General features: G+C 39.4%; 3 protein-coding genes, 1 long non-coding RNA gene and 1 other non-coding gene across 14 annotated transcripts in view; 1 reads left to right on the top strand and 4 right to left on the bottom strand.

The window, feature by feature from the left end:
* LOC123506776 overlaps positions 1 to 480 on the bottom strand; it is a 32385-nt gene extending 31905 nt beyond the window's left edge. For 5 of the 6 annotated variants that reach the window (XR_006675516.1, XR_006675517.1, XR_006675515.1 and 2 more), the window contains exon 1: positions 7 to 480. The gene's annotated coding sequence lies outside the window, so the exon portion shown is untranslated. The remainder of the gene's footprint in view (positions 1 to 6) is intronic. The other variant, XR_006675519.1, reaches the window with a different exon arrangement.
* Positions 481 to 15669: 15189 nt separating this feature from the next.
* Positions 15670 to 17161, bottom strand: LOC123506777. Its single transcript, XR_006675520.1, has 3 exons — positions 16795 to 17161; positions 16234 to 16501; positions 15670 to 15815 (listed from the first exon to the last, which is right to left on the bottom strand). It is a non-coding gene; the product is annotated as an uncharacterized LOC123506777 (long non-coding RNA).
* Positions 17162 to 17528: 367 nt separating this feature from the next.
* On the top strand, positions 17529 to 17602 carry Trnav-gac. The gene has a single exon. It is a non-coding gene; the product is annotated as a tRNA-Val (tRNA).
* Positions 17603 to 40310: 22708 nt separating this feature from the next.
* LOC123506769 (E3 SUMO-protein ligase ZBED1-like) lies at positions 40311 to 102561 on the bottom strand. 5 transcript variants are annotated; one of them, XM_045259097.1, is made up of 12 exons: positions 102425 to 102561; positions 94143 to 94212; positions 91011 to 91072; positions 86904 to 86999; positions 55604 to 55737; positions 47373 to 47487; positions 47079 to 47227; positions 46808 to 46952; positions 46413 to 46696; positions 44828 to 45056; positions 44463 to 44745; positions 40311 to 44365 (listed from the first exon to the last, which is right to left on the bottom strand). In XM_045259097.1, the coding sequence occupies exons 7-12, from the start codon at positions 47181 to 47183 to the stop codon at positions 43885 to 43887; spliced, it is 1527 nt and encodes a 508-aa protein (XP_045115032.1). In that variant the 5' UTR covers positions 47184 to 47227; positions 47373 to 47487; positions 55604 to 55737; positions 86904 to 86999; positions 91011 to 91072; positions 94143 to 94212; positions 102425 to 102561; the 3' UTR covers positions 40311 to 43884. The 5 variants fall into 5 exon arrangements, with proteins under 5 accessions (XP_045115032.1, XP_045115031.1, XP_045115035.1 ...); XM_045259096.1 differs by lacking the exon at positions 91011 to 91072; XM_045259100.1 differs by lacking the exon at positions 91011 to 91072 and having other exon boundaries at positions 46413 to 46555.
* Positions 102562 to 103170: 609 nt separating this feature from the next.
* On the bottom strand, positions 103171 to 143530 carry LOC123506772 (hepatocyte growth factor-regulated tyrosine kinase substrate-like). Its single transcript, XM_045259107.1, has 6 exons — positions 143427 to 143530; positions 127441 to 127525; positions 125245 to 125509; positions 104499 to 104648; positions 103819 to 103941; positions 103171 to 103523 (listed from the first exon to the last, which is right to left on the bottom strand). Exons 1-5 carry the CDS (start codon positions 143452 to 143454, stop codon positions 103843 to 103845), a joined length of 627 nt encoding a protein of 208 aa, XP_045115042.1. The 5' UTR covers positions 143455 to 143530; the 3' UTR covers positions 103171 to 103523; positions 103819 to 103842.
* Between the last annotated feature and the right edge of the window lie 649 nt (positions 143531 to 144179).

The raw sequence follows: 144179 nt of genomic DNA, 5'->3' as shown, positions 1-144179 counted from the left end.
AAATACCTGAAATAAATGATGGTGAGGCGTTGTGGTGAAGATTTGCATTGCTCTCTTGTCTCGCCGCTGGTGCTGTCGGGAATGTCATCACTTCACCTTGTGTGTGTGTGGGTGTATATGGGCATATTGTGGATGTGTTGCGGGGTGTTTGAGTGTGTTTATGGGGTGTATAAGCAACACCACACGGCCATCACCACTGTCACCACTAAATTTGTTGACACGCACTCGGCCCACCACACTTCTTTCCCTTCTTACACACTAATCCCTTATCAACACCACTGCCACACCTTACACACCTGTTCCTTGGTGCATTAATAACCTCCACCATCTCTGTCACGGCACTGTCACCTCTATACAGGCTGAAAATATAACGGCACTCCAGTGAGGCCAGCCGTGTGTCTTGGCGGGAGGTACCGACGCCATCAGCTGTGGACCTGTGGCTCTCTAAAGGAATTGACTCTCTTCTCCTTGCCCGCTATAAATTCCAATACTATGTCCTTGTATGTGTTTAATTCTCACTATTTCAAGGTTACCAGGGAATTATGTGTGGATTATTCAGTGTTATTATGGTTTTAGTTTATTTGAGGATACAAGTACGTTGCCGTGGTGAGCTTCAAAATGTCGACATTACTAAACTCAGCATTCACAACACAATAAATTCCAATACTATGTCTTTGCTTGCGTTAAATTTTCAGTATTTGAAAGTTATCTGGGAATTATGTGTGGAATATTCAATGTTTTTATGGTTTTAGTCTGTTTGAAGATACAAGTAGCTGTGGTGAAGGGCTTCAAAATGTCGATATTACCAAACTCAACATTCACCACACACAATATATAAATCTAATAAAAAAACACACACAAATAAGAAAGATGGCGCTACTGAAGAAGGGTCTAGCGAACATGACTAGCTTCGGCGAAGTCACACAAACACTTAAAGAAGAATATAAAACTATCATAAGATAAAAGGAGAATATTGTCAGGAAAACAATGCCCAATTAGCTATCACTTTCAATCACTCAGTTTCCATCCTTGCTTCTGTTTGTTTTCCAGTCATATGTTGCAGTTGTCATTTTGTGTATATAGCAGTCCTTCTTACCTTGAAACAGAATTCCGGTGTCCGATTATATCTTTAATAACTAACTTGGCTAGGCTGAACCTTACAGTATGTATATTTCCTCGGGAGTGCTAAAGTATATTCCCGCAAGAGGCTTCCTGATAACCTGTCCTCTACAAGGGCAGTGGCCCCGATGATGATCCTAAAATTACAGACCAATATCTCATCTCACAATATTCTCAAAAATATTTGAAACTTTAAAGGAGTTTTATCTTATTGAATATGTTGAAAACAAGAATATACTAAATCCTGCTTAATATGGTTTTCGACGGAACTGCAACACTTTTTTAAAGCATTGAATGTATTTTCAAACAATTTACTTTCTGCGCTTGACAAAAAGCTAACTGTGTTATCCATATTTATAGATTCTGCTAAAGTATTTCATACGGTTAATCATAAGGTCCTTATCAACAAAATGCACCACTATGGAATTATAGGACCAATACTTTCATGGTTTAAAGATTATTTAACTGATAGACATCAATATACTGTATTCAACGGCGAAAAATCATCTACAACAACTGTCAACATTGGTGTTCCTCAAGGAAGCATTTTAGGCCCTATTTTGTTCCTGATATACATCAATGATATATCTGATCTTTTCTTTGAAGCTAAAATCATCTTGTTTGCAGATGATATGACACTTTACTTGACAGGACCAAACCAAAATCAACTTAGTCTATCTTGAATACAAACAGTGAACTTGAGAAACTCTAAATGGTGTCTATATAACAGACTTACAATCAACACTAAGAAAACTTATTTCATGCTATTTTCTATTAAAAAAACGTCTAATTTAATCAATTTAAAAATCAATGACGAAACTGATAGGATAAGATTTCTTGGTGTATATTATGACGATTCATTATCATTTAAACCTCACATACATAATCTCTCATTGAAAACATCAAGACACATTGCTCTACCTTATCAAATAAAGGATGTTATGCCATTTAATGTACTGAAAGCTATATATTATGCTCATATTTACTCACTGATTACATACTGTAATCACATTTGGTGTACAACATACTCGACCTATCTAACCCGTCCAAGATTGCAACTCAAACAAATTGCAAGAATTATTACCAATACTGAGTATTTAGCTCATACTAGTCCACTCTTTAAAGAAACAAAAATCCTGAGACTAGATAATATAATCAAACTGGCAATACCTACACGTAGGTATAGAAATAAAAATGAACTTCGCTCATCTCATGATTACAGTCCCCGTCCCAGCCACAACCTTACCTTTCCTATACATCGTCTATCAAAATCTCAACATTTGGGTCCGGTACTATGGAATTCTATTCCTACACAAATTCAGGATGCTCCCTCCCTCAACACATTTAAAACCCGATTAAAAGATGGTATTATCATGAACTATTAAACACCCCCACTTAACCCTTTCATTGTAACTCATATTTACATATGTATATGCACTGTATGGGTTTGGGAATGAGTATGTGTATGTATATGCATATGATATGTCCAAATATCATTGTAGCTGATATTTGTTTATGTATATATACTGAATGAGTATGTGTATGTACTATATGCATGTATATTTATATACATACATAGGTATGGCAACCCTTCATTAGAGCTGATATTTGTTTCAATATATGTACTGTGTATGCATGTGAATTGTATGTGTTTGTATGTGCATAGGTACGTGCATATGGTATGTCCACATAGTATTATTGGTATTATCATTTGTTGACCCAGTCAGTTATTATCTTGAATTTATAATTTGTTCCTAAAAAGTGATGCTTAATACAGGCTAGATTTAGTTTTTCAATTTAAGAGAGAAGGAAGAGGAAACAGTGGAGCAAGTTTAACTAAAAGTGATAAGGGCAAGAATCTATCAAGTAAATTAGAACTAAAAGATTACATAAAGAAAGAAGAACCGGATATTGTACACCTGGCTGAAACAAAATTGAATGAGGCAATCAAAATAGACTTAGATAATAGATATAACGTATGGAGGAAAGACAGAGGGGGTAAAGGAGGAGGAGGAGTTATGATAATGTTAAGGAAAGACTTGGTGGTAAACCAAGTGGAATATGGGGAAGGAAAAGCGGAAGTACTGTATATTAAGATGCATATTAATAAAAAAGAGATAACAATTATGCCACCGAAAACAAATTCATGGACCAATCAAGAATATAAAGACATGATAGATGACACAATAAGGAGTCTAACGAGAATCATTAGAGAAAGGAGAACAGTGTTATTAGTAGGAGACTTCAACTGTAAAGAAGTGGACTGGGAAAATTGTGAAAGTGGTATGGGGGAAGAAGCCTGGGGAGAAAGATTCCTGAACCTAATGATAGACAATATGATGGACCAGAGAGTAAAGGAAAGCAGAAGATTCAGAGGAAACGATGAGCCGGCGAGGTTGGACCTGGTTTTTACATGGGGTATACAAATGAATGATGATATGAGATATAAGTGCCCAATTGGAAAGAGTGACCATCTAATTTTAGAAATGGATATAGAAGAGGGAAAAGAAGATAGAGACGAATCATACAAAGAAAACCGACTAAATTACAGAAAGGCTGATATTGAGAATGTCAAGAACTATTTCAAATACATTAAATGGGAGGAGATGGAAAACACTGAGGGGATGCAGAAGAAATATAACTTATTTTTGGAAATATACAGAACAGGAGTCTGGGAATATGTCCCGAAATATAGACCTAAAGAAGAAGGAAAAATAAAGATTAGTTTAACGCAAGGTGTGCCCGGGCAAAGGAGAAAAGAGATGGAGCATGGAAAAGGTGGAGGAGAAATAGAAATCCAATAAATAAGGAAAACTTTAAGACAGCGAGAAATGAATATGTTAAAGTGAGGAAGGAAGAGGAGAGGAACTATGAAAGGGACATTGTCGAAAAATGCAAGGAGCAACCGAAATTGTTCTACAGATTCATCAATGGAAAAATAAGACAAAAAGAAACAATTGAAAGATTAAAAGGAGAGAATGGGATGGTGGAAGACCCAAAAAGTATGGCAGAACTGTTAAATTGTAAATTTCAAGAGGTCTTTACTAAGGAATCCAAATTTGAAAGGCCACAGGGTAATAGAGACCATCTATATGAAAGAGATTAAAGTAACCAAGCTTGAAATAAAAGAGTTAATGAAGGAACTGGATGAAGAAAAGGCAATGGGACCAGATGAAGTCTCAGGCAGAAAACTGAAAGAATGTAAGGAAGAACTAGCAAGTCCTATATACAACATCATAAAATGCTCAATAGAAAATGGAACAGTACCAGTAGAATGGAAAAGAGCTGAGGTGGTTCCCATATATAAGAGCGGAAGGAAGGAAGAACCTTTAAATTACAGACCGGTATCACTAACTAGTGTAATATGCAAGATGTGTGAAAGAGTAATAAAGAAACAATGGATCGAGTTCCTTGAAGACAACAAATTATTATCAAATAGCCAATTTGGTTTTAGAAAAGGGCGGTCGTGTGTAACAAATTTACTGAGTTTCTACTCTAGAATAGTTGATAGAGTACAAGAGAGAGAGGGATGGGTTGATTGTATTTATTTGGATTTAAAAAAGGCATTTGATAAAGTGCCACATGCAAGATTACTGTGGAAGTTAGAGGAGAAGGGTGGCTTAAAAGGAAGCACATTGAGATGGATGAAAATTACTTGAGGGGAGAGAAATAAGGACGGTAGTTAAAGATATGAAGTCCAAGTGGAGAGCAGTAGAAAGCGGAGTGCCACAGGGGTCAGTATTGGCGCCAATACTTTTCCTCATATATATAAATGACATGCCAGAAGGAGTGAACAGCTACATAAATTTGTTTGCAGATGATGCAAAATTGTGCAGAGTTATAAGGCAAAAAGAGGATTGTGAAATACTGCAGGAAGATGTAAATAAGATCTGGGAATGGAGTAAAAAGTGGGAGATGGAATTCAATGTGGACAAAAGCCATGTGATGGAAATGGGAGAGTGAAAGACGACCAGTGGGAATCTATAAGACGGGAGATGGAGTAGAACTGGAGAAAGTAAATAAGGAAAAGGATTTGGGGGTGACAATGGAAGAAAACAATCAACCGGTAAGCCATATAGATAAAATCTTCAGAGAGACATAATCTGCTAAGGAATAATGAATTAGCATTTCATTACATGGACAAAGAAATGATGAAGAAATTGATAAGTACTATAATAAGACCCAGATTGGAATATGCAGGGGTAGTGTGGACCCCCACAAAAAGAGACACATAAAGAAGCTGGAGAGACTACAAAAAATGGCTACAAGAATGGTTCCAGAATTTGAAGGGATGACATATGAGGAGAGACTAAAGGCTATGGATCTACCAACTCTGGAACAGAGAAGGGAGAGAGGGGATCTGATACAAGTTTATAAATTGATCAACGGAATGGACCAAGTGGATAATGAGAAACTGCTCCTGGGAGAAGAATATGACAGTCGAAGCACAAGATCGCATAGTAAAAAGCTGAGGAAAGGAAGATGTCTAAGAGATATAATAAAATACAGTTTCCCGCAAAGATGTGTTGAGACGTGGAACAGTCTGAGTGAAGAAGTGGTGTCAGCAGCGAGTCTGCATAGTTGTAAAGAAAAATTGGATAAGTGTAGATATGGAGACGGGGCCACATGTGCGTAAAAGCCCAGAGGCCCTGTAAAACTACAACTAGGTAGGTTAAATACACACACAGAACTATAGACCAGTGTCACTTACAAGTGTGGTAGCTAAGATGTGTGAGAGGGTGGTGAAGACTAGATGGACAGACTTCTTGGAGAAAATGACATACTTTGTGAGTGTCAATTTGGTTTTAGGAAAGGGCGTTCATGCACGACAAACCTGATATGTTACTATTCGAGGGTGATAGATGTAATACAGGAAAGAGATGGTTGGGCTGATGGAATATATCTGGATTTAAAAAAGGCCTTTGATAAGGTACCACACCAGAGACTGATCTGGAAACTTGAAATGGTAGGAGGAGTGCATGGCAGTTTACTAAAATGGATGGAAGACTTTTTGGTAGGAAGAGAAATGAGAACAATAATTAAGGACAGACCATCAGAATGGGGATTGGTGGAGAGGAGTTCCACAGGGATCAGTGTTGGCACCAGTAATGTTCGCAGTCTACATAAATGACATGGTGGATGGGGTGTCCAGTTATGTGAGCCTATTTGCAGACGATGCAAAATTGTTAAGACCAATTTTGGAAATAATTAAAAGTACAATAAATGAAGAGAAAGTTCCACTAGAGTGGAAGAGAGCCAAAGTAATACCGATATTTAAAGGAGGAAAGGCAACTGAACCACTAAAGTACAGACCAGCGTCACTTACAAGTGTAGTAGGGAAGTTATGTGAAATAATCATCAAAGAAAAATGGATGAAATTTTTAGAAGAGGAGAAAGTCATATCGAACGGACAATTTGGGTTCAGGACAGGGCGGTATGTGTATCAAACTTATTAAGCTTCTACTCCAGAGTTATTGCAGGACTGGTAAACAGAGATGGATAGGTAGACACAGTATACCTGGACATTATAAAAGCTTTTGGTAAAGTCGTGCACGGAAGACTTCTTTGGAAACTAGAGAACATGGGGGACTGTGTGGAACCTTGCTCGAATGGACAAGAGATTATTTGAAGGATAGGGAAATGAGAACTGTGATCAGAGATACATACTCATCTTGGGGTAAAGTAACTACCGGAGTGCCACAAGGGTCACGTTGGGATAAACATCATCACTGATGATGCAAAGTTGCTAAGAAATATGAAAACCAGAGAGGAATGTCTGCTGTTGCAGGAAGATTTAAACAAGATCTATGAGTGGAGCAAGAAGTGGTAATTGGAGTTTAATGCCAAGAAATGCCACATAATGGAACTAGGAAAGAGTAAAAGAAGACCAGTATGGAATTATTTGATGGGAGAGGAACAAATAATGAAGACTAAAGAAGACTAAAGATCTTGGAGTGATCATATAAGAAAATCTGAGCCCTAATAAACACATAAGCAAGATATTTGGACTATCATATAAGATGTTGACTAAAATAAGAGTGACATTTCATTACATGTGGTGAAAAAAATCATCACAAGCATGACATGCCCAAGGCTGGAATATGCAGCTGTGGTGCAGCTGATGGTGCCGGAACTAAAGGACCTACTATAGAAAGAATGGCTGAAAGAAATGTGACTGCCAACCTTACAAGATAGAAGAGAATGAGGAGACCTAATGACAATGTACAAGATAGTCAATGGCATTGAAAAAAATAGACAAGGAAGACCTGGTGCTGGTGACAGAAGATGGAAGGACAAGAGGACATGTAAAGAAGATCAGGATGAGGCAGTGTGTGAAGGATATTGGAAAATAGTTTTCCTCATAGAACGGTGGAAAAGTGGAATGCATTGAGTGGTGAAGTTGTTACACCACATAATGTGCATAACTTTAAGGAAAAAATTTGATAAATGGAGACATGGAGACAGGACGCTATGAGGCCCGCTCGAACCCTGTACAATACTACTAGGTAAATACAACTAGGTAAACACACATATGCACACATACACACACCTTCTTAGGATGTGCAATAATAGTAACATGGCAACAGGTCTGAGTGGCAAACCTTGCCACAGCCTTGTCTTGCTCCCACCAACGGTCCCAGGCTGTCCCAGTGTGTCCCATCCCAAGCATGAACTGATAGCGTGCTGAACCCCCCCACACCTCCACCGCCTCCCTCATGGCCTGCAGAGAGAGAGAGAGCGAGTGGTTTGGAGTGTCTGGTTAGGCTAGCTTTGGTCAGGTTGGAAATGAGGCTCAAATTGTCAAAAAAATTAGAAAAACCTAACGAAATGTAAGAAAAACGAAGGGAAACAAAAAACCCCCACCAAAACAGGAATAATGAATGAAAACCATACAGAAACATTAAAAAACATTAAAACACAGGAATAATGTAAAAAAACATAAAAACATTAAAAACTTAAAAACACAAGGTTCAAATCTGTGGGAGAGAGAGAAGGAGTGGTTATGGGGTGTTAGATTAGGTTAGGTTGAAAACGAGTGTGCTTTGGGAATGTTTTGGTGTGTTTTGGTGTGTTTTGAGTGTGTTCTGTGGTGTTTTTGGTGTGCTCAGTGTGTGCTTTGAGAGGTTTTGTTGTGTTTGGGGTGATTTTGGTGTGCTTAGTGTGCTTGTTTCGGTGTGTTTTGTGGTGTTTTGGTGTGTTTTGAGGTCTTCTGGGTGTTTTTAGTGTGCTTAGTGTGCTTGTTTTGGTGTGTTTTGGTGTGTTTGGGGTCTTCTGGGGTGTTTCTGGTGTGCTTAGAGTGTGCTTTGGTGTGTTTCAACATGCAAACGAGACACTTCTAAATATCACCCAAACACATTCAAACACCATCAAACACATCTTAAACACACCCAAAGCACACTCAAATCCCCAAAAGACACTCCTAAACACCCAAAACACACACCCAAATATCCCCAAACCACCCAAAACACTCAAAACATCACAAAAACACACCCAAACCCCACAAAAACACACTCTTTCACCCCAAACACACCAGAAACACCCCAAAAACACACCCAAACCCCTCCAGTTTTTAAGAGATGTTTAACGATCTATTGACAGAGTAACATGATATCTATCAAATCAAAAGCAAAAATACTTAAGAACAAACTTCCTCATAACTGTGGACTTTGAAAAACAGTGGTCGCCTAAGTTGTATTTCTAAAAGACACTTGTTTCAACACTACTACTTCAATCACCCGCAAAAACCAACCCAAAAAAATGTGTGTGCCCTGCGCTTTACAAATCAGAATCACACGGGTTTTTAAGGAAGGTTTGATGGTTGTATTGACAGATTACATTGATATCTACCTTATCAAAAGCCACATGTGGCCGTTGAAAATTGTGGCAACATAACCTATATTTTAAAAAGACTCTAATTTCAGTCACGCAGGTTTTTAAGGATAGTTTGATGGTTCTATTGACATATTAGTATGATATCTACTCTATCAAGAGCACAAAAAAGGCTTGTCATATCTGTGGTCGTTGAAAATTGTGGCAACATACCCTATATTTTAAAAAGACTCTAATTCCAGTCTCACAGGTTGTGAAGGGTAGTTTAATGGTCCTATTGACAGATTAGTATGATATCATCTCTATCAACAGCACAAAAACTCTTACAAAAAAGGCTTGTCATATCTGTGGGCTTTGAAAATTGACTAATTTCAGTCACACGGGTTTTTAAGGGTAGTCTCACCTCTGTGGACTTTAAAATATAGAGGCCACATAACCTATATTTTCAAAAGACTATTGTTTCAGTTACAAAGGTTCTTAAGGGTAATTTGATAGTTCTATTAACTTATTAATATGATTTCTACTTTATATATAGCAAAAACACTCATATGAACCAAGCTCCGCAAATCTGTGGACTTTGAAGATTGTGGCAACCTAACCTATATCTTAAAAACACTCGTGTGTACGGCTGCCCAATCCACATGTCTTCAAAATAATCCACTACTCATTGAAGCTCATCTGGAGAAGATTAATTTTCAACTAGATATTCAAATATTTCCACAACTTTGGCTACAGGTATAAATGCCAAAGCAGATAAAAGACGAACTTGAAGAGCAAATTCAGCATTGATGTCGTACATTATATTAAGGCCACTTGCTTGAATTTTTCGATAAAGGCTTTGACTGAAATGATAAAGAAGAACACCCTCTACATTTAGACACTAGAAATTCTTGTTGTATGGCCTTATCCATGGCAAGTTCAAAACCAATCTTTAATGCAGATGGCTGGAATATAGGGATTTTTTTTTTAAGATCCTTCAGGAGCCTCTTATAGGTTTCTTCTGTTTTGTTAGGTAACAGTGGATATCAGAGAGGTGATATATTACCTGACTTCAGCCGTGTATTGTATAAAGTTGACCAAAACTCAAAGGCACAGTTTTAAATGTTCCATCAGCGTACCACCCTGTGGGTGGTTGGCCTCTCCCAGGGTGTGAGGTCATAAAACTTTGCCCGAGCTATTCTCTACATTCCTCCTTCTTTTCTCTATTTTCTATTTCATAGGAGTGGGTTTGCAGAGATTCCACAGTCGTGCATCCGACCTTCAGTCTCTGTGCCACTTCTCCTCCCTCTGGTTGATGCGACCCAGAACTTTTTTTTTTTTTCTTCTTCTTTCCTTTCTTTCTCGCAATCCCACGTTGTGTAGGCAGGACAAAGGGATGAATGGTGGCAGCGATTTTTTCCTTCTTTTCTTTTGCCACTGCTACTGTCAGGTCCCCCATGTAATTGGCGACCTGGGGGTATACCATAATAATTGCCTTGCCTGGTGTTGCGGCTCCTCCAGGTGGACCTTTTATTCCGCTGTGTTTTCTCTTTTTTATGGAGTTTCATTTTTATTTAATTTTCCTCATTACCCTTAGTGGTGATGTTCACCCTAATCCCGGTCCTCGTAATAACTGTTGTAAGGCCTTATACATTAATATTCGGGGCCTAAAGGCCAACTTGCAAGACGTTGCAGTTGCGTCCTCCAAATATGATATAATTTTTGTTCAGAGACTCTTGTTTCGAGCTTCAGGCATGTTTCTGAGATTCTGATTCCTAATTTCAAGAGGCCTCTTCTTCTGAGGCGTGATTCTATCCCTAGAGCTCGGGGGATGTGTATATACTTACGTCCAGCATGCAGCGCTTCACGCATTACCAAATTTGAGTGTGGCTGTCATGAAATGATGCTGGTTAAAATTTGCAGTCGTTTTAATAACTACTATATCTTCTCTGTATATAGAAATCCCGATCTTGATGATTCTATTTATGACTGTTTGCTAAATTCTATGGCATCTATTCAAGAATCAGACCCTAAAGCTTCCTTTGTTTTTGTTGGTGATGTTAATGCACATCATCAGGATTGGTTGAACTCCGTTTCTCAAACAAATCAACATAGTCGGGCTGCTCTAGATTTTAGTAACCTCACCGGTTGTGAGCAGATCGTTCATAGCCCAACTCACGTCTCGGGTAATTGCCTTGATCTTCTTTTTACAGACGCCCCCTCTGCAGTAACTTTGCAGGTCGTCCCTCCCCTTGGTAGCACAGACCACTCTGGCTTGTCTTTCAATATTCAAACTTCATTTCCTATTCCGGACGAGCCAATATCGCGGAAAGTATTTCTAAAGTCACGAGCCAATTGGACTGGTGTCATTGCCGATTTTAACAACATTGTATGGCGGGAAATTTTACATTCTGATAGTCCAATTGATTCCCTTAACAGTGTTTTACTTAACATTAGTGAAAGAAGAATTCCTTCTAAAATAATTCGAAGTCGTCGCAAGGACAGTGCCTGGTTTAATGATGACTGCAGGCGTGCTCAGCGTGGAAAACAGGTTGCTTATTGTGAATGGTCCCGACTGCGTTCACCTGAATCATGGGAAAATTACGTTCGTCTGCGTTTATTTGCCCAACGTACATATTCTAGCGCACAGGATGAGTACAATGAACACCTTAAAAATGTTCTGATTGGCACCTCCCAACCACACTCATGGTGGTCAGCTTTAAAGCAATCACTCTTTGGTGTGGACTCAAGTTTACCTCCTCTGTCATGTACTGACGGTTCAATCTGCCATAATTCTAAGGACAAAGCCAATCTTTTAGCTTCCGTTTTTAACTCGAAACAAAGTGATGAAGAGTTTGATCTGCCGCCGTCTTGTCCCCAGGACATTAAATTACACTCCATTGCCTTTAAGTCCTCCGAAATCTTAAGATATCTTAATGAGTTAGACTCATTCGGGGGTTGTGATCCTTTGGGTTTTCTGCCTCTTTTTTACAAAAAGATTGCTTCTCCTCTCGCTCCAAAATTGGCAGTTATTTTTAGAGCTCTTTTTCGTAAGGTATGCTGGCGTACTGCAAATGTTACCCCTATTCCAAAGGGATCTTCATCCTCCATTCACCCCGGTGACTATAGACCCATTTCCATAACCCCGGTGTTATCTAAGATTTTTGAGCGCCTGCTGGCCAAGCGTCTCAATCGTTTTTTAGATATTAATAATTTGTTGCCATCTAGTCAGTTTGGTTTTAGAAAAGGTCTCAGTACTTCTGATGCTCTCGTTTGCATAACGCACGACATGCAAGCTGCCCTTGATGCTGGTCATGAATCTAGAGTAATTTCACTTGATTTTAGTTCTGCATTTGATCGTGTTAATCATAGAGCCCTTTTATCGAAAGTTAGATCTATTGGTATTGGTGGCCGCGTCCATCAAGTTCTGTCAGAGTTCCTAACGAGTCGAAGGCAGCGTGTGACTGTTGATGGCTGCCTTAGTTCTTTTAGTCCAGTTGTATCCGGTGTTCCGCAGGAAGTGTTCTGGGACCTCTTCTTTTATTATTTATACATCTGACATGTGGTGTGGGATTGAATCTAATATGGTTGCTTATGCTGATGACACCACTATATATGCGACAATTCCTTCCCCACAGGATAGGCAGAGAGTCGCTAATGTACTCACTCAAGATGTTTCAAGGATTCTGTCATGGTGTGATCGGTGGGGTATGAAACTGAACCCGAGTAAATCCCATAGTATGGTTATTAGTAGATCAAGGACACCTTTCCCAGTTCACCCTGATATTGTTGTCAACGAAGTACCTAATCCTAATTGTTCGTCTCTGAAGTTACTCGGAGTCACCCTTGATCCCAAACTTACTTTTGAGTTGCACTTGCGTTCACTTGCATCATCAGTCTCATGTAAAGTTGGTTTGTTACGCAAATGTAGGCGGATATATTCCTCTGATGATATTGTAAGAAATTGCTTTTACTCTTTCATACTGCCTCATTTTGAATATTGTCACTCTGTGTGGATCTCTGCAGCAGAGTCTCACTTAAAGCTTTTAGATAGAGCATTCAACCAGATTAAATTTCTTCTTCCTAATCTTGAGATTAATCTTCGGCATCGTCGTTTGGTTGGATCATTGTCCTATTTCTTCAAAATCATGTCTAATTCCAACCATCCGTTGCATTGTCATTTGCCTGCCCCTTCACTACCAGCACGTGCTACAAGACAATCCTTGATCATGAATGACCGTTCCTTGTCTGTGAATCGATGTAATACTTCACAATTTTCCCGGTGTTTTATCCCAGTATCTGCTAGACTCTGGAATACAATTCCCAACGAGATTGTTAATTCTAGTAACATTGAAGCATTTAAAAAACGTGTGAATACCTTTCTTCTCTCTGAACTCACTACCTCTTAGATCTCTACCAATCTTCCTATTCTGTTGTTCATTCCTGTTACTTCCTTTCACTTATCGGTGAGGTGCCGCCCACTGGGCCTTTGGGTTTATGCAGTTATGCTTTCCAGTGGGTCGCCTTCATTGACCTCATAATGATAATAAGAAGAAGAAGATATCGAGATTGCTTTGGGTTGCAAAAATTAAAATACGATCATTTGTGGGACCAGAGTCATCAATAAGGAATAAATCTCCTGTGATGGTTTTGGTAAACTCTTCTGGGATGTTGAGATCGAGGTAGCTGTTAGCCAAAGCAAGTCTAGCATTTTCCCTTGCGCGTATATTACGTATGGTGCGTGACATATTGGATACTGAGGGAGGGAGCTTCACCGCCGCAGTAGCACTTACTTCCATTGAAGCACATGATACATTATAATGTGGTGTATCTTCACTATTTATTGCATGTTCTTTCACTTTCTCCGTGGCTTTAGCGGCATCAGTTTCAGCGGCATCTGCATGGTTGTGATTCCCGCTTCCTTTCATTGAAAGTGATAACACGTGCTGAGCATTTCCTTCTTTCGCACATTTCACAGTCAGTAAATTTTATTGTTCACTGTTTTGTCCTTAATATATAGATAACCATCCAAACACAACTTCTTCTTTTCTGATTTCCCTCTCAACAAAAGTTATGTCCATCACTGGGGTTCAAGGCCTCCAAAATCACTGAAACAGATATAAAACAAATGTAGGAAAAAATCAGGAAAATAGTCAGTAGTGTTGTAGGTTAATTCAATATTAACAATAGACAATCAAGTGATGAGTATTAACAATTAATGGAGTACTGTAAGGCAAGACTAATGACAATGGCTATGATTGCTATGGGAAAAAAGGGAGAACCACACGTATAGAGTAGCCCTGCCACCGTGTGTTGAGTCAGCCAAGAGAGAAAGACTAGAAGGCGCAGCTGACGTGGTGCTTCAAGCTTAAAAAATTAGAACAATTTGCGTTTCGAGCAATAGAGAGTGCTAGAAATTATTTTTCGAGCAATTGATATCGAGCAATTTCCTGTCAACCAATTGATTTCGAGGAATTGACCGGATACCCGTGAGAGTCAGCATTGTGACGTTTGGTGTCTGGAACTTCCGTGAATGCTTCAAAATCTCTTTACCTTCCTGCAGTTGTGCATCTGGATTTTAATGTTTGATAACTTAGCGATTGCTTTTGTAAAGGTTGCGTGGGATCCCTCGTCACACTTGCCAATTAGAGAAATGAAGGTGGATTTGTGAACTGCGTGAGGTAGTATGCTCCTGGAATATTAGGATTGTGCTTGTAACCTGTTGTCTGTTACTAAGTTACTGTTGCTATGTTACTTATTGCAGGAATGCTTCAGTCTCAGGATTGAAGGTGCAGCAATGTGGACTGGAATGAAGCGTGTGCTCATTTTTCACCTTCACTGGAAGCTGAATTACTTTGTGGATGCATCGGGCGTTGATATAACGTTAGGTCGATCCCTGAATTACTTCACAGAGCTTCAGAGCAACGCTAAGGACTCATACTGAAAAGGTGCGCTACTCCGAGGCAGAATGGATCAGTGTTAAAAGCAACCTACACATTGGTTGTGTGTACTCATTGACTTTAATACGCTCATCTTTTCTCTCGTAACCTACAAAATCTTAGCCATTCCCATGAGACCTGACGCTAAAATTGAGGAACTGACCCTGAGTTCCGTATCAATATGGCCACCTCTGATATCATCCAATCTCAAGGCGCTGACAACACTGCCAAAAGCGAGCCATGCAAATGTGACCAAGCAATCAACTTTTTCCAATCTCTGGTAAAGGCGAAGGCGAAGAATCTATCACTCTCACCACATGCACCCACTGACTCTCCCACAGCAAGCACCGCTACCTGCGCCACACTCAACTGTTACAAGCCCATTACAGACATTAAACCTGCAATTATCTTAAGCAGGATTATAGCTACACTTTGCAGTTGTAAGTATATAATGACCTGAATGTACTGTAATTCTTGCTTTGATATTGCAAGTAAGGGTGATAAGAATGCAGACAGTGTTCGTGTGTTATGTTGCCGAGTTGATGTTTACCTGGCTGTATGTCTACTCTGTCACCATGCAGGTATCCTTAAATGATTGCAAGTGTATCACGTAGAACTTAAGGTGTACCATCGAACGTGTTGCTAAACCTACTGCTAAACATGCCACTAAAATGTATCACTAAATATTCTGCAAAAATGTGTTAGTTAATGTACAATTTGAACTGTTCAAAACTTATTGCTAGAAATTATTACCGAAATTTTCGAACTCAATGCAATACTAACGTATGTCCTTGGGTGGTATGAAAACTGCATGATTGTATAGTTTATTGAAAATACACAGCAGAGCTTTCTTTTTGAGTATAAAATTCAAAACTCTTCATGACCGTAAATAAAAATCCGGTAGTTTGGAACATATGTAGCACGATTTAATACTTTTCACCTCACAAACTGAAAAAAAAAAAAAAAAAAAAATGTTAGAATAGCAAGAAAATAAAGCCAATTATATATAAAACTGAAATGTAACAAATACAAATTGGCTTATTTCTCTGCTAAAAATTTTATCATGAGATTAAACAAAAAAAACGATAAAATAATTCGAAAGTAAAAGACGTCTCCTACCACATAAAAATTTGTATGTACATTGGCTTACATAATTTCACACCTCCATATGAAATGAAACCAGATAAAAATCAACTAAGGCATAAAAAAATAAAACAAAAAAGTAAAAGAAAAAGAAAATAGAAGATAAAACTAAGGGCATACAAACATCTGAAAAAAAAAAAAAAAAATGCAAAACACAAACACAAACCAACACACGTGAGAGTAACAAACGACAAGACATTCGGCACATTGGTTCAGAGCGCACCGCGACAAGAGGGCGCCGCACACAGTGGTGGGCGGCTGAATCGAGGGCGTAGAGGCTCGGGGTCAGGTAGGAAGGCCAGTAGGCGAGGTTGAACAGCAGGAAACAGACCGGTAATCCCAAGCGGCCAACCATCTCGGCTTTTCTCTTGCGTGTCTCATTGATTTCAGTGGCAGAGATTCTAGAGGGCGCCGCAGACTTTTTTTTTTGAGATATAGAAACGTTTAGGTAATCTCGCCGCAGTGACGTTGTAGCAGTTCATTTTAGCTAACTGGGAAATAAGAATGAGAAGAGAACTGAAAAGGCAGTACATTATGAGAGCTGGCTGAGACCATAGTAAATTCAAAGGCACACAAATGTTCACACAAGAGAACAGTCAGAACTCTGAAGCGACTCATCAGAAATAGTATCCCGTCATTCTTGGATTATGTAGATGAAAGTAATTACTTGGTTGCATTTCAAGAGCCTAAAACAATATATCTCTTCATGTCACGTTCAATTTTCCCCTCCCTACTCACAACTCCCACAGACACACTAACGTTTGGCGAGCCTACAGGTACTCACAGCTCTTGATAAAGACGGTGCATTGCTGGACGTCAAAGGGATACATGTAGAAGGACATGCTGCACACCAGTTTGAGCTGCATCCTGGAACAGTGGAGAGAATGGAAGACTCATGGACAAGGAAAAGAGAATGAACGATTTGAAAATGTTACTTCCTTTTGTGACACTCATCATTATGGCTTCTCCTTATGCTGGAGAAAACTGTCTTGTTCAGATTTAAGGTAAGATAACAAAATACACTAATGGAAGCAAAGAGGAGTGACTTTGTATCTCAAGCTTTTTCTTTAATTAGTGAAATCTTGTAGATTGATTCAAATAAAGTAGCAATTCTCATAGTGTTACAAGCAATGACTGATTGATTCGTTGTTACTTTGTCTTACTGATTAAATTCTAAAAGTGACAGAGAGAGACGAGCGACTCATATGACGGAAGTGTACACGGTGGAATCTGACGAAATGGTGACCCCCTGGAACTTCTGCAGGAAGGTGAAGGTGTCGAGGGACCGAGTGCCTCGGAGAAGCACTTCAGGCACCCACACCTGGAAGAGTAGAGAGGCACTGGTAAAGGAAGGCATATGCTTACTAATTAAACCAAAACACGAGGCAAAATAAAGGTAAAATACACATGAAAGTTTTGCAATTTAAAGTCAAACGAAGAGTAATTTTACCACACCTTCTTTAGATGCTTATTAAACAGGTAAACAACCGCGCGCGCGCGCACACACACACACACACACACACGGTAGCTCAGTGGTTAGAGCGCTGGCTTGACAAGCCAGAGAGCCGGGGTTCAATTCCCCGGCCGGGTGGAGATATTTGGGTGTGTCTCCTTTCACGTGTAGCCCCTGTTCACCTAGCAGTGAGTAGGTACGGGATGTAAATCGAGGAGTTGTGACCTTGTTGTCCCGGTGTGTGTTGTGTGCCTGGTCTCAGACCTATCCCAAGATCGGAAATAATGAGCTCTGAGCTCGTTCCGTAGGGTAACGTCTGGCTGTCTCGTCAGAGACTGCAGCAGATCAAACAGTGAATTACACACACACACACACACACACAAGAATCATTAAGAAAAGGAGAAAAGTGATATTGGTAGGAGATTTCAACTGTAAGGAGGTAGACTGGGAAAATTATGAAAGTGGTATGGGGGAAGATGCCTCGGGAGATGCCTGAACCTAATGTTAGATAATTTGATGGTCCAAAGAGTAAAGGAAAACACGAGATTCAGAGGAAACGATGAGCCGGCAAGATTAGACCTAGTTTTTACAAGGGATATACCAATTAACGATGATACAAGATACAAGTGCCCATTGGGAAAGAGTGACCATGTAATATTAGAAATGGATATAGAAAAAGATAGAAATGAATCATACAAAGGAGACCGATTAAATTACAGAAAGGCTGATATTGAGAATCTCAAGAACTATTTTAAAAACGTAAACTGGGAGGAGATGGAAAACTCATTAACGGTTCAAGAGAAATATAACTTATTTTTGGAAATATACAAAACTGGGGTCAGGGAATATGTTCCGAAATATAGACCTAAAGAAGAAGGAAAGAAAGATTGGTTTAATGCAAGATGTGCTAGGGCAAAGGAGAAACGAGATGGAGCATGGAAATGGTGAAGAAACAGAAATCCAGAAAATAAGGAAAACTTCAAAACAGCAAGAAATGAATATGCTAAGGTGAGAAAGGAAGAAGAAAATAACTATGAAAAGGACATTGTCGAAAAAGTAAGGAACAACCAAAATTGTTCTACAGATTCGTAAATGGAAAAATAAGACAAAAAGAAACAATAGAAAGGTTAAAAGGAGAAAACGGAATGGTGGAAGACCCAAAAAGTATGGCAGAACTGTTAAATAGTAAATTTCATGAGGTCTTTACTAAGGAATCCAAATTTGAAAGACCACAGGGTAATAGAGAGACTGTCTATATGAAAGAGATTAAAGTAACCAAGCTTGAAATAAAAAAGTTGATGACGGAATTGGATGAGGAAAAGGCAATGGGACCGGATGAAGTCTCAGGCAGAATACTGAAAGAATGTAGGGAAGAACTAGCAAGTCCAATATTGATACAACATCATAAAATGCTCAATAGAGAATGGAACAGTGCCAGTGGAGTGGAAAAGAGCTGAGGTGGTTCCCATATATAAGAGCGGAAGGAAGGAAGAACTTTTAAATTACAGACCGGTATCACTAACTAGTGTAATATGCAAGATGTGTGAAAAAGTAATAAAGAAGCAATGGATCGAGTTTCTTGAAGACAACAAAATATTATCAAATAGCCAATTTGGTTTTAGAAAAGGTCGGTCATGTGTGACAAATTTATTGAGTTTCTACTCTAGAATAGTTGATAAAGTACAAGAGAGAGAGGGATGGGTTGACTGTATTTATTTAGATCTAAAAAAGGCTTTTGATAAAGTGCCACATGAAAGATTACTATGGAAGCTAGAGGAGAAGGGTGGCTTAAAAGGAAGCACACTGAGATGGATGAAGAATTACTTAAGGGGGAGAGAAATAAGGACGATACTTAAAGATATGAAGTCCAAGTGGAGAACAGTAGACAGCGGAGTGCCACAGGGGTCAGTATTGGCACCAATACTTTTTCTCGTATATATAAATGACATGCCAGAGGGAGTAAACAGTTACATAAATCTGTTTGCAGACGATGTGAAACTGTGCAGAGTCATTAAACAAAAAGAGGATTGTGAAATACTACAGGAAGACTTAAACAAGATCTGGAAATGGAGCAAAAAATGGGAGATGGAATTCAATGTGGACAAAAGCCATGTCATGGAAATGGGAAAAAGTGAAAGACGACCAGTGGGAATCTATAAGATGGGAGATGGAGTAGAACTAGAAAAAGTAAAAAAGGAAAAAGACTTGGGAGTGACAATGGAAGAAAATAATCAACCGGTAAGCCATATTGATAGAATTTTCAGAGAGACGTATAATTTGCTAAGGAATATTGGAGTAGCATTTCACTATATGGACAAGGAAATGATGAAGAAATTGATAAGTACTAAAATAAGACCTAGATTGGAATATGCAGGAGTTGTGTGAACTCCCATAAAAGAAACACATGAGAAAATTAGAGACTACAAAAATGGCTACAAGAATGGTTCCAGAATTTAAAGGGATGGCATATGAGGAGAGACTAAAGGCAATGGATCTACCAACCTTGGAGCAGAGAAGAGAGAGAGGGGGGATCTGATACAAGTTTATAAATTGATTAATGGAATGGATGAAGTGGATAATGAGAAACTGATCCTGAGAGAAGAATATGACTTTAGAAGCACAAGATCGCATAGTAAGAAACTAAGGAAGGGACGATGTCTGAGAGATGTTAAAAAATTTAGTTTCCCGCAAAGATGTGTTGAGACTTGGAACAGTTTGAGTGAGGAAGTGGTGTCAGCAAAAAGTGTGCATAGTTTTAAAGAAAAATTGGATAAGTGTAGATATGGAGACGGGACCACACGAGCATAAAGCCCAGGCCCTGTAAAACTACAACTAGGTAAATACACACACACACACACACGATGTCAAGCATCTTCATTGAAAGTAAAGATCTGTGTTTCGGGACTGGTGAACTAGTATTCAGTGTTGTACTGGTAACCATTGAAACTGCTGTCCATCAAATAAAATAAAAAAAATGTTGCTTTATTGTATGATGAACATTGTTTTGTGTGATAATCCTGCACTCACATATTTGGTTTCTTTTAAGAGTATGCATGGTTATATAGATACAACCAGCACTTTTGTAAATTTGTTACTGATATTTTTTTCAAAGAATTCCCTTATAATGAGGAATATTACTGATTTATGCTATTAGTAAACAACTTAAAGCATTTAATATTGCTATCATTGCATTCCTTGGGTTAGAAAACATAGGGTTAGACACCAAAAACAACATCCTAAGTGCAACAGTTCACGAGATATGCCGATTTAGCTAATTTAGACCCCTGATGGCCGCCATCTTGAATTTTTGAAAAACCCCCCATGGGATTCATGGAGACTTTCTTGTGGGATATCTGCTAGGCCTCCTGGGTCACTGTGCAAAAAATCAGCTTTGACACCCAAACTTCGACCTTTTGCCCATTTTTCGGCTAAAATTGGCAGACTAAGTAGCGAGTTGTGCGGGAGACTTGTTGCTACCATGAAGCGGAGTGTTGTGGTACTGAAGGAGTGCTTGCAATACTTTGTCTGTTTTTAAGCTTCCTCTCGCACCTGTGTTGTCACGTAGTATCCTCTTCGCAATTTTAACCGCGATCTCAGCTCGGCCATTAGATTGAGGATAGTGGGCCGAAGACTTACGCACAGTCACTGCCCACTTTCTGAAGAATGCAGACATCTCTTCACTGACGAGATTGGTGCCACCGTCTATAGACACTTCCTCAGGAGCACCCCAACGTGTGAAATAGCTTCTTAGCTTCGCCAAGATCTGACCTGACGTGGTGCTACTAGGAAAGTGGGCGATTTCTAGCCACCCTGTCAGTCTGTCGGCGTAGGCCATATACTGTATGCCGTCCAGTTGGAACAGATCCAACACAGTTTTCTGGAACGGGTATTCTGGTGGTGGCGTGAGGGTGATCGGCTCCTGAGACTGGGAGGGAGCGTGTGTCTCACAGGCGAGGCAGGTAGACCTGTGATGTTGTAAGTCGCCTCCATACCAGGCCAGTACACTGACTGCCTGGCCCTCCGCAGCATCGAATCTAGTCCTTGGTGGCCTGCGTGTAGATTGGCAGCAACCTGATCCCGCAGCGACTCAGGAATGACCAGCCTAATGCTGCTGCATCCAAAGGTGTAGGTAACAAGTCCCTCCGTTGTGGCTAGATGGTCCCTCACAGCGTAGTAGGGACGCAAACAGACAATTTCCTCACCCCGATGCGCCGGCCAGTCGTTGGCTAGGACTCTCGTTAGGCGTAGCTGGTAGCTCGGGTCCGCTACAGCTACCTGTTGAACAGTCTCTTGGTCCATCGTGATGCCCTCCTGACTGAGTGCAGCAGCAACAACAGACACCACTGCCGCCGTCAGGTCCTCTTCCATGTTCAGGTTTTCGGTGTCTCTAAACGCTGCCAGGGCTGGGTAATGGGATAGGGCATCCACAGCACAATTTTTCTTGCCTGGAGGGTATTTGACGTGGAAGTGAAACTGGAGGGTTTTTCTCTTTTAATCTGAAGAGTCTTGGTTTGCTGATATCCTTGAGGGATCTGTCTCCAAACAGCCCCACTAAACGGTGGTGGTCAGTCACCAGCAGAAGATTCGGGCACCCGAGGAGAAAGAGCCTGGCTTTTTGTAGGCACCACGCAACTGCCAACGCCTTCCCCTCCATTGCCGTGTAGTTAGCCTCAGCGGGTGAAAAATACCTGCTTCCACACAGTGCAAGTCGCCAACCCCACGGCAGCAAAATGGTGTATTGACGGACACGCAGGAGCAGTACTGCTGGAGGATGATGAAGCCTAAGCCTTCCTTACTCCAGTCAGTCACAATCGCTGTGGGCCTTGAATGGTCATAATACACCAATCCGTCACCCACTAGCCGGCAAATGGTGTCCTTGGCCAGCTTGAAGTTTCGCTGCAGTTGAAGATCCCAGTATATTCTCTTAACAGCTGGCTTCTTCAACAGCTCACGGAAAGGTTCCATGGCCGGCACCATGGCCATGAAAGGGGCCAGCTGGTTCACCAGTCCGTGCCAAGACCGGATGTCATTGATGGTGGGTTGGGACGGCATGGGGAATTGGTTAATGGCCGCCAGCTTGTCACCCGAGGGCTTATACTGCTCCCGGCCGAGAGAAAAACCCACAAAATCCACCTCTCTCTCTTGGCAAACTGGAACTTCTCTGGTTGCAAGGTTATTCCCCATTTGGCGCACGTCTCCAGGAAGTGGTATACGTGCCAGAAAGCCTGTTCCATGCTTGAGTCAAACAACAAAGTGTCGTCCACACACTTGAACTTGCGGCTGCTGGCCTCGTCAAGCTCTACCTGGTGAAAACCCGAGAACGCATCAGCCACCATTTTGTAGGAGCGGGACGGAACACTGGAAACAATGTCAAAGGGTGCTCGGGTGTGGTGAGTCTCGTGGGAGCAGCAGGCATTCAGGTGCTGATAGTCGACTGTCCTTCGAGGACGGCCCGATTTCTTAGCGACAACCACCATCCGTGCACACCACTCTGTTCATTCGCCTGCGGGGACAGGCACCAGTATCCCTTTCCGCACATCTTCATCAAGTTGTTTTTTGACTTCGTGTTCCTAATGTCGGGGCACCTGTGCTGGGGTGTGACAGGCGAAGGGACACGCATCTGCGTTCAGATGGATGTGGTGTGGTGCACCAGTCATAGCCGGGAGTGGCGACGTGTCCGTGGTAAATGTCGCGGCAGAGAAATGTTGTTTTAACCATTCCTGCAGGCGTTCCGCGTTCTCCTCCAATGGTGGGTATGGCATGACCTTGGGTGTAGGTGGTAATCCTAAGTCCGAGACAGGCTCCACCCCCGTTCCTGCTGCCGTGGGGACGTGAAAGGGGAAGGTGTCGGGTACGAGTCCCAGCTCTTTTCATGCCGTCAGAGAAAGAAATAGATTCCTGGCAGTCTTCACCATGAACACCTCCTGTCGTGTGCTCCTTCCATCCAAGGCAAAGCAACACTTAACCATCCCGAGGCAGGCCAGTGGCAGGTCGGCGACGTCCCTCAGTCCTCCTTTTTTGGGAAGACCTGTCTCTTTAACACCCAGCTTGGCGAGTATCTTTAACACCCAGCTTGGCGAGTAGAGCTGGCCCTGCCATGCACACCTGAGCTCCTGTATCCGCCATGGCCATGACGGGACGTCCCTCCTTGCGCCCAGGGAGCGATGCCACGACAGCTACGAGTGGTTGTGGGCCACGTTGCACCTCACCCACATATGACACCGCGCCAGACGATGATAGTGTTTCTTGTCCCTTGTTTGGCCGCTTCCTGCTTCTACACATCTGCTTGTAGTGTCCTTTTTTCTGACAGTGGTGACAAGATACATCCTTCGCAGGACACAAGGATTTCCCCGTGGCGTGGTGGCCACCACAGTTGCTGCATGGTGGACGGGAGGCAGCAGCAGCAGCGCTGTGTGCACCTACATCTGGCACACAAGCCACGAGAGACCTGGTCTCCTCACGCCACTTGTCATAGCCAGAACCGGCACCGCGAATATGTAGGGAGTCTCACTCTGCTGCTTTGTATGACAGACACTTAGCACGAAGCTTGTCCACATTGGAGTACATGTCATACTGCAGGAAAAACTCTTTTTTCAGGGTCGGGTTGCTGAGGCCGACAATAGCTTTTCTCAGAATCATGTAATCAGACAAATCAACCGTAGGAAACCATTGCCCCGAGTGAGGAAGCCCAACCTACACTCGGACCGTGGACAGGATTCGAATCTGTGCGCTTGGAGACCCCTCGGACCCCAAAGCACGCATGGTTCCACTGTACACCAATAGAGAGGCCAAGCTTGGCAGAAGAGCTCGCCATGTTGGGGCTGCAGCACGGCCTCTAGTTCTGCCAGACATCCCCCTCCTCCTTAGGTGTCTCCCCGTGGCCCTGGGGGTTTCGTCCATCTTGTTGGTAGTATCCTACTCACTGCGCCATGTAGGGTTGGCCATGGGTAAGAAAACACGACGGCGGAGTGGTGGTTTACTAGGTCCTCTCAGAGACGGTGTGGGGACGTGACTGGGCTCCCTTGTTGGCACCGCCACTCTCGAGACAACATACCAAACAGCAGACGAGTCTTATGAACCCTTACAGGAAACCATATGTAGCTGCTAACAAAGTAACAACCCTTAACCATCTTTAAACCCTTACACATATGAAACAACCCTTAACCATCCTTAAACCCTTACAACCGGCAAGCCATATTGATAGAATTTTCAGAGAGACATATAATTTGCTATGGAATATTGGAATAGCATTACACTACATGAACAAAGAAATGGTGAAGAAACTGATAAGTACTATAATAAGACCCAGACTGGAATATGCAGGAGTAGTGTGGACTCCTCACAAAAAGAAGCACATAAGGAAGCTGGAGAGACTACAAAAAATGGCTACAAGAATGGTCCCAGAACTTGAAGGGATGACATATGAGGAGAGACTAAAGGATATGGATCTTCCAACATTGGAGCAGAGAAGGGAGAGAGGGGATCTGATACAAGTTTATAAATTGATCAAAGGAATGGACCAAATGGAGAATGAGTATTTGATCCTGAGAGAAGAATATGCCAGTCGAAGCACAAGATCGCATAGTAAGAAGCTGAGGAAGGGAAGATGTGTAAGAGATATTAAAAAGTATAGTTTCCTGCAAAGATGTATTGAGATGTGGAACAGTTTGAATGAAGAAGTAGTGTCTGCAACGAGTGTGTATACTTTTAAAGTAAGATTGGATAAGTGTAGATATGGAGACAGGGCCACACGAGCATAAAGCCCAAGCCCTGTAAAACTACAACTAGGTAAATACACACACACACACACAGAGAGAGAGAGAGAGAGAGAGAGAGAGAGAGAGAGAGAGAGAGAGAGAGAGAGAGAGAGAGAGAGAGAGAGAGAGCACCCCGCGCCCTCGACCGCTCGGCCCCACCACCCGTCCCCCACCCCTCTAATGGCTCTGCCTCACCACTCCCCGACAGAACAATACAGTCGCCCCACCCGTGAGTACTGCCTACGCCCTGGACACTGGACGGAGACCTGCTTCACTCGTGCAGCCTACGCCAGGCAGGATGCCATCCTTAGAAGGGTGATAGCAGAGAGCAGGATGGAAGGGCAACCCCACCACCGCAGCCCCCAGTCCCCCCATGCTCCCTTTCGTGACTCCAGCCCTCAACACTACTACCGGGATGAGCAGCCATGACACCACCGGGACTGGACTTCACCCTCATGGGGCAGCAGTTACCTCTCGCAGTAGCCCTCCTCAACCCCCCCCCAGGGTTCCACACGCGCAACAGCACCACAGTCACGCCCCCCAGCTCACTGTGGTGTCTGCCAACGTCAGAGGCCTGCGCACCAACATCGCAGACTTCTCACATAACTTGTTCAGGCACTCGGCCAGTCAGTTACCAGCTGAACGGCGAGACAGCCAGTCTTCCACTAGTGACTTCTGCCTCAAGATGGAGTTTAGCCATTGCCTTAAGTGGACCAGCCCTAACAGGAGCCATAAGGTATATTTCGTGTGTGCATTGTAAACTAGATTATTTATTTATTTGATGTGATAACCTATGTTCAAGTGATTGTTATATTGATCTGTGATATTCTTACGTGTTAATGTGTTCATAACTAAATGAAAGTGTACAGTTTAGTGATTGTGGATATTGTTTAACGTTACAGTTTTGACGTGCAAGAGAAGTTTAGAAGAGGTGTGAAACGTTAAAAAAAAAAAAAAAAAAAAAAAAAAAACTCTCTGCTCAGTGTATTACTTGGTGTTGGCTGGGATCCACTACAGAAGGCAACAAAAGTAAAATCTGAAGTTCCTGCCTGCTTCTGTATTTCCATCATCCTAAAACTTGACTTCTTTTAACAGGGAGGTTTCAAGACATTTGTCCCTCACTTTTTGATAGCTCTTTTGATCTTTAAAGGAATTGGCAATCCAGTGGACCTTTTTATTTTTTGTTGCCCTTAGTCAGCATCCCTTCTTGCATAAAAAAATATGTAAAAAAGAAATAAAACAAAATAATCTTTTTCATTAGAGTGTAATGGGTGGAGATACCCAATGAGGCCAGATAGGAGTCATTCACTGACATGTCGATGTCTGTGTAGCTCACCAAGTAGCATTAAGTAGTCCACTGGGCAATGCAAACACACTTGTAACCAACAGCAGTACATTGCCACAATAGAAATTCAGGGAAGAAAGGCTGAGACGAAACGAGAGTACGGCAGTGTGTAAAATACAACAACCAACCAGTGACTGAACTACTGAAAGGGGATACCAAGCCTGTGAGGTGGATGCAGGAAACATATTCCCATAGTGCCAAGCATACAGGTGTAATGTCTATAAAATACATGTACACAAATAAGTATATATATAAAATGACCTGATAATACAATATAATATAATATGAATAATAATAAACAAATAAATATACATGATGCTATGAACATACAATGTAATGTAATAATAATAATAAAATAAATATGAGGATAAATATACATCAATATAATGTAAATATGTGGACATGGGCCAAGCGAAATGAAGTCATCTTCGCTGAGAAAAAGAAGTCAAATATAAAGACAATGGGATATATAAAAAATCAATGCAACGGAAGGCGTCAAAAATATATGCAACTGTAGATGTCGGAAATAAAGGCATCGCAAATAGATAGCCAAGATATCAGAAATACAAAGAACTGCTACGTTGAAAAATGCAAAGAACTGTGACATAAAAAAATACAGAGGGCAAAGATGTCAAAAAGATACAGACAGCACAGGTGTCAAAAATGGTAACAAGATATGAATATTTGTACATAAAGTGGATATGGCAAGGCATTGAATAAAAAAAAAAAAAAAGCAAAAAGGGGAGAGATAAAAAAAAAAAAAAAAAAAAAAAAAAAAAAAAAAAAGGAGAGAGAAAAAAAACATGTACTTATATTACAAGTAAATATCCCTCCCTACACACAGTACAGTAAGTCCTCGTTATACGGTACATATGCATTCCTGAAAACCTTACCACAAATCAAAATTACCGTATACCGAACCCATTATAACACGTAATAATAGGGAATGTGTTCCAGTACGTCAAAAGTCACCCCTACAGAAATGAAAATACATGAAAATAATCATTAAAAAAAAAATGTTAAGTACTGCACAAAAGAAATAAACAGAAAATGTTTTTATTTACTTTCAATCGCCATGTATTCTATCAGATGATGTCCCTCCCGAGGCTAAGGGACAGTAGGGATTTCAGCCCTTACTCATCTTCCACTGAGTGGGCAGACGAGGATAAGACATTGTCGTCTGCACTGTCAGAAGCAGATGTGGAAGGGCCAGCTGTAGCAGGGTCAGCATGTTTCACTGGTTTGAAGAAATAGAACTGTAAGCAGTGGATGTGGAAGGGCCAGCTGGTGCAGGGTCAGCAGGTGTGACAGGGATGGCATGTCTGACTGGCTTGAAGAACAAGTATATGGAGGACTGTTTGTTTTTTTTATCATAGATTTCTTGATAAATCTTGACACTTTTCTCTACGTCATGAGCCACTTTGCTACTCCTGGAGAGTTCCTTCGGGATTTCCAGAGCTTTTTCAACACCACCAAGACATTCTCTAGGTTCTGATGTCCAGGCCACGCACAGGTTCTTCCTCGTCTCCCTCTTTTTCTGCCTCCTGTGATGCCTTGTCTAGCTCTATAAGTTCATCATTTGAGAGAGGTTCAGCATGGCTTTCCAAAAGATCGTGAACATCATCATCATCAACTTCATCGAAGGCAACCCTATGGTACAGATTTACTATGTCATTTCTGATCGCACCGATGTCATCTTCAGCGAAGCCTGGGAAGTCATGCGCGCATTCTGGCCATACTTTATTCCACGCCAAGTTCATGGTAGACGTCTTCACTTCGTCCCAAGATGACGATGTTATCTATGGCGTGCTTGATGTTATAGGGCTTCCACCATTCTCTGATAGTGGGCTTGCCAGGCCCATCTGTGCCCTTTATCAGTTTCTGCATGGTTCGCTGCTGGTAGTAGGCTTTAAGTGTTTGCCATGATTATTATGAATATATTTGTGCTTACAATATACCCTTTAATATTCTATTTATTCATCTAATTAGTAATGCATGTAAGTAATATGTAATGCAGTTAGAAAAAAAAAAAAGGGGGAAGGGGAAGAGATAACAGGCTCCAAGGGTAGTCAAGTTAAAGTCAGTACTGTGAGTGGCAGGGAGGTGTGGCGTGGATGACGTCATCACCCCTGCTTCCCCGTGTTGGGCACTCTCGGATGACATGAGTGGATACCGTATCTGTGAATTTTCCTTACTGTATACTGAATCGAGGGTAGTAATTTCCAAATACCGTAACTGTGAATTTAACGGATAAAAACAACCATATAACGAGGACTTACTGTATAGGGACAGCATAGAAATTAATCCTTCCTTGCACACAGTGCAAGGACGACATATAAGATCCCTCCCGGCATACGAAAAAAATATATATATATATTACAAAATATCTGGCATATAATGAAAAAAATTGGGACAGCAGAAAATAAAATAATACATGCATAACATATCATAATACATCATACTTCCCCATAAAAAAAACTATGAACTTGGCCTTGGTCATAAATTATAGTGACAAGGTGAAGAGACAGGAACAAGAGAGGAAGTAGACAAGGGTGAAGAAGAGACAGGCAAGGGTGGAGAAGAAGTAGGGGCCAAGGTGTTACTTCTCTTCAGCCTATCGGCATGAACTGCTCCTGAAGTTTGTGCACTTTGACCATAAATTTTGAATTTGTTGCCATTGAAATTTTCAGTGATGACATAAGGACCAGAAAATTTAGAAGTTAATTTTGACTGTCTCTCAGGAAGAGCCTTAAAAACAACATCATGCACCTGGAAGGAGACTGGAGTAGCGCTGGCATGCTATTTCTGTAACATCTCAGAGCAAGAAATGTGAAGGTTACGTTTCATGAACTCTTGCATGATTTGCAAGGCTTGCAACTGGTTCTGTGAATAGTGATCAGCTGAGTAAACTGGAATGCAAGGCTTCAGTAAGAGGTCATAAGGCAGATGTTATTCAAAACCATAAACAACATAGTGAGGCATTTTACCAGTAGAAGAATTTATAGAGCCCTTGATACAAGCAGCCACATGAGGGAGCCAATAATGCCAAATTCATGTAATTAACCTGCAACATGCTGCAAAATTTCAACAATTTTCCTATAAGTGCATTCAACTAACCCATTTGAACTGGGATGATATGCAATTATGAATGACTGTGTGATACCATACTGCTGGCAGATACTTTGAAGAACAGCATTCTTAAATTCAGTACCATTGTCACTCAACAGAATAGAGGGAGTGGTGTAGGGGCAAAGAAGATGAGAAACTAATGTATGTGCGACAGCTAAGTCAGACTTGTTAGACAAGGGAGTTAAAATAACAAAGCAGCTGAAATGATCTACACACAGTTTTCCCTTGTGCATAAAAAAAAGAAAAAATGTAGATAATGTCCTAAGAATTCTGTGTAACCTGAAAAATGTACACTTAGGTAAGTTAAGCTTAAGGCCTGAATCAGTAAACTTCTGAAGAACAAGGGACAGTTTTTGAAAGTGACTGTCTAGGTCTTGGGAAACAATAATTATATTGTCCATATAGACAATTAAACCCTCGCCAATTCAGCCTTGGAAAAATGAGTTGACAATGCATTGGCAGATTAAAGGTGAATTTTGAAGTCCCATGAGGCATCATAGCCATTCAAAATGTCCACTGGGTGTGGAGAAGCTGTAACTGGACAACTCTCTGCAGACAAAGGAAGCTGCCAAAAACCACTCTTTAAGTATCAGGAAAGACAATTGTCTTTCCTGATACTCTGAAGCAACTTGCTGAGCACAAGAAGAGGGTAACGATCAGGTTCTGAGACACTGACTCTCCTAAAATCAACTACAGCTCTATATGAACCATCTTTCTTTGGTACTAAAATTAAAAGAAAATTCCAAGGAGAGTGCGACTCTTGAATAATACATTCTTTAAGCATATCTTTTACTATGTCATCAGCTATCTGATGCTGAGAATGAGGTGCCTTATAGGATGGAACATACACAGGTCATGTCCCTGGCTTTAAATCAATGTGATGCTGCACACGTTCTGTAATGCCTAATGGTTCACCTGGCAAAGCAATGGTTGTCTGTGGGTCATGAGTAATTCACTAAAACAAGTTCTCATTTCAGGGTAATATACAACCTTAATGTGTGTTTCCAATTGAATTGCCAGTTCAGCAGGGAAACTACAAGAAGCATGCTGTGCAGAAACAGCAGCTATCAATGGGGCAGGACTCTAAAAACAAGCCTTCATTAATGAAAGTGAACAACCCAAGGTGAACACCATTCTTGAGAGTGACAGAAGTGTCTGTAAAATTTGTGACTAAGGCATTTGTGACATGTGACATGGTCATCTTTCACTGAGGAAAGGCTACTTTCTGGAGCTAGACGCTGGACTCGCACAAAGTCAAGGTGTGATAAGACACATGAGCCGACTGGATTTAAAATGCGATTGGATTGGACTTAACTTTACATAGTCATAATTTAAAGCCTTATGATCAAAAGCTGAAGCACACATTAAATCTGAAGCTAAAGAACCTGGAATGAGCTGAAGATCTTACAAAAGCTATCTTGTCTACTCCTGACGTGATATAGGATTTTGTAAGCACATCCTCACACATCTGAAGGAACTATGTGGGTGGATAAGATGCAATGTCTTCACCACTAAACTTCTTAATGGTAGGATCCTGGTGCAAAAGTTTAATAGTGGGAGAAACCATAGGAAGAAGAGTAGTAGTAGTAGTAGTAGTAGTAGTAGTAGTAGTAGTAGTAGTAGTAGTAGTAGTAGTAGTAGTAGTTGTTGTAATAGTATAGTAGTAGTAGTAGTAGTAGTAATAGTAGTGATAGTAGTAGTAGTAGTAGTAGTAGTAGTAGTAGTAGTAGTAGTAGTAGTAGTAGTAGTAGTAGTAGTAGTAGTAGTAGTACTGGTGGTGGTGGTGTAGTAGTAGTAGTAGTAGTAGTAGTAGTAGTAGTAGTAGTAGTAGTAGTAGTAGACAACATGGTAAAAGGAAGTTTATAGAATGCACCACAATGTAGAAACAAACTGAAAGAAAATTTAGCAATTAGGTCAAGTTCCTAACTGTGTAAGAGAAAGATGCATCCAAAACAGTTATCCAAGAATTCCTCGGGCAAGGTTCATATACTAGTGGTTCATGGGGATCATCCAGACAACAGCAGCAGGTGGCAGGGCTCACAACATAGCTAAGGTATGACAAGCATTAACATTAAACAAAATAAAGACAGCAATGCAAATTTGGTAAGCACAAATTAACAAACAGTGATAAAAGAACACAGTCCTGATACCACACCATTAAGATGTTGCCGAGCAGCTCCCAGAGAAAGAGCTTCAGCAGGCGTGTAGACTGACCTAGATGTATGTGCATGGGGGTAGGGGCCCATAGGTTTCTCCTGTCTCCATATTAAATAAGATTTGGATACTGTATAGACAGAATAATGGAGAGAGAAATGGAAGTAGGTGGAGCGGCCAGACGTATGACATCAAAACAAACGCCTGGTGATAATTAGCGGTTTATTGAAACACCTGTAGGACTGAAGAGATTGACTGAGGATAATATGGATAAGGACTTTTCTGGATTTAGAGATGAAAGAGGCAATATGAGGAAGTTGATAATCGTGGAAAGATAGATAAGATACATGAAGGAAGTGATGTCAAGTTTAATTGAACAGGCAGGAAAGACTGATAACAGAAAACACAAGAGGTGAGATTGAAATTAGTGGAATGTAAGAAGGACAGTGTAATCAATCAGGGATTAAAGGAGGAGATATAGGAGATAAAGAAACAAAATGATATACTAAAAGCCACATGTCACAACTAAGAAGACTCCTTAAGGAGTCTACAGAGAAAAGTATAGGATGGTACTGAGGACAGGGGGGAAGATGGATTGGGTGAAAACAAGCTGAAGGAATTATGAAATGCATGGAAACAAGAACAGGAAAAGGAAAAGTAAAATTTTCAGAAGTAGTAAAGAGACAAATCCAGGAAAAAAACAAAAGACATTGTTATACAAGTAATTAAGGAGAAGGAAGATCTAGTGAGAGATACAGTGGATAAGAGGAAATGTTTTGTGATTTTTGGGATGAGGGGAAAAAAAATCCAAACAAGTTCATTAGAAAGCATGAAGAGAAAGAATTGGCTACAACTATTATCAAACAGGTCCAGGACAGCACACAAGAGTTGGACCAAGAGGTGGAAGAAGTGATTAAGTTGGGAAGATTTAGTGAAGGGGGGTAGGAGACCAATGAAAGTGAGAATGAGATCACAGGTGGTGGTGGAGGAAATTATGACAAAGAAAGGGAAGCTGGTTCATGATACTGAACATAAAGATATATGGATAAAAAGAGATATGAACCAGGAAGAGAGGGAAAATGAGAAAGTGCTAAGAAATGAAACTATAAAAAAAGAGAGAAAAGGAAGGAGATTGAAAAAAAGAATTTCTACTGAAGGGTTCTAGATATGAGGCTAAAGAAGTAGTATCTAGGGAAGAAGGAGGAGGTCATGGAAGAGGCAAGATATTATGAGTGACTTATACTAATATAATGGATGGGTTGTTATCCAGTGTGTTGCAGGTTAAGGATTTTTTGAAATAGAAAAAGCTGGATATAATGTGCATCATTGAAACAAAGCTAAGAACACAGATCCTTGTTAACTTTAAAGAGGAGGAATATAATAGCTGGAGATGAGACAGGAAGAGTAAAGGGCGAGGAGGAGTGCTAATAATGGTTTGTGATAATATATGTGTGGAGGATGTGCAATATGGTGAGAGCAAGGTGGAAATAATGGGAGTAACAATCAAAACAGAGGAATTGAAAAAAGAAAAATCATAGTTACATATGTGTCACCTAAGACAAATACATGGGAAACTGAGGAACACATAGATATGCAAAGAGAAGTGATTAAGTGCTTGGATAATATGATAAGATGAGATGGAAGGATACTTTTAGTTGGAGACTAACTGTAAAAAATTAAATATGAGAGAGATGAAAGTAATGGATAATGCAGGACAATAGAGCAAGGAGGTGTTACAGCTGACTATGGTAAATACAATGTACCAGTGGGTGGAGGAGTCAACATGGGGGGGAGAAGAACCATCAATGCTTGACCTAGTATTCACAAAGAAGCCAGAGCCCCCTCCCAGCATACAATACCTCAGTCCCATGGGAAGAAGTGATCATGTGACTGGAAATACAGGAGGAGGATGGGATAAGATACAGAGATGATTGTAAAAATGAGATTAAATTATGCAAAAGATACTGAAAAATTAAGGAAATTTTTTGCTGATACTGAATGGAGAAACATTATGTACGGAAGGACAATACAAGGGAAGTATGAAATAGTTTTACAGAAATATATGAAGGAGTAAAGAAATATGTAATTTTTTTACAGAGTTCAGAAAAAATACACGCTTGGTACAGTGCTAGACGCACTGAAGCTAAAAAGGCAAAAGATAAAACTAGGAAGAAGTTCATAAAGCAGAGAAATGACAATAACAGACAGCAGTATAAGGATGCAAGAAATTAATATATTAGAGTAAGAAGAGAGGAAGAAAGAAACTTTGAGAAAGATGTAGTGTGGAAAAGCAAAGACAAACCCAAGCTTTTCTACAAATTTATAAATGGCAAAATGAAGAACAAGGAAACAATAGAAGAAATAATTAAGGGAGGGAAGACATACCAAGAAGAGAAGGAAATGAGTGAAATAATGAATGAGAGCTTTAAAACTGAGTTCACTGTAGAAGAGGATTTTACAAAACCAAATAGGACATTGCATTGCCAAGGATTACAGGAAATCACAGCGCACAAAGAGGATATTACAAGATTATTGGATAATTTGGATGTCAGAAAAGCAATGGGGACAGATGGTGTATCAGGTTGTGTGCTAAAAGAATGTAAAGAGCAGCTGTTGGATCCAATATGGGAAATAATTACAAGTCTGATAAAGGAAGGGAAAGTTCTACTAGGATGGAAGAGAGCCAACATAATACCGACATTTAAAGGAGGAAAGGCAACTGAGCCATTAAATTACAGACTGGTGTCACTTACAAGTGTTATAGGAAAGTTGTATGAAATAATTAACAAAAAAATTGGCTTAAACATTTGGAAGAAGAACAAGACGTCATATCGAACAGACAATTTGGGCTCAGGACAAAATGGTCAAGTGTGTCAAACTTATTAAGCTTCTACTCAAGAGTAACAGAAGGACTGGAAAACAGAGATGGATGGGTGGACACAGTATACCTAGACATAAAAAAGGCTTTTGTTAAAGTCCCTCATGGAAGACTACTTTAGAAACTAGAGAACATAGGAGGACTGCAAGGAACTTTGCTAGAATGAACACAAGATTATTTGAAGGACAGGGAGATGAAAACTGTAATCAGAGATACATACTCTTCTTGGGGTAAAGTAACAAAGTAACAAGTGGAGTGCCACAAGGGTCAGTGTTAGCCCCCATTATGTTTCAGATTTTATGTTAATGACATTCACAATGGGGATAAACCATTATATTAAAATGTTTGCTAATGATGCAAAGCTGCTAAGAGTTATCAAAACCTGGGAGGACTGTTTGCTGTTACAGGAAGATATAAACAAAATCTACGAGTGGAGTAAGAAGTGGAAATTGGAGTTCAATGCCAAGAGATGCCACATAATGGAACTAGGAAAGAGCAAAAGAAGACCGGTATGGAACTATCTGATGGGAGAGGAACAAATAATGAGGACTACATAGGAAAAAGATCTGGGAGTGATTATACAGAAAAATCTGAAGCCCGAAAAACACATAAGTAAGATATTTGGATTATCATATGAAATGTTGACTAATATAAGAGTGGCATTTCAATACATAGATAAAGATATTGTTGTGCATGTGTGCATGCGTGTGTGTGCATGTGTGAGATGTGAATATATGATTCAAATGTATGAACCAGCGAATGGCTTCCGTGTGTGCGTGCGTGTGTATTTACCTATTTGTGTATTACAGGGCCCGAGCTAAGCTCTCTGTGTCCTGTCTCCTTGTCCATTCCTGTCATATCTCTCTTTCATCTGATTGACACACACCGCATCAACGACATGACTGCTCAGTTTATTCCACTTATCAATGCTACGATGCGGGAAACTGTATTTTCTCACGTCATTTAGACAGATGTCCTTTATTAGCTTTTTTCCATGTCCTCGGAGATAATTACTTGTGGTCACCTTTATCAACTCTCTATCCAGTATGTCAATCTTGTTCACCAATTTATACATAGTTATCATGTCTCCTCTTGTTCTTCTCTCTTCTAATGTGGTCAGCCCCAGCTTCCTCAGTCTTTCCTCATAGTCTAACTCCTGAGTCCTGGTACCATCCTTGTTGCCAGCCTTTGTACCCTTTCTACCTTCTTCACATTTTTCTTCATATGCGGTGACCAGACACATGCTGCATATTCTAGCTGGGGTCTTATTAAGGTACATAATATCTTCTTCATCATTCCTTCATCTAGGTAGTGGAATGCAAGGCCAATATTTTGAAGCATGTTGTATGTTTTCCAAAAAATCTTGTTAATGTGTTTCTCTGGTGACAAAGTGTTTTGCAAGGTTACTCCTAAGTCTTTCTCCTCATTGGTCTCTTTAATTTTCTCATCACCCAGTCTGTAATCCCAGTTTGGTCTGTATCTACTTCTTCCCATTTTCATAACATGGGTCTTGTCTATATTAAATTCCATCTGCCACTCTTTACTCCACTCATATATTTTATCAAGATCTTCCTGTAACTTGTTACAATCTTCCACATTCTTTACTCTCCTCATAATTTTAGTATCGTCCGCAAACATGTTCATATAACTGTCAATTCCTACTGGCATATCATTAACATAAATCAAAAACATGATGGGACCCAGCACTGACCCTTGTGGAACTCCACTGGTTACCTTCTTCCACTTGGACTTCTTTCCTCTCACCACTGTTCTCATTTCTCTTCCCATTAAGTAATTTTCCATCCATTTTGCTAGTTTATCATTTACTCCTCCAGTCATCTTTAGTTTCCACATCAGTCTATTGTGTGGTACTTTATCAAAGGCCTTTCTCAAGTCCAGGTAGATAGCATCCACCCATCCCTCTCTATGTTGCAGTATGTCAGTCACTCTTGAATAAAAACATAATAAATTGGATACACACGATCTTCCTTTTCTGAAACCAAACTGCCTTTCACTCAGAATGTTTTCACTTTCTAGATACTCACTCCACTTAGCTTTAATTACTTCTTCACATACCTTGCACAATATACTAGTCAACGATACTGGTCTATAATTTAGCGGTTCCATTCTACTACCATTCTTATATATAGGCACAATGTCAGCTCTTTTCCACTCTTTCGGGACTAATCCTGTTCGTATGGAGGTATCCACAATATCAAATATGGGGTTCAACAATTGATCCTTACATTCTTTTAGCAACCTCCCAGATATGCCATCAGGCCCCATTGATTTATTAATATCCAGATTGCTTATAATTTTCCTTACATCTTCCTTAGTAACCATGATGTCCTGCATTTGCTTTATTTCTGTAGGCCTTCCTCCCATAAAATGCTCCTCCTTTGTAAACACTTTGCAAAAGTTGTCGTTCAAAATTTCAGCTATCTCTCCAGCATCTTCATATACTTCTTCCCCGTTTTTTACCTTTTCTATTGCCTCCCTTTTATTTAGTTTTCCATTTATGAATTTGTAAAACATTTTGGGTCACTATCACAGTTTTCCACCACCCTCTGTTCATATTCCTTCTGTGCTGTTCTCCTTACTTCAACATATCTATTCCTTGCTGTTTTGTAGCCTTCCTTGATAATACATCACTGTTTTCTTAAGTTTCTTCCATGCCTTTTCTTTGTTCTTTTTGCTTCTTCACAATTTCTATTAAACCACTGTTTATTATTTAAACATGTAACATGGCACAAACTTTTTCACAGCAGAGTTATACAAATCCATAAATTTATCGTACTTCAATTGCATATCTCTTTCCTGGTATACCACGGACCAGTCAATTTCATTAAAGAACTCCCTTATATGGTTATAATTTGCCCTAGTATAATTTAATTTTTCCTCCCTGGGTTCCACAATCTTATTCGTGCTTAATTCTGTATCCAGCTCAAAGCTTAGGACATCATGATCGCTTTTCCCCAAGGGACTTTCATGTTCAATTTCCTCTTTAGAGAGATTCCCCTGGTAAATACCAAATCCAACCTTGCTGCAACATCTTGTCCCCTGCACCTTGTTGGTGATCTCACCCACTGTGCCATCAAGTTATTTGTTGCTACCTTTAACAATTCTTCTGCCCACTCACCACCATTCACCACTTCGTAGTCTTCCCACACTATTTCTTTGCAATTAAAGTCTCCAACTATCATCACTCTATCCTTTCTGTTGAGTTCTTGCTTCATTCTGTCTAGAGTATTTCTCATCACCATTTGGTACTGTTCATATTCCCAAGCACTGGTTCTGGGTGGTATGTATACTGTTATAATATTAATGTCCCTCTTGCCATCTGTTATAAGCATACTTATCACTTCCTCATTTCTCTTACTATAGTTCACCTCCTTCACTATCAGATCATCCTTAGTAAGAACCATTATACCACCACCACCTTTATTTTTCTATCATTTCTCCATACTTTGTAGTGTTTTACAACAAACCAGTCTAGCTTTATTTCGGCCTTAGCTTTGTTTCCACTACACACATTATGTCCGGTTCGTTATTTCTTAGGTAATCCATACATTCTAGCCTCTTAGACAGAAATCCATCTATGTTCGTGTAAGTCACTTTTATTCCATTCCTAGTCTCGTTCTTCCATGTAATGCCTATTCCGTCTGTTTTATCCACCACTTCTTTAGCCTCCCATTTCTCATCCTCCAAAAAAACTTGATCTTTTCCTCCTCTGTTCTTTTGTCATTCCTCTCCTTCACTTCAGATACTAGCTCCTTCATCTTCATTCTCTCATCTTGTGACATATTTCTTCTTATGTAAATTGTTTTGGTTTCCTCAGAGTCCTTAAGTTTCCAAGCCCTCCTCAACAAGGCCTCCGCTGCCACCTGAGACTTTAATTTCAATTTTAATGGTCTATTCTTGCCTTCCTCAAAAGCTCCCAATCTCACACTTTCTTCTACCTCAGCATATAGGTCCTCTTCTTCCACAGAGATCTTGTTCAGTAAAGACTTAATCTTGTCATTTTCCTTATCCCTCCTGTCCTGCCAGTTCCTGTTAGTTTCCTCCGCAATCCTATTATGATCACACATTTTTTCTTTTCAGCGATATCTCTCACCACATACTCATTTTCCTTTAGTGCCTTTACCATTTCCTCTGCGTAATCCCTTTATTTTCCTCTTCCTGCTTTTTTACTATCTCCCTAAACGACCTTTGTACCTCCAGATGTTCATGATTCACTTCTTTCATCCTAGTGTCAATTAGATTAAGACATTCCTCTTTCTTCAAGTCCCCTTCGGATATTTTTATCTCCATTTCCATGAGTTTAGCCTTCATTTCTTCGCATTGTTTCCTTAGTTGTTGGTTTTCTTTCTCCATCTCTACTTTTTCCTTCAACAGCTCTTTATTCTCTAGTGTTAACAAGTAGATCTCTTTTTTAAATTAATCATTCTCGGCTAGAACTCTATCCAGTTTTTCTTCTATTGACAAAATGCTTAGGAACTTACTCTCCAGCGCCTGGATTCTTGCATCCAAGTCAAGTTTCTGCAGTCCTTTTGGCGTAGTAATAAAACCTTCGAAGTCTCTAGTTTGCCTGGACGCCATTTTTGTTGTTGTCAGCTGATTACGGCCAGAGCGATCACCGTCCACACTCCCCTCTCAGGGATCACTCTCCATATCACTCACTTTCAACACTAAGAGACAGTAGGACATTTACGGACACAAAACTTAGAGTTATCCGGGCCCTGTAATACCATAGGTATTTTCTTTCTTCCTGTACGCAGCCGGAGACGAGCCGTGTGTGAGAGACGGTTTGAATACATCAATCGAATGCACGAACTGGCGAACGGTTTCAGAACAGAGGTGCAGAGGTGACATAGATAGCAGGGTACTGGCATTCTAGTGCCACCTGGAACTTGGACTGGCTGTTCTACCCACTGCACCTCTGACCAAGTCTCCATTTCGCTCCACCTTGCATCCTGTGCTAGCGAGAGAGTGTTGTGAAAGTGTGCTTGTGACTATCCTGCTTGGCATTATACTGAGAGACCAGTGTTGTGATATATAATGAAGTGGTGGTGAATGTCACGTGCCTTTGTTTTTCCCGTGCCTGCCTGGCGTGATCTCTACTGGCTTGCCTCGCCTCAACACACATAAGGAATCCCTCTTGGTTTTCGCTGCAGCCACCCCAACAGCTGTGAGGAGTGGGGATAGGCACAGCAATATAGCGAAAAGATTATCACAAGCATGATACATCCAAAGCTGGAATATGCAGCTGTGGTGTGCTTTCCAAGCTCAGAAAAAGATATAAGAAGAAGACTAGAACAGATACAGAAGATCGCTACAAAGATGGTGCCAGAACTAAAAGACCTAACATATGAAGCACGGCTGAAGGAAATGGGACTACCAACCTTACAAGACAGAAGAGAATGAGGAGACCTAATAAAAATGTACAAGATAGTCAATGGCATTGAAAAGATAGACAAGGAAGACCTGGTGCTGGTGACAGAAGAAGATAGAAGGACAAAAGGACATGTAAAGAAGATCAGGATGAAGCAGTGTGTGAAGGACATTGGAAAATACAGTTTTCCACATAGAACGGTGGAGAAGTGGAATGCATTGAATGATGAAGTTGTTACAACACATAATGTGCATAACTTTAACCCGTGCACTGCTGGCCACTTTAATCCTAAACCAACCTGTGGTGCCAGCCAATTTTGCATATCCTTTTTATGCATTAAAAATTCTAAATCATGTAAAAATAATGAATGCATGCAAAAAGTTGTCTTAGAAAGTGAAAAGTATAAAAAGAAAAAAATCATCACTCTTAGGTAGGCTATTTGTATGTTAGTAGTGGTTGGTAAATTTTTACCGCACTACCGCTTCCTCATATGTGTTTCCATATTTTCAGTCATGTCTGATAACATTTCATCATTATCAAAGGTAAGTTTTTTTTTCAGTTTACGTCCAGTTCCATTTGGGAACCGTTACCCTGAGTGGATGCCCTTCCTAACCTTGGACTGTGGCCAGGATTCGAACCCGTGAGCTTGAGAACCACGGGGCCCACAAAGAGCGCGTGGTCCCACTGCACCATGGCGGCCCCATTATCAAAGGCAAGTAACTCAAGAGAAAAAACTGGTCATCACTCAACCCATGGCGGTGCGCCATGACCGCTTCCTATGGTGGTTATACACGCTCTGATGTGATCACCGCTGGGGCCACTCAAGGAGTGTACCAACAAACTAACACATTCAATGCCTAGGGTGGAGTTTGGAGTACATGTACTGTGATTTTTATAATGTTATTTTAACAAATAGACATGCTAGAAACTTTTTTAGGTTACTACTCCTGAATCTACGGCAGTGGCACTGACTGCGGTTATGTTAGATGCAGTAAATTTACGGCGATGGCACTGCGTGGGTTAAGGAAAAATTGGATAAATGGAGACATGGAGACAGGACACTGTGAGCCTTGCTCGAACCCTGAGCAATACAACTAGGTAAATATGTATAACTAGGTAAATACACAAAATAAACAATAGTAACACTAAAAAAAACACACACTAAATGAAAGTCAATGCACTTGAATGACAAAAATAAGCCATTTTATGATAAATTAGGCTAATAGTATTATGTAAAACAAAAACACAGGACAGAAAACAATGTTAACTCTTAACTCACCGAAATGTGGAAAAAGATTGAGTGTATAGGCTATAAACTTCAGGCAACAGCAAAAATTTGCAAAATAAACACAATAGAAACAATGCACAATGCAAAAATCATTAGAGAAATAAATCAGTAATAAAATAGATACATGATACATGGTAGAGGCACTGTTGATCTTGTGATGGACAACAGTCCAGTAGCAGAAGCTGTCATGGACTCAGCAAGTGAATGCGCCAGTAAGAGAAGAGGTAAGTTTCTGAGGATGAATAGGAAGCCAGACAGCAGGCTACAGCCAACCAGAAGGCAGGACACAAAATGTGTAGGCAAAATGGCATCTCTTATGCTGCAAATGGCAGGAAAGCACCAGCCAACAACACTAAAAAAAAATTACACAGGAAAATATGAAACGTGAATATATGTTAAATATAACTCACGTAATCTGTGGTATGGATTCAGACCACATTCCCCTAAGCTGGTGGACAGGCACTCTGGCAACCATGCAAAGAAGAATCGATGTGTGGGGCTGTGGTGGGATCTATGCGTGGTGGGTAGGCAAGGCGAGTCCACTATGCAGAAGGCACCACAACATAACAGCAATAAACAGAAAGCATAGCATCAATGGCAGCCATAGAGAAGGCTGTGCAAACCAGGCCAGCAGCAGTAGGCTGGGTGGAGTGTGGGCTGAGCAGGGGTTGCATGGTTTGAGGCATGTTGCATCACCACAAAGGCACCTAAATAGCTCACAGAAACAACATGCTGATACAAGGCAGTACACTGTAGCAGCAGAAGTTGCATAGACATGGAGTTCAGGTAGTATAGGGGTAGAATGGTCAAGATGAAGCGTAGGAATGCCTGCTGGCCACCTTATGTAATGGATGGAGATACCCACTGAGGCCAGAAAGGATTCACTCACTGACATGTAGATGTCTGTGTAGCACAGCAGGTAGCACTAAGTAGTCCAACGGGTAATGCAAATACACTTGTAACCAACAGCAGTACAATGCCACAAGAGAAATACAGAGAACAAAGGCTGAGACAAAGTGAGTGTGCAGTGGTGCATATAATACAACCAGCCAGCGACTGAACTGAAAGGGGACGGACACCAAATCTGTGAGGCATATGCAGGAAACATACTCCCATAATGCCAAGCATATAAGCATAATGTCTATAAAATACATATATACATATAAATATACTAAATTTTACCAATGGGACCTCCTAACGAAGCAGCAAAATACTGAAATTTAGAGATGAAGTAGTTTATGCCCAACACATTTTTTGTGGTTTTATTTGGCAGTTGGTCTTAATGTGTCCTACACAGGCTTTCTAAGTTTGGTAGATGCTCAGCAAGCAGTATTCCACATTATTCTTTCTCTACCTCTTGTGGCTGTTTACATTAATAAGGCATGGTGGGTCCTGTGGGATTTGTGGTGTCTATAAATCACGTGTCACGGGCATCCAATGAGAGCCCGCCATGCCAATAATTAGTTAAATGGCATATCAGGCTAAAACCAATCACAGACCTTTGTCTAAAGGACATCCAATGAGAGCCTGTCATGCTAAGAGTTACTTATATAGTATTGCATTTGTTTCTCATGAAAGAGGGCAAAACACGTCAGCTTCTACCAGTTGGTAAGTTGCTTTCACCATGGACACCTGCCCACTGTTCAGATTGCGAGTTCAGGGTTTATTTTTAGTTCTATCATCGCTACAATGGAATACACAAGAATTTGACTGTATGTGCATTAAGAGTTGATTTTGCTTTTCAATTTGTGAATAATATTTCCTTGAAGGGGGGCAGCACGCAGTGTCATGTTAACCTGTTACGAGGGAGCAGCTGTGGTAAGCCTACGTGCTGTTATTGGTGTGCAGCGTTGCCAATGCTTCGCTACATTTTGTACATGACTTAAAATTAACTTAGATTAAGTTGTGTTTAGGGTTTAGTTAGCAACCAGGAAGGGGGCTGGGAGGTGCAGCCCCCCTTCTAGTCTAGATGGGGGATCCAGGGGGGCACAGCCCCCACTCTAGTCTGAAGGAAGGGTCAAAGGGGGTGCAGCCCTCCTGGCTAGTCAAGGTGGGACATCTTGGGGGAACAGCCCTCCCTGCTAGAAAATGTATAGGTTAGGGTAAAGACCCTAGATGGGCACAGCCCCCCCCCAAGCTAGTTTACACTAAGGAGGTCCATAAACTTTTTCTGGGGGGAAAATTTTGCTAAATTTGTCTCCCCCCAAATCCCCGATTTCCAACGTGTCCCTAAGCTTGCTGAAGGGGAAGGGGGAGGTATTTTTTAGATATTTAAGAAGGTGCTATTGGTAAGATTTACCAAATATACAAAATAACCTGATAATACAATATAACGTAATATCAATAATAATAAACAAATAAATATACAAGATGCTATGAACATACAATATAATATAACAATAATAATATGAATATGTGACTATACATAAATATAATATAAATATTTGGACATAGGCCACTACTACAAAGAGTTCAAATTTAGATTTCACTGAACCATGTATTGTAATCCAGTGAACTCATAAATACCAGCATGTTAATATGTGCTGGTGACAATCTATTCCTTACGTCACTTGCAGTCGTGTTCAGGTGGGATACAACGCTGTCTGAAGCAACTGATGAGCCCATTACTGTTAAGTACTTAAATGCAAGACGAGCTAAAATTGGAAAAGATTTTTCGAGGTCCAACCACAACTTTAATGGGCACTGTGTTCGATCCACCTTGGGCATCTTCAAGTAGAGTTTCAGTTCAGGATGCAGCTCATCTGATGATCCTGGTAGTTCTACTGCCGCAGCTTCCTGTTTTGTTAACCGATCATGAATGTTCCACAAAGAACCAAACACGCAAGGCCTCTCAACTTTTCTCTGCTGGGTGTTGCTGTCCTCATAAGGATTGCCGTTGACAACTGCTCGCATCTCCCGGGAAATCCACTGCAAAACTTTACTGCTTCTCATGGGAGACCTGAAGAAAAAGTCAGGCAACAATTAGAATAAATAAATAAAGATAAATTAATATAAAAAGTAAATGATACAATACAAAATTTATTTAAACAACATACCTAAAATGAACCATTTTGAAACGAGGATCCAATATTGTAGCTGACGCGAGTAGGTAGTTGTCCTCCAGTGGGAGAAGCCTCCACACAATCTGGTCCAGCAGAGCATCATTGAGGGCCATGATATCCTCATTGACAAAAGATGCCTCTGCAACGGTATTATGAAGACAGTTCACGATTGGAAGAACTGTGCTGGCGGTCATATACTTGTCACCAGAGACCTCGTTGGTGGCATCCTCAAAAGGACTGAGCACCACCACTAGATCAGTGACAATAGCTAGTTCCTCTGGAAAAAAAGAAGTCACATTAGGTGATGGATGAGATGACTCATGCTTTTGAAAAGAAAATGATGCATGAATGTTACTTACCTGTTGTCAGCATCGCAGGAGCAGTCCGGTGGCACCCTGAGAGCAAAACCTGGCTCACACATCTTGCCAGCTGGGTGAAGCGTTCCAGTGAGTAAAATGTGCTATTCCATCGGGTGTATACTGCCTGGATCAGTTCCAATGGCACCAACACCCCTGTCTTATACTGTGCTGCATGTAGTGCATCTGATGCACTGATATTTCTTTGGAAATATGCTACGATGAGCTTCACCTAGAAAAAAAAAAAAAAATATATATATATATATATATATATATATATATATATATATATATATATATATATATATATATATATATATATATATATATATATATATATATATATATATATATATATATATATATATATATATATATATATATATATATATATATATATATATATATATATATATATATATATATATATATATATATATATATATATATATATATATATATATATATATATATATATATATATATATATATATATATATATATATATATATATATATATATATATATATATATATATATATATATATATATATATATATATATATATATATATATATATATATATATATATATATATATATATATATATATATATATATATATATATATATATATATATATATATATATATATATATATATATATATATATATATATATATATATATATATATATATATATATATATATATATATATTATATTTAAATTAGTACTCAAGTAATTACTGTAAAGAAATTTCTTTATTTTATCATAATTATCATTATTATTATAAAAATGAAATATACACTATTTATTCAATATATAAATATATAAATCATTTACTCAAGTAATTACCATAAGGATATTATTATTGTCATTATCATTATTATTATTATTATCATTATTATTACTATTATAATTATAAAAAAAAAAAAATATATATATATATATATATATATATATATATATATATATATATATATATATATATATATATATATATATATATATATATATATATATATATATATATATATATATATATATATATATATATATATATATATATATATATATATATATATATATATATATATATATATATATATATATATATATATATATATATATATATATATATATATATATATATATATATATATATATATCACACACACACACACACACACACACACACACACACACACACACACACACACACACAAAACACAACAACACACCACACACACCCACAACACACACACACACACATATTCACACACACACACACTTATCTAAATCAGTACTTAAGTATTTACTATGAGGAAATTTCATAAATGAACCACATAATTGATGAACCACAACAAACCTTTTCAATGACAGATGTGACCTTCTCTGACTTTGTATATATATATATATATATATATATATATATATATATATATATATATATATATATATATATATATATATATATATATATATATATATATATATATATATATATATATATATATATCACTTATCTAAATCAGTACTTAAGTATTTACTATGAGGAAATTTCATAATTGATGAACCACAACAAACCTTTTCAATGACAGATGTGACCTTCTCTGACTTTGACAGCGCCTGGTGGACACAAAGATTGATTAGATGAGCCATGCAAGGCACGTGGCTACGTTCGCCACCCATAATTTTCCGGACGGCACCAATGATGTTCGCTCCGCCATCTGTGGTGATGGAGCAGATTTTTCTTGTCTCAAGGTTCCACGAATCCAAAACAAATGTCAAATCGTTGGCTAAGTGCTCACCTGTGTGAGTGGGTGTTAGCTCCGCAACACCAAGGCAAACGTTTCTGGGATATCCAGATTCTGTTATTAATAAAAACGTAATTTTGATGAGTTATGGAATCATAGCAATGTTTGCTGTTGTGAATACTTTACGAGAAATCTTAAAAATTTTAAAGCACAAAGAATAATTACCAATAAAGTGCCCAGTGACAACTAGGTACCCTTTGGGTGTCACCGATGCCAAGTCCGTAGTAATTGACACCCACACTGCCTGTGTCAGCTGTTGTTTGACCACTTCCCTCAATGAGATGTCCTTTTTTTCTAGTAGACTTGTTAGCTGGAACAGAAAAAAATACACAAAATCACTAGCAGGAATAATGTGAAATAAATGTATATGAACACTTATTAATGTTAAGCATTCCTCAAGAATCATTTGCATGTTGTCAACAAATACTTTACTAACCTTTTTTCTGCCAGGCACTTGATAGAGTGGAGCTGTTGTCTTAAGAAGCAGCTTTAAGCCTTCACTCTCGATGGCAGAGAGCGGCAAACCATCCTTGCAGACCATGTAGAGGATGGTGTCAGTAATTTTAGTATCGAGTTTACCATCAGCTGTTACAAAAAAAATTATTGTAAAGATAGGAATGCATAGGCTTGACAAACAATAATCAAGAATCTTCTTATTAATAACTTACATTGAAACTCTTCACTTGAACATACGCATCCACAATGGTGGTCTGTCTTTGTCTTTTACTACCTTTGCTGTGAGGACTTGCTTTGCTGATTGATGGTAGAGGTTCAACTGGTTCATCAGTTTCTAGGTTACATCTTCCAGACTCAGGAAGGACACCAGGATCATCGCCATCAATCACCTATTAGAAGAATTAACATCAACACTAATCAATCACAAATCAGAGATACTCATTAACCCTTAATCCTTAAAGCGAGGACTTGTTTCGCTACGCATAATCTCCCATATGGGCATATTTAAGACAATACAAACCTCACTATATATATATATATATATATATATATATATATATATATATATATATATATATATATATATATATATATATATATATATATATATATATATATATATATATATATATATATATATATATATATATATATATATATATATATATATATATATATATATAATATATATATATATATATATATATATATATATATATATATATATATATATATATATATATATATATATATATATATATATATATATATATATATACTGTATATATACACTCGACCCTCGAAACAACAGACCTCCAATCAACGGATTTCGGAAACTACGGACAAATTCTGGAGTCCGGTTTAATCTACAGACGAATATTAAAATGCGCGCGATTGTCCGTTCCCGGCAAATTATTGTCCGGTAGGTGGCGGGTCGGTCGTGTCATCAGCTGTTGGCCGCCATGTTTAATCTTCAGTCCATGCGTTTTCAACCAACAGCGAACATTGTCCAGTGCTTACCATGGCTTTTTTATGCATTTGTACCCTTCCCATGAGTGCTTAACCTATCCAAAATGCCTCTTAAACCTAGTAAACCAGTTAAGCGTAATCGAAAGGCTCTTCCAGTGGCTGCTAAGCTTGAACTAATACGAAAATTAGAAAATTTGTATTTTACATACATTTTATACAGTTATTTACGTACTTTTGCAAAGAACGGACTTTTGCAATCTATGGACAGGGTCATGCACGCATTTGTCCGTTGTTGAGTGTGTATATGTATATATATATATATATATATATATATATATATATATATATATATATATATATATATATATATATATATACACAAGGTGCGTTCAATAAGTAATGTGTGTGTGTGTGTGTATTTACCTAGTTGTATTGTACAGGGTTTGAACGGGGCTCATAGTGTCCTGTCTCCATATCTCCATTTATCTAGTTTTTCTTTAAAGTTATGAACACTATGTGCTGTAACAATTCCATTATCCAATGCATTCCATTTTTCCACTGTTCTGTGTGGAAAACTGTATTTTCCAATACCCTTCACACAATGCCTCACACTGATCTTTTCATATCCTCTTGTCCTTCCATCTTCTTCCGTCAAAAGCACTATTTTTTCAATATCATTTACTATCTTATACATTACTATTAGGTCCCCCCCATTCTCTTCTATCTTGTAAGGTTGGCAGTCCAATTTCCTTCAGTTGTTCTTCATATGTGAGGTCCTTTAATTCTGGCCCTATCTTTGTAGCAATCTTCTGTATCCTTTCCAATTTTCTTATATCCTTTTTAGAGCTCGAAGACCATACCACTGCTGCATATTCCAGCCTTGGATGTATCATGCTTGTGATGAGTTTTTTCATCATATCTTTATCCATGTAATGAAATGCCACTCTTATATTAGTCAACATCTTATGTGATAACCCAAATATCTTGCTTATGTGTTTATCAGGGCTCAGATTTTCTTGCATGATCACTCTTTAGTCTTTAGTCTTCATTATTTGCTCCTTCCCCATCAAATAGTTCCATACTGATCTTCTCTTACTCTTTCCTAGTCTATTATGTGACATTTCTTGGCATAAAACTCCAATTTCCACTTCTTGCTCCATTCATAGATCTTGTTTAAATCTTCTTCCAACAGCAGACAGTCCTCTCCGGTTTTGATAACTCTTAGCAACTTTGCATCATCAGCGAATAAATTTATTTAACTGTTTATCCCAATGTGAATGTCATTTACATAAACTTGAAACATAATGGGGGCTAACACTGACCCTTGTGCACTCCGCTAGTAACTTTAGCACAAGATGAGTATGTATCTCTGATCACAGTTCTCATTTCCCTATCCTTCAAATAATCTCTTGTCCATTCGAGCAAGGTTCCAAACAGTCCTCCTATGTATTCTAGTTTCCAAAGAAGTCTTCTGTATGGGACTTTTTCAAAAGCTTTTTAATGTCCAGGTATACTGTGTCTACCCATCCATCTCTGTTTTCAAGTCCTGCAATAACACTCAAGTAGAAGCTTAACAAGTTTGATACACATGACCGCCATGTCCTGAACCCAAATTGTCTGTTCGATATGACTTGCTCCTTTTCTAGAAATTTAACCCATTTTTCTTTGATAATTATTTCACATAACTTTCCTATGACACTTGCAAGTGACACTGGTCTGTAGTTTAGTGGTTCAGTTGCCTTCCTCCTTTAAATATTGGTATTACGTTGGCTCTCTTCCACTCTAGTGGAACTTTCCCTTCATTTATTGAACTTTTAATTATTTCCCAAATTGGATCCAGTAATTGCTCTTTACATTCTTTTAACACCCAGCCTGATACATCATCTGGCCCCATTGCTTTTCTGACTTCCAACTTATCCAGTAATCTTCCAATATCTTCTTTGTGCACTGCAATCTCCTGTAATCCTTGGCAATCAAATGTTCTTTTAGGTTCTGTGAAATCATCTTCTGCAGTGAATACCATTTTGAAGCTCTCATTATTATTTCACACATTTCCTTCTCTCATTATTATTTCACACATTTCCTTCTCTGTGTGGTATGTCTTCCCTTCTTTAATTATTTTTTCAATTGTTTCCTTATTCTTTGTTTTGCCGTTTATAAACTTGTAGAAAAGTTTGGGTTCATTCTTGCTTTTATCCACTACATCTTTCTCAAACTTTCTTTCTTCCTTTCTCCTTACTCTAATATATTCATTTCTATTATCTTTGTACTGCTGACTATTATAGTAATTTCCGTTCTTCCATGCTTTATCCTTTGCCTTTTTAGCTTGTATGCATCTAGCATTGTACCAAGCATGTATTTTTTTCTGAACTCTATAAACAGGAACAAACTTTTTTACTCCTTCATTGTATTTCTGTAAGAATGTCATATTTCTCTTGTACAGTTTTCCTGCACATAATATTACTCCACTTAATATCAGCAAAATAACTCCTTAATTTTTCAAAATCCGTTCAGGCATAATTTAATCTCTCTCCTTTATATTCCTCTCTGTAACTTATCTCCTCTTCCTCCTGCATTTGCATCTCTAATGTCACATGATCACTTTCCCCATTGGACTAAGGTATTGTATGATTGGAGGGGACTCTGGTTTCTTTGTGAAAACTAGGTCAAGCAACAATGGTTCTTCTTCCCCCCTGTACCATGTTGACTCCTCCACCCACTGGTCCAATGTATTAACCATAGTCCACTGTAACACTTTCTCACTCCACTGCCCAGCATTATCCATTACTTCTATCTCTCTCCAGTTTACTTTTTTACAGTTAAAGTCTCCAACTAAAAGTATTCTTCTATCTCTTCTTATCATGTTATCTAAGCACTTTATCACATCTCTTTGCATATCTGTGTGTATTTATCTAGTAGTTTTACAGGGCCAGGGCTTTATGATCGTGTGGCCCTGTCTCCAAATCTACACTTATCCAATTTTTCTTTAAAGCTATGCACACTCTTTGCTGACACCACTTCCTCACTCAAACTGTTCCAAGTCTCAACACATCTTTGTGGGAAACTATATTTTTCAACATCTCTCAGACATCTTCCCTTCTTCAGTTTCTTACTGTGCGATCTTGTGCTTCTAAAGTCATATTCTTCTCTCAGGATCAGTTTCTCATTATCCACTTGATCCATTCCGTTAATCAATTTATAAACTTATATCAGATCCCCTCTCTCCCTTCTCTGTTCCAGGGTTGGTAGATCCATAGCCTTTTGTCTCTCTTCATATGTCATCCCTTCAAATTCTGGAACCATTCTTATAGCCATTTTTTTGTAGTCTCTCCAACTTCCTTATGTGTTTCTTTTTATGGGGGATCCACACAACTCCTGCATATTCCAATCTGGATCTTATTATAGTACTTATCAGTTTCTTCATCATTTCTTTGTCCATGTAGTGAAATGCTAATCCAACATTCCTTAGCAAATAATATGTCTTTCTGAAAATTCTATCAATATGGCTTATCGGTTGATTGTTTTCCTCCATCGTCACTCCCAAGTCCTTTTTCCTTTTTTACTTTTTCTAGTTCTACTCCATCTCCCAACTTATAGATTCCCACTGGTCGTCTTTCACTCTTTCCCATTTCCATGACATGGCTTTTGTCCACATTAAATTCCATCTCCCATTTTTTACTCCATTTCCAGATCTTGTTTAAGTCTTCTTGCAGTATTTCACAATCCTCTTTTTGCTTTATAACTCTGCACAGTTTCGCATCATTCGCAAACAGATTTATGTAGCTATTCACTCCTTCTGGCATGTCGTTTATATATATGAGAAAAAGTATTGGCGCCAATACTGACCCCTGTGGCACTCCGCTGTCTACTGCTCTCCACTTGGACTTCATATCTTTAACTACCGTCCTTATTTCTCTCCCCCTCAAGTAATTTTCCATCCATTTCAATGTGCTTCCTTTTAAACCACCCTTCTCCTCTAACTTCCATAGTAATTTTGCATGTGGCACTTTATCAAATGCCTTTTTTAAAATCTAAATAAATACAGTCAACCCATCCCTCTCTTTCTTGTACTTTATCAACTATTCTAGAGTAGAAACTCAATAAATTTGTTACACATGACCGATCTTTTCTAAAATCAAATTGGCTATTTGATAATAATTTGTCTTCTTCAAGAAACTTAATCCATTGTTTCTTTATTACTCTTTCACACATCTTGCATATTACACTAGTTAGTGATACCGGTCTGTAATTTAAAGGTTCCTCCTTCTTTCCGCTCTTATATATGGGAACCACCTCAGCTCTTTTCCATTCTACTGGTAGTGTTCCATTTTCTACTGAGCATTTTATGATGTTGTATATAGGACTTGCTAGTTCTTCTCTACATTCTTTTAATATTCTGCCGAGACTTCATCTGGTCCCACTGCCTTCTCCTCATCTAATTCTGTCATCAACTCTTTTATTTCAAGCTTGGTTACTTTAATCTCTTTCATATAGACAGTCTCCCTATTACCCTGTGGTCTTTCAAATTTGGATTCCTTAGTAAAGACCTCATGAAATTTACTATTTAACAGTTCTGCCATACTTTTTGGGTCATCCACCATCCCGTTCTCTCCTTTTAACCTTTCTACTGTTTCTTTTGCCTTATCTTTCCATTTATGAATCTGTAGAACAATTTTGGTTGTTCCTTACATTTTTCGACAATGTCCTTTTCATAGTTCCTTTCTTCTTCCTTTCTCACCTTAGGATATTCATTTCTTGCTGTTTTGAAGTTTTCCTTCTTTTCTGGATTTCTGTTTCTCCTCCACTTTTTCCATGCTCCATCTCTTTTCTCCTTTGCCCTAGCACACCTTGCATTTCTTCCTTTCTTCTTTAGGTCTATACTTTGGGACATATTCCCTGACTCCTGTTTTGTATATTTCCAAAAATAAGTTATACTTCTCTTGCACCGTCTCTGAGTTTTCCATCTCCTCCCAATTTATGTTTTTAAAATAGTTCTTGAGGTTCTCAATATCAGCCTTTCTGTAATTCAATCGGTCTCCTTTGTATGAATCGTCTCTATCTTTCTTTCCCTCTTCTATATCCATTTCTAATATTACATGGTCACTCTTTCCCAATGAGCACTTATGTCTTATATCATCGTTCATTTGTATATCCCTTGTAAAATCTAGGTCCAATCTCGGCGGCTCATCGTTTCCTCTGAATCTTGTGTTTTTCTTTACTCTTTGGACCATCATATTATCTATCATTAGGTTCAGGAATCTATCTCCCCAGGCTTCTTCCCCCATACCACTTTCATAATTTTCTCAGTCCACCTCCTTACAGTTGAAATCTCCAACTAATATCACTTTTATCCTTTCTTTAATGATTCTTGTAAGACTCCTTATTGTGTCATTTGTCATGTCTTTATATTCTTGATTGGTCCATGAATTTGTTTTTGGTGGCACATATATTCCAATGATTGTTAACTCTTTTTTATTAATATGTATCTTAATATACAGTATTTCTGATTTTCCTTCCCCAACCTCAACTTGATTTACCACCATCTCTTTCCTTAACATCATCATGACTCCTCTTCCTCTTTTACCCACTCTGTCTCTCCTCCATATATCATACCTATTATCTATGTCTATTTTTATTGCCTCATTTAACTTTGTTTCCATCCATCATCTTTATGTAATCTCTTAATTCTAATTTACTTGATAAAACCCCATCTATGTTTGTATACATAATTTTTAATCTCTTGTTCTTATCATTTTTAGTTAAACTTGCTCCATTTTTTTCTCTTCCTTCTCTTTTATATACCATTTCCTTATTCTGTCTCCTATAATTCTTCAAAAAAATGCCTTCTCCTCCTCCTCTGACCTTTCATTATTTTTTTTCTCTTCCTTCTGCCACCAGTTCGTTGTGTCTCTTCCTTTCCTACTCGTTTCTATTTTCCTTTATATATATATATATATATATATATATATATATATATATATATATATATATATATATATATATATATATATATATCTTTGCAACCTTCTGTTTCTCTGAGTTTTGTTTTTCTATATAGTATTTCTTCTGTTGCTGCTTGTGATTTTAGTAGTATCTTAATTGGTCTCACTGTTCCTTCTTAATATGGTTCCATTCTAAGGATTTCTTCTACTTCCTCTTCTAAATTCTGTCTATCCTCGTCATTTAGATGTCTTAGTAAGTCTTTTACTGATTTAATTTAGTCCTTTTCCCTTTTTGGTCTATATTTAAAATTTTTTTCTTTCAGGCCAAAAATAATTACACTTTTTTTTTCTGCAATTTCTCTTACTAAATTTTCTTTTTTCTTCAGGACTCCTATCATTTTGTTTGTCATATTTTCATCTCTATAATTTAACTGTTCTTGAAATACTTCTTGAAATGATTCCTTGTCTTTCTTATCTTGGATTCTCCATGCCTGCACTTCTTTTTTAATCACGTCTTGTACTCTTTCCTCTTCTTTGTTAACTAGATCTTTCAGCTTCTCTTTTTCTTTCTCGGCTTTACCGAGTCCTTCTTCCATCAATTTCTTGTAGTTAGCTACTTCGTTTTCTTCCACTCTTTTTATCCTTTCTTTCAATATCTGGAACTCTTTTTCCTGTTCTTCATTCTCTTTCATTCCCATACTCTCCTTTATCCATTTATCTAATTTACATTCAATAGTCAACACGCTATTAAATAGCGAAGTATGTGCCGTATCAAAGCTTTCGAATGCTCTTTCACCCTCACCAACATTGTCATCATCAGCTTTCATTCTTTCCCGTGTCTCATACCTGCATTTAGATGGAATCTCTTCCTTACTCATGATTTTTGTAACACTGTATTCATGAAAAACGAGTCTACACTACTCGCCCAGGCCACTGCAAACCCAGACAACAGGTAGTGGAGATCAGCTGATTCTCAGGAGCGACGGTACTGCGTCCTTCCTCTGTGTGTGTGTGTGTGTGTGTGAGATTCTTCCATTAATCTGGGGAAATTTTTGGGGAAAAAAGAATGGTTGTGATGATGCTCAACTTGGTGTGCTCTCAACTTTACTATAACTAAGTGTTTGTTCTCCTCTCTCTTGTTCAGCTCAATTACTTCCTTCCTGATCAACTCTTGTGTGATATTAAAGGAAATAAGTATGTCTAATCTCTGGACAAGACCAGACATTTGTTGGACCAGGGAACCAACACTTACAGCAAGATTCCACACTGTCATAAACAACTGAGAGAGTGCTGCCATGTCTAAGGCAGCTCCTTTCTGACCAACACCACCACCACTAGGGTTCGTCTTGACTTGACAATTTGTACAGACATACCTCAATTCACCTCATCACCCTCACTAAGTATAGCAGTTATGGAATCCTGAGAAATACCCATACACTGGGAACATCACAATTAGCAGACTCATCACCAACCTGAAGAGAACAGAGACTGTAACTAGCATCACCTTCACTGGTGTCAACAACAGCAGGACCAGGACAGACAGCACAGGAAACATTTCCACCACCTCTACCTCTACTACTTTCTTGACTCCTACCAGAAGGTATGGCTCAGTAGATGCTCAGGTGGCAACACAGGTATAAGTATGCCAGGGGAAGACGTCTGGGTCGGCGAGATGGGGAAGATTGCGGAGCGGAGAGCAGCACGTCGGACACCTCCAACATCAGTAACCTCGGTTAAAGAACAAATAATAAAAAATGTATTATTTGAATGAAAAAATAAAAGAGCCTTTGAAAATACAAAAAATATAATATATGACTTTTTGAAAGAAGAGAAAAGAAACTAGAGCAAGTTAGTGAAAGGAAAGGAGTAAATTGGTAAAAAGTTGACTGTGAAAGAAAAGGAGAAATGAAAGTTGATAGTGAAAGAAAAGAAAAATAGAGAAAAGTCAATTGTGAAAGAAAAGAAGGAAATAGATTAAAGTGAATCAAGAAAAAGGATAAAACATCAGCAATACCCAAAGTGACTAAACTACATCAGGGGGGGATAGTTGCAAAGGCTATCCCCTGATTCTACATCCGATCCGATCCAAGGCTGCATACTCAAAACATCTAAAGTGCCTTTCCTAAACATTTTTCCCCTGAAAGGTACATACTCAAACGCTCTGCTGGGTGCCACCATCTTTAAAAATGGCGGCCTAAGGAACTTTGTGCTAAGGTAGGGTCGAGGCAGGTTTGGGGATGCAAAGGTGCCTTTGGGAGCAGCAGCAGCACCAGTTGTAGTAGGTGCATCTCTTGATAAGTGAATACAGTATGCCCCTGCACTTGGTGAATCTCAGCTTGGTAATTTGAATTCAAACTTGGCGGTCCCCTAGTGGCTGCGTGGCGAACCACGCAGCTCCTCTGTGACGTTAGACCTCTCTCTAAACCTATCAGAATGCAGTGTGAGAGTCCCCTTCAGCCATTTTGTTTGTGCTCCTCTGTTCTGCTAGCGTGGAAACAAATTCTGGCGATTTACTGCCAACATGGCCTCTACCAGAGCAACAGGTGCTACCGTTAGGGGTAAGGACAATGGTGGTGGCAGCAAGGACGAAAATGGGCGAGAGGAACGAGTGGAAAAATGGGAGTTACAGCCTTTATATCTTCTTATCAGCTTCATTGTTTATTGGTCTGTTTTGTACATGTTCTATTATGTGAAGGCAAAAGATTTTATTTCAGCTAGAAAGATGGTATTTTAGGGGTCAAAAAAGGGACTTTGGTAATGATCAAAGACTGACTGAGGAATTTCTTAGGCAATTTACATAGTATAAAGAACTTGTGTTTGGCAAAATTCGCATTTAGCGATAGTTTTGCCAGACAAATTAATTTGCCAAGTGCGGGGTCTTACTGTATGCAAATTGTAAGCTTAATATTAGGCTTAGATTGAAGTAGTTTTCTGCAAAAGTATCTATAGAGCAGCGAGATCTTAAAATAGTACAGGTAACCCTCAATTCACGTGATAGATGTGTTCCAAGAGGCATCGCGTATATCAAAATTCGCGTAAAACAAACATGTAATTCTCATAAGAATAGATAATAGGGGGATGCGGGATGTGGTCCAAAAACATTCGTACAAAATACTCTATTCATTTGGCTAAATTAACATGTTTTTATTATTTACCATTCTAAATATTAGAAGTGTATTTCAAGGGAAAAGCAAGAAATAATAAGAGAAAGCAAAAAATAATAAGAGAAAACAACAAAACAAAGAATACGCAAACACAACACTCACTGCGTCACTGCCTTCACCACTCACACCACAGTCAGTCATCATCTTCCTCTGAGCTTTACCACTTTATCAAAAATCCACTTATCAAAAATAACGCCACATGTAGAAGATGAAGGATGTTTTGGGGCCATCTTGGTGAATTATAGGCATATTGAAGAGATTCCATCTGTACTCAGTGCTGGCTGATTGCAAATGAGGCACGAGAACAGCGGAGCTCCCACCTATCGGCCAGCTGCGGAACTCTCTGGCACGCAGTTTGAAATTGCTTCTGGCGCTCAGTTTGAAAATACAGTTGGGCCAAATCGCGTATAAGCAAACCAATCGCGCAAATGAAATTAATTATAATATTTTTTCGGTCGCATTATAACAAAAACGCGCAAATCAAACATGCGTAAATCGTGTTACCTGTACGTAAGTTGTGTAAAAATTAGTTATATGGTAGTAAGGTCTTAAAATACTAGCCATAGTAAAGTAAATGAGATGAAAAGTGTGATTTTGAAGGATAGCTAAATAGTGGAGAGACTTGGCAAAGGTGAGTATCTCCTAGATTATGTAAACAAATTTTCACTGTTCGAAGCGTTCATGGATGCCATTTCACACCAGGAGGTTGCTCTGACATTGTTAAAGTTTCTTGGATCCAGCTCCTGGTTGCCAATGAGCACTATTAGGCAGGCTACCAACCTCCACCCGCCAACAGCAACGAATCTTTGTGGGTGCTATTTCAAGAAGGTTGGTATGTGAGTAGGAGGTTGCTATGGAGGTTGCCTGTACCAACATAGAAAACAACCTGCTTCTTGCATCTGGCTCTGGAGCTCCCACCTATTGGCCAGCTGCGGAACTCTCTAGCGCATTTTGAAATTGCGTCTGGCGCTCAGTTTGAAAATGTGGTTGGGCCAAATCGCGTATAAGCAAACTGATCGTGCAAATTAAATTAATTATAATACTTTTTCGGTCTCAATATAACAAAAACGTGTAAATGAAACAAGCGTAAATTGAGTTACCTGTATATATATATATATATATATATATATATATATATATATATATATATATATATATATATATATATATATATATATATATATCACACACAGTAATCGCCCGCGTATCCGGATCGCCGTTATTTGGAATTTGCTACTGTCCGGAGCTGTTCCCAAGCATATTCAAACCTACCGTGCGAGTGATCCCGTTAGGCGGAAGCCCTTACTCCCATGCCCTCCTGTGTCACACTAACCTACAACTCGCCTCTTCCCTAAAACTTGAGTAATTGCAGCGCTCTTCGATGAGTTTGTTGCATTCTTCATCATTCCAGCATGGCAGAAGTGTACGTACATCCCACCACCACTTAAGGCGGCATCACACTAGCACTTTTTCTGTCGTCTTCGATGATTTCCGTCGTTTTTAACTGTTCCACCAACTCGTTCCGTCATCTTGAGTCAGCCAAAATGCACAATTTTTTCTCTTAGTGTCAATTTTTTGTCAAATTAAGATTTATGGCTTCTATTCAACACTTTTATAATAAAATTATTTTCTTGTTATTCAGAATGATGCTATAATCTGAACTTCATAGAATCTTGATAAGTAGATGTAAATATATTTGTGTGTGTGTGTATTCACCTAGTTGTATTCACCTAGTTGTAATTTTACAGGGCCTGGGTATCATACTCGTGTGGCCTCGTCTCCATATCTACACACATCCAACTTTCCTTTAAAACTATGCACACTCCTCGCTGACACCACCTCCTCACTCAAACCATTCCACACCTCCACACATCTTTGTTGGAAACTATATTTCTTCACATCCTTCAAGCATATTCCTTTGGCTATCTTTTTACTATGCGATCTTGTAGTTCTATTTAAGTTTTCCTCTCTCAACATCATTTGCTCATTATCCACTTCATCCAGTCCGTTCAACAGTTTATAAACCTGTATTAAATCTCCTCTTTCTCTTCTTTGTTCCAAGGTAAGGAAATTCATTTCTTTTAATCTCTCCTCATAGGTCATTTCTGCCAATTCCGGAACCATTTTTGTTGCCATTCTCTGCAATCTCTCCAACTTCCTTATATGCTTCTTTTTATAAGGGGACCAAACCACTCCAGCATATTCCAATCTTGGTCTAATTACCGTACTAATTAATTTCTTCATCATATCTTTATCCATATAATGGAAGGCTAATCCAATATTCTTTTTATTAAATTATACGTTTCTCCAAACATCTTATCAATATGAGCCTCAAACTGCCCATGGTCTTGTATTATCACTCCCAAATCCTTTTCCTTTTCCACCTTTTTCAACACTACTTCTTCACCCATCTTATATGACCCTCTTGGCCGTCTTCCACTATTCCCCATCTCCATCACATGACTTTTGCTCAGATTAAATTCCATTTGCCACCTCTTGCTCCACTCCCAAATCTTATCCAGATCTGCCTGTAAAACTTCACAATCTTCTTCACTCTTCACACGCCTACACAACTTCGCATCATCCGCAAACAAATTAATATAACTGTTTACTCCCTCTGGCATGTCATTAATATATACAAGGAAAAGTATTGGTGCCAGCACTGAGCCTTGTGGGACTCCACTCTCCACCACTAATCAGTTCGACTTTGCATCCCTTATTACCGTTCTCATCTCCCTCCATCTCAAGTAGTTTTTCATCCACTTTAACACTTTTCCTTTCAGTCCTCCATAAATCTCTAATTTCCATAACAGTCTCATGTGAGGTACCTTGTCAAAAGCTTTCTTTAAATCCAAATATACACAGTCCATCCTCTCTCTCTTGTATTTTGTCAACCACTCTTGAATAAAAGCACAGTAGATTTGTTACACATGACCTCCCTTTCCTGAAGCCAAATTTATGATCCGATAATAACTTATGATCCTCCAGGAACCTTATCCAATATTTCTTTATCACCCTCTCACAAATCTTACCGACCACACTTGTTAGAGACACAGGTCTATAGTTAAGAGGCTCTTCCTTACTGCCTCCCTTATAAATGGGCACCACTTCAGCTCTCTTCCACTCTACTGGTACTTCCCCTGTTTCTAATGAACACCTTATAATATCATATAATGGATCAATCAATTCTTCTCTACACTCCTTCAATAATTTTCCTGAAACTTCATCTGGTCCCATCGCTTTATCATCTTTAAGTTCCTCCAACATTTTATATAACTCCTTTTTAGGTATCTTAATGTCATCCATGTGCACATTTCCTTGTACATTCTGAGGCTTTACAAACATCTTCACAAGTAGCTGTGGTGGCGAGTGGACGTGTTGTGTGTGCGCTCCGTTTCTGGCTGTGGTTTTTATAGTTAGCGAGTGGTGTTTGTGCTTGGTGTCTGTGTGTGGTGCTTTTGAGTGTTAGTGAAGTGAAAGTGTGTACTGCAAGTGTTAGATTAGAGTGAAATAGTGGTTAGAATCAGTGTTTGTGAGTTAAAAGTATTTTTGTAGAGAGAGGAGACTAGGCTTGTAACCGTCAAGTTGACCTTGAAAGAGGATTAGTTGACCTCACTTAGGCCCTCCCACCACCGCGGTTCCCCACCCCCGTCACCTAGTATTTTTATTTGTTTGTGAGTTAACATATTGTAAATTAGTATGGCGGTAGCTACTGAGGTATATCAGAGTGTGATTGAGTGCGTGAAAGAGAGTGTTGAGGTGGGATTGGGAGAGTTTGTTGTGTGTGAGATGTGTGGGCATGACAGGAAGGTCGTTGACTTTTCTGAGTGTATGGTGTGTAGGCTCAAGAGCGAGAATTTAGTTCTTTCTCTTGAGCACCGAGAATCGAGAGGAAATCAGAAAGCTAAGTGAGGGGAAAAGTGCAATGAAGTTCTCATCTTTGAGTTGAAGGAGGAGGTTAAGAGGCTTGGGGAGGCAGTGGAAAAAATTAGGCAGGAGATCAGTGTTAGGCCGAAGGTTGGACCTTCTGAGGCGACAGGGTGGCTTGGCCCTCTGTCGGGAAGAGCAGAGTGGGAAGAGGGAGCAGGCGAGCCAGACTGGGAAAGATAGTAGTCAGGATAGGCAGAGATGGCAGGTTGCGAGGGGAAGGAAAGCGGAGACAGTTAGGGAGGATAGGACTAAACCTGTTGAGTGTGAAAATAGGTTCGGTTTGTTGGAGGGGGAAGGGGAGAGTGAGAGTGGAGTGAATGAAGTGGTTGTGGTGAGTGAAAGGAGAAAGAAGGAGGTAGAGGAGAGGAGGAGGATGGTTGTGCCTAGCACACCTCAGTGTGTGTGGTGGGTGACTCTCAGGTTAGGTATTTAGATAGCACTTTCTGTGGGAAAGACAGGGATAGGAGGACGAACGTGTATGCCTGGTGCAGGTGTGAAGGCAGTGAGTGAGGAGGTGCAGAAGAGGGTTGGGGGATGGAGAGGAGGGTGTAGTAGTTTTGCACGTAGGTGGGAACGATGTCAGAGCAGGTGGATCGGAGGAGTTAGTGGCAAGATTTCGGGAAATGTTAGGCAAGATAAGGGAGAGTGGTAGGAGGTGTGTAGTGTCAGGAATCTTGCCTCGTGTGTATGTTAGCAGGGAATGGTTGTCTAGAGCCATTGGTGTGAATGATCGGGTAAAAGGGATGTGTAAGGATGTGGGTGTCAGCTTTGTGGATGTATGGGATAGGTTCTATGGGCGAAGGATTTGTATGCTAGGGATGGTGTGCATCTGAGTAGGAAGGGTGTGGATGTGCTGAGTGGATGTCTGGAGGGGAGTTGGGATGGAGTGTAGGGGTGAGGTAGCAAATGCATTCCAGAAGAAAGATGCTAGACATAAATTAGATAGGATAAACAGAGATAGTGAAAAGATTAGGAAAGATTTCCAGGTGCAAATAGGAGAGAATAAGATTAGGATTCCAAATAAGGAGACAGCATCTAGGAAGGTAGCAGGACTTAAATGTTTTATGTAAATGCCAGGAGTCTTAGGAACAAGAAGGACGAGTTATCTAGTTATATAGTTGAGGAGGACTTAGATGTTGTATGTGTCACAGAGGCATGGGTAAATGAGGAAAAGTTTAGGAAAATAGGAAAGAATATGAAGTAGATGGATACATTATGTATTTACACCAGAGAATTGGTAGGATAGGTGGAGGAGTAGTTATTTATGTAAAAATCCTTCATTTCCAGTCAGGTTAATGGTATTAAGGTAGATAACAGAGTAGAGTCCTTATGGCTGGATGTTAGAGTAAACAAAAGTAAGGTTATTAGAGTAGGAGCTTTTATAGACCACCTAACCAGTCAGCAGATGTAGACAACCTTATGGTAGATGAGATAAATAGGGGTGTACTAGTCAGACAATTATCTTAGGGATTTTAATCTTAAGTCAGTAAACTGGGAGAGGATGGTAGGAGATGCTAGTGAAAATAAGTTTATGGAAAGTTTTCAGGATAACTATTTAGTGCAGATGGTAGATAAACCTACTAGGGGAGGAAGGTTTTAGACATAGTACTAACAAATATTGAGCATTGTTTAAAGGAAGTTGAGGTAGGAGAGACTTTAGCAAACAGTGACCATCATATAATTAGATTTATCATTAATTCCAGTAGGGATAATATAGTGAATAAGACTAGAGTCCCAAACTATCAGAAAGGCAATTATGGTAGGTTACGTCAGTTATTAGGAGAGGTAAACTGGGAAGATAGTTTTGGAAATAAAACTGCACAGGAGATGTGGGATATTTTTAAGGTTGTAGTAAAGGGTATAGTGATGCAGTGTATCCCTTACAAAGATATAAGGCAGAGAAACAGGAAGCCATTATGGTGGACTCATGAGATAGGTAGCCAGATCAGAGAGAAGAAGAGGGCATACAGAGAGTTGCAGAAAAGTGGGAAGATGTAGATTTGATTAGGTACAGACAGGTCAGGGATGATTTGAGTAAGGTTATAAAAAAGTAAAAGGCAGGCAGAGATAAAACTAGCTAGAGCTGGGAGTAAAGATCCCAAAAATTATATAGTTATTACAAGGTCAGTGATAAAAGAAATAAGGATAGGATTGGACCACTCAGAAAAGATGGTGTAGTAGTGGATCAAAATGAAGACATAGTAGAATTATTGAATGAACAATTTTCTTCAGTATTTACTAGGAAAGAATAGGAAATCCTGTTACAAACAGTGCGACGAGTAGTTTAAGAGCTTTAGAAAATATTGATATAAAACCGGGAATTATTAGGAAATTTATTCTTGAACTAGACGATAGGAAAGCTAGTGGTCCTGATGAGCTACATGCCAGAGTACTTAGGAGGGTGTAGACAGTATTTCTGAAGCACTTAAGTTAATCTTTGAAAGATCACTTAGGTTTGCTGAGATACCTCAGGACTGGAAGTTAGCTAATGTTACTCCAATATTTAAAAAGGTAGGAAGGATGATGCGAATAATTATAGACCGATCAGTTTAACTAGTATAGTATGTAAGATACTAGAGAAAATCATTAAGGGTAGTATTTGGGAGCATTTAAATGAGAATAGATTAATTAGAGATACCCAACATGGCTTTAGATCAGGGAGGTCCTGTCTTACAAATTTGCTCGATATCTTAGAATATATTACCAAGGAGTTAGATGATGGAAATAGCATAGATGTTATATATCTAGATTTTAGCAAGGCGTTTGATAAGGTACCGCATAGGAGGCTAGTGTACAAATTGAGACTACATGGGATAGGGGTAGGTTAGTTGATTGGATTAGTGAATGGCTTTCTGATAGGAAACAGAGAGTAGTATTAAATGGGGCAATGTCTGAGTGGAAGGAAGTGGTTAGTGGGTACCCCAAGGATCAGTGCTAGGACCTCTTCTTTTCTTGGTGTACATTAACGATTTAGATATAGGAATTAGTAGCAAAGTATCAAAGTTTGCAGATGATACTAAGATAGCATGTGCAGTACAGGGTGAAAAGGACAATTACAGAATACAACGAGACCTGGACAGGCTGATAGCATGGGCAGACAGGTGGCAGATGGAGTTTAATTCTAAAAGTGTCAGGTTATGCATTTAGGTAAAGACAACACAAACTTTAGCTATGAGATGGAGGGATGTTGGCTAGAGGCAGTAGAGGAAGGAAAGGATTTAGGAGTAGTGATAGACAGGACTATGAAATTTTCAAAGCAATGTTTAGAAGCAAGAAATAGGGCAAATAGGATCCTGGGTTTTATAAATAGAAATGTTAGTTATAAAAGTAAGGAAGTGGTGTGTAGCTTATATAATTCCTATGTTAGGCCCCATTTAGAGTATTGCATACAGGCCTGGTCACCCCACTATAGGCAGGATATCAACATGTTAGAAGCAGTTCAGAGAAGAGCAACTAGGATGATACCAGCATTAAAGCGCCTGGAGTATAGAGATAGATTAAAGGAATTAAACATGTTTTCATTTGAGAGGAGATGTATAAGAGGGATATGATAGAGTTATTTAAAATGTTCTCAGATACAAACTACATAGATGTGAGATCTTTCTTTACCTTAGAGGAGGAAATAGGACTAGAAATCATGGCAGGAAGATTAGAAAGCAAGGCTGCAGGTTAGATATAAGAAAATATTTCTTTAGTCATAGAGTGGTAGACTTCTGGAATGCATTGCCAGAGACGGTTGTAAATAGCACTAGTTTGACAATGTTTAAAAACAGATTAGATAAGCACTTAAATTTATTAGATTTATAATTATGTATAGCACTGCATGATAGTTTTTATAAGAAATTTACTATAGTTAAATAAGACATGATCCCCATGTATGGGGACCACAAATTGTAGAGGATTTCGCTGCAGGACTTAGCCCTGTTAATGGGCCAAATATTTAGAATTAGTATATAATGTATTGTGTACTTGTAAGTGTATCTTTAAGTACTGATGACGAGGTCGCTGTGCGACTGATACAGGATAACCTAGATGGGCCCTGGTGGCCCTTTGTTATCCTATTATTTATGTTATGTTATTGTTTCTTCAGTAAATACTTGCTGAAACCTATTATTTAGCAATTCCGCTATATTCTTAGGGTCATCTACTATCCCTTGCTCTCCTTTTAATCTTTCAATGGACTCTCTCTTTTTAAGTTTACCATTTATGAACCTGTAAAACAATTTTGGATGTTCCTTAATCTTGTCTACAATATCTTTTTCAAATTTTCTTTCTTCCTCCCTCCTTACCCTCACATACTCATTTCTCGCCACTCTATAATTCTCCTTATTTAGTATATTCCTGCTCTTTTTCCATCTTTTCCAAGCCACATCTCTCTTTTCCTTAGCCTTAACACAAGTTGCATTAAACCAATCCTTTCTTCCTTCCTCTCTCGGTTTATACTTTGGTACAAATTTCATAACTACTTCTTTATAATATTTCATAAAAATCTCATATTTCTTTTGCACTTCTCTGATTTGTAACCAATTTAGTTTTCTGAAATAATTTTTCAAACTTTGTGTCCATCTTTCTATAATTCAATCTACCATTCCTGTATGTCTCGTCCTTCCTTCGCTGTGTTGTTGCTATCTGCATTTACATAACCACATGATCACTCTTTCCTAAAGGACACTTGTATTGTATATCTCCACATAGGTACACTTCTCTTGTTAACACCAAATCCAGTCTAGCCGGTTCATCATCTCCTCTATATCTAGTATTTTCCTTCACCCTCTGTTCCATCATATTTTCCATCATTAGATTAAGAAATCTCTCTCCCCATGCTTCCTCTCCAACACCACTTACTAGATTTTCCCAATCCACCTCCTTACAATTAAAATCTCCTACTAGTATCACCTTTCTTTTTCCAGATAATACACTTTCCAAACTCTGTAAAGTATCCTTGATCATATTGTCGTATTCCCTTAATGTCCAAGAATTTGTTTTAGGAGGTACATAGGTCACCATGATTATTAATTCTTTTCCATCACTTTTTATCCTTATGCTTATCACTTCTGCATTGTTCTTCCCATACCAAACCTTATCCACATTTATTTATTTCTTCGTCATAATCATAACTCCTCCTCCACCTTTACTGTGTGTGTGTGTGTGTGTGTATTCACCTAGTTGTAATTTTACAGGGCCTGGGTATCATACTCGTGTGGCCCCGTCTCCATATCTACACACATCCAACTTTCCTTTAAAACTATGCACACTCCTTGCTGACACCACCTCCTCACTCAAACCATTCCACACCTCCACACATCTTTGTTGGAAACTATATTTTTTCACATCCTTCAAGCATATTCCCTTGGCTATCTTTTTACTATGCGATCTTGTAGTTCTACTTAAGTTTTCCTCTCTCAACATCATTTGCTCATTATCCACTTCATCCAGTCCATTCAACAGTTTATAAACCTGTATCAAATCTCCTCTTTCTCTTCTTTGTTCCAAGGTAGGCAAATTCATTTCTTTTAATCTCTCCTCATAGGTCATTTCTGCCAATTCGGAACCATTTTTGTTGCCATTCTCTGCAATCTCTCCAACTTCCTTATATGCTTCTTTTATAAGGGGACCAAACCACTCCAGCATATTCCAATCTTGGTCTAATTACCATACTAATTAATTTCTTCATCATATCTTTATCCATATAATGGAAGGCTAATCCAATATTTTTTTATCAAATTATATGTTTCTCCAAACATCTTATCAATATGAGCCTCAAACTGCCCATGGTCTTGTATTATCACTCCCAAATCCTTTTCCTTTTCCACCTTTTTCAACACTACTTCTTCACCCATCTTATATGACCCTCTTGGCCGTCTTCCACTCTTTCCCATCTCCATCACATGACTTTTGCTCAGATTAAATTCCATTTGCCACCTCTTGCTCCACTCCCAAATCTTATCCAGGTCTGCCTGTAAAATTTCACAATCTTCTTCACTCTTCACACACCTACACAACTTCGCATCATCCGCAAACAAATTAATATAACTGTTTACTCACTCTGGCATGTCATTAATATATACCAGGAAAAGTATTGATGCCAGCACTGAGCCTTGTGGGACTCCACTCTCCACCACCAACCAGTCTGACCCTCCATCTCAAGTAGTTTTCCATCCACTTTAACACTTTTCCTTTCAGTCCTCCATAAATCTCTACTTTCCATAACAGTCTCTCGTGAGGTACCTTGTCAAAAGCTTTCTTTAAATCCAAATATACACAGTCCATCCATCCCTCTCTCTCCTGTATTTTGTCAACCACTCTTGAATAAAAGCTCAGTAGATTTGTTACACATGACCTCCCTTTCCTGAAGCCAAATTGATGATCCGATAATAACTTATGATCCTCCAGGAACCGTATCCAATATTTCTTTATCACCCTCTCACAAATCTTACCGACCACACTTGTTAGAGACACAGGTCTATAGTTAAGAGGCTCTTCCTTACTGCCTCCCTTATAAATGGGCACCACTTCAGCTCTCTTCCACTCTACTGGTACTTCCCCTGTTTCTAATGAACACCTTATAATATCATATAATGGATCAATCAATTCTTCTCTACACTCCTTCAATAATTTTCCTGAAACTTCATCTGGTCCCATTGCTTTATCATCTTTAAGTTCCTCCAACATTTTATATAACTCCTTTTTAGGTATCTTAATGTCCTCCATGTGCACATTTCCTTGTATATTCTGTGGCTTTACAAACATTGTTTCTTCAGTAAATACTTGCTGAAACCTATTATTTAGCAATTCCGCTATATTCTTAGGGTCATCTACTATCCCTTGCTCTCCTTTTAATCTTTCAATGGACTCTCTCTTTTTAAGTTTACCATTTATGAACCTGTAAAACAATTTTGGATGTTCCTTACTCTTGTCTACAATATCTTTTCAAATTTTCTTTCTTCCTCCTCCTTACCCTCACATACTCATTTCTCGCCACTCTATAATTCTCCTTATTTAGTATATTCCTGCTCTTTTTCCATCTTTTCCAAGCCACATCTCTCTTTTCCTTAGCCTTAACACAAGTTGCATTAAACCAATCCTTTCTTCCTTCCTCTCTCGGTTTATACTTTGGTACAAATTTCATAACTCCTTCTTTATAATATTTCATAAAAATCTCATATTTCTTTTGCACTTCTCTGATTTGTAACATCTCCCAATCTAATTTTCTGAAATAATTTTTCAAACTTTCTGTGTCCATCTTTCTATAATTCAATCTACCACTCCTGTATGTCTCGTCCTTCCTTCGCTGTGTTGTTGCTATCTGCATTTCCATAACCACATGATCACTCTTTCCCAAAGGACACTTGTATTGTATATCTCCACATAGGTACACTTCTCTTGTTAACACCAAATCCAGTCTAGCCGGTTCATCATCTCCTCTATATCTAGTATTTTCCTTCACCCTCTGTTCCATCATATTTTCCATCATTAGATTAAGAAATCTCTCCCATGCTTCTTCTCCAACACCACTTACTAGATTTTCCCAATCCACCTCCTTACAATTAAAATCTCCTACTAGTATCACCTTTCTTTTTCCAGATAATACACTTTCCAAACTCTGTAAAGTATCCTTGATCATATTGTCGTATTCTTAATGTCCAAGAATTTGTTTTAGGAGGTACATAGGTCACCATGATTATTAATTCTTTTCCATCACTTTTTATCCTTATGCTTATCACTTCTGTTGTTCTTCCCATACCAAACCTTATCCACATTTATTTATTTCTTCGTCATAATCATAACTCCTCCTCCACCTTTACTCTCCCTATCCTTTCTCCATATATTATATTTATTATCCAAATTTATCTTTGTTTTTTCATGCAATTTTGTCTCAGTCAAACACACTATATCAGGCTTCTCTACTATCATATAGTCTTGCAATTCCAATCTACTTGACAGTATCCCATCTATATTAGTATACATTACGGTCCACCCACTGCTCCCTCTAGGGGTTCCTCCGTATTCCTTCTTTCCATATACCACTTTCTGTATTTACTTTTGTATTCACCTAGTTGTAGTTTTACAGGGCCTGGGCTTTATGCTCGTGTGGCCCTGTTTCCATATCTACACTTATCCAATCTTACTTTAAAAGTGTGCACACTCTTTGCAGACACTACTTCTTCATCTAAACTGTTCCATGTCTCAATACATCTCTGCGGGAAACTGTATTTTTTAATATCTCTCAGACATCTTCCCTTTCTCAGCTTTTTACTATGCGATCTTGTGCTTTGGATGTCATATTCTTCTCTCAAGATCAGTTTCTCATTATCCACTTGGTCCATTCCGTTGATCAATTTATAGACTTGTATCAGGTCTCCTCTCTCCCTTCTTTGTTCCAAGGTTGGTAGATCCATAGCCTTTAGTCTCTCCTCATATGTCATCCCTTCAAGTTCTGTGTGTGTGTGTGTGTGTGTGTGTGTGTGTGTGTGTGTGTGTGTGTATTTACCTAATTGTATTTACCTAATTGTAACATACGGGAAAAGAGCTATGCTCGTGTTGTCCCGTCTCCATATCTATTAATGTCCAGCTTTTTCTTAAAATCATGAATATTCCTTGCGTTGACCACTTCCACGTCTAAACTATTCCATGCTTCCACCCTTCTATGAGGGAAGCTATATTTTTTCACATCTCTCCTATAAGTGGCCATTTTAGTTTTTTCCCATGCCCTCTCGACATTCTTCCATTCCACATACACAGATCTTCCCTATCCATTTTTCCATGCCAATCATCACTCTGTATATTGCTATCAGGTCTCCCCTTTCTCTTCTGTTTTCCAGGGTCGGAAGTTGCATTCTTTTCAGTCTGTCTTCATAAGTCAAATCTCTTAAGTCAGGCACCATTTTCGTTGCAGCCCTCTGTACTTTCTCTAGTTTCCTTATGTGTTTCTTTAAGTTCGAGCCCACTGTATTGTTGCATATTCAAGCCTCGGTCTTATCATTGCAGTAATTATTTTCTTCATCATTTCTTCATCTAGATATACGAACGCCACTCTTATGTTCCTCAATAAGTTCAATACTTCTCCAATTATTTTGTTTATATGTCTCTCTGGCGATAGGTCATTGGTAATTGTCACCCCAAGGTCTTTTTCTTCATGACTGGTTTTATGTCTTCATTTCCTATCTTGTACATACTCCTGATTCTTCTTTCACTCTTGCCAAACTCTATTTTCTTGCATTTTGTCGTGTTGAACTCCATTTGCCATGTACAGCTCCATTTCCATATTCTGTCCAAGTCTTCCTGGAGTAGTTCGCAATCTTTGTCACATCTCACTTTTCTTAACAATTTTGCATCGTCTGCAAATAGGCTCACATAACTGGACACCCCATCCACCATGTCATTTATGTAGACTGCGAACATTACTGGTGCCAACACTGATCCCTGTGGAACTCCACTCTCCACCAATCCCCATTCTGATGGTCTGTCCTTAATTATTGTTCTCATTTCTCTTCCTACCAAAAGTCTTCCATCCATTTTAGTAAACTGCCATGCACTCCTCCTACCATTTCAAGTTTCCAGATCAGTCTCTGGTGTGGTACCTTATCAAAGGCCTTTTTTAAATCCAGATATATTCCATCAGCCCAACCATCTCTTTCCTGTATTACATCTATCACCCTCGAATAGTAACATATCAGGTTTGTCGTGCATGAACGCCCTTTCTAAAACCAAATTGACACTCACAAAGTATGTCATTTTCTCCAAGAAGTCTGTCCATCTAGTCTTCACCACCCTCTCACACATCTTAGCTACCACACTTGTAAGTGACACTGGTCTATAGTTCAATGGGTCTCTCTTGTTACCTGATTTATAGATTGGGACAATGTTAGCTCTTTTCCAGTCTTGGGGCACTACACCTTCCCTTAATGAGGCATCAATTACTTCACAAACTTTTTCTGCCAATTGCTCCTGCATTCTCTTAAAATCCATCCTGATACCCCATCAGGTCCCACAGCTTTTCTCACTTCTAAACTCCCCATCATGTTCTTGATCTCCTCCACAGTTACTTGAAACTCCTTCATAATCCCTTTCTGTTCCATTACCAGTGGTTTGTCAAAAGCAGTCTCCTTTGTGAATACCTTCCGAAAGCATCCATTCATAGCCTCTGCCATTTCCTGGGATCTTCACTGCATACTCCATTTACTTCTAAACTTTCAATACTTTCTCTATTTTTGATGTTGTTGTTCACATGTCTGTAAAAAGCCTTGGTTGGTCTTTACATTTATCAATTATATCCTTTTCTTGTTTCTTTCTTTCTTCTCTTCTAATCAACACATATTCATTTCTTGCTCTTTTGTAACTTTCCCACTGCTTAATCCGTCTTTTCCTTCTCCACCTCTTCCATGCATCCTCTTTTCTTGTTCTAGCCTTTTCACATCTATCGTTAAACCAGTCCTGCTTTCCAACTTCTCTATGTTGTCTTATTGGTACAAATTTTTCTCACCTTCTTTGTATATTTTATAAATTCCTTCCACTTTTCATTTGCTCCTTAGCACTCTTGAATTTCATCCAATTTGTCTCTTGAAAGAATTTCTTTAGGTTTCCAAAATCTGTCTTGGCATAATTCCATCTTCCCACTTTATATTCTTCATTTCTTCTAGATTTCTCTTCGTCTATCACCTTGAACTCCAAAACTGCATGATCACTCTTTGCTAAAGGGCACTCCACCCTCATCTCCTCAATGACCATTGGCTCTGTACTAAAGACCAAGTCCAGTCTTGACGATGCTCCCTCTCCTCCAAACCTAGTATCTTCTTTGACCCACTGAGTTAACACATTTTCCATTGCCAGTGTCAATAGTGTATTTCCCCATGTTGTCTCTGATCCTTCCATTGACCAGTCCTCCCAACACACCTCTTTACAATTAAAATCTCCCATCATTATAGTTCGTTCACAGCCACCCAACATTTCTTCCAGACATGTTCCTGTATCACTTATCATTTCTTCATATTCCTGTACTGACCATGCATTTGTCTTAGGTGGTACGTACACCACTATGTAGTGCCTCTTTTTCCTTCATTAGTTTCTGCTCTGATCTTTAGCACTTCTGCCTTTCCCATACCTTTTTCACTTGATCCACCTTTATATCTTTTTAACCAGCAACATCACTCCTCCTCCCATCTTACCTACTCTATTTCTTTTCCAAACATTATATTTCCTTCTCCAACCATCATCAGGTCTTCTCCCTCTCTCAGTTTTGTTTCAGTAAGACCCACAATATCTGGGTTCTTGTCCCTCAAGTAATCGTTGAGTTCTAAAATCCCGATATCACTCCATTTATGTTGGAATACATTACATTTCGCTCATATGTAAGTTTCTTTAGTCCTTTCTTGCTGTACTTTTCTGGGTTATGAACCACTTCCTCAGTCTCATATCCAAGATTCTCCAGAAAACTTGTGTGTGTGTTGTGTGTGTGTGTTTGTGTGTGTGTGTGTGTGTTTGTGTGTGTTTGTGTGTGTGTGTTTTACCTAGTTGTAGTTCCACCAGGCTTTATGCTCATGTGGCCCTCTCTCCATATCTACACTTATCCAATCTTACTTTAAAAGTGTGCACACTCGTTGCAGACACTACTTCTTCATCTAAACTGTTCCACATCTCAATACATCTCTGTGGGAAACTATATTTTTTAATATCTCTCAGACATCTTCCTTTTCTCAGCTTTTTACTATGCGATCTTGTGCTTCGGATGTCATATTCTTCTCTCAGGATCAGCTTCTCATTATCCACTTGGTCCATTCCGTTGATCAATTTATAAACTTGTATCAGATCTCCTCTCTTGACTACTTACTCCAACATTAGCTACTGGTGTGTTAAAGGCGAGACACAAAGCACCTCATATCAGGGAGAGTCGAGTAGCAGGCTAACCTTGTGCTTGCAAAAACTCTGTTCAACTTCCTACTGAGAAAAAGGTCATTTTGCCCCCTCCCCATGTACATGCTAGTTTGCTATATTTTGCCCAAAGTCAATTCACCCACACTATGTAGTCATTTTGACAATATACTCATTTGGCCCACAATATGGAATAATTTCATCCACACTATTAAGTTATTTCGACCACAAAACATAATACATTATATTTCACAAATGACAAATGTAGATCCACAGCTCCACAGAGCCACCTTTAAATGGATGTTTTAGAAAATTCCTTTGGAACCAATATCGACATCACAAGAATTTTGCTTCTATGGAAGAGGGGAAAGCATAAAAAAGCCCCCTTAATTGTCACTCACTTTGCAGGTCTGGAAGAGTGTGTGAATGAATCCCTTCCCTCCTCCCTCCTTTTTTTTCTTCTCTCTCTCTCTCTCTCTCTCTCTCTCTCTCTCTCTCTCTGTGTGTGTGTGTGTATTTACCTATTTGTGTATTATAGGGCCCGAGCTAAGCTCTCTGTGTCCTGTCTCCTTGTCCACTCCTGTCATATCTCTCTTTCATCTGATTGACACACACTGCGTCAACGACATCACTGCTCAGTTTATTCCACTTATCAATACTACGATGCGGAAACTGTATTTCTCACGTCATTTAGACAGATGTCTTTTATTAGTTTTTTTCATGTCCTCAGAGATAATTACTTGTGGTCACCTTTATCAATTCTCTGTCCAATATGTCAATCTTGTTCACCAATTTATACATAGTTATCATGTCTCCCCTTGTTCTTCTCTCTTCTAATGTGGTCAGCCCCAGTTCCCTCAGCCTTTCCTCATAGTCTAACTCCCTGAGTCCTGGTACCATCCTTGTTGCCAGCCTCTGAACCCTTTCCACCTTCTTCACATTTTTCTTCATATGCGGTGACCAGATGCAAGCTGCATATTCTAACTGGGGTCTTATTAAAGTGCATAGTATCTTCTTCATCATTCCTTCATCTAGGTAGTGGAATGCAAGACCAATATTTTGAAGCATGTTATATGTTTTCTCAAATATCTTGTTAATGTGTTTCTCCGGTGACAAAGTGTTTTGCACGGTTACTCCTAGGTCTTTCTCCTCATTGGTCTCTTTAATTTTCTCATCACCCAGCCTGTAATCCTTGTTTGGTCTGTATCTACTTCTTCCCATTTTCATAACATGGCTCTTGTTTATATTAAATTCCATCTGCCACTCCTTACTCCACTCATATATTTGATCAAGATCTTCCTGTAACTTGTTACAATCTTCCACATTCTTTACTCTCCTCATAATTTTAGTATCGTCCACGAACATATTCATGTAACTGTCAATTCCTACTGGCATATCATTAACATAAATCAAAAACATAATGGGACCAAGCACTGACCGTTGTGGAACTCCACTGGTTACCTTCTTCCACTCGGACTTCCTTCCTCTCACCACTGTTCGCATTTATCTTCCCACTAAGTAATTTTCCATCCATTTTGCTAGTTTATCATTTACTCCACCAATCATCTTTAGTTTCCACATCAGTCTATTGTGTGGTACTTTATCAAAGGCCTTTCTCAAGTCCAGGTAGATAGCATCCACCCATCCCTCTCTATGTTGTAGTATGTCAGTCACTCTTGAATAAAAACATAATAAATTGGATACGCACGATCTTCCTTTTCTGAAACCAAACTGCCTTTCACTCAGAATGTTTTCACTTTCTAGATACTCACTCCACTTAGCTTTAATTACTTCTTCACATACCTTGCACAATATACTAGTCAACGATACTGGTCTGTAATTTAACGGTTCCATTCTACTACCATTCTTATATATAGGCACAATGTCAACTCTTTTCCACTCTTTGGGACTATTCCTGTTCGTATGGAGGTTTCCACAATATCAAAATATGGGGTTCAACAATTGATCCTTACATTCTTTCAGCAACCTCCCAGATATGCCATCAGGCCCAATTGATTTATTAATATCTAAGTTACTTACAATTTTCCTTATATCTTCTTTAGTAACCATGATGTCCTGCATTTGCTTTATTTCCGTATAGGCCTTTCTCCTATAAAATGCTCCTCCTTTGTAAACACTTTGCAAAAGTTGTCGTTCAATATTTCAGCTATATCTATAGCATCCTCATATACTTCATCCCCATTTTTTACTTTTCTATTGCCTCCCTTTTATTTAGTTTTCCATTTATGAATTTGTAAAACATTTTATGGTCACTATTACAGTTTTCCACCACTCTCTGTTCATATTCCTTTTGTGCTGTTCTCCTTACTTCAACATATCTATTCCTTGCTGTTTTGTAGACTTCTCTTGATAATACATCACTGTTTTTCTTGTTTCTTCCATGCCTTTTCTTTGTTCTTTTTTGCTTCTTCACAATTTCTATTAAACCACTGTTTATTATTTAAAGTCCTCTTTCTATGATATGGCACAAACTTCTTCACAGTAGAGTTATATAAATCCATAAATTTATCGTATTTCAATTGCATATCCCCTTCCTGGTATACCACAGACCAGTCCATTTCATTAAAGAACTCCCTTATATGGTTATAATTTGCCCTAACATAATTTAATTTTTCCTCCCTGTGCTCCACACTCTTTTCCGTGCTTAATTCCGTATCCAGCTCAAAACTTAGGACATCATGGTCGCTTTTCCCCAAGGGACATTCATGTTCAATTTCCTCTTTTAGGGAGATGCCCCTGGTAAATACCAAATCCAACCTTGCTGCAACATCCTGTCCCTGCACCTTGTTGGTGATCTCACCCACTCTGTCATCAAGTTATTTGTTGCTACGTTTAACAATTCCTCTGCCCACTCACCACCATTCACCACTTCATAGTCTTCTCACACTATTTCCTTACAATTAAAGTCCCCGACTATCATCACTCTATCCTTTCTGATGAGTTCCTGCTTCATTCTGTCCAGAGTATTTCTCATCACCATTTGATACTGTTCATAGTTCCAAGCACTGGTTCTGGGTGGTATGTATACTGTTACAATATTAATGTCCCTCTTACTATCTGTTATAAGCATACTTATCACTTCCTCATTTCCCTTACTAAAGTTCACCTCCTTCACTATCAGATCTTCCTTAGTAAGAACCATTATACCACCACCTCCTTTATTTTTTCTATCATTTCTCCATACTTTGTTGTGTTTTACATCAAACCAATCTAGCTTTATTTCGGGCCTTAACTTTGTTTCCACCACACACAATTTGTCCGGTTCATGTTTCTTAGGTAATCCATACATTCTAGCCTCTTAGACAGAAATCCATCTATATTCATGTAAGTCACTTGAATTCCATTCCTAATCTCTTTCTTCCATGTTTCAGTCAGTGTAATGTCTATTCCATCTGTTTTATCCACCACTTCTTCAGCCTCCCATTTCTCATCCTCCAAAATAACTTGGTCTTTTCCTCCTCGGTTCTTTCCTCATTCTTCTCTCTCACTTCAGTTACAAGCTCTTTCATTTTCATTCTTTCATCCTGTGTCATATTTCTTCTTATGTAAATTGTTTTGGTTTCTTCGTAGTCCTTACGTTTCCAGGCTCTCCTCAGCAAGGCCTCAGCTGCCACCTGAGACTTTAATTTCAATTTTAATGGTCTATTCTTGCCTTCTTCATAAGCTCCTAGTCTCACACTTTCTTCTACCTCAGCATATAGGCATTCTTCCTCCTCGGAGATCTTATTCAGTAAAAACTTAATCCTGTCATTTTCCTTATCCCTCCTATCTTGCCAGTTCCTGTTAGTTTCCTCTCTCAAACCTGTTATGATCACGCATTTTATCTTTTCAGCAATATCTCTCACCACATACTCATTTTCCTTCAATGCCTTTACCATTTCACTCTGTGTAATCACTTTATTTTCTTCTTCTTGCTTTTTCATTATCTCCTTGAAGGACTTTTGTACTTCTTGGTGTTCATGTTTCACTTCCTTCATCTTGGCATCAATTAGGTTAAGGCATTCCTCCTTCCCCAAGTCTCCTTCGGATATTTTCTTTTCCATTTCGAGGAGTTTAGCCTTCATCTTGTCACATTGTTTCCTTAGATGTTGATTTTCTTTCTCCATTTCCACTTTTTCTTTCAATAGCTCTTCGTTCTCTCTTGTTAACATATAGATTTCTTTTTTGAAGGTATCGTTCTCTGCTATGACTCTATCTAGCTTTTCTTCTATGGATCTAATATTTAGAAAGTTACTTTCTAATGCCTGAATTCTTGCATCCATGTCGAATTTATCTAGTCCACTTGGAGTGGTCACAAAACCCTCGAAGTCACGCACATTTCTAGGGGTCGACGCCATGATTGCTATTGCCAGTTGTTTCGGCCAAAACAAAACAAAACACCGCCGACACTCTTCAATCAGGGACCACTCTCCATTTTCACTTGAAAATGGCCCACTTTCTGTATTTTTCGAGAGTAGGACACTACACAGGACACTAACTATACCCACAGAGATACCCTGTCCCTGCAAACACCATATGTAATTTCTCCCTTTCCCCGGTCCTCAGCCGGAGACGAGCCGTCTTCAGGACTTCCTCTCTCGGCGGTGACGCACACGTGTATTTACCTAATTGTAGTTTTACAGAGCCTGGGCTTTATGCTTGTGTGGCCCCGTCTCCATATCTACACTTATCCAATCTTACTTTAAAAGTATGCACACTCGTTGCAGACACTACTTCTTCATTTAAACTGTTCCACGTCTCAATACATCTTTGCTGGAAACTATATTTTTTAACATCTCTCAGACATCTTCCTTTTCTCAGCTTTTTACTATGCGATCTTGTGCTTCGGATATTCTTCTCTCAGGATCAGTTTCTCATTATCTACTTGGTCCATTCCATTGATCAATTTATAAACTTGTATCAGGTCTCCTCTCTCCCTTCTTTGTTCCAGGGTTGGTAGATCCATAGCCTTTAGTCTATGTCATCCCTTCAAATTCTGGAATCATTCTTGTAGCCATTTTTTGTAGTCTCTCCAATTTCCTTATGTGTTTCTTTTTATGAGGGGTCCACATTACTCCTGCATATTCCAATCTGGGTCTTATTATAGTACTTATCAATTTCTTCATCATATCTTTGTCCATGTAGTGAAATGCTATTCCAATATTCCTTAGCAAATTATATGTTTCTCTAAATATTCTATCAATATGGCTTACTGGTTGATTGTTTTCTTCCATCGTCACTCCCAAGTTCTTTTCCTTTTTAACTTTCTCCATCTCCCATCTTATAGATTCCCACCAAGGCAATTAGTAGTAACCTTTTATCTCTTCTCTCTCTCTCTCTCTCTCTCTCTCTGTGTGTGTGTGTGTGTGTGTGTGTGTGTGTGTGTGTGTGTGTGTGTGTGTGTGTAATTCACCACGGTCGTCTGCTGGTTACCCAGCCAGTCTTCCCCATTATGGAGCTAGCTCAGAGCTCATAGACCGATCTTCGGGTAGGACTGAAACCACAACACACTCCACACACCGGGAAAGGGAGGCCACAACCCCTCGAGTTACATCCCGTACCTATTTACTGCTAGGTGAACAGGGGCTACACATTAAGAGACTTGCCCATTTACCTCACCGCTTTCCGGGACTCGAACCCGGACCCTCTTGATTGTGAGTCGAGCGTGCTAACCACTACACTACGTGGTGTGTGTATTTACCTAATTGTATTTACCTAATTGTAACATACGGGAAAAGAGCTATGCTCGTGTTGTCCCGTCTCCATATCTATTAATGTCCAGCTTTTTCTTAAAATCATGAATATTCCTTGCGTTGACCACTTCCACGTCTAAACTATTCCATGCTTCCACCCTTCTATGAGGGAAGCTATATTTTTTCACATCTCTCCTATAAGTGGCCATTTTAGTTTTTCCCATGCCCTCTTGACATTCTTTCATTCCACATACACAGATCTTCCCTATCCATTTTTCCATGCCAATCATCACTCTGTATATTGCTATCAGGTCTCCCTTTCTCTTCTGTTTTCCAGGGTCGGAAGTTGCATTCTTTTCAGTCTGTCTTCATAAGTCAAATCTCTTAAGTCAGGCACCATTTTCGTTGCAGCCCTCTGTACTTTCTCTAGTTTCCTTATGTGTTTCTTTAAGTTCGAGCCCACTGTATTGTTGCATATTCAAGCCTCGGTCTTATCATTGCAGTAATTATTTTCTTCATCATTTCTTCATCTAAATATCGAACGCCACTCTTATGTTCCTCAATAAGTTCAATACTTCTCCAATTATTTTGTTTATATGTCTCTCTGGCGATAGGTCATTGGTAATTGTCACCCCAAGGTCTTTTCTTCATGACTGGTTTTATGTCTTCATTTCCTATCTTGTACATACTCCTGATTCTTCTTTCACTCTTGCCAAACTCTATTTTCTTGCATTTTGTCGTGTTGAACTCCATTTGCCATGTACAGCTCCATTTCCATATTCTGTCCAAGTCTTCCTGGAGTAGTTCGCAATCTTTGTCACATCTCACTTTTCGTAACAATTTTGCATCGTCTGCAAATAGGCTCACATAACTGGACACCCCATCCACCATGTCATTTATGTAGACCGCGAACATTACTGGTGCCAACACTGATCCCTGTGGAACTCCACTCTCCACCAATCCCCATTCTGATGTGTGTGTGTGTGTGTGTGTGTGTGTGTGTGTGTGTGTGTGTGTGTGTGTGTGTGTGTGTATTTACCTAATTGTAACATACGGGAAAGAGCTATGCTCGTGTTGTCCCGTCTCCATATCTACTAATGTCCAATTTTTCTTAAAATCATGAATATTCCTTGCGTTGACCACTTCCACATCCAAACTATTCCATGCTTCCACACTTCTATGAGGAAGCTATATTTTTCACATCTCTCCTATAAGTGGCCATTTTAGTTTTTTCCATGCCCTCTCGACATTCTTTCATTCCACATACACAGATCTTCCCTATCCATTTTTTCCATGCCAATCATCACTCTGTATATTGCTATCAGGTCTCCCTCTTTCTTCTGTTTTCCAGGGTCGGAAGTTGCATTCTGTTCAGTCTGTCTTCATAAGTCAAATCTCTTAAGTCAGGCACCATTTTTGTTGCAGCCCTCTGTACTTTCTCTAGTTTCTTATGTGTTTCTTCAAGTTCGAGCCCACTGTATTGTTGCATATTCAAGCCTCGGTCTTATCATTGCAGTAATTATTTTCTTCATCATTTCTTCATCTAAATATACGAACGCCACTCTTATGTTCCTCAATAAGTTCAATACTTCTCCAATTATTTTGTTTATATGTCTCTCTGGCGATAGGTCATTGGTAATTGTCACCCCAAGGTCTTTTTCTTCATGACTGGTTTTATGTCTTCATTTCCTATCTTGTACATACTCCTGATTCTTCTTTCACTCTTGCCAAACTCTAATTTCTTGCATTTTGTCGTGTTGAACTCCATTTGCCATGTACAGCTCCATTTCCATATTCTGTCCAAGTCTTCCTGGAGTAGTTCGCAATCTTTGTCACATCTCACTTTTCTTAACAATTTTGCATCGTCTGCAAATAGGCTCACATAACTGGACACCCCATCCACCATGTCATTTATGTAGACGCAAACATTACTGGTGCCAACACTGATCCCTGTGGAACTCCACTCTCCACCAAGCCCCATTCTGATGGTCTGTCCTTAATTATTGTTCTCATTTCTCTTCCTACCAAAAGTCTTCCATCCATTTTAGTAAACTGCCATGCACTCCTCCTACCATTTCAAGTTTCCAGATCAGTCTCCGGTGTGGTACCTTATCAAAGGCCTTTTTTAAATCCAGATATATTCCATCAGCCCAACCATCTCTTTCCTGTATTACATCTATCACCCTCGAATAGTAACATATCAGGTTTGTCATGCATGAACGCCCTCTTCTAAAACCAAATTGACACTCACAAAGTATGTCATTTTCTCCAAGAAGTCTGTCCATCTATTCTTCACCACCCTCTCACACATCTTAGCTACCACACTTGTAAGTGACACTGGTCTATAGTTCAATGGGTCTCTCTTGTTACCTGATTTATAAATTGGGACAATGTTAGCTCTTTTCCAGTCTTGGGGCACTACACCTTCCCTTAATGAGGCATCAATTACTTCACAAACTTTTTCTGCCAGTTGCTCCCTGCATTCTCTTAAAATCCATCCTGATACCCCATCAGGTCCCACAGCTTTTCTCACTTCTAAACTCCCCATCATATTCTTGATCTCCTCCACAGTTACTTGAAACTCCTTCATAATCCCTTTCTGTTCCATTACCAGTGGTTTGTCAAAAGCAGTCTCCTTTGTGAATACCTTCCGAAAGCATCCATTCATAGCCTCTGCCATTTCCTGGGATCCTCACTGCAGACTCCATTTACTTCTAAACTTTCAATACTTTTTCTATTTTTGATGTTGTTGTTCACATGTCTGTAAAAAGCCTTGGTTGGTCTTTACATTTATCAATTATATCCTTTTCTTGTTTCTTTCTCTCTTCTCTTCTAATCAACACATATTCATTTCTTGCTCTTTTGTAACTTTCCCACTGCTTAATCCGTCTTTTCCTTCTCCACCTCTTCCATGCATCCTCTTTTCTTGTTCTAGCCTTTTCACATCTATCATTAAACCAGTCCTGCTTTCCAACTTCTCTATGTTGTCTTATTGGTACAAATTTTTCTCACCTTCTTTGTATATTTTATAAATTCCTTCCACTTTTCATTTGCTCCCTTAGCACTCTTGAATTTCATCCAATTTGTCTCTTGAAAAAATTTCTTTAGGTTTCCAAAATCTGTCTTGGCATAATTCCATCTTCCCACTTTATATTCTTCATTTCTTCTAAATTTCTCTTCATCCATCACCTTGAACTCCAAAACTGCATGATCACTCTTTGCTAAAGGACACTCCACCCTCATCTCCTCAATGATCATTGGCTCTGTACTAAAGACCAAGTCCAGTCTTGATGATGCTCCCTCTCCGCCAAACCTAGTATCTTCTTTGACCCACTGAGTTAACACATTTTCCATTACCAGCATCAATAGTGTATTTCCCATGCTGTCTCTGATCCTTCCATTGACCAGTCCTCCCAACACACCTCTTTACAATTAAAATCTCCCATCATTATAGCTCTTTCACAGCCACCCAACATTCCTTCCAGACATGTGCCTGTATCTCTTATCATTTCTTCATATTCCTGTACTGATCATGCATTTGTCTTAGGTGGTACATACACCACTAAGTAGTGCCTCTTTTTTCCTTCATTAGTTTCTACTCTGATCTTTAGCACTTCTGCCTTTCCCATACCTTCTTTCACTTGATCCACTTTTATATCTTTTTAACCAGCAACATCACTCCTCCTCCCATCTTACCTACTCTATTTTTTTTCCAAACATTATATTTCCCTCCTCCAACCATCATCAGGTCTTCTCCCTCTCCCAGTTTTGTTTCAGTAAGACCCACAATATCTGGGTTCTTATCCCTCAAGTAATTGTTGAGTTCTAAAATCCCCGATATCACTCCATGTGAGAGAGAGAGAGAGAGAGAGAGAGAGAGAGAGAGAGAGAGAGAGAGAGAGAGAGAGAGAGAGAGAGAGAGAGAGAGAGAGAGAGAGAGAGAGAGAGAGAGAGAGAGAGAGACTCTCCTGGACTTGCAAGGGCAGTGACTGACAACTACCCTAATTGGACTTTTTTTATTTTATGTTTCCCTTGACCAGCCTTCCCCTCTTACAGAGAAAAAATATACTTTGATGTCATTATTGGTGCCGACGGACTCATTAAACACACTCTAGTTTGAATGTGATCACATGGAGCTGTGGAGCCACGTTTGTGAAATATATATATAGTTTGTGGGCAAAATGACTTCATAATGTGGAGGAAATGACTCCATATTGTGGGGAAAATGGCACTGTCTTAAGATAGACAAGATGTCCCTCCGACTCTCCTCATAGAAAGAAAATGGATAATAAATGGAGAAAATAGAAATAAAGCAGAACAAAAAGGAATAACAAAGGAATAACAAGAGAGAAAGAAAGAAAAATGGATAATGAATAGAGAGAAAGGAAAAAATGGGAATGAAAATATGATAATGAATAAGGAAATAGGAGAAAATAATAATAAAACAGTGGATAAACATAAAAATGGATAATGAAGAAGGGTAGATGATAAAGAATAAGGAAATAGGAAATATTAATATGGATGGTAACGAAAACGGGAACAGATAATCCTTTCTCTTGTCCGTTATCCATTTTTCTTTCGATCCACTGTTTTAGCATCATTTCCTATTTCCTTATTCATTATCATATTTTCATTCATATTTTCTCCTATCCCTCTAATTGTTATCTATATTTATTTCTATCTCTGGTTTTATTTCATTGTTATTCCTTTCTATCCTGTTTCATTTCCATTTCTTTCATTTATTATCCATTTTTCTTTCTTTCTCCTGTTTCAATCCCACTTCCTCCATTTATTATCTCTCTTCTCTCTCTCCCTTGTTGACCAATAGCGTGGCTTCATATATGTGACATCAAATCAGCTGGGTGGAGCTGCAAAGGGAGAGCTGGGACACAAGGAGAGCGGGTGGGATGTGTGTATTAGGACATTGCCCAAAAAATAATAATGCTAAAATAAAATATCAATGAAAAGTTACTGGTTACTGGGATATTGAAAGCAAAATTACCAGTAAAGTGGTATATCAAAATTTTTCTTATGTTGGTAACACCGGTAATACTGAAGCTAAAACACTGGTATTTCGGTATACCTAATTCCGGTGCATATCTCTACTATTTCTCTTTATAGCTGAGCAATGTGGGACTCTCCTGCAGCTCACAAATGACTTAACTCTTACATCACAGCATCAGAGATTAACAAACATTCTTACAGTCTGTGCTTTGAAGTAGTTTTAGAAAACACACACTCTCTCTCTCTCTCTCTCTCGAGCTTGATGATATTCAATAATTTATCATATTTCCCCATGAATCATCAGCTGATTTTCCTCTATTTGATGAACTAAAACCATATACAATGGCTACTCAATACTCGAACATCTAAATAGTTGAACTTTTCAATGGTTGAACACAAAAGTTTGACTTAATACTGAAAAAAATACCTGTTAGTCAGACGTCTGTCCATGTAGCTGTAAGTAAAGTGTCTCTCCCTTCCCGCCACCCCACGTGACCCAGTTGATCCTCCACAGTCGTAAGAATAACATTGTCCTGTGCTCTCTCTCTCGAGTTTTTTTTCTATTTAGGAGCTTACAATAGCACCAAAGGGGCTTGTTAGTGGTGAGAATAAGCCTAAAAGAAAGAATGTAGTGACGACCATTGGATGGAAAAAGGAGATTACTGATAAATACGAGAAAGGAAGAAGAATAACTGATCTTGCAGCTGAGTACTGTACGGCTAAATCTACAGTAGCCACAATACTGAAGAAGAAGAAGAAGAAGGTCATTAAGGGAGCAGATGTGGTGAGCTGTGTGAAGGAGCAATTTAAGCAACCTGCGGCAGTGGAAGAAATGGAAAAGTTTTGATTGTGTGGATAATTGTAAGGCAGATGGCTGGTGATTCTTTGTCAGAGGACATAATTTGTGTTAAGGCTAGGCTGCTGCATCGTGATCTCATTTTCGATACTACCTCTGACTCCAGTGAAAATTTTTTCCCCACCTTTCTCTCCTTCTCTTCTGCATTATCCATCATAAGCCTTCACTTATGGTACATAAAAATTAATATCATAAGAATATCTACACTGAAATGATTTCTAAACTTAGGTTTGGCAATGGTTGGAACAAATTATCTGATTTATAGGTATCAATAATCAAACTTTTTAATACAGGCATTTGGAATTAAATAAGTTTCAGTATTGAGTCTTCACTGTATTGAGAGGTGAGACTCATTCAGTCCCCTTAATACTGAAAGTCATGTAAATATTCCCTTACATAAGCCAAGACAGCACACTGCATCTTGTATTATCGTACTAATAGTAGAATATGTAAAAAGAAGGTTTTTCTCAATCTTCTCTGCCTCCTTTAGTCAACCTGTCAGATTTTCCTATTATCATTACCATTATCTATTATTTTTTTCTGCAATATGAAGCCTGATGATGTTTGTAATGTCCTGTCATTATTTTCTGTATTCTTTTTCCCTGCACAAGACTTTTTTCTTCCTCTCACCCCATACTCTGTCCAACCATCTAATGCAAGATTCAACCAGTACTCTCAATCACTCATACCTTCTTGGGTAAACTCTGAAACTCACTACCTGCATCTATATTTCCATCTTCCTATGACCTGAACTCAGAGAGGATTCAAGACATTTATCCCTTTCTTGGCAAACTCTCTTGACACTTTTTGGGGACTGACATCTAAGAAGGTCCTTTTGTTTGGTTGTTTCTATTGCCCATGGTCAGTTCTTCCTATCTTATATTAAAAAAAGTGTAAGGCAGAAAGCAAGAACATCTTTTGAGTGACAAAGAATACAAAGAAAAATAAAACTGACAGACCCATTCATCCTGACTTGGCTGTTCACTGGAACTATAGGAGGGGACTGTCACTTCTACAGGGATGGAAGACGTACATGAAAGCCGACGTAAAATTTATAAAGGAAAGACACTTAAAGGTGAGCCAAATACTGATCTATTCAATACCTCATAACATCTACAACTGCCTGAGTGGAATTCTCTACTCTATCTATCTCCTGCCTTTTTTATTCTTTCACACACTCTAACAGGGTCAGCACCGCCGGAGTGCAATGGTGGGCCTCGCCCTGGGAGAACCGCCTTCATGATCTTTGAACATTATTTCTATGGGTTACACTTACATGTAGGCAGCTTCACCATTTTTCCCATAAATGATGTTTGTCTTATCTCATTCATACATTCTGTTCCATAAAAGATATCATAGTCATATGAACTTAATAAATCCATTTTATTGAAAATTCTGAAAAATTAAATAAATATCCATCTATTCCTCTAATGGATGAAATATTGTAAGTATCCTCCACATTGCTAGCCACAACAGAAAATCTTCCTCTTCCTACTCTCCAAATGCTTCCCTTTTTTCAAACATTTTCCTCTACTTTATATTTCAATCTCTGAAGTGCCTTTTGCCCTTTATTAGAACTAGAACCATCAATAACTACTCCCATAATCTTTCTTTATAAACCTTTCACTCTTCCCCATCTCAACAAGGCTAAACAATCTCAGTGTGTTCCTTTTCAAATCCTCATACTACAATAATTCGCACTTGCATTGATTTCATGTTCTCCACTTTGTCATCCCCCACATGCCCCTTTCAGAGGACTCATTCTTACTCTACTTTCATGCGACATTTCACTTTCACACCTCTGATTCAGATGTCAGTGATGGCAGAATACCATTACTCAAACCTTTCTAAAGACTCAAAGACACATTTCTCCCTTCCATACTCCTTGGAATTGAGTCTTTCTTAGCACTCTCCCATACTCACTCTACAAGACATCTTAGTCATACACTTCTACTTTCTTCTCCAGAAAATTGCCTTTTCTAAAAATTCATTTATCTTCCTGTTACCTATAGGAACTACATCTTTTCTCTTCATTTACACTCCTCTCCTTCCCTGTTTCTTTCCATTTCCTTTAAAACAACTTGTTCTGAATGAGTTTTCAGTTGTTTTCCTTTGACCCTCATTGACTTTTACTTTCTCTTACTGACTTTTCCATTTTCTTATCCAAGATTTATAGAGTTCTTGATCCTTTTCCTCTCTGATTTTATTTTGCATCATTACCTTGTTATAAATGGAATGTTCACAAACTGTGATTTGCCTATATATATCTTATCACATGGTAAGTGCTAACAGTGAGTGTTACGTGCTGATCTCAAAACAAGGTCACATGCCTTTTGGAATGAAGGGAAACAAATATGATTATCAAGAGATTGTACTCACTTTCTCTTTGTTTTTTGCCTCGGATTGGGAGAGGGCAATGGCCAACTGCAGCTCTTTCTCCTCCTGTAGCTCCTCCTTACTCTTCTTTCCTGGTGTCTGGAGAAGTAAGTGTCAATCATAATTCAGGAAATGGAAAGATTCTCAATAATCCTTTAGTTTCAATACTAAATCTTACTAATTTCCCATTCAATTCCTAACAGGGACAACCTGTCATGACACCCATTCTTCATATCTGATCCTGAAATTTTTACCTTAGCAGAAAATTTGTCATGTGTGCAGAGGTCTCTGTCTTTAGCTTTCAGACAGTGCTACTTCTTTTTATATAAGAAAGGAATTATGACCAAGGGCAAGAAAACAATAAAAAAAAAAAAGTCCACCTAGATGTCAGTACCCAAGCAGGGCTTAAAGTTAAATTTCTTGAAACCTCCCTCTTAAATGAGTTCAGGTCAAAGGAAGATGGAAATACAGAAACTGGTAGGAAATTCCAGAGTTTATCAGAGAAAGGAATGAATGAATGAGATTAATAGCTGTTCACTGCATTGACAAGGCAAATAAAGGGATCCAAATTTGAGACCCTAGAAGATATCATGCAGAATTTAATGAAGCACATGACAGCCACTTTAATAATTCTTTATCATGGAGTAGGCAGTAGTCACCTGCCGCCCGGTGGAATACTCCAGGAGAGGTACTTACGGGGATGTAGGCAGTGCTGCAGACTGAGTGATTCCCCGTGTCCTCTCTTCCCGGTTCCCTTTGTGGTCTCATTTATACAATTGAGCAGCTGCAGCCTGCCCTCTAAAGACAACTTCTACTACTTCCTACACTACACTACAACACCTTACACTTTTACACTCTCTTCAAATCAAAATTTAATAATGGCTTCACCACGCCCTGCCTCGGAGTCCCCCTCTGGGGAGGGGACCATAAATGTCCCCAGGTCGGACTGCCCCTCTGCTGTCGACCTTGGGTGTCTTGACACTTCATCTAATACTTTCACTATCAATTTCTGCAACATTCGTGGCCTTCGTTCTAATTTTCAATCTGTGGAACACCACCTCTCCTCTACTAAACCTCATCTTCTCTTCCTAACGAAACACAGTTGTCTGTGACTACTGACAGCAGCCCTTTTCTGTTCCTCCTACTTGCTCTATCCTCATTTTCAATCCAAAGCTGGATGTTGCGCATACGTGCGTAACGACACCACTTGCTCTCGTGCCCACAATCTTGAATCTTCAGAATTTTCTACCATCTGGCTAAGACTTCAATGTCACTCTCTAACTAAATTCATCTGTGCTGTATACCTCTCACCTAATTCCTCTGACTATGTAAAATTCTTTGACTATTTGACTTCCAAGGTGGAGCACATCTTATCTCACTTTCCTTTTGCTGAGATCTCCATTTTAGGGATTTCAATGTTCACCACCAGCTTTGGCTTTCATCTTCTTTCACTGACCAACCTGGTGAACAAACCTTCAACTTTGCTATCCTTCATGACCTAGAGCAGCTAGTGCAGTTCCCTACCCGTATTCCTGACCGCCTTGGAGACACGCCCAACATTCTTGATCTTTTCCTAACCTCCAACCCTTCTGCTTACTCTGTTAAACTTTCCTCTCCGTTGGGCTCCTCCGACCACAATCTAATTTCCGTTACCTGTTCTATCACTCCAGTGCAGCCTCAGGACCCGCCTAAGCGGAGGTGCTTCTGGCATTTTAACTCTGCTAAGTGGGAGGAACTAAGGCAGTACTATTCTGATTTCCTTGGGATGATTATTGTTTTCATGTCAGAGATCCTTCTCTTTGTGCCGAGCGCATAACAGAGGTGATTATCTCTGGCATGGAGCTATACATTCCTCATACTTTCTCTAACCCTAAAGCTAAAAAGCCTTGGTTTAACTCTGCTTGTTCTCGTGCTGTCAATGATAGAGGCGGCTCACAAACGGTTCCGTAGCCATCCAACTGCTGAAACTCATGCCCTATATATTTCTGCCCGTAATCATGCCAAATCTATTCTCCAACTTACTAAAACTCTTTCATCAATAGAAAATGTCAAAGTCTTTCCAATTCTAACTCCTCTCGAGATTTCTGGCATCTAGCCAATAATATCTCTAACAACTTTACTTCTTCGTCTTTCCCTCCTTTACTTCATCCAGATGGCTCTACAGCTGTCTCTTCTTTTTCTAAAGCTGAACTCTTCGCTCAAACCTTTGCTACCAACTCAACTTTGGATGATTCTGGGCATATTCCTCCTACTCCTCCACCCTCTGACTACTTCATCCCTAAAATTAAAATTCTTTATAAAGACGTTTTCCTGGCCCTCTCTGGCCTTGATTCTCGGAAGGCTTACGGTCCGGATGGAGTCCCTCCTGTTGTTCTCAAAAACTGTGCTTCCGAACTCGCTCACTGCCTGGTCAAACTCTTTCATCTGTGTCTCTCTACTTCTATTTATCCTTCTTGCTGGAAGTTTGCTCACATTCAACCTGTCCCTAAAAAAGGTGACCACTCCAATCCTTCTAACTACCGCCCTATAGCTTTGATTTCCTGCCTTTCTAAAGCCTTTGAGTCTATCCTTAATAGGAAGATAATGAGGCATCTATCAGCTCACAACCTTCTCTCTGATTGCCAGTATGGTTTCCGTAAAGGCAGATCTACTGGTGATCTTCTTACTTTCCTAACTGAATCTTGGTCATCCTCTTTTAGGGACTTCGGTGAAACCTTTGCTGTCGGCCTTGACATATCGAAAGCCTTCGATAGAGTCTGGCACAAATCTTTAATTTCTAAACTACCCTCCTACGGATTCTATCCTTCTCTCTGTACCTTCATCTCCAGTTTCCTTTCCGATCGTTCTATTGCTGCTGTAGTAGACGGTCACTGTTCTTCCCTAAAACTATCAACAGTGGTGTTCCACAGGGTTCTGTCCTATCACCCACTCTCTTTCTATTATTCATCAATGATCTCCTAAATCTGACTCAATGCCCTATCCACTCCTATGCTGATGATACCACCTTGCATTATTCAACAGCGTTCAACAGACGCCCAACCCAACAACAATTAAATGACTCAAGGCGAGATGCTATAGGACGCCTAACTTCTGATCTTTCACTTGTTTCTGATTGGGGCAGAGAAAACCTGGTTTTGTTCAATGCCTCAAAACTCAATTTCTACAACTATCTACTCGACATAACCTTCCAGACAACTATCCTCTCTTCTTCAATAACACTCAACTTCCCTCTCCTCTACATTAAACACACTCGGTCTATCCTTCACTAAAAATCTAAACTGGAAATTTCACATCTCTACTCTTGCTAAATCAGCTTCCAAGAAGTTAGGTGTCCTGTGGCGTCTTCGTCCATTTTCTCTCCCTCCCAGCTGCTTGCTCTGTACAGGGCCTTATCCGCCCGTGTATGGAGTATGGCTCTCATGTCTGGGGGATCCACACACAGCTTTACTAAACAAGGTGGAATCTAAAGCTTTTCGTCTTATCAACTCTTCTCCTCTAACTGACTGTCTTGATTCTTTAAGTCACCGCCGCAATGTTGCATCTTTATCTGTCTTCTACCGCTGTTTTCATGCTGTCTGCTCTTCTGAACTTGCTAACTGCATGCCTTCCCCCTCCTGCGGCCTCGCTGCACAAGACTCTCTACTTCTTCTCATCCCTATTCTGTCCATCTTCCTAATGCAAGAGTTAACCAGTATCTTCACTCCTTCATTCCCTACACTGGTAAACTCTGGAACTCTCTACCTGTGTCTGTATTTCCACCTGCCTATGACTTAAACTCTTTCAAAAGAGGAGTGTCAAGACACCTCTTACGTTAACTGGACCCTCCTTTTAGATTTTTTGTTTTTCTTTCTCCTACTTTCCTCTTAACAGGGCCTGGCAACCAGCGGATTTTTTTTTTCCAACACTGTTTTCCCTTGGCCAGTGCCCTTGTAATGTAAAAAAAAAAAAAAAAAAAAAAAAAAGATAAATAGATAGATAAATATTTTATGAGCCCAAATCCTGTTAAATACATAAGAACATTAAATGATCCAATTATGTGTGTGAATTGAATTAGATAAAACTACTTGTCAGTGTCCAAAAAAAAAAATAAATAAATAAAAAGTCACTTACAGATAAAAACAGGACATTCAACTTCTTTTCCAAATACAGTGGTGCCTTGAGATATGAGGTGCCTGAAATACACATTTTTTGAGATACAAGCTATGATTTGGTCATTTTTTTATTTTGAGATACAAGTCACATTTGGGGATGTTGGTGCAGTAGTCAGCAGCTCAGCACATCAGTCCAGCCTCAGCTGAGCTAGTATCTATATATTTCCTGTGCATCTCATGCATTGTGATTATTCTTTCATCATATTCACACTATTAACTGACTTTTTTTTTCTTTTTCTTTTTTTCTTTTTTATCTAAAGGAAGTGCAGTTTTAATTTATGTTGAATATTTATGTGTGAATGGTGCCTACATACATCCTCTTCTCCCTCCCTCCTCCTCCACCATTTACCACCATTAGCCAAAAACATGTGTCCAAGGCAAAAACACTAAGTAAACTTTTGCTGTTATTTCATATATTTTCATGCATAAAGTATGCATGTGTATGTAACTGAAAAGGCAAAACAAATTTGTCCTATTTTCGCCTAGCTCCTGCACTAACGCTTATCACAGAAGGGGGAAAAATGTAAACAAACCTCTACGACTAAAGCAACTAAGGTAGTTCTCTCTCTCTCTCTCTCTCTCTCTCTCTCTCTCTCTCTCTCTCTCTCTCCTACTTAAAACTTCATTATTCAATGAATAATGTTTACAGGATTATTAAAGCAGCCAGTCTTCTGTGGGTGGCTACATTTGTACACTCCAGCTAATCGACAGCCATAAGTAATGGCTGGAAATGCACTAATGTTCCATGTAATGCATCCCCTGAGATAAATACATGTTATAGGAGTAGTTTATTTATTTATAATTATCTTTTGTTATGTTTTATTATGGAGGCTTGAATGGGTTAATAGCATTTCAATGCATTTCAATGGGAAAAACTGTTTTGAGATACAAGTATAATATACATGGTATATTATACTTGTATATATATATATATATATATATATATATATATATATATATATATATATATATATATATATATATATATATATATATATATATGGTATAAAAAAAAAAAAAAGTTTTTTGAGATGTGAGCTCTGTCACAGAATGAATTCCACTTATATCTCAAGGTACTACTGTACAACGCCAACTTGAAAACCAAAGTAAAAAAACAAATACAAAGATCACAGTTAAAACTACTGTAAATGCAAAACAGAAATGTATGAAATGTAAACCAAAGAACAAAAAAGTCAGATAAAACAATTCACATTATAAAGTGCTCTAAAACAGTGGAGACTCAATACTCAAACTTTATACGTTCCAAATGACCATTCGAGTATTAAAAAGTTTGATTATTGATACCTATAAATCAGGTAATTCGTTCCAGCCATTGCCAAACCCAAGTTTAGGAAAAAAGCAGCAGTTTAATTTTGCAGTTGCCACTAGCATTGGTGCACAGAAACAGGATTAGCCTGTTTTTCATGGGCTTGTGTCCTGGCAAACACTTCTCTTCGTTTGTTATATAGATCATGTTTGTTTTTTGTTTTTTTAAAAAGGCCAGTTTCATCATAATTAACCCCTAAAACTTGCGGATGCTGTGATTTCTAGCTTGTGCTAACTCAGGAGGTTTGGCGAGACACACACAAAATAGCCTGTATTCATATACTGATTACACTTGGAAATTCAATAAACGAGTGAGAACAAATGGTGTTCTGCCCACAAGCAACTCTTCCTCTTTGCAACGCAAAAAAACAGAAGTCTCTAGATGCTATGGTTACCAAAATATCACAGGTTGAATGAGGTAGTATCTTCGGTGTACATGGCCTTGATCGGGTCCAGCGACCTTGGCTAGATCAAGAGAAAACGGGCCCCTTGTTTCCCTCCCCCCTTCCCCCTCTCTCTCTCTCTCTCTCTCTCTCTCTCTCTCTCTCTCTCTCTCTCTCAATCAATCACAATGTTTGCAAAGTGATCTAATTTGTATATTTTTGCAAAAACATATATAAAATACATACAATAGGAGTTGCTGGTGGTGGTGGTCGAATGTCCCCCTCAGTAGTTGAACCTCTTATATCCATATCATAGCCCAGAACATCACTATCTTCGCTCTCTATTATTGTAGAATCTGTTAATTCCAAAGCCCTTCTGATACCACTCTCACTCAAAAGTTGTCTCCCTGCAACATGGCGAGAGACTCCAGGTGTAGAAGTAAGGCGTGGGAGAGGTGGCGGAATCGGACACAGTGACGTATAGCATATGTTCACTCCTGACTTGGGGGCTTGCCGTGCCTCACAACAGAATGAATTCCAGTTCTTTTCTTGAAATTCTAAAACCACCCTTTGCTTGCTTTAAAATCATCATTGAAGTCAGATGTAGTATCAGAAATAAGATCACGATCCAGCAGCCTGGCCTTCGCACCAAACATGGCCTCTGACAAAGAATCACCAGCCATCTGCCTTTGGTTTATCCGATCAACAATTTTTCCATTTCTTCCACTGCCGCAGGTCGCTTAAATTGACTTTTCACACCAATCACCACATCAGCTCTTTTAATGATCTCTGTTTTCTTCAGTATTGTGGCTACTGTAGATTTAGCCATACGGTACTCAGCTGCAAGATCAGTTATTCTTTCTTCTTTCTCGTATTTATCAATAACCTCCTTTTTCCTTCCAATGGTTGTACTTCATTTTTTCTTGTAGGCTATTTCTTACCACTAGCAAGCCTCTTCGGTGCCATTGTAAGCTTCTAAATGAAAAAAAAAAAAAAAACTGCGGAGAGAAAGCGCAGGACAATGTTATTCTTACGACAGCAAAGGATAAACTGGCTGTGGTGGCCCGGTGGGGCACGAGGGGGCGGAAGGAGAGACCCTTTGTTTACAGCCACGTGGATGGACATTCGACTAATATGTATTTTTCAAGTATTAAGTCGAACTTTTGCGTTCGACTATTTAGACGTTCCAGTATTGAGTCTCCACTGTATAAAGATGAGAATTATCTAAAGAGAAAACCATAATGATTCAAATTTGACTGATAAGAGATAATGCCTTTCAATTGCTTTCTACACAAACATTTCTGCATCACACCCATTATCATACCTGTCACCCTGCAGAGAAAGTAAAACAGAGAAGGTAAGAATTCAAACTGCTGACTGACCTTGGATTTCTTGCAGCTGTTTGGTTCCTCACTATTCACTTTTTCAACAGAGGGGAGAGGTCTTCGGGGGCTGGAGAAGAACAAGCCAAATGGTCAGCCTAAATCTCAAGAGAGCACACACAACAGGGTGCCAACTTGCAGTGCCTCAGTCTTAATAATATTCAACTTGGAAGTACTGTACCATTATAATAAACTTAAACCTTAAATACCATACCTTGATAACTATGCATATACTTGTACACTAACATTAATCCATCCATACAAGGAATGAAGAGGGACACACACACACACACACACACACACACACACACACACACACACACACACACACACACACACGAGACACGGTCGAAGAAGGACGCAGTGCCGTCGCTCCGAGAATCAGCTGATCTTCACTACCTGTTGTATAGTATTTGCAGTGGGCTGGGCGAGTAGTATAGACTCGTTTAAATGAAATCAAGTGTTAGAGAATCATGAGTAAAGAAGAGATTCCATCTAAGTGCAGGTATGAGACTAGGGAAAAAATGAAAGAAGATGAATATGTTGATGAGGGAGTAAGCGCATTCGAAGGTTTTGATACGGCAAATACTTCACTATTTAAGAGAGTGTTCACTATTGAACGCAAATTAGATCAATGGATAAAGGAGAACATGGGAATAAAAGAGAATGAAAAACAGGAAAATGTTTCAAAAACTGAGAGAAAGGATAAAAAAAGTGGAAGAAAACGAAGCTAGACTAAGAGCGGAAAAAGAAGAACTGAAAAAGGAAGTAGCTAACTACAAGAAGCAGATGGAAGAAGGACTCGGTAAAGCCAAGAAAAAAAAAGAGAAGCTGAAAGATCTAGTAAAAAAAGAAGAGGAAAGAGTACAGAACATGATTAAAAAAGAAGTACAACCATGGAGAGTCCAAGATAAAAAAGATAAGGATGATTTTCAGGAGGTGATTCAAGAACAACTTAAAGAAAAAAGAAAATATGACAAATAAAATGATAGAAGTCCTCAAGACAAAAGAAAATCTAGTTAGAGAAATTGTCAAAAAAAAGTGTAATTGTATTTGGATTAAAAGAAAAAAATATAAAATATAGACCAAGAAGAGAAAAAGAAGAAATGAAATCAGTCAAAGACCTACTAAAAAATCTAAACGACAAAGATAGGCAGAACTTGAAAGAGGAAGTAGAAGAAATAAACAGAATGGGACCATATCAAGAAGGAAAAACGAGACCAATCAAAATACTACTAAAATCACAAGCAGCAACAGAAGAAATATTATATAGAACAACTAAACTCAAAGAAACAGATGGCTGCAAGGATATGTATATAAAGAAAAATAGAAATGAGGAAGATAGGAAGAGGTACAACGAACTGGCGGCACCAGTAAGGGAAAAAAATAATGAAAGGTTACAAGAGGAAAAAAAGGCATTTTTGGGAGAATTCTAGGAGACAAGATAAAGAAATGGTACATAAAAGAGAAGGAAGAGGAAAAAGTGGAACAAATTTAACTAAAAGTGATAAAGGCAAGAGACTAAAAATGATGTATGTGAACATAGACGGGGTTTTATCAAGTAAATTAAAATTAAGAGGTTACATAAAGAAAGAAAATCCAGATATTGTATGCCTGGCTGAAACAAAACTAAATGAGGCAATCAAAATAGACTTGGATAATAAGGTATAATGTATGGAGAAGAGACAGAGTGGGTAAAGGAGGAGGAGGAGTCATGATAATGTCAAGGAAAGAGATAGTGATAAACCAAGTGGAATGTGGGGAACGAAAAGCAGAAGTACTGTATGTTAAGATGCATATTAATAAAAAAAGAGTTAACAATCATTGTAACATATGTGCCACCAAAAACAAATTCATGGACCAATCAAGAATATAAAGACATGATAGATGACACAATGAGTCTAACGAGAATCGTTAAAGAAAGGAGAAAAGTTATATTAGTAGGAGATTTCAACTGTAAAGCAGTGGACTGGGAAAATTATGAAAGTGGTATGGGGGAAGAAGCCTGGGGAGAAAGATTCCTGAACCTAATGATAGATAATATGATGGTCCAAAGAGTAAAGAAAAACACAAGATTCAGAGGAAACGATGAGCTGCCGAGATTGGACCTAGATTTTACAAGGGGTATACAAATGAATGATGATATAAGATATAAGTGCTCATTGGGAAAGAGTGATCATGTAATATTAGAAATGGATATAGAAGAGGGAAAGGAAGATAAAGACGATTCATAGAAAGTACACTGATTAAATTACAGAAAGGCTGATAATGAGAATCTCAAGAACTACTTCAAATACGTTAACTGGGAGGAGATGGAAAACTCAAAGACAGTGCAAGAGAAGTATAACTTATTTTTGGAAATATACAAAACAGGAGTCAGGGAATATGTCCCGAAATATAGACCTAAAGAAGAAGGAAAGAAAGATTGGTTTAATGCAAGGTGTGCTAGGGCAAAGGAGAAAAGAGATGGAGCATGGAAAAGGTAGAGGAGAAATAGAAATCCAGTAAATAAGGAAAACTTCAAAACAACAAGAAATGAATATGTTAAGGTGAGGAAGGATGAGGAAAGGAACTATGAAAAGGACATTGTCGAAAAATGTAAGGAGCAACCAAAATTGTTCTACAAATTCATAAATGAAAAAATTAGGCAGAAAGAAACAATAGAAAGGTTCAAAGGAGAGAACGGGATGGTGGAAGACCCAGAGAGTATGGCGGAACTATAAAATAATAAATTCCAGGATGTCTTTACTAAGGAATCCAAATTTGAAAGGCCGCAGGGCAATAGAGAGACCGTCTATATGAAAGACGTTAAAGTAACCAAGCTTGAAATAAAAGAGTTAATGAAGAAATTGGATGAAGGGAAGGCAATGGGACCAGATGAAGTCTCAGACAGAATACTGAAAGAATGTAGGGAAGAACTAGCAAGTCCTATATACAACATTATAAAATGCTCAATAGAAAATGAAACAGTACCAGTAGAATCACAATCTCATTTCTGTATCTTGTCCTGTTTCTCCAATTCCTCCGCAGGATCCCCCCAAAGCGAAGGTGCCTCTGGCGTTTTGCCTCTGCCAGCTGGAGGGACCTGATGAGGTATTATGCTGATTTTCCCCAGAATGATTATTGCTTCCATGTCAGAGACCCATCTCTTTGTGCTGAATGCATAACAGAGGTGTTAGTGTCTGGCATGGAGGCGTACATTCCTCATTCTTTTTCTCAACCTAAACCTTCTAAATCTTGGTTTAACTCAGCCTGTTCTCGTGCTATACATGATAGAAAGGTTGCCCACAAAAGGTACTTGAGCCTCCCATCTCCTGAATCTCATGCACTGTTCTTCAACTTGCCAAACACTCTTTCATAAATAGAAAATGTCAAAATCTTTCAAACTCAAACTCCCCTCGTAACTTCTGGCATCTAGCCGAAAACACCTCATATAACTTCACTTCTTCATCTTTCCCTCCTTTATTTCATCCTGATGGCACCACTGCCATCTCTTCTGTCTCTAAAGCTGAACTCCTTTCTCAAACCTTTGCTCACAACTCCACCTTGGACAATTCTGGGCTTGTCCCTCCCTCTCCTCCTCCCTCTGACTATTTCATGTGTACAATTAAAATTCTTCGTAATGATGTTTTCCATGCCCTTGCTGGCCTAAACCATTGGAAGGCTTATGGACCTGATGGGGTCCCTCCTATTGTTCTCAAAAACTGTGCTTCCGTGCTTGCACCTTGCCTGGCCAAACTCTTCCAACTTTGTCTATCAACTTCTACCTTTCCTGCCTGCTGGAAGTTTGCCTACATTCAGCCTGTTCCTAAAAAGGGTGACCGCTCTAAGCCCTCAAACTACCGTCCTATAGCTTTAATTTCTTGCTTGTCTAAAGTTTTTGAATCTATCCTAAATAGGAAGATTCTCAAACATCTGTCACTTCACAATCTTCTGATTTCTGCTTCGTCAAGGTCGCTCTGGTGATTATGGCTTCCGTCAAGAGATTTCGCTCTACTGGTGATCTTCAAAAGCTTTTTAGTCTGAGTCTTGGTCATCCTGCAACTTTTTAGAGATTTCGGTGAAACCTATTTTGCTGTTCAGGGTTCTGTCCTGTCACCCTCTCTTTCTATCATTCATTAATGACCTTAACCAAACTTCTTGCCCTATCCCCTCCTATGCTGATGATACCACCCTACATCTTTCCACGTTCTTTCAGAGACGTCCAACCCTTCAGGAAGTCAACAGATCATGCGGGGACGCCACGGAACGCCTGACTTCTGATCTTTCTAAGATTTCCAATTGGGGGCAGAGAAAATCTAGTAGTTTTCAATGCCTCAAAAACTCAATTCCTCCATCTATCAACTCAACACAACCTTCCAGACAACTATCCCCTCTTCTTCAATGACACTCAACTGTCTCCCTCTTCCACAATGAATATCCTCGGTCTGTCCTTTGCTCATAATCTTAACTGGAAACTTCACATCTCATCTCTTGCTAAAACAGCTTCTATGAAGTTAGGTGTTCTGAGGCGTCTCCGACAGTTTTTCTCGCCCCTCCAACTGCTTACTCTGTATATGGGCCTTTTCCGTACTCTTCGCATGTTTGGGGGGGTTCCAGTCACACAGCTTTGCTTGATAGGCTGGAATCGAAAGCTCTTCGTCTCATTAACTCCCCTCCTCTCACTAACTGTCTTCAGTCTCTCACCGCCGAAATGTTGCATCCCTTTCTATCTTTTATCGCTATTTTCATGGTAACTGTTTTACTGATCTTGCTAACTGCATGCCTCCCCTTCTCCTGCAGCCTCGCTGCACAAGGCTTTCTTCTTCCTCTCATCCCTATTCTGTCCAACTCTCTAATGCAAGAGTTAACCAGTACTCTCAATCATTCATCCCTTTCACTGGTAAACTCTGGAACTCCCTCCCTGCATCTGTATTTCCGAATTCCTACAACTTGTCTTCTTTTAAGAAGGTGGTATCGAGGCATTTGTTCCCCTAATTCTGGCTGACGGTTTTGGCACATTTTGCACTTTTTAGAGAGCCAGCACTCAAGTGGGCCTTTTTTAACTTTCTTTTTTTTGCCATTGGCTGGCCCTCTTCCCTACATAATAACAAAAAAAAAGAATGGAAAAGAGCTGAGGTGGTTCCCATATATAAGAGCAGAAGGAAGGAAGAACCATTAAATTACAGACCGGCATCACTAATTAGTGTAATATGCAAAATGTGTGAAAGAATAATAAAGAAACAATGGATCGAGTTCCTTGAAGACAACAAATTAATATCAGATACCCAATTTGGTTTTAGAAAAAGACGGTGTGTGTAACTAATTTACTGAGTTTCTACTCTAGAATAGTTAATAGAGTATAAGAGAGAGAGGGATGAGTTGACTGTATTTACTTGGATTTAAAAAGGCGTTTGACAAAGTGCCACATGCAAGATTACTGTGGAAGTTAGAGGAGAAGGGTGGCTTAAAATGAAGCACATTGAGATGGATGAAAAATTATTTAAGGGGGAGAGAAATAAGGACAGTAGTTAAAGATATGAAGTCCAAGTGGAGAGCAGTAGAAAGTGGAGTGCCACAGGGGTCAGTATTAGCGCCAATACTTTTCCTCATATACATAAACAACATGCCAGAAGGAGTGAACAGCTACATAAATCTGTTTGCAGATGATATGAAACTGTGCAGAGTTATAAAGAAAAAACAGGATTGTGAAATACTGCAGTAAGACCTAAATAAGATCTGGGAATGGAGTAAAAAGTGGGAAATGGAATTCAATGTGGACAAAAGCTATATCATGGAAATCGGAAAGAGTGAAAGACGACCCATAGAAATCTATAAGATGGGAGATGGAGTAGAACTGGAGAAAGTAAAAAAGGAAAAGGACTTAGGAGTGATGATGGAAGAAAACAATCAACCAGTAAGCCATATTGATAGAATTTTCAGAGAGACATATATTTTGCTAAGGAATATTGGAGTAGCATTTCAGTACATGGATAAAGAAATTATGAAGAAATTGATAAGTACTATAATAAGACCCAGATTGGAATATGCAGTAGTGTGGACCCCTCATAAAAAGAAACACATAAGGAAGTTAGAGAGACTACAAAAAATGGCTACAAAAATGGTTTCAGAATTTGAAGGGATGACATATGAGGAGAGACTAAAGGCTATGGATCTACCAATCCTGGAACAGAGAAGGGAGAGAGGAGATCTGATACAAATTTATAAATTGATCAATGGAATGGACCAAGTGGATAATGAGAAACTGATCCTGAGAGAAGAATATGACATTTGAAGCACAAGATCGCATAGTAAAAAGCTGGGAAAGGGAAGATGTCTGAGAGATGTTAAAAAATATAGTTTCCCACAAAGATGTGTTGAGACGTGGAACAGTTTGAGGGAAGAAGTGGTGTCAGCAATGAGTGTGTATACTTTTAAAGAAAAATTGGATAAGTGTAGATATGGAGACGGGGTCACACGAGCATAAATCCCAGGCCCTGTAAAACTACAACTAGGTAAATACAACTAAGTAAATACACACTGCCTAGACATAATCAATGAGATATATGGATTGGAATTCTATTTAAAAGGATGAAGTTGTGAGTCTTGAGAGAGAGAGAGAGAGAGAGAGAGAGAGAGAGAGAGAGAGAGAGAGAGAGAGAGAGAGAGAGAGAGAGAGAGAGAGAGAGAGAGAAAGACAGAGAGAGGAATATACATACTTAAATTTCCCTTAGACTCCCACCATTACAACATGTTACAAACCATTTGTCTGTCTTTTCCACATATTCCAATAATTTTTCAAGCTAAGTTTCTACACTTCACTTTCATAAAATCACAAGAATCCTACAATGCTTTATGAATACAGCCTTCACTACACATGACCTACAATCATGAAGAAAATCATCCTAGGTTGGTATCTGGTTAGGTTAGGTTTGGTTAGGTTAGGGTAGGTAGTTGGTAAGTCAGGGTCTACTACATAAAGCCAGTTGTCTTTATAAGCTTGAAATAAAATACATACTTTTAATCTTCTTGCACCGGCAGGGCAGATGAGTGTACTAATAAACAAAGAATCGTATATAATAGACTCTGCTAACTTTCATCCATATGTCTATATATAGTTTCCAGCAAATGGTTACTCCAGATTGACATCTATATATAGACTTTGCCGCAAAAATGAACAAACAGTTGAATCTATAGGTATGTAGACTTCTGCCACAAAACTGAACAAGTGACATCAATATATAGGCTCTGCTGGAAAACTGAACAAACAATTGAATTTATATATAAGTGTTATTTGTGTTTGATTGGTGATAATCTATGTCAATATGTTTGTATGAATATTTGAAGTTACTCACATCCAGGACTTGTGACCTGGATGTAATTGACTTTCTCTTTTCTTCGTATTTTTCACATACATACTTGTTTTGTACCTATTAATTTTTAGGCAACACTGCTGGCATGTGTTACAGTTCTTTCTCCTTGACATGATAGGCTAATCATAAAATAAAAAAGTGGAAAAAAATGCAAAAATTTCCAGCATTAGCTTAAGTGCTTATCACATCCACTATCAACAAAGTACAAGCAGTGACCGGCCTTGATAGGCCATGTTGACCAGTGTCTGGGTATTTGATATCCTAAAAAATGATTTACTTTATGCATTTTGTTACTTGTAAGGAATTGTCTATGTATAGACCACACTACAACTTAGTGCAGTAAAATAAGAACAACCATCTATGTACAGACAATCCAACAAAAACTCCCATTTTTTAAATGTCTATATATACAGTCAGCACGGAAAGTCAGTTCATCAAACCGGTAGTGAACAGACTTTCTGCATTTTTTACTTTACTTCTAAGAATACCATCATCAAAATGCAATGCAATATGTTAGCTTGGATTCTGTGGCATCACTGGTACTTTAGCAATACTAAGAGACTGCGTAGTAACACTCAGTGTGCCTACGGCATTTGTAAGAGGAGGTTGCTCACTTGTTGCTCCCACGTGACGTCAAGTGTTTGTGACTATTTTAGTGTGCTTTGTAATTATTTTTCTGTCTTATTAATGGCAAAGAAGGTTACTACATGTGATGACACAATGGCAGTGATAATTTTCTACAAGGCTAACCATCCAGTAAAGGAGGTAGCTAAACAGACTAGCGTCAGTGTCTGTGTATGCCAGAAATTGGTAAAGTGGTTCAAGGAGGAGAGGGGGGAAGGAATTCCTGCTCCTAGATCCCAGTCTGGTAGACCAAAATTAATCTCTCCTACCACTATAAAACTTATTGGCAGGAAAGTTAAGGCCTACCCCTGCCTCACTGCAGCTGAGATTAAGGAGAATAACCCACAGTTGCTGAGTAGACTATCCTTGCGTTGTGTGCAGCAGTGCCTCCATGATGATCTCAACTTGGGGAGCTTTCGTGCACGTAAGAAGCCACTTCTCACAGCTGTCCAGAAGAAGAAAAGGGTTGCCTTTGCAAAGAAATAGATAGATTGGAACCTCAGCACTTGGAGGAAAGTGCTTTGGTCAGACGAGGCAACTTTTTCAGTGACTGGCAGTGAATTTTCTTGAGTCTACTGCCCACCACACAGTAACCCCACATGACCCACACTACACTCAGACGACCACGAAATACCCAGGTAACACCTTATGGTGTTACCTGCTAATGAGAAAATGAACCAGTACAACTACTTAGACCTGTTGCTGGACCACTTACCTACAGTTTTGATCAAACCAAGGCTGACATTTTTATGCAGGATGGTGCACCTTGCCATACAGCCAAATCAATGAAGCAGTGGCTGAATGATTGTGACATTAACTACTTCAAAGACTGGCCAGGTAGCAGTCCAGACCTTAACTCCATAGAAAACTTGTGGTCAATCATTAAAAGCCGCCTTTGAAACGCTAACACTTCATCACTCCCCAAGCTGGAGGAAGCTATCAATGAAATAGGGAATAACTTTTCACCTTAATTGCTCCAAAATTTTGCTGATTCCTTACCAAAGAGACTTCAGCAGTGCATCTGAGAGTACTAAACAGGTCAGAACTGCTTGTAATCTTTTTTTCATATCACTAACCATAGAAGTGAGTTTTTTTCAGCTGGCGAACTGACTTAAATTTCCATGTTGGGTGTAGATCCTCCGCCAGGAAGGAGTTGATGATGTAATAGGAGAAAACTGGCCAAGGGCAACAAAAATGATGAAACGAAAAGGTAAAACACCTGATTAATTGACCTTACTTATGCGTACACATCTATGAAGCTCTGACTGCAAGTTGTATATAAATAAATTACACCAATACTCTACAACAAAAAATGGGAAGAGTGCCTACGGGTTTGATGGTCTTAGTGTCAATAGATTCAGTGCTGCTGCTGCGACTGAGGTTCACCACACCCTCCAGGCAGCCACTGTGTTCAGGAGGGCAAAGGATCAATGCCAGCAGCCTCACTCCTTGTCCTTCCTCAACCACTCATGAACTGAACACATCCTAACACAGACTGACAACTGCAGTAGTGGCTAGTGGGTCAATACAGAAAGTTATGTAAGTTCATCCTGACAAAAATATCTAGTTATTCTGATGACACATTCAAAAGAGAGAGAGAGAGAGAGAGAGAGAGAGAGAGAGAGAGAGAGAGAGAGAGAGAGAGAGAGAGAGAGAGAGATACATCCTAAGAAGAAAGCAAGAGTCCGACAGCAACTTACTTGTTGATGTCGTCGTAGCAAGACTCACACACTCGCACCTCTCTCGATGCCAAACTTGGGGATGGTGGAGGACTTGCTGGAGCAATCCCCACAGAACACCTGGCCACATGCACGACAGTGGTGCTGCAAAATGTGCAATGGATATCTACAGCTCTTTTTCCTATACAATAACATGTAAAGCTACCAGTCATGATACACCTATTAACATTTAGTAATTTTTTCAAAGAGCTTCACAAAGAAAGGACACAACACGAGTCATCACATATTTCTATCCTAGCAAGTTCTGATCCTCTCATGTCTCCTTATAGGCTCCAGCACTAAGATAAATCACACAATCTCTTTAACTCAAAGCAGCCATGATGCCATGCTCATATATAAGGGTGTGTCACTGATAGCATTTGACTAAACTGTGCTTGACCTACACCATTTAATGCCAATTTTACTTGCCATACCAGATATATTACATACAACATATGCTTACTTGTACTACGCTCAATATACAATTATGCCCTCACACTTGGAATTCTTCTTGGAGAAACAACTATTTAAAGTAAAACTGCAAAGATATGAAACTTTTCAGATGCAGAAAAAAAATAAAGGGAGATCCTGAATTGTTCCCATCTATCAGTCTAATGCAACAATCTTGTCACACAGTCTAATGCAAGTCTCACCACACTCACCTTGCGTTTCAGCATAGTGAATTGAGTGCGACAGCCGTGGCAACACTCCCCATCAGCCCAGTCAGGGGCGCGATAAGCAGTGAACATAGCATCACTCTCATTGAAGGTGGGAAGCTGGTAGCCCTCTGCCTTCATGATGTTGATAGTGTCCTGGGAGGGTGGGGTGAGAGACAGCAAAGGTTGAGAGACACAAAGGACTGATATTAATACTCTTTTTCTCTCTCAAAATATACAGGTGACCCCCGCTTAACGAAAGTTCACACAATGAAATTTCACTACATCGAAGGTTTCATTTCACTACCATCTGCTCGTTTAACAAACACTAAACTCGCTTTAACAAAGTTTTATCCAGGTAATTTTTTCCAAGTTTGAAAGCCCCGCCGTACCACGCAAGCCGACAGGCTTTTGAATACACCAGCGCCTCTCGTGAACAAATCGCGCACCACTCATTCCCCCTCTTCAAAACAATAACAACGTCAGCAACAGCTCGTCTTCCCTCACTCAACTTAGCACTAAAACACTCTGCAGTGTTGCCTAGTATTGTTAAAAGACCAGGAAGTCTCTTACTCTCGAAGTGAAGCTGGATATTATTCACAGACACGAGAGACGAGAAAACTATTAGCATTGCTTGCCACCATCTTGACTCCATCTACTGTCTACTATTTTCAAGTCAGCAGACTCTATTAAGAAGGCTGGTGAGACAGTATCTTTTTTGCAAGCTAAAAGAACCACCTAAACTTGTGACTCTACAATTGATAAAATGGAAAGCCTTGTGGAAATGTGGTATATAAGTTTTGTATGTAATACAATGATACGCCCTTTGTTTACATTCCACAGGTTGCCGGTTAGTGTCTTTCCCGTTCCACTCTCCCTCCCTTCAAAATTTAAGATCGTCAACATTATATAAAATTACATACATACTTACATTAGTGTGTACATTATAATGACTTAAATTAAACTGTCTAAATGTTTGACTTCATCATTTTTACTTTCATTAAACCTTTCACTGTACTATGATGCACTCGCTTTGTTTACTCTATATGGAAGTTCAAGTCAGGGGGTTAAACTTCTTATAATTGGTTCGCTTAATGAAGTTTCGCTTAACGAAGGTTTTTTTTAGGAACGTAACCCTTTAGTTAAGGGGGGGGTTTCCTGTATATGAACGTAAGTATGAGCAGTGCACAATGTACCACTGGACTTGGTGTGCTCCTCCTTGTGTCACTCATTCTTACCCAACTATTTACCCAGATGAAAGTGAAGCCATAAACTGTCCCATCACACCCACCCTAAGTCCTGCACTCTGCTGTCTCCACCACCACACACTCGTATGCTGCATGAACACACTAAGTTGCTGCCTGTCTGACACTGAACTCTGAAGTCCCTATATACAAGATTTCAAGATCTAGGAGCCGTGCCAGCTCTTCCTCCCTTCCTAACTACCTTCTATACGCTTCTATACGCCGGCTTCATTATACCCCCCAAGCAGGCCCTTGTTGAGTTTTGGATCTTCGGTACCACGAGGCTTTGCTACTGGCCTCGACTCCTCCCACCATGAGGCTTCGGTACCACGAGGCTTTGCTACTGGCCTTGGCTCCGCCTTTTCTGAGGCTACGATGAGAGGCGGGTTTTGAGGCCCAACCAGACACCAGCCCACCACCTCTTGGTACACACCTCGTCTCTCTTCGAGCTGGTTCTTCATCTTAGCGGAAGAGCAGCCAGCCTGGGTTCCTGCTGCTTCTCTCCTTATCTGCACCTGCCACTGCTGTCGTCTCCCTGCTGCACACCAGCTTCTGGACTTCACCTCCTGGCTTGTTGCTGAGTGGATTTTCACTGGTGCACCTTACCCCAGTGACTCAGCACGCCGTCCTTGCACACGACAACAGTGGTTCGGTTATTTGTTATTGTCTGTGTTAATACACTCATTCTGTTTTGTCTTGTTTTCCTTTCCAAAGGGCTAGTCTAACTAATCCTGGCTTAACATAATTTATTTTTGAGGGCGAGAGATTGTGGCCTCCCGTTTCCCTCACACATGACGACCTCGCCAGGATTAACTTGTGTTATTAATTGCTCTATTGTTCCAGCCCTTGAAAGGTTTACAGCTATATAGTCGCCTTGAGCACGCACTCACTGTCTGAGGCCCAGAAGTGAGTTCCCTACAGACGTCCATTCCTGTAAGTTGTCATTTATCCACATAGCTTCCTTTGCTGTGTTTATTGAGTGGACAATTTTATAATTGCTTCACTTGTTTAGACTGACAGATTTTCTTCAGTCTTAGTGCATACAATTTTGGTCTCTCAGGATCAGACATTGTGCACTACATCACCAGCCAACAGGCATATGAGCGGGAGGAGCAAGCAGCCATACGACAAGCACAGAGGGAAGCTGATCGACAAGAACGAGAAGCTGAAGCACAAAGGGAAGAAGCTGAGCGACAAGCAGAGAGGGAAGAAGCTGAGCGACAAGCACAGAGGGAAGAAGCTGAGCGACAAGCACAGAGGGAAGAAGCTGAGCGACAAGCACAGAGGGAAGAAGCTGAGCGACAAGCACAAAAGGAAGTAGCTGATCGACAAGAACGAGAAGCTGAGCAACAAGCACAAAGGAAAGAAGCTGAGCGACAAGCACAGAGGGAAGAAGCTGAGCCACAAGCACAGAGGGAAGAAGCTGAGCGAGAAGCACAGAGGGAAGAAGCTGAGCGACAAGCACAGAGGGAAGAAGCTGAGCGACAAGCACAGAGGGAAGAAGCTGAGTAACAAGCACAGAGGGAAGAAGCTGAGCGACAAGCACAAAAGGAAGAAGCTGATCGACAAGAGAGGTTAGAACTTGCCAAGCTGGAAGCTGAAACCAAGTGAATGCGTCTCACCGCTCAAGGTAAGCCTGACGCTGTTACCATCCCAAATGTAGCTGTTCATTCCATGTTACCAGTGTACCAGGAAGGAGAAGACATCGCTACTTATCTCACCCGTTTTGAGAGAGTGGCAGGGCTGTTACATCTTGAATCAAGTACGTATGCTGTGAGGTTGGGATGTCTCTTAACGGGAAAAGCTGCTAATTTATACGTCTCCCTCTCTCCTGAGACCACCAATGATTATGACGCTCTTACGAAGTCTCTGTTGACAGGATTTAAGATGACTGCAGAAAGATATTGCCTTGATTTCCGCAACACTAAGATTAGAGACGGGGAAAATTATTCCCAGTTTTCAGTTCATTTAACCCGTCTATTTCAGAGCTGGTTAGAGGCTTCCCAAGTTCAGGAAAGCTTCCATTCTTTAAAGGAGTTCATGATACTCAACCAGTTCTTGGCTTCGCTGAATCCTGACATCCGCACCTTCATCAAAGAACACTGACCTTCGTCTCTTGTCTGAGCAGTGCAACTAGCTGATGACTGGGGATCGGCACACTACACCAGCAAACCCTCCTTCAGGTCTTCTCCGTGATCCTTCAAGCCTCCTCTCAAGAAAACACCGCCTGTTCACTTGTCACCTTCACTGACTTCTTCCACTACCAGGTGTCATGGATGTGGTGAGTTAGGCCACATTAGACCCCGGTGCTCCAAGAACCCTCGTGCCTTCAAAGAGAGTACTCCATCTCAACCTTTCACGGTAGGATTTTGCCTGTCTGATCACAGTGTTCCTCGGCCCCTTGTTTCAGGCACTGTAAATGGATCATGGACATCTTCAATCCTTAGGGATACTGGCTGTTCCTGCATTGTGGTTGCAGAAGTAGTTCTACCTGATGCTGACATTAGCAACTGCCGTTCCTGTCAAGTTGCTGACTACCTGGGCCGTGTTGATACCTTTCCTATCGTCCAGTGTTACACCAGGTGTCCTTACTTTGAAGATTGGACTGACGCGATCCAAGCTCCCATCAAATTTGCCAGTGTCCTAATAGGTAATGTTCCTGGAGTTTGTACACCAAAGAAACCATATCCTACCTTCAGTTATGATGAGCTAGTTTCAGTTCCAGGATTCTCGTCTGCCTCAGCAGTAACACTTCCAGTCCAGAGTTTTTCGAAGCCTTCCTCTGTCTCCCAAGACTCTCCATCTCCTGTTACTTCATCTATCTTCCAAGACTCTCTGCCTCCTGTTACTTCATCCATCTCCCAGAACTCTCTGCCTCTTGTTACTTCCTCAGTATATGCTGTGGAGACTTGTGCCTCAACCACTAGGATGAAGCGCCTCCACCCACTTCATCTTCCGGATCTCCAGCCTCTGTCTGTCACTCCTGAGGAATTTGGCCATCTTCAAAAGACCTGTGATACTCTGACCATCGCCTGCACCAAGGCTGTAACGGTAGAGATAGACCAAGCCCGGAACAACTCCACCTTCCAGTTTCTTTACCAAGATGGACTCCTCTACAGGAAGTGTCTCTCTTCACGATGTCCGGAGAAGGTGGGGAAACTATGTTTAGTTATTCCACGGAAGTGTCGGCCCATTATATTGAATATTGCACATGAAAATCCTTTAGCTGGTCACTACTCTCATCAGTCCCATTTCCTTCAGTTGTTCTTCATATATGAGGTCCTTTAATTCTGGCACCATCTTTGAAGCAATCTTCTCTATCCTTTCCAACTTTTTTATATCCTTTTTAGACCTGGAAGACCATACCACTGCTGCATCTTCCAGTTTGGGCTTATCATGCTTGTGATGATTTTTTTCATCATATCTTTATCCACGTAATGAAATGCCACTCTTATATTAGTCAACATTTTATATGATAGTCCAAATCTTGCTTATGTGTTTATCAGATTTTCTTGTATGATCACTCCAAGATCTTTTTCCTCTTTAGTCTTCATTATTTGCTCTCTCCCATCAAATAGTTCCATACTGGTCTTCTCTTACTCTTTCCTAGTTCCATTATGTGGCATTTCTTGGCATTAAACTCTAATTTCCACTTCTTGCTCCATTCATAGATCTTGTTTAAATCTTGCTGCAACAGCAGACAGTCCTCTCTGGTTTTGATAACTCTTAGCAACTTTGCATCATCAGCGAATAAATTTATATAACTGTTTATCCCAATGTGAATGTCGTTTACATAAACTTGAAACATAATGGAGGCTAACACTGACCCTTGTGGCAATTATGGTTCTTCTTCCCCCATGTACCTTGTTGACTCCTCCATCCACTGGGCCATTGTATTAACCATAGTCAACTGTAACACTTTCTTACTCCAATGCCCAGCATTATCCATTACTTCCATCATTCTTTTAGCACCCAACCTGATACACCATTTGGCCCCATTGCTTTTCTGCCAGCCAAATTATCCAATAATCTTCCAATATCCTCTTTGTTCACTGTGATTTCCTGTAATCCTTGGCAATGCAATTCTTATTAGATTCTGTAAAATGTTCTATAGTGAACACAGTCTTGAAGCTCTCACTCATTATTTCACACATTTCCTGTTTGGTATGTGTTCTCTCCTTTAATAATTTTTTCCTATTCCTTCCTTGTTCTTCATTTTGCTATTTATGAATTTGTAGTAAAGCTTCAGTTTGTCTTTGCTTTTATGCACCACATCTTTCTCAAAGTTTCTTTCTTCCTCTCTCCTTACTCTAATATACTCATTTCTTGCATCCTTATACTGCTGTCTGTTATTGTCATTTCTCTGCTTTATGAGTTTCTTCCAAGCTCTATCTTTTGCCTTTTTCACTTCTGTGCATCCAGCACTGTACCAAGAATGTATTTTTTTTCTTAACTCTATAAAAATGTACATGTTTCTTTACTCTTGTAAAAACATTTCATATTTTTCCTTGTATTGTCCTTTCGTACATAATATTTCTCCATTCAATGTCAGCAGAAAAGTTCCTGAATTTTCAAAATCTACTCCTAATCTCTCTTTCTTGTAGCCATCTCCGTAACTTATCCCATCCTCCTCCTGTATTTCCAGCTCTAATGTCACATTATCTTTTCTTCCCATTGGACTAAAGTATTGTATGCTGGGAGGGGGCTCTAGTTTCTATGTGAATACTAGGTCAAGCAATGATGGTTCTTCTTCCCCCCTGTACTTAGTTGACTCCTGCACCATTGTATTTACCATAGTCATCTGTAACATCTCCTCGCTCCACTGTCCAGCATTATCCATTATTTCCATCTCTCTCTATTTCATTCTTTTACAGTTAAAGTCTCCAACTAAAAGTATTCTTCCATCTGTTCTCAACATGTTATCTAAACATTGAATCACCTCTCTTTGCATACCTTTATGTTCCTCAGTTCCTCATGTACAAGCAATCTCAGCTTAACGAAGGAGTTACGTTAGTAAAAAACACTTCGTTAAGCGAACCGATTATAACAAGTTTAACCCCTGACTTAAACTTCCATTGAAGTACAGTGAAAAGTTTAATGAAAGTAAAAATTATGAAGATAAACATTTAGGTAGTTTAATTTAAGTCATTATAATGTACACTAATGTATATATGTACTTAACTTTTAAAAATTATGAAGATAAACATTTAGGTAGTTTAATTTAAGTCATTATAATGTACACTAATGTATGTATGTACTTAACTTTATAATGTTGATGATCTTAAATTTATGAAGGGAGGAAGAGTGAAATGGGAAAGACACTAACTGGCAACCTGTGGAATGTAAACAAAGGGTGCATCATTGTATCACATACAAAACTTATGTACCACATTTCCACAAGGCTTTCCATTTTATCCATTGTAGAGTCATGAATTTAGGTGGTTCTTTTAGCTTGCAAGGAAGATACGGTCTCACCAGCCTTCTTAATAGAGTCTGCTGACTTGAAAATAGTAGAGACAGTAAATGGAGGCATCTTAAGATGGTGACGAGCATTGCTATAGTTTTCTCGCCTCTCTCGTCTTTGTGAATAATATCCAGCTTCATTTCGAGAGTAAGAGACTTCCTGGTCTTCTTAGGAACGCTAGGCCACATTGCAGGGCATTTTGGTGGTAAGTTGAACGTGTTCAAAACATCAACAGCGATGGTGTTAATGTTTTGAGCAGGGGAGTGAGTGGTGCACATGTTGTCCACAGAAGCTTGATCTTGATCTTGATCTTGATTCCACAGGTGTCCCAGGATTTCTCCTGAGGCAGGCCTTACTATTGGCAGCTCCTGGTGTATTTAAAAGCCTGTCGGCTTGCGTGATATGGCAGGGGTTTCAAACAGAAAAATTACCTGGATAAAACTTCGTTAAAGCAAGTTTGGTGTTCGTTAAACGAGCAGATGGTAGTAAAATGAAACCTTCGTTGTAGCGAAATTTCGTTGTGTGAACCTTCGTTAAGCGGGGTTGCCTGTATTTGTCTTAGGTGGCACATACGAGGCCCCGCGTGCCAAACAATCATAACCAAAAAATCCTACTTTTGAGTAAAACGCGCTTAAAGTTAAACACTGATTACGCACCTAAGATTGGTCAGAATATGTAAGTATTATACATGAAATGAAAGGTCTTGGGTAGTTCTGTTTAGTTATTTAGGTTTTGATAGTAAATCAGAAGATTTCTGGTTTATTAACATTGGGTTAATTAAACCCCACTCAGTAGCAGTAATTTTTTTTTTTTTCTTAAAACATTTCTAAGTTCTTATTTTAAGAGTACTTGTTTTTATTTGGAATATGTGAAGGTTTCATGATGATAGCTGTAAAAGTAATTTTTTTATTATTTTTTTTCAAGCAAAAAAAAAAATATTAATCCTTACGAGTTAAAGGGCTAGTCTGACACACATGTGTCAAGGGAGAGAGAGAGAGAGAGAGAGAGAGAGAGAGAGAGAGAGAGAGAGAGAGAGAGAGAGAGAGAGAGAGAGAGAGAGCGTAAACATAGCTGTCATTGGCTGAGGTGCAGCGTGGGAGTGACGTCACAGCCGTACACGCTGCTGATTGGGTCACGCATGTCAGGCAGCAACAGCTGGGCTGGGAAGGTTACTATTCTTTGGCACAGAATTGAGAGGGTATCTCACTACTTTTTTTCACGTGTTTTCACTCGACTTTGCACCTTGCTGTAGGTACCTAGAAGGTCGGATTTGGTTTGGCCGGCATCACCATACGACTTTTACACCCCTCTATTCCATGGAGCAGCCGTTATCTCAAAATCTCAAATTTCAGGGTGGCACGCGGGGCCTCATATGTAGCTATGATTTTTTCTTTTTTTAATTTGTCTTGTTTTATTTGTTAGTCCAATTACTTCTACCTTGCCCTCACCATATTGCACATCCTCCACACATATATCATCACAAACCATCATTAGCACTCCTTCCCCTTTACCCTTCCTGTCTCTTCTCCAGCTATTGTATCCCTCCTCCTTAAATCTAATAAGGATCTGAACTCTTAGTTTAGTTTCAACAATGCACATTACATTCGGCTTTTTTTTTTTTTTCAAATACAGTAATACTCCGCTTAACGAACAGGACAAAGCTGTTCGTAGAGCGAAAATTTGTTAAGCGGACGTAACTTTCCCATAGGAAATAATGGAAATAGGGGGGGGATGCGTTCTGGGCTGGTCCCCAACATACCACATGGGTTAAAAAAAAAAAAAAAACGTTTGGCAGCATATTGGACCACCGGTGTACCATTACTTTTATGATGTCATATAAGCCATTGGAAGTTAGAGGAGCTACGTACAAATTCTCTCACATTCTCGCATTTATGTTCACAAAATAACATTTCTATTAGCTTTTTATAAACCTTGCCCCCAAGAAAGGATTGTTTTGTGATGCATAAAGTGAAATCTTACATGGAATACCAAAAAATAAAGCAGAGATGAGATGAGCCACAGGCAGGCGAGACTCTGGCGACTCAGCCGCTTCTTCTTCTTCTTGTGACCCTTTGAGCCTGCATGTTGTCTTTCCCCATGATATTTGTGTCCACTCCTCTATTGCCTACTATAATGGATATCATATCTTAGTATTCATATACGCTCATGCCATGAGGATAACCTTGACTCCGTGGCCGTGAGTGATAGCGAATTAGTAATGAAATACTGCTGTATTTCATAAGTAATTCACTATCACTCAGTGCCACGGAGTCAAGGTTATCCTCGTGGTATGAGCGTATATGAATACTAAGATATGATATCCATTATAGCAGGCAAGAGAGGAGTGGAAACAAATATCATGGGGAAAGACAACATGCAGGCTAAAATGGTCACAAGAAGAGGAAGAAGAAGCGGCCGAGTGGCGAGTCTCCTGCTTCGTCTGTGGCTCATCTCAACTCTGCTTTATTTTTTGGTATTCCATGTAAGATTTCACTTTATGCATTACAAAACAATCCTTTCTTGGAGGCAAGGTTTGTAAAAAGCTAATAGAAATGTTTTGCAAACATAAATGCATATATAAGACAGTAACCTCAGAGCAACCTTGTCACTGTCCCTCCAAGCGTTCATGGATGCCATTTTGCTGCAAGAGGCTGCTTTGATGTTGTTAAAGAATCTTGGATCCAGCTCCAGGAGCGCTAGAGACAGAGGCAGGGAGCCAGCCAATCACAGCGAAGCTACCGCATTCGGTCCCTTACCCGGCAAATTCATACCCAGAAAATTCGCTAAAACAGATGTGGTTGTACGTTATGCGGACTTTTTGGTCAAACTTTATATAGTATGTTAAACCGGAAATTCGTTAAACAAACGTTCGTTAAGCGGAGTATTACTGTAATATCTAACCTCCAACATGCTGGATAACAACCCATCTATATTAGAATAAGTCACTCTTAATTTCTTGACTCCTCCACGACCTCCTCCGTCTTCCATAGAATACCACTTCTTCAGTCTCATATGAATCAAGAACCTTCCAGTAGAAATGATTTTTTTTATCTCAGTCCTTTTCTCATTTCTTTCCTTAGCTTCATTTCTTAGGGCTTTCTCTTTTTTCCCTCTCCTCTATGTTCATATCTCTTTTTATCCATATACCTTTATGTTCAGTATCATCAGCCAGCATCCCTTTCCTTGTCATAATTTCCTCCACCACCACCTGTGAACTCATTCTCACTTTCATTGGTCTCTTTCCCCCTTTACTAAATCTTCCCAACCTAATAATTTCCTACACCTTCTGTTCCAGCTCCTGTGTGATGTCCTGGACCTATTTTGCTAATAATTTTAGCCAATTCTTTATCTTCATGCTCTCTCATGAAATTGTTTGGATTTTTTTCCCTCATCCCAAAAATCAAAAAACATTTCCTCTTATCCACTGTATCTCTCACTAGATCTTCTTTCTTCTTAATTACTTGTATAACAGCATCTTTTGTTTTTTCCTGAATTTGTCTCTTTACTACTTCTGAAAATTTAACTTTTTCCTCTTCCTGCTCTTGTTTCCATGCATTTCGTAATTCCTTTAGCTTGTTTTTACCCAATCCAATTTCTACTCTGTCCTCAATCCCATCCTGTACTTTTTTTCTGTAGGCTCCTTAAGGAATTCCGCTTCTTTCTCCATATTTCCATCTACACGATCCAAAACCTTATTTATTGTGGAGACAGGAGAATCCTATGGCCGCCTACCCACTGTACATACGTCTAGGTCAGGCTCCAATTTTTGTTGAAATTCTTTCCTTGAGAGCTACTCGCCACATCTTCTCAGCAAGGTGTCAGCAGTGTGTGTGTATGTGTGTGTACTTACCTAGTTGTATTGTACAGGGTTTGAGTGGGGCTAATAGTGTCATGTCTCTATGTCTCCATTTATCCAATTTTCTTTAAAGTTAGGCACATTATGTGATGTAACAACTTCATCACTCAATGCATTCCACTTTACCACCGTTCTATGTGGAAAACTGTATTTTCCTATATCCCTAACACACTGCCTCATCCTTATCTTCTTTACATGTCCTTTTGTCCTTCTAGCTTCTTCTGTCACCAACACCAGGGCTTCCTTGTCTATCTTTTCAATGCCATTTACTATTTCAAACATTGTTATTAGGTCTCCTCATTTTCTTCTGTCTTCTAAGGTTGGCAGTCACATTTCCTTTGACTTACCTATTAGGTCCTTTAGTTCTGGCATAATTTTTGTAGCTATCTTCTGGATCTGTTCTAATCTTCTTATATCCTATTTTAAGCTTGGTGACCACACCACTTTTGCATATTCCAGCTTTGGACGTACCATACTCGTAATAATTTTTTCATCATATCTTTGTCCAAGTACTGAAATGCCACTCTAATATTAGTCAACATTTTATATGCTAGTCCAAATATCTTACTTATGTGTTTTTGAGGTTCAGATTTTCTTGTATAACCACTCCAAGATCAAGATATTTTTCCTGTTTGGTCGTCAATATTTGTTCCTCTCCCATCAGATAGTTTCATACTGGTTTTCTCGTACTCTTTCCTAATTCCATTACATGACATTTCTTGGCATTGAACTCTAATTTCTACTTTCTACTCTACTCATAAATTTTGTTTATATCTTCCTGTGCAGCAAGTACTCTTGAGTTTTTGATCCCTCTTAACAATTTTGCATCATCAGCAAACATATTAACATAACTAGTTACCCCATTCTGTATGTTATTTACATACACCCAGAATATAATGGGGGCTAACACTGATCCTAGTGTTACTCAACTTGTTACTTTACTCCAAGATGAGTATGTATCTCTGATCACAGTTCTCATCTATCTGTCCTTCAAGTAATCCCTTATCCAATTCTAACAAAGTTCCTCTCAATCCTCCTTTGCTCTCTAACTTCCAAAGTAGTCTGCTGTGAGGGACTTTATCAAAAGAAATTTTTATGTCCAGGTATACCATGTCCATCCATCCATCTCTGCTCTCCAGTCCCTCCACTACTCTAGTGAGGAACTTAATAAATTCGACACACATGACCTTCCTGTCCTGAACCCAAATTGTCTCCCAGATATCTAACCCATTTTTCCTTGAAAACAATTTCACATATCTTCTCCACAACACTTGTAAGTGACACAGGTCTGTAATCTAATGGTTCAGTTGATTTTCCTCCTTTGAATATTGGAATTATGTTGGCTCTCTTCAATTCCGGTGGTACTCTCCCTTCTTTTAATGAACTTGTAATCATTTCCCAAATTGGTTCTAACAGCTGCTCTTTACATTCCTTTAGTGCCCAGCCTGATACACCATCCAGCCCCAATGTTTTTCTGACATCCAAATTATCTTGTCTTCCAATATCTTTTTTGGGCACTATGATTTCCTGCAATCCTCGGCAATGCAATGTCCTATTTGATTCTGTAAATTCCTCTTCTTCAGTGAACACAGTTTTGAAGCTCTCATTTATTATTTAATTCATTTTCTTTGTTGTTTGGTATGTCTTCCCTCCTTTAATTATTTGTTCTATTGCTTCCTTGTTCTTTATTTTGTTATTTATGAATTTGTAGAAAAGCTTAGGTTTGTCTTTGCTTTGATTCACCATATCCCTCTCAAAGTTTCTTTCTTCCTCTCTCCTTACTCTAATATATTCATTTCTCACATGCTTATACTGCTGTCTGTTGTTTTCATTTCTCTGCTTTTTGAGTTTCTTCCAAGCTTTATCTTTTTTCCTTTTAGCTTCTATACATCTGGCATTGTACCAGGCATGTAAACTTTTCTTTACGCTATAGATAGATATGTATTTCTTCACTCCTTTGTTATATTTCTGTAGGAATATTTCATATTTCCCCTGTAATGTCCTTCTGTTCATATTGATTTAATATCACAAAAAATTTTCATGACTTTTCAAAATCTGCTCTTGCATAATTTAATCTCTTTTTTGTAGTCTTCTCTGTATCCTATCTCATCCTCTTCTTGCATTTCCAACACTAATGTTACATGATCACTTCTTCCCACTGGACTTGGGTATTGTAAGCTGGGAGAAGGCTATGGCTTCTTTGTGAATACTAGGTCAAGCAACAATGGTTCTTCTTCCCCTCAGTACTGTGTTGATTCTTCCACCCACTCATCCAGTGTATTCACCATAGTCAAGTGTAACACCTCCTCCCTCCATGATCCAGCATTACCCATTACTTCCATCTCTCTCTCCAGATTACTCTTTTACAATTAAAGTCTCCTACTAGTAGTACTTTTCCATCTCTTGTCATATTGTCTAAGCACTTAATCACCTCTCTTCGCATATCTTGATGTTATTCAGTTCCCCCCATCCATCTCAATGTGCTTCCTTTTAGGCCATCCTTCTCCTCTAACTTCCACAGTAATCTTGCATGTGGCACTTAGTCAAACACCTTTTTTAAATCTAAATAAATACAGTCAACCCATCCCTCTCTCTCTCTTGTACTCTATCAACTATTCTAGAGTAGAAACTCAAATAAATTAGTTACACACGACCGTCTTTTTCTAAAACCAAATTGGCTATTTGATATTAATTTGTTGTCTTCAAGGAACTCAATTCATTGTTTCTTTATTATTCTTTCACACACACTTGCATATTACACTAGTTAGTGATACCGGTATGTAATTCAAAGGTTCTTCCTTCCTTCCGTTCTTATATATGGGAACCACCTCAGCTCTTTTCCATTCTACTGGTACTGTTCCATTTACTATTGAGCATTTTATGATGTTGTATATAGGACTTGCTAGTTCTTCCCTACATTCTTTCAGTATTCTGCCTGAGACTTCATCCAGTCCCATTGCCTTCCCTTCAACCAATTCCTTCATTAACTCTTTCTATTTCAAGCTTGGTTACTTTAACCTCTTTCATATAGATGGTGTATGTGTATTCACCTAGTTGTAATTTTACAGGACCTGGGTATCATACTTGTGTGGCCCCGTCTCCATATCTACACACATTCAACTTTCTTTTAAAACTATGCACACTCCTCGCTGACACCACCTCCTCACTCAAACTATTCCACACCTCCACACATCTCTGTGGGAAACTATATTTCTTCACATCCTTCAAGCATATTCCCTTGGCTATATTTTTACTATGCAATCTCATAGTTCAATTTAAATTTTCTTCTCTCAACATCATTTGCTCATTATCCACTTCATCCAAACCGTTCAACAGTTTATAAACCTGTATTAAATCCCCTCTTTCTCTTCTTTGTTCCAAGGTAAGCAAATTTCTTTCTTTCAATCTCTCCTCATAGGTAATTTCTGCCAGTTCTGGAACCATCTTTGTTGCCATTCTCTGCAATCTCTCCAACTTCCTTATATGCTTCTTTTTTATAAGGGGACCAAACCACCCCCAGCATATTCCAATCTTGGTCTAATTACTGTACTAATTAATTTCTTCATCATATCTTTATCCATATAATGAAAGGCTAATCCAATATTTCTAATCACATTATATGTTTCTCCAAACATCTTGTCAATATGAGCCTCATACTGCCCATGGTCTTGTATTATCACTCCCAAATCCTTTTCCTTTTCCACCTTTTTCAACACTACTTCTTCACCCATCTTATATGACCCTCTTGGCCATCTTCCACTCTTCCACATTTCCATTACATGACTTTTGCTCAGATTAAATTCCATCTCCCACCTCTTGCTCCACTCCCAAATCCTATCCAGATTTGCCTGTAAAATTTCACAATCTTCTTCACTATTCACACACCCACACAACTTCGCATCACCCGCAAACAAATTAATATAACTGTTTACTCCCTCTGGCATACCATTAATATAGACAAGGAAAAGTATTGGTGCCAGCACTGAACCTTGTGGGAATCCACTCTCCACCACCAACCAGTCCGACTTTGCATCTCTTATTACCATTCTCATCTCCCTCCATCTCAAGTAGTTTTCCATCCACTTTAACAGTTTTCCTTTCAGTCCTCCATAGATCTCTAATTTCCATAGCAGTCTCATGTGAGGTATCATGTCAAAAGCTTTTTTTAAATCCCAAAATACACAGTCCATCCATCCCTCTCTCTCTTGTATTTTGTCAACCACTTTCGAATAAAAGCTCAGTAGATTTGTTACACATGACCTCCCTTTCCTAAAGCCAAATTGATGATCCGATAATAACTTATGATCTTCCAGGAACCGTATCCAATATTTCTTTATCACCCTCTCACAAATCTTACCGACCTCACTTGTTAAAGACACAGGTCTATAGTTAAGAGGCTCTTCTTTACTGCCTCCCTTATAAATGGGCACCACTTCAGCTCTTTTCCACTCTACCGGTACTTCCCTGTTTCTAATGAGCACCTTATAATATCATATAATGGATCTATCAATTCTTCTCTACATTCCTTCAATAATTTGCCTGAAACTTCGTCTGGTCCTATCGCTTTATCATCTTTAAGTTCCTCCAACATTTTATATAACTCCTTTTTAGGTATCTTAATGTCATCCATGTGCACATTTCCTTCTACATTTTGAGGCTTTACAAACATTGTTTCTTTAGTAAATACTTGTTGAAACCTATTATTTAGCAATTCCGCGATATTCTTAGGGTCATCTACTATCCCTTGCTCTCCTTTTAATCTTTCAATGGTCTCTCTCTTTTTAAGTTTACCATTTATAAACCTGTAAAATAATTTTGGATGTTCCTTACTCTTATCTACAATATTTTTTTCAAATTTTCTTTCTTCCTCCCTCCTTACCCTCACATACTCATTTCTCGCCACTTTATAATTCTCCTTATTTAATATATTCCTGCTCTTTTTCCGTCTTTTCCAAGCCACATCTCTCTCTTTACTTTAGCCTTAACACAAGTTGCATTAAACCAATCCTTTCTTCCTTCCTCTCCCAGTTTATACTTTGGTACAAATTTCATAACTCCTTCTTTATAATATTTCATAAAAATCTCATATTTTTTTTGCACTTCTCTGATTTGTAACATCTTCTCCCAATCTAATGTTCTAAAATAATTTTTCAAATTTTCTGTGTCCATCTTTCTATAATTCAATCTACTACTCCTGTATGTCTCATCTCTCCTTCGCTGTGTTATTGTCATCTGCATTTCCATAACCACATGATCACTCTTCCCCAATGGACATTTATATTGTATATCCCCATATAGGTACACTACTCGTGTTAACACCAAATCCAGTCTAGCCAGTTCATCATCTCCTCTATATCTAGTATTTTCTTTCACCCTCTGTTCCATCATATTTTCCATCATTAGAGTGTGTATGTGTGTGTGTGTGTGTGTGTGTGTGTGTGTGTGTGTGTGTGTGTGTGTCTAAACTCCCCATCATGTTCTTGATCTCCTCCACGTTACTTGAAACTCCTTCATAATCCCTTTCTGTTCATAGTGGTTTGTAGCAGTCTCCTTTGTGAATACCTTCCGAAAGCATCCATTCATAGTGCCATTTCCTGGGATCTTCACTGCATACTCCATTTACTTCTAAACTTTCAATACTTTCTCTGTACATGTTTCTTGGTTGGTCTTTACATTTATCAATTATATCCTTTTCTTGAACCACTTTCCCACTCAGTCTCATCCTCTTTTCTTGTTCTATCCAAGAGTCCTGCTTTCCAACTCCAGTACAAAACCTTCTTTGTATATTTTTATAAATTCCTTCCACTTTTCATTTGCTCCTTAGCACTCTGAATTTCATCAATTTGTCTCTTGAAAGAATTTCTTTAGGTTTCAAAATCTGTCTTGGCATAATTCCATCTTCCCACTTTATAATTTCTTCTAGATTTCCTCCTATCACCTTGAACTCCAAAACTGCATGATCATTTAAACACTCCACCCTTCTCCTTCCTCTTTAAAGACCAAGTCCAGTCTTGAGATCTCTTCTTCTTTGACCCACTGAGTTAACACATTTTCCAATCAATAGTGTATTTCATGTTGTCTCTGATCCTTCCATTGACCAGTCCTCCCAACACACCTCTTTACAATTAAAATCTTCATTATAGTTCGTTCACAGCCACCCAACATTTCTTCCAGACATGTTCCTGTATCACTTATCATTTCTTCATATTCCTGTACTGACCATGCATTTGTCTTAGGTGGTACGTACACCACTATGTAGTGCCTCTTTTTCCTTCATTAGTTTCTGCTCTGATCTAGCACTTCTGCCTTTCCCATACCTTTTTCACTTGATCCACCTTTATATCTTTTTGACGTTATATTTCCTTCTCCAACCTTCATCAGGTCTTCTCCTCTCTCAGTTTTGTTTCAGTAAGACCCACAATATCTGGGTTCTTGTCCTCAAGTAATCGTTGAGTTCTATCCCGATATCACTCCATTTATGTTGAACATTTCGCTCATATGTAAGTTTCTTTATTGCTGTACTTTTCTGTTATGAACCACTTCCTCAGTCTCATATCCAAGATTCTCCAGAAAACTCTTTCTTCTCCTCTTCTGTCCTCTCTTCATTTTTTTCAAAGCCTCCTTTCTCAACTCATTTAACATTTCTCTTTCCTTTTCACCGAGATCTCTTCTCAACCAAATCTTCCTTGTTGTTTCCTGCTGGGCTAGCCTCCATGACTTCTCCACCAATTCATCTACATCCTTTGTGACTTAAGTTTGATTCTTATTCTATTTCTTGTACTAGGTCTTTTCCCTCCTCCTGCACCACATTAATGATATTATTTATCACCTTTTTTATGTTTTTCTCTCTCCATTTTACTCGGTGTCTTATCCTCCTCCACACCAAATATCACCACGTGTGTGTGTGTGTGTGTGTGTGTGTGTGTGTGTGTGTCTATTTGCCTATTTGTCTATTTGTGTATTACAGGGCCCAAGCTAAGCTCTCTGTGTTCTGCCTCCTTGGTCACTCCTGTCATATCTCTCTTTCATCTGATTGACACACACTGCGTCAACGACATCAATATACTTTCTCACGTCATTTAGACATGTCTTTTATTAGTTTTTTTTTCCATGTCCTCGGAGATGATTACTTGTGGTTACCTTTATCAACTCTCTGTCCAGTATGTCAATTTTGTTCACCAATTTACACATAGTTATCATGTCTCCCCCTTGTTCTTCTCTCTTCTAATGTGGTCAGCCCCAGTTCCCTCAGCCTTTCCTCATAGTCTAACTCCCTGAGTCCTGGTACCATCCTTGTTGCCAGCCTCTGTACCCTTTCCACCTTCTTCACATTTTTCTTCATATGCGGTGACCAGACACAAGCTGCATATTCTAACTGGGGTCTTATTAAAGTGCATAGTATCTTCTTTATCATTCCTTCATCTAGGTAGTGGAATGCAAGACCAATATTTTGAAGCATGTTATATGTTTTCCAAAATATCTTGTTAATGTGTTTCTCTGGTGACAAAGTGTTTTGCAGTTACTCCAAGTCTTTCTCCTCATTGGTCTCTTCAATTTTCTCATCACCCAGCCTGTAATCCCAGTTTGGTCTGTATCTACTTCTTCCATTTTCATAACATGGGTCTTGTTTATATTAAATTCCATCTGCCACTCCTTACTCCACTCATATATTTATCAAGATCTTCCTGTAACTTGTTACAATCTTCCACATTCTTTACTCTCCTCATAATTTTAGTATCGTCCAAACATATTCATGTAACTGTCAATTCCTACTGGCATATCATTAACATAAATCAAAAACATGATGGGACCAAGCACTGACCCTTGTGGAACTCCACTGGTTACCTTTTTCCACTCTGACTTCTTTCCTTTCACCACTGTTCTCATTTCTCTTCCCATTAAGTAATTTTCCATCCATTTTGCTAGTTTATCACTTACTCCTCCAATCTTTAGTTTCCACATCAGTCTATTGTGTGGCACTTTATCAAAGGCCTTTCTCAAGTCCAGGTAGATAGCATCCACCCATCCCTCTCTATGTTGTAGTATGTCAGTCACTCTTGAATAAAAACATAATAAATTGGATACACGATCTTCCTTTTCTGAAACCAAACTGCCTTTCACTCAGAATGTTTTCACTTTCTAGATACTCACTCCACTTAGCTTTAATTACTTCTTCACATACCTTGCACAATATACTAGTCAATGATACTGGTCTGTAATTTAACGGTTCCATTCTACTACCATTCTTATATATAGGCACAATGTCAGCTCTTTTCCACTCTTTCGGGACTATTCCTGTTCGTATGGAGGTTTCCACAATATCAAATATGGGTTCAACAATTGATCCTTACATTCTTTAGCAACCTCCCAGATATGCCATCAGGCCCCATTGATTTATTAATATCCAGTTGCTTATAATTTTCCTTATATCTTCTTTAGTAACCATGATGTCCTGCATTTGCTTTATTTCCATAGGCCTTCCTCCTGTAAAATGCTCCTCCTTTGTAAACACTTTGCAAAAGTTGTCGTTCAATATTTCAGCTATATCTAGCATCCTCATATACTTCTTCCCCATTTTTACTTTTCTATTGCCTCCCTTTTATTTAGTTTTCCATTTATGAATTTGTAAAACATTTTGGGTCACTATCACAGTTTTCCACCACTCTCTGTTCATATTCCTTTTGTGCTGTTCTCCTTACTTCAACATATCTATTCCTTGCTGTTTTGTAGACTTCTCTTGATAATACTTCACTGTTTTTCTTAAGTTTCTTCCATGCCTTTTCTTTGTTCTTTTTTGCTTCTTCACAATTTCTATTAAACCACTGTTTATTATTTAAAGTCCTCTTTCTGTGATATGGCACAAACTTCTTCACAGCAGAGTTAAATAAATCCATAAATTTATTGTATTTCAATTGCATATCCCCTTTCTGGTATACCACAGACCAGTCAATTTCATTAAAGAACTCTCTTATATGGTTATAATTTGCCCTAACATGAAAGGAGACACACCCAAATATCTCCATCCAGCCAGGGAATCGAACCCCGGTCCTCTGGTTTGTGAAGCCAGCGCTCTAACCACTGAGCTACCGGGCGTGTGTGTGTCTGTGTGTGTATTTACCTATTTGTGTATTACAGGGCCCGAGCTAAGCTCTCTGTGTCCTGTCTCCTTGTCCATTCCTGTCATATCTCTCTTTCATCTGATTGACACACACCGCATCAACGACATCACTGCTCAGTTTATTCCACTTATCAATGCTACGATGCGGAAAACTGTATTTTCTCACGTCATTTATACAGATGTCTTTTAGTAGCTTTTTTCCATGTCCTCGGAGATGATTACTTGTGGTCACCTTTATGAACTCTGTCCAATATGTCAATCTTGTTCATCAATTTATACATAGTTATCATGTCTCCTCTTGTTCTTCTCTCTTCTAATGTGGTCAGCCCCAGCTTCCTCAGTCTTTCCTCATAGTTTAACTCCCTGAGTCCTGGTACCATCCTTGTTGCCAGCCTCTGTACCCTTTCCACCTTCTTCACATTTTTCTTCATATGCAGTGACCAGACACAAGCTGCATATTCTAATTGGGGTCTTATTAAGGTACATAATATCTTCTTCATCATTCCTTCATCTAGGTAGTGGAATGCAAGGCCAATATTTTGAAGCATGTTGTATGTTTTCCAAAAAATCTTGTTAATGTGTTTCTCTGGTGACAAAGTGTTTTGCACGGTTACTCCTAAGTCTTTCTCCTCATTGGTCTCTTTAATTTTCTCATCACCCAGCCTGTAATCCCTGTTTGGTCTGTATCTACTTCTTCCCATTTTCATAACATGGCTCTTGTCTATATTAAATTCCATCTGCCACTCTTTACTCCACACACTGTGTGTGTGTGTGTGTGTGTTAAAATTTTTTGTTTATATAGCATTTCAACTGATTGGCTTTGTTTCAGTAAATGATGTTCAAAATGGTTATTCTCTCTCTTCTCTTGTGAATTTTTTATAGCTATTTTTGAATACTAACCATTACATTTTTTTGCAATCAATTCTAGTCTAAGATTTTAAAACCTGTGTGTCATGTGTCAAATAATGATGTTAATGACACATGTAAGATTAACTACAGCTGTTGGAATAAACTATCATTACCACTATTATCATCATCATGTCCATTTCTGCAAGTATTCTTCCTCTCACCTGGACAGCTCTGTACTTGGGTTCATTGCGGAAGGCATACACCCAGGTGGACAGCAGCAGCAGAATCTTCTTGCGCACATCCACACTGGGATTAATGCGCAGGACATCATGAATCTGCTCCATTACAGCCCAGCATGCCACTTGCTCATGAACTGACTGGCCACAATTTTTCACCACTGATTCAAATACCTCCAGCGCCAATAGCACCACATTAGGGTTGCTGTCCTTAAGGCGGCTCACCAAGGACTGCACAGCTGCCTTGGGACTGTGGGAGGAAAGATGCAAGGTATAGTGAATGCAAAGTCATAAATGTTACTTACATCAAGATGGAAATACAGAAATAAAACTCATTCTCTTCTCTTATTATAAGGGAGACCATTAGAAAACCTGCAGCTCCACTTAATACTGTTCAAGTTCACCTCTGCATACTCCTTCTCTCAAGTCTCTCACCCTCTCCTCCCAAAACACCACTGTTCTCGAAGTCACATTCACTTTATCAATCTTTAACATATAGTTTTCTCAGAGACCAAATTACTTGAATATGATAAAGGAACAATGACTAACAAATGCCCTAATGTACTAGTTTCTTAAAATTATGAGATAACACTTGGTCAATTTTTTTTGTTTTGAGTTGTGAACCAAAATCCACGAAATGAGGGAGGTTCAGCTATGCTGCTGCCAGCTGGTACAGAGAGTGACACAACAATTGCCCACCATTCATGGTCTCACTCCTTCACTTCAAGTGTTTTTATACAATATGCATTACAATATTTATGTATATATATTTCTCTTACAATAAACTTTCAAAATAATCAACACACACACACACACACACACACACACACACCGTAGTGTAGTGGTTAGCACGCTCGATTCACACTCGAGAGGGTCCGGGTTCGAATCCCGGATGCGGCGAGGCAAATGGGCAAGCCTCTTAATGTGTAGCCCCTGTTCACCTAGCTGTAAATAGGTACGGGATGTAACTCGAGGGATTGTGACCTCGCTTTCTCGGTGTGTGGAGTGTGTTGTGGTCTCAGTCCTACCCGAAGATCAGTCTATGAGCTTTGAGCTCGCTCGGTAAAGGGGAAGACTGGCTGGGTGAACAGCAGGCGACCGAGGTGAATTATACATACACACACACACACACACACACACACACACACACACACACACACACACACACACACACACACATGTCTGGGAGAATATGAGCCCCAAAAAACACATAAGCAAGATATTTGGATTATCATATAAAATGCTGACTAACATAAGAGTGGACATGGACAAGGATATGACGAAAAAAATCATCACTAGCATGATACATCCAAGGCTGGAATATGCAGCAATGGTGTGGTCTCTGAGCACTAAAAAGGATGTAAGAAGATTAGAAAGGATACAGAAGTTTGCTACAAAGATGGTGCTGGATCTCAAGGACCTAACATATGAAGAATGACTGAAGGAAATGGGACTACCAACCTTACAAGATAGAAGAGAACAAGGGGACCTAATAACAATGTACTTGATTGTCAATGGCACTGAAAAGATAGACAAGGAAGACCTGGTGCTGGTGACAGAATATGATGGAAGGACAAGAGGACATGTAAAGAAGATCAGGATGAGGCAGTGTGTGAAGGATATTGGAAAATACAGTTTTCCACACAGAACTGGAAAAATAGAATGCATTGAATAATAAAGATGTTACAGCTCATAATGTGCATAACTTTAAGGAAAAATAAGATAAATAGAGACATGGAGACAGGACACAATATACCCTGCTCACACCCTGTACAATGCAACTAGGTAAATACAACTAGGCAACTAGGTAGATACACACAAACACTATATATATATATATATATATATATATATATATATATCTCTCTCTCTCTCTCTCTCTCTCTCTCTCTCTCTATATATATATATATATATATATATATATATATATATATATATATATATATATATATATATATATATATATATATAGAGAGAGAGAGAGAGAGAGAGAGAGAGAGAGAGAGAGAGAGAGAGAGAGAGAGAGAGAGAGAGAGAGAGAGAAAATTGATCTAACAACTAACAAATTGAGTTACAAGCCAATTCTATCAAGGAATGAATCAAACTCACAAGTCAATGTACCACTGCATTTCACTGATAGATATAAAACCAATCATTCAGACACTGAAGATCACAACTCACTTGACGTCTCCCTGACGTATGAGGTCCACAATGTGCAAGGTGGTGTCCCAGTCAATGTCCAACAGCAGCGGGCTTGTGGCCTTCTCTGGAAAAAAGAATAAGAGCAATTGTACCTAATGTAGCTGATCTATGATGGCATGTGTAGTTCATTATGTTTTAATTGTCATTTCCTGCAATTAAATACTCCATTCTTAGATTTCATTTCACTTTGACAAAAATCTTGATGTGTAATCAGGTACAAGCCTCAAGATAGCAACACCCACCATTACTGCCCTCCCTCCTTCTCCCTTGCAAATTCTGGGTGCATTCATATCTAAATGTCTTGTAACTTCTAAACCATGGCTTTGAGAGCATTTGACCATAGAATATTTCCACCTTAGAATCTTTCATCTCTGAGATTAATCAACTTTCTTCACAAAACACTCTCTTTACAATTTCCTCTTGGAGTAGATTTGTTAAGAAAAAAAAAAAAAATCCACAGATAGACACAAGATGGAAGCAGAAACTTCATGCCTTCTCCATGCAGAAAGCCAAGTGACTAAGTTGTATATAAAGAAAATTACAATAACAATAACTGTACATGGCATGAAGTGTAATGCTAGAGCCAATATGCCAACTCTGAAGTGAGGCTAATCCTACAACCTGCTTCCCTTCACTGCTTAAGAACACCAGCAAGGCTTGATATAATGTCATTGTAAGGCATAAAGCTACAATGGTCTTGTGTTGGCTACATGGGACCACCACAACTAAGCTGCCTGATGAACCAATTAAACAAAACTATCAAAAGTTATATTGCACAATCTTTCACAGTGGTCACTTCTCATCACCAGCCTCTCTGATTCAAGAAGCCTTCACCCTGAGTGTTGCATGGTGCACAGAGCTGTGACGCACCATGGAGGCAGATATGATGGGTGTTCCCTCATTAACTACTGGGCATGTCCTAACCACGGGTCACCAAACCAAGTGAAAAAAAAAAAAAAAAAAAAAAAAAGAAACAAAGGTTAGACATTAAGGCCACTACAACCTATCCTTGAAATTATAAATGAGGCCAATATACCATGGTAGTCTGCCACACAGGGCTGAGGCTACCACAGTGCATGGCATGGTAACAATTGCACCACTGTAGGGATGTGCACCAAAATTAGGTATACCAAAATACCAGTACTTTAGCTTAGGTATTACTGGTATTACAGGTATCAGAATTTTGATATACCACTTTACCAATAATATTTTCCAATATGTCACTGTACAGGTAATTTTTTTTATATTTTGTTTCAGTATTATTTTATGGGCAATGTCCTAATGTACACATCCTGCCTGCTCTCCTTGTTTTTTGGCACTCCCTTTGCAGCTCCACCCAGCTGATTTGATGTCACATACATGAAGCCACACTATTGGTCAACAAGGGAGAGTGAAGAGAGATAATAAATGGAGGAAGTAGGATTAATACAGGAGAAAGAAAGAAAAATGGATAACAAATGAAGGAAATGGAATTATTACAAGATAGAAAAGAATAACAAAGGAAAAACACAAGAGATAAAAAGGAAATGGAAAACGAATAAAGGAATAGGAGAAAATGGGAATGAAAATATCATAATGAATAAAAAAATAGGAGGAAATGATAATAAAACAGCAGATAGAAAGAAAAATGGATAACAGACAAAGGAAGAGGATTCCCTGTTCCCTTTTTTTGCTATCATCCTCATTAATATTTCCTATTTCCTTACTCATTATCCTCTTGTTTGTTATCCATTTCCTATTCATCCATTGTTTCATTATCATTTCCTCCTATTTCCTTATTCATTATCAGATTTTCATTCCCATTTCCTCCTTTCCCTCTATTCGTTATCCATTTTTCTTTCTTTCTCTCGTGTTATTCCTTTGATATTCCTTTCCATTCTGTTTTACTTCTATTTCTACATTTATTATCCATTTTCTTTCTATGAGGAGATCATATACATCATATAGTATGTACATACTCACTGCAGTGAGAAATGGCTGATAAGGTGTGGAAACCTCAGTGTGCCACATCTCCACAGATCAGCAGTCTGCTCTCTCTCTCTCTCTCTCTCTCTCTCTCTCTCTCTCTCTCTCTCTCTCAAGAAGTACCTATTGACGTAAATAACTGCCTTAGCTTGGCTATGAATGTGCCTATATGGCAAGCTTGTAGCAGAGGAATGATGCATAGTGAGAATGTGTGTCTGCAATGCCATGAATTCCTCCACTGAGTGGCACTGACGATGTGGTGAAGGAAGCAGCAATCATCGCCCTACTCCTCTCATATGCTATGTTTATGAATGGGAGAAAAAAATTATGAAACCTTTATGCAATAAACAAAAAACACTTTCCTCCACTCATATAATTTATCAAGATCTTCCTGTAACTTGTTACAATCTTCCACATTCTTTACTCTCTGTGTGTGTGTGTGTGTGTGTGTGTGTGTGTGTGTGTGTGTGTGTGTGTGTATTTACCTAGTTGTAGTTTTACAGGGCCTGGGCTTTATGCTCGTGTGGCCCCATCTCCATATCTACACTTATCCAATCTAACTTTAAAAGTATGTACACTCGTTGCAGACACTACTTCTTCATTCAAACTGTTCCACGTCTCAATACATCTTTGCGGGAAACTATACTTTTTAATATCTCTTACATCTTCCCTTTCTCAGCTTCTTACTATGCGATCTTGTGCTTCGACTGGCATATTCTTCTCTCAGGATCAGATACTCATTGTCCACTTGGTCCATTCTGTTTATCAATTTATAAACTTGTATGAGATCCCCTCTCTCCCTTCTTTGCTCCAATGTTGGAAGATCCAAAGCCTTTAGTCTCTCCTCATATATCATCCCTTCAAGTTCTGGGACCATTCTTGTAGCCATTTTTTGTAGTCTCTCCAACTTCCTTATGTTTCTTTTTATGTGTGTGTGTGTGTGTGTGTGTGTGTGTGTGTGTGTGTGTGTGTGTGTGTGTGTGTGTGTGTGTGTGTGTGTGTGTGTGTGTGTGTCACTACTTGCCACTGAGAAATGGCCGATAGGGCGTGGAAACCATGGGGAGGCCCCTAGTGTTGCCACATCTCCACAAATCACCAGCAGCAATAGGTTGTCCATTTGACTTTTCTTTCAAGATGTACCTATTGATGTTGTAAATAACTGCCTTAGCCTGACTAAGAAGGTGGCCATATGGCAAGCTTGAAGCAGAGGAATGATCCATAGCCAGAATGTGAGTCTGCGACGCCAAGAATTCTTCCACTGATGGTGTGGTGAAGGAAGCAGCAATCTTACTCTCCCCCACTCATATGCCATGTGTACAACTCGGAAAAATGAAACCTTTATACAGAAAACACCCTTTGATTTTTACCTCAGTGGTGGTGTGGAGCAAAAGTTATAGTAATTCCAGAAATAACTTTTGAAATACACCAATTTATATAGAAACAAAGAGAGAAAGAAAGAAAGAAAGAGGCAGAAGTTACATAGGTTGAGTAGGTTGACCGGGGTTGGAGTAAGAAATAGATGGTGATAATGGCGACACTGGGGGAATCCCCGTTGCCACGCTCTACTGGCCATTTTTCAATGTGGTGAGCATACGTATGATCACTGTGACTATAGTATAGTCGATCTACTCTAAGGCACCTTTCACACCAAGGTGGCACGTCACACATGGTGCATGGCACGTCGCATGTGCCACGTGCGACATGCCATGCCACTCGGGGATCGGACTTGCCTGTTATTTTTTAATGTGCAACTTGCCACCCCGGACTGCGATGCCATATTTTAATGGAACTTTCACTTCAAAACCTATTATTAGACGATGTACTAGTACAGGCAACACTTACGAAGGTTCACACAACGAAATTTCGCTACAACAAAGGTTTCTTTTTACTACCTTTTTTTCAAGTTTTAAAGCCCTGCCATATCACTCAAGTTGACAGGCTTTTGAATATACCAGCGCCTCTTGTGGACAAAACGCGAACCACTCACTCCCCCTAGTTCAAAACAATAACAGCGTCAGCAGCAGCTCGTCTTCCCTCGTTCAACATGCCACCAAAATGCCCTGCAATGTCGCCTAGTGTTGCTAAGAGGACCAGGAAGTCTCTTACTGTCGAAGTGAAGCTGAATATTATTTACAGACACAAGAAAACCAATAGCAATGCTTCCCACCATGGCTTGACTCCATTTACTGTCTACTATTTTCAAATCAGCAGACTCTCCTAAGAAGGCTGGTGAGATCATATCTTCCTTGCAAGCTAAAAGAACCACCTGGACTCATGACTCTGCAATGGAAAAAATGGAAATCCTTGTGGAAATGTGGTACATAAGTTTTGTATGCGGTACAATGATGCGGCGCCCTTTGTTTACATTCCACAGGTTGCCAGATAGCGTATTTCCCACTCCACTCTCCCTCCCTTCATCAATTTAAGATCATCAACATTATAAAGTTACTTACATACATACATTAGTGTACATAATAATGACTTAGTCTTAAATTAAACTGCTTAAATGTTTAACTTCATAATTTTTACTTTCATTAAACCTTGTACAGTGCTATGATGCACTCTCACTTTGTTTACTCTCAGTGGAAGCTCAAGTCAGGGGTTAAACTTGTTATAATTGGTTTGCTTAACAAAAATTCGCTTAACGAAGGGTTTTTAGGAATGTAACCCCTTCATTAAGCGGGGGTTGCCTGTACTTCTTTTTGTTTTAATAACAAATTATACAATGATATGAAAACTTTTGGATGTATGGCACATGTTGATTAGTTTTCGAGAAACTAGACAGATTTGAGCAAGCACATGTGACAGCACTGCCTGTGAGAGGGACATGTAGCTGTGTAGGACACTGTTGTCTTTTAGTTATCAGTCACCTTTCGTGCGTGCTCTTGTGCACAACTATGAATATGCCTCTTCCAGACTATGAACTACTTAACATATACCACTAGATAGCAAAAATTTCTTTACACATTCATCGAGCTCTAGTTGCTTTGCAAGTACATAAACACTTTGAGCTTCAACATTATCTTTAAGATACAGATGTATCCAGAATTTTTTCCTTTTTCTTCTTCTGCTGGCGACTATAGTACCAATCAAAGCAACAATAACCTCCTCATCCGATCATGCCATCTTGTGCACTGTGAAGTGAACTGCCACCCTGAGATGCGTGGCAACATGCTACCTTGGTCTGAAATTACCGTGCCAATCATCACTTGCCACTTGCCACCAGCCATTTGCCCAGTACAACGTGCCATCTTGGTGTGAAAGCGGCCTAAGGTGACTCCTGGGTCTCCGGCTGAAAGATTTTAATCATTTTACAGTGTTGACACAAACTTTTCTGGCTTTCCCACCTACCTGATCCTACTTTTCTCTGCCATACCTTGAACTATAGACTGCAGGTGCAATATGTATTATCTATCTTTTTTTTATGCAAGAAGGGAAAATGGCCAAGGGCAACAAAAGATAAAAAAGAAGCCTACTTGGATTGCCAGTATGCATGTATGTATGCATGTAAGTATTTATGCATGTTTATGTATGCATACATGCATGCATGTATGTATGTACGTATATTTAGATGGTGGTGGGGTAGAGAGACGAATCAGGGAACATCCGTGAGGCCTTGAGCCCAGTGCCACCTCGCGCTCTAACCTTCATGTCAGATCAGGAGTCAGGATGCAAGAGTTGCTGGAATGTGAATATTTCCACCATGTTATACATGCCATATAATAAGAGTAATGATACCAACAATAATAATAATGGTAATGATAACAATAACAACAGTAATAATAACAATAGTAATAATAATGATAATAATAAAATTAATGGTAATAATAATAATAATAATAATAATAATAATAATAATAATAATAATAATAATAATAATAATAATAATAATAATATATATATATATATATATATATATATATATATATATATATATATATATATATATATATATATATATATATATATATATATATATATATATATATATATATATATATATCTCCAGGATATGGATGGCCTGAAGACACATGTAACACTATCGTGATGGTTGGTAAGACTTTCCGTACCCTAACATGGAAAGTCAATGGTCTACATGCCGCTTCACTGACCTACACTCTCATATCCTTCTCCATAAGCCTGACATTATTGCCTCACAAGAGGTAGGGCCAAGGGTGCCTGAGCTGTGGGATTATGCCTCTCACACCCTCAGTTGTGGTGACGGCAGTAGTCGGGGGATGGCCACTTACATCAAACATGGGATTCCAGTTAACTTCATGGAAATGGGGGTCACTGAGGGTATTGAATTTATTACTGTTTCCTTACACACTTTGGGTGAAATTATTTACTTTGTAAACATGTATATTCATGCTGGTGCCATAAATATTTCAAACTTTCCTGAATATGTTCTTGAGGAGCAGTGTTATCATGGGTGACCTTAATGCCAGCCATAAGGAATTAAGAAGCCACCTCACCACTAATGCCAATGGTGTGCTCTGGAAGGCTTTCCTTGACACCAAAGACAGCTGTGCTTGCTGGGGAACATGCACCCACACATGTACAAGGAGGCAGAATTGACTATGTAGCCCTCATCAATATGCCGACATATACTGCCGAAACCTTTTTTGTCAGGTCCTTGCTGAGCGACCACTTCGCCCTGGAGACAACCCTCCCTGTGCAGTCCGTCTCGGCAGTGCCCAGGAAGCACTTGAAGGTGCCACCATCCAGGATGGCGGGCCTTGTCGTCCATGTGGTGGCGTGGTACGCTGCTTCGCAGGGCTCCTTTGCTGACACAGAGGCACTGTATGATGGACTGCTGCACACCATCGAGGGATTCATCGCGATTCCAAGGGTTCTGGCAAGGGCCCATGCTCCACGCCAGTGGACTTATGCTACTGAACCTGTGATTCTGAATTGCCAACAGACGCTCGCTGCCTACCAGAGACGTTGGCAGCTCAACTCAGCAGACACAGAGTCACGGGATGCCATGGTTATCGTGGCTCGACATCTCACGGATCTGTGGCAGCAGGAAAGGAAGAAGTACTGGATCTCCTTCTTGGACTGGGTGTACAGGACTCAGTCCCTCCAGAATGTGAGGAACCAAGTCAACAGAGTCAGTGGCAAGTCCAGGCAACAGGTGTGACCCTGATCCTGCAGGCAGGGCATAAGAACTTGTCTTGCAGTGGAAGGAAGTCTCATCCTTCTCTGGCCTTCCTGTGAAACACCAGGAGGCGCTCAATCAGTAAAGACCACGTAGGATGGAGTCGATTTGCCACAGTGTTTCTCTACTGGACGACACATGTGTGCCTATCACGCATGACAAACTTCTCTTGGCAGTCAAATTGGGCAAGTCAACAACTGCTGGCAAGGATGGCATCACTTACAATATCCTCAATGCTCTCCTGGAGGCAAAGGTAGACAACCCTATATTGGACTTATTTAACATGTCTCTCACTGCAGGCAAGCTTCCCCACTCTTGGAAAACAGCCATCGTCATCCCAATCCCCAAAGGTGATGGCACCTTTCACCCAATTTCTCTTACCAGCTGTCTGTGTAAGATGATGGAACGGGTAATATTGAACACGCTTATATACAAGGTGGGCCATGTGCTCTTTGGCAATGTACATGGCTTCCTAAAAGGTCACTCTACAAGTCATTGCTTTGTTGAGTGTCTTATAAATAAAGATGCTACCTGCAAAGCTTTCATTAATCTCAAAGGTGCCTTTGACAGGGCCAACAAAGATGTTATTATGGAGGAACTCATTCTCAAAGGTGTCAAAGGTAGATTATTAGGATGGATCAGGGACTATTTGTACAACTGAACAGGACAGGTTTGGTTTCAAGGTGCAGTTTCCTCTGAGGAAGTCTTTGAGCTTGGAACACCACAGGGTGGAGTCCTTAGTCCAATGCTTTTCAATGTTTTAATGGACAAAATTGTATGCTGTTCCTTTCCACAGGGCACCCAGGTCCTCATCTATGCTGATGACATACTCCTCCAATGCCCCACACCCAGGGTTCTCCAGTTAGCTTTGTCACAAATGGCAGCGTTGCGTGTCCAAATGGGACTAGTGATTAATGAATGTAAAACAAAATTTCATGATGAGGGAAGGTCTCTCAACTGCCCATTGTAAATAATGTTCCCATCCCTAGAATTCATATACAGTAAAACCTCAGCTCATGACCATAATTCGTTCCTAAATCCTGTTCGTCACCCGATTTGTTCGTCCCCTGAATCAATTTTTCCCATAAGAATGTATTGAAATACCATTAATATGTTCCAGACCCCCCAAAAAATCATAGTTTTGTCCATAAAACCCATTCAAAATAAACCTTTAATGTATGCATGACATGAACGAAATAATTATAAAAAGCCTAAATTGTTTGACTTACCTAAATGCTATCAAAATGATAATAAAATGAATAAAAAAGAAAAGGTTATTTACTTGAGAGACTGGACATTGATGGCATGATGGAATGGAGGAGAGGAGGATGGGGAGGAAGACAGACAAGATCCGAGAAGACAGTCATGAGAGAGGACATTGGATGTGCGCAGCGTGCCAGAGCTACACAACAGCTGTATAGCGTCACAAGTCAGTGCCGCTATGTGGGGCCCCGTTATAGCAGAGAGGATAACGCCGAGAAGCTACAGTAGAGTGCGCCGGTAACATCACCATGCCCAGGAAAAACAGGAGAAAATCGTGGTGGCACGGAGATTATGTTATGTAATATTTTTCGTATGTTCCTGTTTCCATTTTCTTTTGTGCTTATGTTTTGTTTTGTTGTGTGATAGCCGGATTGGCTATCACACAAATGGCTCTGGCGAGCCGTTTAACCGTGTTCGTCCCCTGGGTCGATATACAGTAAAGTCCCAGGTTACGTCGGTCTCGAGTTACGTCAAACTCGTAGTTATGTCAGTCCACTATAAGGCAATTTAAGATTAAAAAATTTGAAAATTTATAAATCATAAAGTGCGGGATTTATTGTTATTGTTGGTGGTTACCCGTCACACCACCCGCCTCACGCTTGAATACAATAACACCCTGCCTCAGTTCCACCACACCATCGCCCCTGGCAAGAGTGTTATCCTACTTCTGCGTTTACTGACTCAAGTTCTTAGTATCTTGCTCAATGGCACCAAAGAGAAAACTCCTTAGTGACAGCAGTGATGCTAAGAAAAGGAAAACCATTACGCTACAAGAAAAAGAGGACGTAATTAAAGACATGAGAAGGGAGGCAGCAGCTGTGTGTGAGGGAGTGAAGAAGAAAATGGGAAGCCCGTTACCATGACAACGGGGAGGTTGACGACCTTGAGGGTTCGCGCAACCATCACAACAATAACAACTCCGGAGCCTTCGCCTGGGCCACACGACACTCGCAGCTCACTTGCACCGTCTGCGTCTGTCTGTTGATCCCTATTGCCCTTTCCTATTGCATTTCCAGCCCCGCTGCCCACGCTTCTACTCCCACCGCACTGCACTACGCTCCCAGCTGTCTGCCCTGGGCGTCACAACATTCGACCTGCCCATCCTCCTGGCGGCTTCAGGGCCACCCCTCTCAGCAACCTGCAGTCCTTCGCATTCGTGGCCCTAATCAACAACAAAAACAAGCTTGTGTTTCATATTCCTACATAGTTGTAAATAATATAACAATATAATCTTTAACTTACCTGAATGACCATAAACAATGATTGGTTGAAAACTCGATAATATGCTTTGAAATGTATGGAAACTCGAGTTACGTACAAAATCGACTTACGTCATGTTTCAGGAATGTAACTCTGATGTAAACCAAGACCTTACTGTATTGACAATTTTTTGGGTCGTCTCCCGAATTGTTCGTCCTTAGAGACGTTCGTCAAGCGAGGTTTTACTGTACACAAGTACCTGGGTGTTCAGATGAGCTTCAAGAAGTCTCTTCAAGCCGTCCACTATGTTTGAGACCTCTGTCTGCCACGGCTAGCATCACTTTGGCTGCTAGCAAACAGGAGCCTGGGGGCAGGCATTCCAGTCCTAAGACTGTTCTATATATCTGTCATACAGTCCCTCATTAATTATGCCGCCCCTGTTTTAATAAAGTTTAGTGCCACCCAACTCCATCCCCTGGAGCTTGTTCAGAATGAAGCCATGCGGATAATCTTGGGATGCCCCAGGACTGCATGGATTAAAGTCCTCAGAGCTGAACTGCATTTGCCGAGTATTATGTGTAGGGTACAGGAAATTACTTGTCACACAGTTAGTCGGATGCTATGTATGGGCTCTGACGCTCTAAAGGGATCACTGATCCCCCTGTATCATGATCCTTGGACTCCTACACCACCATACCTCAGGAAGCTCTTAGGAGTACTGACAAGTGTAAGTGTAGGCAAGGCCTGCATTAATGTTGTTATGTCACTGCTACAACCCGCCTGGAACCCTCATCGTGTCAGTGTTGATATTCACTCTCTGCATCAGCCCAAGAGGGACTGGCTCCCTCATGTGCTGCAAGACATGTTCATGACTAAATTGTCCAAGTAACCACACGTTCAGGCTATTCATGTTTATTGTGATGGGTCAGTCAATGGCAATAGGTCTGGATGTGGGCTGTTCATACACAATTACATCTCTGCCAATCATTACACAGACACTGACAGCCGGTTCCTGAATATATTGGTATGGCAACAAACCAAAACGCTTACCATGTTGTTTGGCTCGCGCACCAACTATTTATGACAGTTCCACAATTCGCTTTTTTGTGTTTGGAGCGCTCGCCAACCTAGTTGTCTGGCTTACCAAAAGGATATAAAGCGTCGGAATGGTTGGTAGCCCCGCATAGCTGTGGTTGGTAAGCGTGTGAGTGAAAACCTGGTGAAAACGTAAACAATTTCGTTCGATCAGCTGATAACATGTCTCAAGGAAGAGAAAGTTGACGTCGCTAACCAGCGACCAGAAAAGCACGTTGGTTGATCTTATCAACCAATTCAACGTCGTGCTTGATAAAAGTGGTAATTACTCCATGATAGCTAAGAAACAGGAAGCTTGGGAGACAATTACCAAGAAGTTCAATGCAATATGTGCAACACTGTTAATCAGTTTTTTTTTTTTCCAGACTCATCACTGACTATGATCACATTTTCAAAAAGTAGATAACACACACACACACACACACACACACACACACACACACACACACACACACACACACAAGGTATAATGATTAGCATTAAAAGTAGATGGTTAAGTTTATTCATTCTTACATACTATTTGTACTTTGCAATACCTACATAAGTAAGATCTTATATATGCGTGGAATCCTCACTGGTCGCAATTCTTCCATTTCATACATTTCTTTATCTATGATTTCTTCTAATGCAGCCATGGTACCTGAAAAGTGTAGTTTTAATGGTCTGAAGAATACCTAGCTGCATTTTGAATGGTTGTAGGGCATAGGTATGTTAGATTTGGGTGGGGGATAGGTGATGTTAGGTTAAAATATGTTTGGTTTGTTTTAATTTCTGCCAATCTAACATTTCCGCTTTTTCATATTGACATTTTCCATCGCAAATTGATGCTTCAGAAGTTATGACAATAAATAGGTTGGTTAAGTTACCTTGGTTAGGTTAGGTTAGGTTGGGTGGGTTAGGTTAAGTTGGCTGGGTTATTGTTTGCTTGGTTAGGTTACATTAGGTTCGTTAATAGGATCCATTCACTAATGTGTAATAAATCCATCAATAATGTCTTCTGATGTGTAGACCACCACAGAATCGAGTGTTACCTGCAAGCTCATCAAGGTACCGTTTATACCTATCCTCCATTGTTTCATCGGTCACCTCTTAATAGCCTTGAACTTAAAACTACAAATATACTCAATATACAGCCTCATGATCATTTTCATTTATTTAATTTTTTTTTTTTTTTTCCTGGGTATGAGCTACGTACATGATATCTCGGCTTCAGTCTACTCCACTCCTTCCATATTATAGTTTTTGCCCTTTAATTCGTCCACTTACCTTTCTTAATAGTAGAAGCACACAGTAAGAATTCATGTAATGATATATAGATAACAAGATTAATCATATACTTACCAAATTTAGTCAGTGAAGTAGAGATGTGACGAGTCGATTAGGCTGTTGTTGATGTTTGGCGTGAACTCACAAGGCGACTACAGTAGACTTCAAAATTAAAACGTATGCTCAATATAGCATAAGAAAAGCTTTGTTGTACCATCAAAAAAATTTGACATGGTAAATAGACTGAAATAAATTTAATTACAGTTAGCTTCTTTTTACATTTGGAAATTTAAAATACAAGGCGGTAGCTTTGGTCGCCCGGACACTTGACCAATGTTTTGCAAAACCCCTCGACCAAAGTTCCAATCTTTGGTCCACTAGCGGACAAAAAACAGATGGAAAAAGGCATTCTGGAACGGCACAGGACACAAATTGCTTGGTTGGCTGCCTAACGGACCAAAAAGAAGTAATTCAGGAACTGGCTGTGAGATTTCCAGGCGGCTCCCTGCACACGTCTTCCACTAGGGCAGAATTGTATGCTGTACTAGAGGCACTCCATATTGTGGTGCCTCTCCAAAAGAATATATATATATTTCTTTCTTGAAAGTCAGGCTGCATTGTATGCCCTTCAATCCACCTCCCCCATGGACTGTGATCTAGTTAATAAATGTCCTGATCTCATCCACACCCTAGAAGGTACCGGTGCCACAGTCCATTTCACCTGGATACCCTCTCATGTGGCTATCCCGCTAAATGAAAAAGCAGACCGCCTTGCTTAGTGTGCCCTCTAAGATGACACAGTGGACCCTGGCACTGAGTACACTCTGGGTTACATTAAGAGTAGCATTAAGGACTTTGTACATAATAGCATTAGTGATCAGCTGGAGTTTTGTTGCCACAGAGGCAGTGGCACGTAGTCTTCACTATGCACGTGTCTCCCAGAGCTGTGCTTACACCTACGAGAGACACACTGCATCACACGACAGGGTGGCAATGAGGCTAAGATTAGGCTACAAATACTTCTGGGAAGTCAGTGCTTCTCCTAGTGTGTGCTGTGTGGTGTGTGGTGCACCGAGGGGAAACACTCTGCATCACTATATCGTGGAATGTCCTCTAATTGCTAAATTTAGGCCACATGGTCAACATGACTTGTATAGCCTCATTGACCATCTCCTATTCTCAACTACACTCAGGGATATACTCAGGGAATATCCTCAATTTGTCCCCAGACTGTAGGATGTTTATGCAATAAGGTGTGCAATATCTGTATTTATTCATTGAAGTACTTGTATTGTTGTTATGTATACTGTCTATTGTTATATTTTTGAAACTTTAAACTTAAGTCTTTGCCCAGGGGGTGGGTGGCAAGGTCCATCCTCCTCCTTTGTTGTATTTCTTTATTAATTCAACAACAAATGTATCAATCAATCAATCAATCTCTCTCTCTCTCTCTCTCTCTCTCTCTCTCTCTCTCTGTCCTGTCTCTGTCTTGGTCTCTGATAACACTCTCTCTCTGATGTTACCTCAACATGGAGGTTATATTGAAGGAGATGCTGCTCGCCTATCTCGCTGTATTAAAAACGTGAAGCCACTGGGCAAAGCTTATGAGGCAGTGGGCGGAGCTTACGATCACAGCTTACACTCAAAACATTGCCCTCTCCTGTGTTAAGCAATGGAAAATTGCTGCTTTCTTTTTTATTGCTAGAGGAAAACTAAGAAAGAACTGATGGTTTAGCTTATGTAAACCACATTATATTTTCCTAAATATGTCATGTAGACCTGTACTATTAACGATTAATGCGAAGTAGCTACAATATTGAAAGAAATACAGCAGGATGTTTCCAGGAGAAATTATGGCAAAAATATTACCTTTTCTCGTTTAATGCATGACACGCAACAAATAACAAAGTAAAATTTCAGTGATTGATACTTTTCCAACGCACAGTAACATGATATCACACATCATTCTACATAAAAGTGAGAGAGAGAGAGAGAGAGAGAGAGAGAGAGAGAGAGAGAGAGAGAGAGAGAGAGAGAGAGAGAGAGAGAGAGAGAGATATTAATTAAGAGAGAGAGAGAGAGAGAGAGAGAGAGAGAGAGAGAGAGAGAGAGAGAGAGAGAGAGAGAGAGAGAGAGAGAGAGAGAGAGAGAGAGAGAGAGAGAGAGAGAGAGAGAGAGAGAGAGAGAGAGAGAGAGAGAGAGAGAGAGAGAGAGAGAGAGAGAGAGAGAGAATATTAATTAATGTATATCTCTTAGAGAGAGAGAGAGAGAGAGAGAGAGAGAGAGAGAGAGAGAGAGAGAGAGAGAGAGAGAGAGAGAGAGAATATTAATTAATGTATATCTCTTAGAGAGAGAGAGAGAGAGAGAGAGAGAGAGAGAGAGAGAGAGAGAGAGAGAGAGAGAGAGAGAGAGAGAGAGAGAGAGAGAATATTAATTAATGTATATCTTAGAGAGAGAGAGAGAGAGAGAGAGAGAGAGAGAGAGAGAGAGAGAGAGAGAGAGAGAGAGAGAGAGAGAGAGAGAATATTAATTAATGTATATCTCTTACTCTAAGAGAGAGAGAGAGAGAGAGAGAGAGAGAGAGAGAGAGAGAGAGAGAGAGAGAGAGAGAGAGAGAGAGAGAGAGAGAGAGAGAGAATTAATAATGTATATCTCTTAGAGAGAGAGAGAGAGAGAGAGAGAGAGAGAGAGAGAGAGAGAGAGAGAGAGAGAGAGAGAGAGAGAGAGAGAGAGAGAGAATATTAATTAATGTATATCTCTTAGAGAGAGAGAAGAGAGAGAGAGAGAGAGAGAGAGAGAGAGAGAGAGAGAGAGAGAGAGAGAGAGAGAGAGAGAGAGAGAGAGAGAGAGAGAGAGAGAGAGAGAGAGAGAGAGAGAGAGAGAGAGAGAGAGAGAGAGAGAGAGAATATTAATTAATGTATATCTCTTACTCTAAGAGAGAGAGAGAGAGAGAGAGAGAGAGAGAGAGAGAGAGAGAGAGAGAGAGAGAGAGAGAGAGAGAGAGAGAGAGAGAGAGAGAGAGAGAATATTAATTAATGTATATCTCTTAGAGAGAGAGAGAGAGAGAGAGAGAGAGAGAGAGAGAGAGAGAGAGAGAGAGAGAGAGAGAGAGAGAGAGAGAGAGAGAGAGAGAGAGAGAGAATTTTGACGTGTTAAGTAATTGCTATACCAAAAAAAATCCTTTCAGGCCAACTTTCACCTGATATACAGTTTATTTATCCTTCATTTTAGAAGCGCGTGTATATGTACATGTTTACATTTACATGCACGTACATGTATATTCACATGTATACATGACCTTTTTTAGACATATGTTTGGGCCAGACACCTTCCTACCTCTCACGTGACCAAGTCCATCAAAGCTGGAAAACACTGTATTACCTCATTTGTATGTATGATTTACCATCTAAATCTTCGTGGCACAGTATACCACGAGTATTGCGAGTCTATTAAAGTCACAAATATGGTGGGCAGCCTCGAAACATGGCCATAAGACTGAAAATAAGGAGCGTAACTCGGGCATTCCCATGTATTTTCAATGGGCGGCTGGCAATGTTTTGGGTGTTACGGGTAGGGACAGCAGCGAACCAACAGCGCGCTGGCTGGCTTCACTTTTGTGGCGTCACGCCGCCTCCCTATAACCTAACCTCCTTGCACCTCAAGGATAAGATCACTGACCATCTTTAAAAGTCATCTGAAACTACCTTGCGTAATTGTATTTACATATTGTCCGAAAATGTTAGATAAGGAAACCTTTTCAACACATAAAAAAAAAAAAAAAGAAATATCGACACTGGAATTTACAGAAAATACCGGTATATTGATATCATGTTTTCATATCGACAAGAACCATTCGGTACGCATTATAATACCGCTAATACCGATACCGCACATTCCTACGCAGCAGCAGCAGCACCCGTTAACCATAAGGATCAGCTGCAAGGAAGCCACCTAAGTCATATCTACAACTGCATCATTAGTTTTCTTCTAAAACCAGCACAGGAGACACACCCACCTAGGAGCAGATTGATATCCGACGACATTTTCCCTGGTGGCGATGGAGAGGAGGGAAGGAAGTAGGACAAAGTAGGTTTGGCGAGTGGCCTGGTTCTCGGTTCACAATGGTCGCTCTTCCTTTAGGGACGGTCCATCTCTTTCTCCTTCTAGACTAATAATTTCTTAATGTAATATATTCAAAGCAGTAATAAATATAAGATGTTATTTACAACATGCTTTAAAGTGATTCATGCTAATGTTGTTCTACAATCCTATTTTACATTTTATTCTCCTGGCGAGAATAGACTGTCCATCACTGTCCCTTCCTGTCACGAGATTTTTAGTCACTACCGTTTACATTTTATCTATGTATCTATTCGTTTACTTATTCGTAATTTACCAGCTCACTCTTCATTTTGGAGCACTAACAATTCCGAGGCACAAGTTGATAAAATTCTTGTAATTATCATATCATACAACCTTCGTTTTCTATGATAACCTTCAATGGCTATGTTTTCCATTTATAAGTCAGACGACTATATTTTATTGTTGCGTAATTTCTTATCAGATAACTGTACACAAAGCTATTCTCTTATCAGAAGTTGCTTCCATCCTTGAGTTTATGAAAATGTTCGTAAGTCAATTTGATACGTGACGATTATTGCCTCTAAGGATTGATTTATCAAATAGTTTATCTATTGAGTGTTTTATCACTTTTAATTCACTATTTTGTTAGATGATTTAGACAGTGGGTGTGATACCGTGCTTCATA

The sequence above is a fragment of the Portunus trituberculatus genome, chromosome 20 (assembly GCF_017591435.1).
Source record: "Portunus trituberculatus isolate SZX2019 chromosome 20, ASM1759143v1, whole genome shotgun sequence".
Lineage (NCBI taxonomy): Eukaryota > Metazoa > Arthropoda > Malacostraca > Decapoda > Portunidae > Portunus > Portunus trituberculatus.
This window is presented reverse-complemented; position numbering and strand designations above follow the sequence as displayed.

Bases quoted from the DNA above. Each gene is read 5' to 3' on its own strand.
- LOC123506769 (XM_045259097.1), bottom strand. From the start codon at position 47,183: ATGGTCTGCAAGGATGGTTTGCCGCTCTCTGCCATCGAGAGTGAAGGC. The intron at 46,953-47,078 runs GTTAGTAAAGTA...TTTCTGTTCCAG, and splicing joins AAGTGCCTGGCAGAAAAAAG to CTAACAAGTCTACTAGAAAA. The intron at 45,057-46,412 runs GTTTGTTGTGGT...TTTTTTTTCTAG, and splicing joins TCACATCTGTCATTGAAAAG to GTGAAGCTCATCGTAGCATA.
- LOC123506772 (XM_045259107.1), bottom strand. From the start codon at position 143,454: ATGTCGTCGGATATCAATCTGCTCCTAG. The intron at 127,526-143,426 runs GTGGGTGTGTCT...TCTTTTTTCCAG, and splicing joins GGATATCAATCTGCTCCTAG to AGAAGGCCACAAGCCCGCTG. The intron at 125,510-127,440 runs GTGAGTTGTGAT...TTCCTCCCACAG, and splicing joins ATACGTCAGGGAGACGTCAA to TCCCAAGGCAGCTGTGCAGT.